At 34.9% G+C, this 121,896-nt stretch overlaps 7 protein-coding genes across 11 annotated transcripts; 4 read left to right on the top strand and 3 right to left on the bottom strand.

Annotated features, from left to right (window-relative positions):
- Positions 1-214: 214 nt before the first annotated feature.
- LOC137391134 (protein pygopus-like) lies at positions 215-9,858 on the bottom strand. Its single transcript, XM_068077498.1, has 5 exons — positions 9,712-9,858; positions 5,381-5,522; positions 4,851-5,010; positions 2,237-2,425; positions 215-990 (listed from the first exon to the last, which is right to left on the bottom strand). Exons 2-5 carry the CDS (start codon positions 5,498-5,500, stop codon positions 575-577), a joined length of 885 nt encoding a protein of 294 aa, XP_067933599.1. The 5' UTR covers positions 5,501-5,522; positions 9,712-9,858; the 3' UTR covers positions 215-574.
- Positions 9,859-10,060: 202 nt separating this feature from the next.
- On the top strand, positions 10,061-25,159 carry LOC137391285 (uncharacterized). Of its 3 annotated transcripts, none has more exons than XM_068077709.1 (7): positions 10,061-10,123; positions 16,463-16,636; positions 18,862-18,988; positions 20,394-20,502; positions 21,698-21,821; positions 21,942-22,066; positions 24,659-25,159. In XM_068077709.1, exons 2-7 carry the CDS (start codon positions 16,522-16,524, stop codon positions 24,812-24,814), a joined length of 756 nt encoding a protein of 251 aa, XP_067933810.1. In that variant the 5' UTR covers positions 10,061-10,123; positions 16,463-16,521; the 3' UTR covers positions 24,815-25,159. The 3 variants fall into 3 exon arrangements, with proteins under 3 accessions (XP_067933810.1, XP_067933811.1, XP_067933812.1); XM_068077710.1 differs by having other exon boundaries at positions 10,091-10,135; XM_068077711.1 differs by lacking the exon at positions 10,061-10,123 and adding an exon at positions 10,563-10,598.
- Positions 25,160-30,112: 4,953 nt separating this feature from the next.
- LOC137390207 (secretin receptor-like) lies at positions 30,113-65,446 on the top strand. 3 transcript variants are annotated; one of them, XM_068076503.1, is made up of 12 exons: positions 30,113-30,231; positions 38,353-38,458; positions 46,438-46,557; positions 47,810-47,946; positions 48,731-48,825; positions 52,803-52,983; positions 53,145-53,301; positions 56,329-56,389; positions 58,554-58,623; positions 61,685-61,782; positions 63,235-63,376; positions 64,723-65,446. In XM_068076503.1, the coding sequence occupies exons 1-12, from the start codon at positions 30,151-30,153 to the stop codon at positions 65,053-65,055; spliced, it is 1,581 nt and encodes a 526-aa protein (XP_067932604.1). In that variant the 5' UTR covers positions 30,113-30,150; the 3' UTR covers positions 65,056-65,446. The 3 variants fall into 3 exon arrangements, with proteins under 3 accessions (XP_067932604.1, XP_067932603.1, XP_067932602.1); XM_068076502.1 differs by having other exon boundaries at positions 52,803-53,019; positions 61,685-61,776; XM_068076501.1 differs by having other exon boundaries at positions 52,803-53,019.
- A 2,509-nt stretch (positions 65,447-67,955) lies between these two features.
- On the bottom strand, positions 67,956-70,319 carry LOC137391660 (heat shock protein 70 A1-like). The gene is made up of 2 exons (XM_068078174.1): positions 70,182-70,319; positions 67,956-69,974 (listed from the first exon to the last, which is right to left on the bottom strand). The coding sequence occupies exons 1-2, from the start codon at positions 70,273-70,275 to the stop codon at positions 68,173-68,175; spliced, it is 1,896 nt and encodes a 631-aa protein (XP_067934275.1). The 5' UTR covers positions 70,276-70,319; the 3' UTR covers positions 67,956-68,172.
- Positions 70,320-76,504: 6,185 nt separating this feature from the next.
- LOC137391854 (heat shock protein 70 A1-like) lies at positions 76,505-78,655 on the top strand. Its single transcript, XM_068078396.1, has 2 exons — positions 76,505-76,645; positions 76,798-78,655. The coding sequence occupies exons 1-2, from the start codon at positions 76,552-76,554 to the stop codon at positions 78,606-78,608; spliced, it is 1,905 nt and encodes a 634-aa protein (XP_067934497.1). The 5' UTR covers positions 76,505-76,551; the 3' UTR covers positions 78,609-78,655.
- A 5,156-nt stretch (positions 78,656-83,811) lies between these two features.
- Positions 83,812-85,266, bottom strand: LOC137390293 (uncharacterized). Its single transcript, XM_068076628.1, has 3 exons — positions 85,059-85,266; positions 84,342-84,842; positions 83,812-84,230 (listed from the first exon to the last, which is right to left on the bottom strand). Exons 1-3 carry the CDS (start codon positions 85,264-85,266, stop codon positions 83,812-83,814), a joined length of 1,128 nt encoding a protein of 375 aa, XP_067932729.1.
- A 32,517-nt stretch (positions 85,267-117,783) lies between these two features.
- On the top strand, positions 117,784-118,497 carry LOC137390292 (uncharacterized). The gene has a single exon (XM_068076627.1). It carries the CDS (start codon positions 117,784-117,786, stop codon positions 118,495-118,497), a length of 714 nt encoding a protein of 237 aa, XP_067932728.1.
- The last annotated feature ends 3,399 nt before the right edge of the window (positions 118,498-121,896 follow it).

The raw sequence follows: 121,896 nt of genomic DNA, 5'->3' as shown, positions 1-121,896 counted from the left end.
ATCTGGTTATCTATATTAATAAACCCCCTTTGTCATTTTGTCTGCCTGTTAGTCTGCGTAAACGCCACGCATCTCTACATTACTTACTTAATTTTGTTCAAACTCATTGAAAATGAAAGAGCTCCCAGGCATCGCAGGGCCTCACAAAAAAAACCAAGTCGAATCGTACTATCGGTATTATAACCAAGAGTATGAAAGATGTAGATCATGCAAAGAAAGTAAATCACATACATATATTTAGCAATAATATACATGCACACATAAAATAAAATAAAGAGTTTTTCTCCTCAAACACTGGGAGCATAACTCCTAGAGCGTAAAAAAAACATATATACAAGAACGGACATACAAAGTTATAGAATGACTATAACTGCAAATAATCTCACAAAAACCTGCACGAGATGACAATTTGTAAACAGAACTTTGTTAAAAAAGTTGGTTGTGCATGATTTCACTACATCATTAACTAGTAGCAAAAAATGTTGAATGAAAATACTCGGTATTACAATGAAAAAGATGTCTTTGGCTGTGAAGTTTGAAGGTATATATGATTTACCAAAGATTGCGGAACAAATTAAAGTCTAGTCTTGATTAGTGGTATGTTTTTAGTACGGAAGCAGTTGTCACAGACCCACTCAGCGAATACCTCTTGCGTGAGCAGTTGAAAGGCATGTTCTGTGAGACCCGTACACTGCCGGTGAAACCAGAACTTGCAACCGCTCTCACATAGCACCACTTGGTCACTCTCAACTATCTCTTTGCGACAGATGCCACATGGGTAGATGGGAGGAGCATTTGGATTGGATGGATTGAATATAACAGGTTGATCTGGAGGGTAGTTATGACCCAGTGTTGCTGGAGGCATGGTTGAAGGCACCGGTGAGGGCATTGATGAAGGTATGGCCCCTGGCATACCTGGTGAATATGGTTGCTGGGGCATACCTTGTGGGAGAGGGCCTCCAGGACCCATGTGGGCATGTGGACTCATACCTAAGCACATATACACCGTTTGTCATCAACAGCTGTTCCAAACAAACTAAGAACAGGGTCAGGATGTAAAAACACAAAAATACAACTTGTTAGTGTGGAATCATCTGTCATGTTTGCAGAGGCAATAAGTCCGTCTGAAATGTCTGCGAGCTATTCAGCGTCGAATCCATCAAGACCTATTTGCTATTGAAAAATAACACCAAATTTGTTTAAAAAGTAGCCGTAAAACCATTTTTTTTTAATTGGTTGGTGATTATAAGATTTAATTTGCTCTAGTTAGTTGGGCACATGCTGAGATCAAGTGAAGGGCTCTATGACTATTGATAAGACAGTGCGTGTTAGCATGGGCCGGAGTGAAGTAGCTATTTCTACAGTGCATTTTCTAAGGCTATCGATGATAGAACTAACAAAACTGTTTCTCTCGCTAGCAGCTCACTACAGAAAACCATTTTGACCCCTTCCAAACCTGTGATGGTTAATTAAAACCTATTAAGCAGCAATTTTACAAAAACTTTACATAAGATATTGAATTGAAAAATAGATTTGTGAGTATGCTGATTTGAACCATTAAAATAAGCAATGTTTATCAACACGTGTGTCTCTATGTCTATGGCATTTATAGCTTATTATAAACATGGCTAAAGACCAATTAAATGATGTACTCTGGCTGTGAGGGTTGATGCTCAAAAAAGGAGATGGGAGTTCTTGACAATAGGAGACAATTTGTTTTTGTCTGTACTGCTTATATAAAGCAGAAACCGGGTCAAGATAAATTTACCAGAAACTGTCTAAAGTGCTTTGCGGATTCCAAGATCTGAAGACAGGAACAATTTTATAAACGCAGCAAAACATGTTAGATATTCTGCAACGGAATGGCTCGCCAGACAAATGCGATAGAAATAGGCCTATACTTAAAGTCCCACATTTGACCTAATGAAGAGGGAACTCACAAACGGCAGCATTCAAAAACGCAGAACATAGGCTTTCAAAGGTTTTTGTGAGAAATACTGCATACACGGTTACAAGGTGAGGGTTGTGAAATGCTTCTCAAGCAGTTGTGCTTCTTGGATGTAGTAGCCACAATATGCTGAGTAGTGAATCCTACAAGCGATTATTATACATTGTACATGTAGGTGTGTGAATCAATTCTTCTCTTATGCGCCCATGGCTGTCTGCTGTAATTCATGGGAAGAAAACGGGAAGAAAAATGTGACAAGTTAAAGGTGTTTAATCAGGGTGCAAGTACCTTGGGGGTGCATAGGAGGGGTGCCATGAAGCCCGCTGTGTGGAGACATGTGGGGTGGAGGCATGGGAGCTGAGGACTGCCTCATGTATCTGGGATTGCTAGCATGTGCCATAGGGTGCCCTCCATTGGCAGGTGCCCCAGGGTGCATGTGCATAGGCAAGCCATTAGCTCCATGCATCATAGGCTGACCTAGAAATGATGACGTAGAGGCAAGCGAGGGTAGGGGAAAGTGCTCAGCAAGTGTGCGCTGTGTACTCATCTCCAGGCAGCTAGAGAAGATATACTGCCCTGTGCCGATAAATGCTTTTATTAGCGTACTTATATGGTCACTTCGGGGTTACTCAAATGTTTGATATTCAGTAGTGACCAGACATGCAGTTCACTGCAGTTTTAACATTGAGCTTCCAGTTTGTGGCAGAGTGCTTCCCGATGATTAGAGCACATGATTGGGGCACACGCAAGGCATTTAGATTTTGATCACCCACTTTGGACAGCGTGAGGAGAAATACGGTAGTTTGTCATTACTGAGACGCATGGGGGTACACGATAAATGGCTAGGGTTTATTGACTGTAGACAGGCAAACCCGCAGGTTAGCACCATCAAATGCCATAGCCTGAGATCTTTACAAATATTTTAACATTTTTGGGCTACAATAGCTGAACACTTGTCTTACAACGCAAGCTTTTGGAAAATGTTAAAAAAATTTTACGGAGTTCATTCCTGGGACATCGATACACTATTATTCGCTGTGTCAGTCACATGTTTATGGACGCCCATGGACTAAATACATGGTCGTTATGCACCTCATTCCACTATAGATATTTATGGAATATCAAGTCCCCTTTATTCCCTCCGTCAATCAAAGGTTTGCGCACTTGATCACAAAGATTCAGAAAAGCAGAGGTGTTACACAGCACCACTGTAGCTTTAACTGATAAAATAAACGATTAAAACAAAAAAGTTAATAAAAGTAAAATTTAACCCAATCCGGCTTAATTAAATAAGTCAATTGCGCATCCAGGCCCAATTAATCAATTGGCTGCTCACAAGTAATAGACTCAGTGTTACTAAATTGCCCATATCTCCTTTTCTATTAATTTCATCTCAATGCCATTTTTTATTCAAGAAGACATCTCCAGCTACATTTCTATATTAAAATAATGTAGCTATAATGTAGCTATAATGTACAAGCAATAATGTACAAGCAAAGAAACTTTTTATGAGCAAAATAAAAAAAACTGCTTCTCATCACTAAATGATTAAAACAAGCACTAGCTGCTAAGAACATGAAAAACTTACTCAACTTGGCAAACTATAAGTTAAGGTTGTAGGTACATTTGTTAGCATGAGCAGTGAAAAAATTATGAAGATCCATGCACTACAAGCTGAGATAATTGTGATTATGTAAAACATGGTTGGTCAACTTCTGATCGTATTCAGCCGATATTAATTATTATTGTCCTTATTCCCAATTTTAGCAGTAAGTAGTAAAGCTGCTTGAAAATAAAATCATACTGCATTAAAGTTTACTCAACTCGCAAAAACTTCTATCACAGCTGTCAGCATCAGTCAGATAGTAGAAACTATTGTTATTTTTGATGTCTTGCGCACCCTTTAGTCTAGTACTAAAGTCTAGTACTTACCTGTAAGTAAATCTTATAATCACATCTGCGCTTGGAAAATGCCTAGGGCTAGAGGTAAAATGATCAAGTTGTTGAGTTCAAAAAAACTAGACGTAAAGCATAAAGTTATTACTGTTCATAATGATACTGCTGAAAAATGATCCTCGAATTTAGCCAATACGTTTAATTTTCCTACAATTTAAGAAAAAAGCCTTATTGGTCTCTTTTACGAGCTCTAACCTATTGCAAACTAGTGCTCATTTAAAAGCTTAGAATGTGTACTTTTGTAATATTGCAATAGAATTACGATATAGCAAACGATTTTCGCACAAATCGCTTAAAATGTCGATCCTGATCATTTCGGGATTTGGCCCAGGGAATAACAACTTCTTCCCGAATATTTCGGGATTACGGCTGAAAGGGTCAAAGCAAAGTGAATATTGCTGGTTTTATATCAACTTGCAAGTAGCAATATAATTTACTAAACTAGTATGTAAATGAAACGAACAGTTTTAAACACAAGATGAGCGTGACATGACGTCAGTGGAGTAGCTTGCCAAAACAGCCTTACAACTGGCCAACACCCAGTGCTTATGCGCTACAAATGCAGCAATTCTCCAGTGCAAGCAGGTAGACATAGGCACTTTACAGATGATCATAACGCGATGCAGAGTTTCAGTTTGCCAGATGCTTGTGCTAAAGAAATACTGGTGTCACAAACTGGGTGTTGCACACATTTTGTAAGCATATCTTAAGGCGATAAGGCTAGCGTGAAGGAGAATAGCATACAGCACATGGTATGCTAAGAGGGCACATGGTAGGCTAAGACCCAAGTTTTCATTAGATATCACTCGAGCAATATCCAATGAAAGCTTGGGTCAATTTCAACCCAGAATGCAATTGCAATTTTTCACAAAGATCGTTATATTCTTTTTGTTCAGCAGCCGAACAAGAAGTTACTCTCAAATAGCCATCACTCTTGCTAACATACCTGGATGGTGAGGAGGGCCTGGCATCATATCCACAGGCTGCATAGCATTGGACATATGGGGAGCCTGCATTGGGTCCCCGTATGGGTGTGGGGCACCCATAGGATCCATTGGTCCAGCGTAAGCATTTGGAGGAGGATAGAAGCTACTAGGATTGTTCACCTTCAACCAAGAATCAACAGTCAGGGAAAATAGAACCATCAGAAGTCCGAGAGAATAGAGCCATCTCCTACAGTCGGTTGTTTCAAATAATGGATAAACTTAGAATCAATTGGTAAACATTCACGGTCAATTGAAGACTAAAGAATTGATGCTCATTTCCCAGATTAGCTTCGGGTCTGAAATAAAACCAGTACCATTTTGAATGACTTCAAAATACTTCATGTTTGCAGCAGACTTTCCGATTGACCGGATATTTTTTAATGCGAGACACTACAGACTTGGTAATTCATGGAAACAGAAGTGATATAAACTTCCTATATGATTATGTGATACATCCAACAGTTAATCTCAACTTATTGTTATTAGAGACCTGAGCGGGTATACTCTGACTCCTTGATACCTTACGCCTTTTTTTCGGGCTTGATGGTTGACTTTTGGCAGGCTCAGACGCAGGCGTGCGAGGGTTCTCCCCGCTTTCAGAGCCCGCCATTGATTCTAGGTCTTCTGAGCTGCTGAAACCAGATACACGTAACTACCGTAAATAATGTTCAAACAATAGCAACTGTTTAAAGTTAGAGAAGGTTGCCTACTTACTCATCAGTCAAATCCTCTGTCTGGCTCATGCTCTAATAGTAGCTGACACGAGTACTGGAGAAAGTAAATTAAGTTGTCTATTGTGTCTAAAGTTACAGGTCTTTCTGCTGGCAATATATTTAACCCTTCTGACAATTAGATTACAGTTTGTACACAAAAGGATTGTACTTTATCGGTGTAATTATTTAGCTTTTTGTTTAGTTGGTACCATAAGTAGCTTTCTGGGGCCACAGCAAAGATGAACGCAGATCAGCTGATAATTCGTAAAGCCAAAATTACCAAACATAATTGAATCTCATGTATCTGCATTATGGTAGAAGTTAGCTACAAGTAAGCTGATATCTTCAGTTTTTCAGTTTTTTCAGACTAAAACAAACATACCAAAAATACTTGTGAACATATCGATTGGTCTTTTGCCATCTAGTCAAATAAGATATAGCATTTTCATTCGAAAAGGCTGAATTCCACTGTATCATTGCATACAATATAGACTAGTGTTGGACCGGTATATAATTTAGTGCCGGATAGGATATCCGTGCACTGTTTAATCGGTTTGCCCGGTGTCGGTATCCTCGGTATATCCTCGGTATCCTTTGCCAACTAAGAAAGTTCGGTATTGTTGGTATTGTAGTTCGGTAAATAGTTTTCAATGAGTGTTCAACTTCAGCTTACCTACTGCCCATTTTTATACAACGCAGGTGGGGAGATAAATTAAATATAAAACGTATAAATATATCAAATGTATCAAATATCAGACGGGGTTTTATCAAATATAAAACGTAATATACGTTTTACATTTTATCAATATAAGACGTAATATAATACTAGATACCTATAGGTAAGCGTGGTAATATTCGTTGAAGAAAGAGTTATAATGTAATTTGCATATGTTGTGTTTTAAAAATGTCTGAGAAAAAAATTTGTGATTGCCAATGTGCGCTGAGCGACTCTTTTTGATTAGCGTGTTCCTCAAAGATGCGTTTTTGCTATTAACCATAACATCAATTGACGCGCAATTTTTCTTTTTCATTTTTCTCATTTCTTTCTCATTCAGTTACATAGCGATTGTGGGTGAGACGTCAAATGAGCTCTTTCATAAGCAGCTCGTTTTGCGGGAGATTCTCCTGCGCACACGTCGCTGGTAATGCTGTAGCCTGTCAAATACAAAAATCTTTCCGGATAACCCATTACCGATAGACTTTCACCGATAAATGCCGATCATATCAAACCGGCCGCGGATAACTAGCTGTCACCGAAAATGATTGGTTTTCCGTATACCGACAATCACTCGGTGTGGGTAAAAGTGGATAACTCCTTACCGGCCCAACACTAATATAGAAATACAATAGATAGTTTATCGCCGGTTTTACGGTAACTAAATTCAAAGTGTGATTGAAGCACAAAAGATAACCGTCTGGTCAGCAAGTATAAAGGATATATTACGTATAACATATAAAATGTTACTTCATAATCACGGGGATGCTAATCAAAAGCGTCTATTAAGAAATTCTAGTATTGTGTGATAACAAAAGGCACGGCATGCGAGGTAATGTCTATACCCCATCAATTTCCTTCAACAATATTATTTATTGCAGGAGTTATATGTAATACTAGCTGCGCCACCCGGTGTTGCCCGGGTAATAGAAAAATCTTTGGACAGAAAATTGATTTGTACTTAACATATAACAGCATTTACCATTCTAACTTTCAAACTACATATCATGAGAAAAGTGTTTTGTCTTATAGACAATGAGAAGTAGTGAGAATTGCTCGCAATTAGCCAGTTTAATAATGTGAGCGAACAGCTTCTCGTGACGTTATGCTATGACCCACATCATACACAAAGCAGTTAGGTATTTGCTCTCATATAATGACTTATATTGGCAAGCAAGCAATTTGATTTCTGTAGTCTAGTGGGCAAGACGTCAGCCTGGTGAATGGCAGGGTCTGAGATCGAATCTTCTTCGATACGGAATAATTATTCCAAGATTTTAAGATCTATAGTCGGACAATCAATCCTACAAACCTACATATGACAAACTTTAAGAAATATACATAAAAGATAAATTATGTAAAATGTAAATTTTAGATTGATGGATGTACTATTTGCGTCTTGCGATTTCTTCCTAAAAATGAATGCTCTTGTATCAGACTTATGTATTGCAGTACGGGCTTAGCAAGAGGCATCAACAGTACTACTTAAAGGGTTGACAATGCAGACATGGTTTCTATAGCAACTGTAATTGCTTGTATATAAAACTATATATCAAATGAATAAATCTACCGCTCTCTTACAGAATACGAAACTTCAGCTTTAATAAGGATTACATAATACATAGAGCTACGCGCCTTTCAAAACTAGTGCAAGCATAGAATTTCAGTTTGCCAAACTGAACAAACATATCAAAGTGAACTGAGATGACCTTACAAAATCAGAAAAAAAACAACAAATGGAAGTAAATCTCATCCAATGATTATAAGTTTTCAAGTGCTGAAGACTTTTTAGTATCAGCAAAATAAATAAAAATAGACATGACATTTTAAAGCTGAAATCCATGGCTTTTCACGTGAAAACGAGTAAAAAATGTGACAACGTTTTGGTAAGATTATGGAATATGACGACTGTGCCGGAGTAGTCAAAAACTGATTTATGCATTTGACATCACAAATCAGTAGTCTGCTACACGCGCTATGAATATTTTTGTGAAGTCTTGAAAAATAACATGATCAGAAGCACTATCGTGCACTCCATGAAATATGCAATAAAAGATACTTTTAAGATAATAAAGCGAAAATGGCATTATGGGATAATTTTCAATCTTAATTTAGTAACAAATGGTGAGTTTAGCAACTTAATTTGATGCTAGAATTGTTAAAATAGTATTGTGGGGAGCTTGTAACAAAACAACGGTAGACTAAGCAATGTTGAACTATAGATAATTATTAACGATTCATATAGCTTGAGTTGCATAATTTTTACTTGATGCACATCTAACTATTTACTATTACTTTAGCAGCTTTTATGATTTAATAGCATTTTTGATAGTTATATTTTAGCTGAATCAACAAACTGTCTTAATATTTTGTCTGTTATAATGGCTTCTGAAGGTTAAAAGAAGCCATTGTCATTCTACTTTTGAATTAAGCTAAACATAACCGTTAGTATGTCAAGCTAATCTTAACCTCTTATTCATGGTTTGTCTCAAACACAATTGCGATCTATAAGAGAGCTTTACAATACATTTATAATTATGCTTGCAATTACAAAATGTAGTCCTAATAATTTTAATGCTACAATTAAAAAGCAGAGTTAAAACTATTAAGCCTGCCAAAACTCATGAAATACCTTCCATGACAACTATGCTTGGATGTTGTGAGTGCCAGTGTATGTATGTTCTAGAATACATAGACATACTGATTAAACTATTTTAAAAATAAAATCAAACTTGTCACTCTTTGCAGTTGCTAAGGTTGTACAATATATTTATACTGATACACATAAGAATGCAGTTTTGCATAGGTAAATAGGTAAACCCTGCACACTAAATAACTGCACATAGAATTCTGTCAGATAGAAATATCCCAGTAACACATTCGAACGGTTACTTTAAAAGAAATAACTTACTGTAAAATTTTGATTTGATCTGAAAGTAGCTGCTAAAAGCAAAAACGTATAGGATTGAAAGTATCACATCTTAGAATAATGAGAGGACATTGATCAGTTTTGAGTTAAAACTTTCTTGAATACATAGATTTGTCCTGTCTTATATAATAGCTATAAAATGTTAAACAGTAATAAAGACACTTTTTTTCAAGATCTTTTTTTATGGAACGTGGATGCCACATTAAAAATATTACATGTTATTTAAAGATATGAATGAACGCTAATTCGGTTGTCTAGGTTGTCGCTAATCGTGTGAAAATGTTACTTTTCACAATGACTCTTAAAACTTTGTTGCAGTTTGATAAAACCTCACATAACATAGAAACTACAAAAGGAACATGCTGTAGCGTCTATTAGCAATGGCGCTACCGAAACCCAGACCTGGCGTATGTCATCAGATAGACGGCAATGGTGCCTATGCTTGCTTTTAGAGTCTTACTGACCTGCTTCTAAAATGAAGGATATAGAATAAATAGTATGATGAACAAAAGCAAACTAAAGAAATTTAGCTTAAATATCTCTCATTTACGTAGATGAATGTGTATAGCTACTCTAAACGGAGTTTGCAATATAAAGGACCAGTGTGGCCATCGTTTTTATTTAACTAGAATGACATAAGCATAATGCAAGTATTATACAAACCAATGTTGACAAGTTAAATTAGTAATTGAAACGCTGAGGCTACAAATGCAAACGGATGTTGCAAGTCCTTGTTTGGATGTTTGGGCGGGTACACTTCTGCCGATAGTCTAGTTTAGCCCTGCTATGTCAATGATGTCAATGACATATCCTAGCGAGTTTACCTGCAATCTCAGATCTGCGGATGGTTCACCTTTCCTCAAGTGTCCCGTTCTGGTAAAATATCAAGTATGCTGCATTTCAATTCGCCTTTTTTATTTTCACAAACAGCGCATAGGGAAATTGAGCACACACTGTTTGAGGCGGCGTAACCTGTCTGTTTTTATACAGGGTTATATAGATTATCATTCTGTCGTCTTTGCCAGTTTCCAGCATTTTTGCTATAAATCTTGATTCTTTTTTATTATTTTCTGTTGCTTGCCTAGTGTCTAACTTCATAGTGTTGTGTGACACAATATGTGACGGAATCAAGTGTAACGTTTGAGATTTTAGGAATCAGTTTGATCGTATGCTGATCAAACTAGATATTTTTTACGTTGATCTGCAGATGTTTTGATTTTAAATTTAAACACGTATTTAGAGTTTTAGTTTAGCGTTCAGTTGATCGTATAAAATTTTAGTTTGTCGTATAAAAATACATGAAGCTTATGATGGAAGCACCTTGAGCGCATCTCGCAAGCTACTTTCTAGGGTTTGTACAAACATGCTTACATACACGCCCACGGTTTTAATTGGTTTATACGCAATCCTTTCAGTGTTTAAATCTGTATTTGGCTCACTGGGCACGTGAACCAGCCACAATGTTGCTATATTGAGCTGTCATACTGTCTATTTGGATTACATTATACCTATGTTTTAGTGTATTTGTGAAGCTTTATATATAAATTCCGTATGATATATTCAGCTTATAGTTTTAGTCAATTAGTGGTTCAACTTCTAGCTAAGGGTTTACATTGGTGTTTAAGCATTGCCATTGCGCAACTTGGTCATTACTTGGCTTTTAATAATCCAACATAACACTCATATTTTGGAGCGAGAAATTGTAGACTAAGTTTTCGTATTCTGTGAACAGTTATATCTCATTACAAATGTTAGCAGGTATCTGAAGTTAGTAAAACTAGTTCTCAGAATGATATAACTGGAACAAGGCAGCATGTATGGTTTAGTGTGAACAACTGTGTAATTATTGCTTTAATGCTTGAATTTTCCGACAAGAGTGAAGTTAATATTTAAAGCTGGCCCAAAAGTAATATTCATAAAATGGTATTTGAAGTTTTTCAAGCATCACAGTTTTGAAGTTTAGTTCAGAGATTGAAGGTGAAAATGAAAAAGAATACGTACATAAACGAAATATACAAATGAGATACAAATAAGTTAATTTTAACTTCACTTAGTTTAGGTTTGGGTACACACTACACTACATATCTTTATCATCTCCTTTATCTATGTACCATTGTCACCTTGCTGTGCCATGCCTACCTTCGATAATCTATTTTGTAACAAATTTGTAAAAAATACTAATAAAAACCTTTTGGTTTTTGTACATTTTGTACACGTATATAAAGCATTGATTTTATTGCTATGTGCTAATTAACTAAATTCTCATAACTTTCGTGGAATAAATTAAGTTATAATGTATTCTATTTAAATAGTTAACGGCTTTAGCAAACGAAGTTGTCCTGAAACGAATAATATTCATCCGTGGAGGCTTGACTTTATTACTTATTTATATTTATCTCAACTAGCCAAGCAGCAATCAAGTAATTCATTGCAATATATATAATTTTTTCAAACATAAATATATATATAACTTAATTTTTTTCAAACCACACCTATATATGTATATACGGTAGTTTGAAAAAAAATTAAATTAATAAAGAAAACTCTAAACTTCGCATTTCGAGTACCCTAGGACACTTATGTATTCGCCTCATCTAACTTTCGCGTTTTCGGGGAGTCATCATTTCGCGAAAATTTCATGAGTGAAACTAAACTATCATAACGAACGAGCGAAAAAGCGAAATTAAATGGCTTTGGTCATAAATATTCACAATAAAATCGTCATACGTATTAGAAATGCAGGCATTTTCCGTGTGTGGTTGGCTCATTGGGCAATTTCTGCTAAACTCATTATAGCTAATACACCGATTGAGCAGCATGGCAAAGCAAATTACGATAACAGGTTTTTTTTGAAAAGCCAAGACAAATGAGGAAGATGATGATATTAGTTTAGTCACTGAATTTGTAACTGATGAGGATGAACATCTGGTAGGGAAAGTCATAAAATTTAATAATAATTATTATAGCGATGAATTTTATTAGCAACCAAAAACAATAACAACCTGGAGCCATGGCCACCGCGTGCTATAAATACTTGAGATCTCATATTGGTACCGCATCAGTCATGGCGGGAGGGACCTTGACGTCATTGATAGTCCAAATACAAATGGCAGCAAGCGATCAAATTGCATTATCGATCTCGTCAACACATTTCTACCTGCGGTTTACAAACACAAACTAGTCGCACATTGAAAACAATTTCGGAACAGTGAACTGGACCTGATGAATCTAATTACCTGAATAATCTCATTAGTGGTATGTTTGTTCCACTGCATTTATTTTCACATCACTATATTTTCGCACTCATCAGAGCTGCGAAATTAAGTTGCAGCGAAATTTTACTCTGTATTCCACTCACGAAACTAACTACTAGCGAAATATAAGTGTCCTAGGGTATATTAAAATTATACGATTTTTGACTAAAATATTTTCACGGCAGTGACAACGTTGTTTTATGCATGGCCACATGCGAAACAATGCTTTAGCTGCAGCGAGAAAATGTTATTCATAAATTGTCTAATATATATACAGTGAAACATGGATAACTCGCCCTCGGATATATCGAACACATGGTTAACTCGAATGGATTTGCTTGGTCCGTTCCCACGCAATGATACATGGTTTTATATAACTCGACCTCGGCACCGTTAACTCGAACAGTTTTTTGCCGAACTCACAAACGTGGTTTCCGTTCAATTTATTTCAAAGGAGTTTCCACTAGTCGCGGAGCTGAGACTACTCTGCTTTCTTAACGAAAGCGCTTTTTATACGCGTATAGTGTACATATAATTTCCCCCGTACCGTATAATGGAACCGAAAAAGAAATCGTATAAAAATGATTAATAGGGTCGCTAAGACGTTCACTTAGTTACGGCCAAGCTAAAAACGTTAGAAGGTATTAGCGATAAAAATTTAATAAAGACAGACACAGCATGCAAAATACATATTGTAGCAGTGATTATATGCGGATACATAAAGACAAAATGTCACAAATAGGCTCGTGGCTTGGCGTCCGCTACAACAGACATCCGCTTTACGATGGCATCACGCAAGCAAAGAAAAGCGTGGAAACCTTCTGACAAACTTAAAGTACTAGAGGAAATCGAAGCAGGACAAAAGCTATCAGCATTATCAAAAAGAGAAAATCTTCCAAAAAGTACAGTGTCAACATGGATTAAACAAAAAGAAAGAATAAGATCGTTATGTGTCCAAAATTCATCAAGGCTAAGAGATTGTTCAACGTCGCCCGATGATTTGGATGGTGTATTATTGACTTGGTTTAGACAAGTGCGTAGTGAAGGCGTACCTATCGATGGGCCAATTTTGTTAGAAAAGGCTAACAAGTTTTTAAGGCCTATAATAACTGTTTAAAATTTATTTTTATAATAAGTCACACTGTTGATCTTTGTCAAGAAATACCTTGTCACAGACTACACTCGATAAGTTTTTTAAATGAAACAAGTGATCAGATGTAAAGCATGCTTTTTTGCATTGGTCATAAATGTTTACTTATGTCCAGTTTTAAAAATTATCGGAAAGAATAGATATTTTTCTATTGGGCTGAGATTTGTTTGCAGTTTTTGGTGATGGGACTGACAAGACGTTTTAAGATTAAAATTGGCAAAATTGATCTCGAGTAAAACACTCAGAAGAAAAAATGTCTTCTGAGCGTTTTAACCGCGATTAGGTTGTGCCAATTTTAATCTGAAAAAGTTCTGGCAGTCACATCACCTAAAACAACACACAAATCTCAAGTGTATAAAAATATCTATACTTTCTGATAAATACTTTAAAACTCTACATCAGATGCCCTTTAAACTTACAACAAACAACCTATACTTTAGTTTTATATATACATGTAGTTTGTATATGTATCTACTGATAAATACATTCACTTGTGACTGTGCTCTGATAACTTGAACGCTCTGATAACTCAAACACTTTCGCTCGGTCCCGTGAAGTTTGAGTTATCCATGTTTCACTGTATATATATTGCAATTTATTACAAGTAGAGCTAAAACCACACTGCTCAATATGGAATGGAGCTCTATAACATAAATATATATTCATATATATTTATACAGCTCTATTTTATGTTGAGCAGTGTGGTTTTAGTTCTACTTGTATACATATGTACTAGTATATACAGTCAAACATGGATAACTCGAACTTCAAGGGACCGAGCAAAAGTGTTCGAATTATCAGAGCATTCAAGTTATCAGAGCACTGTCACAAGTCCATATATTTACTTATTTATTAGTAGATACATGTACATATACAAACTATAATATAAATCAAAAGCACAAATGGCTTGTTTCAAATTAAATGCTTCTAATGTAAAGTTTAAAACGTTTTCATGAAAAACTATAGAGATTTTTCTATCACTTGAGATTGGTTTGTTGTTTGAGGTGATGTTATTGCCAGGACGTTTTTCAGATTGACATTGGCAAAACTTGATCGTTGTTGAAATGCTCAAAAGAAAAGACATTTTTTTCTTTTGGGGTTTTACCCACGATCAATTTTGCCGTTTTTTCTTGAAGTTTATGCAGATTACCTTACTTTACCTGGGATTCGTTAAGAGCAACACTCCGAGGCAGTTCAATTAGAAGTTTTACGAGGTTTTACGGTACATTCTATATCACTCACGCTTTTTTAATAGATACTTATTGAATGTACACACGTATTCTGTGTTTAGGTCAAACGATGAATAGTTTTTTGTAGCTCAGACAACGTATACGTGTAATTACAACATTTTTTAAGACGTTTTAAACATTCAACATTCCGACGTTGATTCAACACGGAATCAACGTCGGAAAACTATTCATCACGGGCTAGCCGAGTCACGCACTCAAGGATTTTCGCCAAGCACATACAAAACAACATGCGATTTTTGTTTTGTATGTGCGTGGCGAAAATTCTTGCGCGCGTGACCCGGCTAGCCCGTGCTATTCATCGTATCGCAGTATAAATCAAATTTCACCAAACTATTAGAAAAGTCGTTGACAAAAATATTTTGCCGATGGTGGTAATAATGACGCTTATGAATTACGAAAAGATGAAGTTTACCTCTATGGCTTTGAATAAAGTGATTTTCTAAAGCGAAAACAACCGTTTCGGTAGCTGTTGGGCAAAAAAACAGTTCGAATTAACAGTGTTGAGTTCGAGTTATCTATAGCAATTTATCATTACGTGGGAACGGACCAAAGGAAATGTTCGAATTAACCATGTGTTCGGGCTATCCGTGGACGAGTTATCCATGTTTGACTGTATATATATATATATACAAGTTTAATGCTCAGCATTGCCCGGGTAATAAACAAGTCTTTGCACAGAAAATTTATTTTTGTTTAACATGTACAACATTTATCATAATAACTTTTAAACTTCAGATTATGAAAAAAGTGTTTCGGGCACTTCGAATAAATTGAGAGAAAAGATAAAACAATTTTATAGGTGTTTAAATGTGAAATAGTTAGCAAGTAATGGTTAGACGATCTGTTTTGCTACAATGATTACAATGAAAAATGGTTCGATACTGATTCGATTGATACAAACTGAGAAAACAAAAAATGAAAATCGTGAATATGTTGAATTAATAATAGCTAGGTTTATGACAGACAAACATCGAGATATAGATATGTATATATATATATATATATATATATATATATATATATATATATATATATATATATATATATATATATATATATATATATATTACAATAAAGTTAGTCTGTTGTGGTGACTTTATGTATATAGAGCTCCACTTGAAAAGGAGCAAATTAAAACAAGTTATATAGTGACTAAAATTTATTGCACTACAATATGGTTTTAGCACCTGATGAGTCTGGTTTGCTCAGATTTGAAGATGTGCTTTTGATTTTACTGAAAACCATCTGAAACAACATCGAAGTACAATAAATTTTAGTCATTCTATAACTTGTTTTTATATGTTATATAATATACACTATGTATATAATCCAAAAATTTATTGGTGAAGGTTACCAGGTCAAAAACTAGATATTGATTATGTAGAGATGAATTTTACTAAAGGAAAGTTGGTGAAGTGTGGCTGTTTTTTTGGTTTACCTAATTCAGAGGTTTGGTTTCACGAGCTGAAACATTGGCTGCTCATTAGGTTTGTGTAAGATAGTGCTTCACAAGTGACTAATCCCCCTCATTCTCGATGACGTGTTTTGTTTTATTTTCCAGTCCTTCCTCTGACGTGTCAAATATCTCATTATTTGAAATTGCATCTGCGAGTCTGAACCATGGAATTGACTGTGGATGCTGGTCCACAGACTAATTTTCGGATACGTACAGCATCTGTCAGTCTCAAAGTGGACATCCATCCACCTTGTGGACTTAATATCAATCACGTTGATGGTCAGTTTATATCTTCTGGTTTAGGGTCATCAGTGGCTGTCAATAGCGCATGGAATACTAAACTATCAATAATTAATAGTTTGGTATTCCATGCGCTATTGACCATCGCACTATTCCATAAGGTTTTTAGCCCAGGGCTGATACTCCCCCTCAAAAGGCCCATTAGGTTCGGCCCAAAATCACGTCTTAGGGGGGGTTTTCAGACCAAGGGGCACTGTCAGTGAATTTGCTACTTTAGGGGGGCTTTCCACAACCAAGCCAGTAAAAGGGCCCATGCTCATTAAGGTTTTATTCAGCCAAAGTAATACCAATAAATTGCACCAAAATTCCAGTCTGCATTTTAATGCAGATTGCATTAAAATTTGCATGCTTGCTGACGGAAAAGGAAGGGAAAAGAGACAGTCGACACTGCATCATCTTAGCAACCCTTTAGCAATATACTCAGAATGAATGATATGATATTTCTTTTATTGGTATTATTATGTTTTCTTTTGTAAATGAAATGATGATCTGATGGTTCATGTTTGGAATAAGTTTTATTAACCCTTTTGCAGGCATAGCAACATTTTTGTCGTTTTGCGATACTGACGCTAGTAAACAGAGCGACTATTATGTCACCACACGAACGGTTTTTATAAATTGATTTATGGTTATCTAATTGTCTTTTTTTTATTTAATTTTTTTTACCAATAGTAAACTACAATATATTGGTCTATGTTAGCAACAAAAAATAAGCCGTTTTCAGAAGAAAACAATTGTTTTTGCAATACTAAACCAACAAAAAATCCGAAATAAAAACGTAATTAAATAAAATTGGGAATTTTGTTTGTAGCTTGTTTCTGCTTTATTAATACATGAATCATATTAGATGTTTAGCGCAGCCTGGAACCTGGGCGCCCTCTAGAGAACTCCCAGTGTTTAGGGGGTGTATTTCAAATTGACCAACCAGGTGATTGGGGGTACATTATCCAAATTCCAATTGACCAACCAGGTGATTGGGGGTACAATATCCAAGTCTGGGCCTATCCAGGTGGGTGTTTCTTTCAGAGTATCAGCCCTGGGGTTTTTAGGTAAAGATATTATGTCTAAGATAAGATATTATGTCTTTACCTAAAGATACTTACATGTAATTTATTAATTTATATACTTGGAGGCCACTTTTTGGAATTGTCATACCCAGTGATCTGACAATTACAGAGAGTTTCTTTTTATACTCTACCATACTTTTCGGACTATAAACCGCACTCCTATATAAGCCGTATCTGCTTTATTTTCCGAAAACCGATAATAAAACAATACATAAGCTGCACCTTTGTATAGGCTGCAGAACTCAGGAAGTTGCTTTTTAATGCGGCAGCAACTTTGCTGTTTGAAACGAAACAGTGCCTAACGGCACGGTTTCGTATTAACCGACGCTTTTTAACCTAATGCCTCACGGAACAGTATCGTTAGGCAGTATACATTGTTTCGTATTTTCTTTCACCGCTAGAAGCGCACTAACCAGAGATTCTGGTTAATGCGCCCTAGCGATGAAAGAAAAAGCCACAGAATAGCCGCGCCCTTATAAAAGCCGCATGGCTCAAATCGTCAGAAAAAGTAGCGGCTAATAGTCCGGAAAGTAATCTATGTTTCCATGACGCGCATCACGCGGGTTGGCAGTTGTGCATGAGTTGTGTTAGCGTGTGAATTAAGTGTTTCTATAGACATTCACATGATGCTGATTGACTCCAGCACCTTGTTGAAAAAAGGGTAAGGAATTGTACGCTATAAGTTAAGAATTAGCGACGCAGTTAGTGACGCATGTGTTAGCGACGCAAACACGTGAAAGAACGACGGAAGTATTAAAAATGTTTAAAAGTTAATAGCTGGCGCGATATTTTAATGCGCATGATTCACAAGCGTGCTGTTTTCATTATTTGCAAGCATGATGGATTCGATAAAGTTTTGTGAATCGCAAAACTCTTTTAGCTTGCGGATTTATCCTGTTTCCATGTTGCAGATAACTTGTGAATTGGCTCAAAATAGCGAATCATGCGCGTCATGGAAACATAGTGATTGGCTCGAGCACATTTCTAGAAAAGACAAATGAGTACTTGACACATTATATTCACCCTTATTCCTTATTAAATGTTTGTAACTGATTCTATGTAGCCTATGGATCTTTGTTGAGAGAATCGTCACATTATAAAGTCACATAAAGGTGTGTAAATTTATGTTCATGACAGGTGAAAGCAGCCACAGTCGATGCATTGAGCAAGGAAAGGAAATACTACATTATGTGGTCTTCAAAGAGCTAAAACGAGAAGGACTTGAAATTCCGGAGCAGTGTGTTATATTCAAGTCACTCCTCTGGTAAGCTAGCCAAGCAGTGTGTTATATTCAAGTCACTCCTCTGGTAAGCTGGCCATGCAGTGTGTTATATTCAAGTCACTCCTCTGGTAAGCTAGCCATGCGGATCATTTAGAGAAGTGATTTATGTGTCTCATTTTCACGTTTTCATACAAAGGGAATCCTATCATGTTTGATGTTTCCTATTCTTCTATTGGAGCTCATGAACCGCAGCCTAGGTCAGAATAGTCTTTACGTGTAATTGGTTTTGTCCACGCATTATTGTTTAGCGAGATATTACTTACAGCCTACAGGCTAAAGTTATACACGATTGTATGGTTAGGTTTGTCAAATACTGGGTGAGTTTTTATCTGTACTTTGTTATATTGTATTTATTTCTTTGCATAACTTTTACACCTCTATTTTGCAAAACAAAAAGAGAAGATAGGAGCGATTTTAAGATGTATGTGTTTTTTTAATACTTCCTGAAATAAATCTCAGCAATGCTGGGCTTACCGCTAATGATTGTTAAGCCCAAAGTGGCCATCTTTCAAATCACATTATTAAACATAGTCATGCTCAACTTCATTGCTGTTGCGGTTGAATGGGTTTCTCCTGTTCTACTGCTATGGTAAAGTCAGCGATAGCAGCTTGATAAGACATCTTCAGTTTCAAGTGAATGATGGATTAAACCACACAATTCTAACTTATCAACTGTATTACTGGCTGGCAATCCACCGACAGCAAGGTTTCCAACAAGGTTGGAAACATGTTATGTCATGCTAGAAAATCTCCTCAAGACAAATGCAACACAAAGATGCTCTTCACCTTCAATCAACAAAAGTCTCTATAATACTTTTTCAAGTCCGACACAGTTTGAAGGTTTCCATGATTTTTTTGCGCCATTTTGTTTTTTATCTATGTCAAAGCAAACTGTGTATTAATCGTATGCTCATAATAGCTAGCTGCTGACTCACTCCTTATTATCTTATCTCCGTTATGCAGTTATCAATAATGACTAATAGATGAACTGTTAAAATCAACCCTGTTTATATTGCTATAGCGTATAGCGTAGCTATAACAATACAAGCAGGGTTTATATTACAATAGCTAAGTTTATATTGCTATAGCTTACATGAGTAAACAGGGTTGTTATGACCCTGTTTACTTGCATATAATAGCCAAGGTTTAGTTTCCTCTTATTCTGCTTAGTTATGGTCTGGTCCACTTTGGATTAATACCGTAATCTTGCATAACGCTTTGTGATTGCCAGACCTTCCAGCCGAGTCTAGCAACCGTGGATGGCAGGGTGGAGGGATCCACACCGCTGTACCTATACACAAAACCTTTCTGTCCGTTTAAAGAGCCAAAATATCTGGTTGTTTTCTATTCTTTTGGTGTTATTTCACTGTATAGTGTCCTGTTTCAGCACATCCGGAGGCTTCTTGCTGCTCAGATGGGAGTCGCTCTGCAAGGTCATTCATTCTTTTATGATGCACAGTCCTCTACCCTCGGCCCTGCCTGAGTATATCAACTCGGTGAGTTTCTCTCTCTATTAATGTAGCTCATTTGTCTGTTTTAGCTGTACCATTGTATGTCTGGTTTGTAAGTGTCTCTTACAGAGCACAAGGAGCCAGTTCCCTTATGTTATATTGATAGTGTCTCTTGCGGAGCAGAAGAAGCGAGTTCCCTTATGTTATATTGATAGTGTCTCTTTCAGAGCAGAAGGAGCCAGTTCCCTTATGTTATATTGATAGTGTCTCTTACAGAGCACAAGGAGCCAGTTCCCTTATGTTACATGTTATATTGATAGTGTCTCTTACGGAGCAGAAGGAGCAACTCCCTTACGTTATATTGATAGTGTCTCTTATGGAGCAAAAGGAGCCAATTCCCTTATGTTATATTGATAGTGTCTCTTGCGGAGCAGAAGAAGCGAGTTCCCTTATGTTATATTGATAGTGTCTCTTTCAGAGCAGAAGGAGCCAGTTCCCTTATGTTATATTGATAGTGTCTCTTACAGAGCAGAATGAGCCAGTTCCCTTATGTTACATGTTATATTGATAGTGTCTCTTACAGAGCAGAAGGAGCAACTCCCTTACGTTATATTGATAGTGTCTCTTATGGAGCAAAAGGAGCCAGTTCCCTTATGTTATATTGATAGTGTCTCTTGCGGAGCAGAAGAAGCGAGTTCCCTTATGTTATATTGATAGTGTCTCTTTCAGAGCAGAAGGAGCCAGTTCCCTTATGTTATATTGATAGTGTCTCTTACAGAGCAGAATGAGCCAGTTCCCTTATGTTACATGTTATATTGATAGTGTCTCTTACAGAGCAGAAGGAGCAACTCCCTTACGTTATATTGATAGTGTCTCTTATGGAGCACAAGGAGCCAGTTCCCTTATGTTATATTGATAGTGTCTCTTTCAGAGCAGAAGGAGCCAGTTCCCTTATGTTATATTGATAGTGTCTCTTATGGAGCAAAAGTAGTCAGTTCCCTTATGTTATATTGATAATGTCTTTTATGTAGCAAAAGGAGTCGGTTCCCTTACGCTTAAGCAATATACCCAACCATCTGCCGCATTGCCATATTTTTATAACTTAAAAACTTGTTTATTTATTTTTAAATGTGAAATTTTAAATGTTAAAGTTGAATGTAAAATGTTAATGCAAAATGTTAATGTTAAATTTTTAAAGGACTTGTTAAATTAGGCTGTTTATCATCATGTTCTGCTGTAGAAGTGTCACTGCGCTAGGAGACTCCGCCCACAAGGCTGCTCAGGATATTTATGTCTCATACTCGCTCATGCTCGTGACCATGCTGCTTTCCATCGGAGGGTAGCTGTATTACTCTATCACACAGGTGAGTACATCTACATATCCAGCGTTGAGCTGTTTGGAGCTATCCACTATATGCCGGACTAAGATTGGCTCAATCATTAGTAAAAGTAGAGATTTATTTTATGAACTTATCTGCTTACAGTGTGTGCCAGCCGCTGGGCGCTCCAGCAGCAACAGCCATTGCTATTGGACAGAATCCTCGTGGACGCAGTTTTAGCATTGGATACAATCAGTTCAGAGCACAGTGCCAATTGTCAGGGTGGATGGGTAAGTTGTTTGTCATGCACAGTCAAGTGTCATGTCAGTTGTATTTGCCTTCAGGTGTCATAGGATCTTACGTGTGGTCCAATGTCATCGGTTAATCCTTGATATTGAGTTGTTCAGATAACATGTTGTTATCAAATGCTATCAAGCGTTATGTGCCAGTAGGTTAAGAATGTCAGCTGTCATATTTGTTGGATGTCATCTCTGGGCAGCTGTATGGTCCCTCAGTTGACATGTACTATCAGGTGCAAGCCATCAAGTTTCATCTGTTATCATAGATGGTATAGATGTCACGGCGCTATTGGCGTCATCTGATGACAGTTGTTATGTGTATGTCCTTGGTTATTGAGTGTTATTTGTTGTCATGAGATGCCAGACAGCATGAGTACTCCGCTCTGTACTACATTTTTCATTAATGCTCAAAGCCAGTAACCTTGTACTTTTATCTGTCAGCGCCACTTGTTGGCAGTTGGTGTGTACTTTCATTTGTTGCTAAATAAATACTCATACTGTTGCTCTTTCGAGTAATTAAGGCTGGTAAACATCGTGTCGCTGTATGTAAGGGTTGTCCTCTCGGCTATTATTCGTGAACTATGAGCACCATTGGCTGTTGGCATCGCCTAGCTAATGTAGATATGTCGGGAATCATTTCAACTGTCAAACTTTTCCGATATTTCGCCGAGGATCCACAACAGTCTGTGCAAAATGCACCCCTGTGATTGGCTGTTGCAAACTACTTGATCAGAGTACTATTTCCCTTCATGATAGTCGCTGCGAGACTTCTATTTCATCACTTCTGTGACTGCTCTGTATAATAGAAACGCTATACCACAGAATATTTGTTGATGTAAACACATACGAGTTTATGATAGTGTGAACATTGTTATTACTGACTATCACTGATGTATTGTGGGATTACTTCCGGTGTATCGCTGTCATACATCGTGTACCAGTCTTTCGTGCTCGTTTTTTCAACTTGTTTCCCTTGGTCAACCTGTACTTTTGTACTCTCTAGTCGTTAGTATTATCTATATCAAATGTTGCCCTAATTCTGTTATCATATCTCATATGGGCTGGTTATCTTTCCTTATCATGATCAGGAAACTACAAGTTAGTCACTCGAGTGGAATGTGATCACTTATCTAAGGCAGCTTCCTGAATTAAATGCAAGTATTTATTGCCATTGCTACCACAAGATGAGAAGTTTTTAGTTGTGGCGGTAGACGTGATGACCATTTGATAGCCTCTCTCTGTTTAACTGTTGCCAGGCATTTGGTAAAGCTCAATTCATACCCTTGCATCGTAAAGGTCATTCTTCGTGTCCAAGGTCATATTTAGTTTTGTTGCTTTCTATAAGGTGTAGTCGACTCCATTTCTCTCATTTTTTCATTTCTTCAAATGTCAATGAATCTTTAAATAGTTTTTTATTGTAAATGGAGTTCTCAGCACTAGAGGTCCTTCGTGCTGGCGGAACAATAATTCCATTTTCATGGACTAACCGAGTCAGGTTCTTATAATAATACTCAAACTCTCTTACGGTAACCTCGCTATTCTTTTACATAAAACCTAAAATTGAGTAAATATTTGTATCGACATAGAAAGCAATCTCAAGTATACGTCTGAAATTTCTTGACATACATAAGGTTTGTAAAGAGATGACAGAAAGTAAACAAATGTATGCATATTATAAAAATCAAGTTAACTTAAGACATACCTAGTGTGAGTTTTTAGTAAGTTATACTGGATTTTATCACTCACACTAGTATCAAACCTGTGCATTGTTTAGCTTGCAATTCTGTTCACTTGTCTCAGGTGAAATATGCATTAAATATATTAAATTTATATATACTGTACATTAAACATATATATTAAAGTATGCATGAAAACCTTTTTTACTGCATATTACATTATTAATTTAGTTTATGTGTCTGGATTCGGTCCTTGACATAGTTTTATATATCAGTATATAGTGTGTAATTACTTCCGGTATATATTGTTTTTTTAGATTTGCATTAAATTATACAAAATAGAATGTATTTAAGAGTACTTGCTTTTACATACAATGGCTGAGACTGAAATGTCTGAAAAGTTTAGCTTCGTATATCAAGAATTCTTTACCATGTCAATATTCAGTTTCACAAAGCATTTTGATCTACATGTATTATACCATGTATTCCTGGTCACTCAAACTCGGCTATCAACGACCATCTTATAGAGTAACAGCAGTTGTCTCTGCTGACTTAGGTAAAGGCTGCCTGTATGAATGATTCAACTGCAAGTTATACTTTCACTGTTTCCTTTCCATTACTGATATTTACATGGTATCTTTTCTCTCACCAGTTTTAAGCTGCTGAAAGAATGGGTTTCGTGATTTCTGTGGCAATCTATGCACATGTAGCTTGCTATGTTTTATTTAATTGGAGAGTTGTCTTATTTTGCTGAAATCATTTTTTAATATCAATAATGCAGGCTGCCCATTGGCCGGTATGTGTTTCTAATATTTGTAAACTATACATTGATTTGGTTTATTAAAGTCTTACTAAAAGTAGTAGTAATTCTATGTTTAGTAACAGATTTATTGATTTTCTGTTGTAGGGATGCATTCAGTCTCTGAGACAGCCTCGGTTTTCTACCAACTACCTTCTCTATCGCTGTCGGCTAAATCACCCCGTCCCACTAATCGTAGCGTTTGGCGCTGGGGTGATCACTACATTGGTGCTGTATAAACTTATAGCTGGTAGTTCTAAATAAGAATAGCTGACATTGGAGTTGTCTCCGTACGTTATGAACCTACCAACTAATCCGGTGACCCCAATTTTGGCACTTCCATCCCTTTTCATTCCAGTTTGTTATCTATAATACTCGATACAAGTGTTAGTATATTCCTCCCTATCTATCCACTTTTTCTCATGAGTAACTGATACTCTTAGAGGTTTTACATATTTTGCTTACAAGAATCACCGTCTATTTTATAAATGAATGTTTTTAGCTGCTGTTATTAATCTTGTTCATGTTCTACACACAGAGACAATTTTATGTGCTTTTGGTGCTTTTGCAACTTTGTTATTTGATTGAGTTTGGAATAAAGCGCTTGTTTCATTTCTTAAAATTCTTTTTCTAAATGCAAGAAATGGCAGAGTAGACATACACAGCTCATCAGCTAACCATCCTTCTGATGATATGGACAGTCCTTAGGTGAATAGAGCTCGCAAAACCAAGTTTTTCTGAGGTCCAGAAACAGCCACATTAAGAACTGTTACATCTGCAGAATCTTATGGTAGAGAATATGTGCGCTAAATGCTTTTAGCATTGAGTGTTGAAGGTGTCTTGAAACAGGGTATCGGTTAAGGATCATAAGTGTAAGTATGCATTGTAAGTACATGTAAGTAGATCATAAGTGTAAGTATGCATTGTGAGTATGTGTAAGTATATCATAAGTGTAAGTATGCATTATAAGTACTTGTAAGAAGATAATAAGTGTAAGGATGCATTGTAAGTACATGTAAGTAGAGCATAATTTTAAGTAAGTATTGTAAATAAACCTTAAGTGTAAGTATGCATTGTAAGTACATGTAAGAAGATCATAAGTGTAATTATGCATTGTAAGTATGTGTAAGTATACCATGAGTGTAAGTATGTGTTGTAAGTACAGGTGGGTAAATCCTAAGTGTAAGTAAGCATTGTAAGTAGATCATAAGTGTATGCATTGTAAGTATTTGTACGTAGATCATAAGTGTAAGTATGCAGCGTAGGTACTTGTATGTTGATCATAGTTGTAAGTATGCATTGTAGGCACATGTAAGTAGATCATATGCACAAGTATTTGTAGGTACATACATGTAGATCATAAGTGTAAGTATTTGTAGGTACATGTAAGTAGATAATAAGTATTTATAGTTATGTATAAGTAGATCATAAGTGTAAGTATAAGAAGCTATGAATGATTATTATTGGAATCAGAATTTAACAGTTTGCTATGAGATAAATCCAGTTTTTATAGTGAAAAATGGAAGAAGTTGACGATGGCATAAGTTTATGGTGAAATAACTTAAATTATAATTTTGACATAACTAAAAGGAAAGACAACTCCTACCACTTATTCAGTGAATAAGAGCAGGCTATGAAAATATGAAGGTCACATATAATTTAATATTGATCTAGATACTGCCTAGTAGATGGCTCTCATTTTCCTATTGAAGGCTTACTTTATTCAATAACTAGTTACTCTGTAGTATTTCCCCTGCAACACTTTGAAATGTGGCCAGCTATTTTAGGCCTAACCGCTCTTCATATATATTATGAACATTTTATATGAGACTGCCACAACTTTATACAAAATCTATAGTATTTTTGCATATATTCATTCTAAGGCCAACTTTATAGCAAGTATTTTGTTAAAAGGAGTTGTCGTATTTTTCTTTTGCTCATATTTATTACTCTAGCAAACGCTCGCAATATCTTACATGATATGTATGTTAGTTTGACAGATTAAAGCTAATTTGGATGGTTCATTGTTCACAAAAAGTAATCATTGTTATGTTTTACCAAGCAGCTAAGAGCGAACATTTCAAATACACTGAATTGGGTCAATTATCTTACCTAGAATAGTTACCAGGACAAGCAGGTTAATGTAGTAGTTCTGTTCATATTAGGTACACTTGTTTGAACTTGCCCCTTTCCACATTTGTGTTACAGCTTTCAAAATCCTGCGTAAGCTATGCCCAAAATATTTATTTTTACCCTTCTACACATATGACAACCATCTCTATTTCTGGACACCAGCATACTACATCCACCATCATATATTTCAGTTTATGAACTTTCTGTCATACCTTCAATCCACTATTCGGACTCCATAATACTATTAGATTACCAACTTTTAAAACACGCGTGTTCAACTCACTCAATAATTCCTGATTTCTGTCTTTTCATTTTTTTTTCTTTTGGCATGTAATGAAATACATCATTTTGTTGACGATTACATATGCCAATAACAAGTTGTACATACTCAGTTACGTTACTTATAGACAAACCAGTTTGGGCTAAAGGATAAAACATCAATGATTCTCGCTTAAAGCAAAAAGACCACCCTGGAGTAATTTCCTGCCAAGGGCCAAAGGAATATATGATTAGGAGTGGTACTGCTGAGTGATTTCTTGATTTAACACCATGTACAATGTCACGGTCATAGTGCCACTGATAAACAATGGCATCTTGTCTGGCAGTCGTGCAAGTGTGTGTTCTCTTTTTTGCTTCTTATTAATATGTTAGGTTATAAACTTGGCATGCATCAGGGTCAAGGAGAAGTGATACATTATTTTCCATAAGCGGTTCAACGCTTCTATGATAGCTCAATCATGGGAGCATCACCTGCCTAGGATGCTTCTGAAACTGCTATTTATAGAAAAGATAGAAACGAATAGTCGCTCAGTTAGCCTAAAATTCCAGCTCGAATTTAGTTAGCAACAACTGATAGCCATAAGTCGATTATAGGATGCTTACAGGAAGACAGGCTAAATGTTATTTTGATCGTCATGGCAATAGAACTGCTTTTCCTGCCACAAGTAAAGAGTTTGGCAAACGAATCAAATCTGATGAAACCTGACCAATCCCTGTTTTCAAATTCAGTTGAGAAAACGAACACTGCTCAGCTTTAAATGATGAACGCCGAACCAGCACTTCTTACAGCATACTGGTTGAACAACTGTTTGTATTTTAGCCAAACTGCCTTTCTCATTCGAATTGAACCAGATTTTTACACATTAGCCTAAGATTTTGTCTTCATATTTGCAGTAGCTGCAGTCTTGTATGTTAGCGCAATTTTTTATCTGTTCTATTCATTTTAAACAACACCCTCATAACTTATCATAAGTTTTTCTTTCCTTTGAGCTCTAAAACTGTTCAGGCAGCCAATCATCTTTCTTATAAGCTTCTCTTTATCTATGGCCGCTGCCTATAAGCTCTAGGCTTTGATATGGTTTGAAAAATGTTGATACAACTGGTCACACAGGCCATTGCTTTCTTTATGGAGAGATTGATTTGAATTACTGCCCTGGTAAGCCCCCTCCCACCCACACAGAAGAGTGGCATGATTTAGCTGAGCTGCATATACCTTGTTTATTTACTCTGGTATCTCTTACCCATTGATTTGTTAACTCTGACGTGTTGAAAACGATTGAAAGTGTTTTTACAATTTAATTCTGTTTTGTTCCATTTTACGGTAAAGCTCGATACGATGGCAGAGTCACCTGATTACGATCAATACTTACGTAAGAAGCGTTTAAACTTTTTAACACTTTGAGGTGGCTGACTGCTTTCCAAACAAGCTTGTAGCACACTCGTATACAAAAGACTTGAAACTAATATGTTTGTAGAAGTCTCTAATGACAGTTGTTTTTGCAGGATCAGGTGTTGTGGAAAACAAAGCGATCGTAAACCTGAGATGTATAGTAGAGTAACTCCTACGTCGAACTTAATTCAAGAGTATTTTATGAATACTGACTCCGGGAGTTCTCCATATTTGTTAGGTTTCTGAATTTTATTATTTATAACATCGAATATTCTATGGTGAGCCACCGAAACAAACAGATTTGCTTTTTTGTTTCGGTTGTTAAGCATCGCTTATCATCACACATAAACTGACATGAATAACAACAATTATTAAAACCCACAGACAAAGGAATATCGCTATGTTTCCATGACGTGCATTATGCGCAAATTTGAGCCAATCCGCAAGTTAACTGCATCATGGAAACAGCGGAAATCCGCAAGCTAAACAAGTTTTCCATTTCAAAACACTTTATCGAATTTGTCATGCTTGCAAGTAATGAAAGTAGCACTTGCGAATGATGCGCATTAAAATACCGCGCCAGCTACTCAATTTTAAACATTTTCAATACTTTCGTTGGTCCTTTTTTGATCGAGTTTCAAGTGTTTGCGTCGCTAACACGCGCGTCGCTAACTGTTTTGCTACTTATTAACATATAGCGTACAATTCCTTACCTTTTTTCAACAAGGTGCTGGAGTCAATCCGCATCATGCGAATGTCTATAGAAACACTTAATTCACAAGGTAACGCAACTCCAAATCGGCAGGATGCGTGTCATGGAAACATGGTGATTATTACAATGAAACATGCGACCTACAGGTTGGTAAAACTTCATTGACCTTAGTGCCTAAGCTCTCAACTTTTCTGTTTGGTACATTATGGAGCTTTGCCAATTGGAAGGCTAGACTGAATAAATACCCATCTATTTGACAGCTTGTAATAGCAATTAAATACAGACAAATCTTTCCTCCAGCATAGCGAGCACTTTCCTGCAGGCTCTTTTAATTCCATTGAGGATAATGACAAATTTATAGCTAGTCTGCAACATTTATTCTCTGCCAGTCTACATACATACATTAGGCTGACTGCCATGTAACTACAAGCACTTTGGCTAATAAGAAACTAAAAATTATAAAAGGGGTCAAGGAACAACTGGTTACCGAGCATCAATGAGGGCATATCATTTTATTAAAGTTCCGCAACCCTCATCAAAGTTAAACCTACCGGTCTGTCAACATTACTGATTCTGTGACTCGTAGCAAAAGCTCCTCAAAGTCCCAAGTCTCCTCAAAGGCCAAAGTCTGAAAGTTTAAAAATAAATTTTTTTTTTTATAAAAGAGCTATTATTGCTGATAAAAACTTAATAAAGGAAGTATTTTAGGTGCTAAGTTTGCATTATAAATAACAATGCTAAATGAGTGAGGCGTGGTAGTTCTTAACATTTTTCTACAAAGACAAAACGAGAGCTGACAATCGTGGTAAATGTCAATAAAATGCTGCTACAACAGACGCTAGTTGCGGCACGTGCGCTGTCAACACCCATAATTAAATTGAAGTTAATAGAGTGACCTTATCATTGAACACAACTGCAGGCGCTACTGCTACATTGAGCCAGTATATCATTGGGTAATTGCTCTTTTCAAAAGTTTTTATTGGACGAATGCTTAAGTAGTAAAGATAATTAATAGAAGGTTAGAAACTTATCAGCCAGGGCTGTGAGATCATTACTGCTTCTGGACTCGCTTCGCTAAGATCAGGCATGAAGGACGCTAACAGGATTATGCATAACGTCGCTATTCTATTTTTAGCTCAGCTTTGCTCTTGCGTATTCACTGCGCAGGTAAGTGCTCTTGCGTATTCACTGCGCAGGTAGGTACTCCCAGTATTTGCATCTGTCTAATTATCCATTATTCTTTCTCGCTATGGCTTTTGTATTACGCATACACCTACTCGTTGCTGTCCACACCTTACATGTGAGACGGTGTGGCGCCACATCCCTGCACATTTTCCGTAATATAATACTATTCGGGTCTTTAAGAAACGCATGGTAAAACAACATAGAAAGGAAAAGTTGAAAATTTTAAAAGTTTTTCAATAAGGTATTAAAAACATATGCGCTTCTGAAAATGTGTGTAGCAAAGATTGCCTAGCTTGCAATATTTTGCTTCCTGCCGGTTTTTCTTTCCACAGACACTGAGCATGTTGCTATCTAAATGTTCAACCCCTTCGATCACATTTACTAAAATGAATAACAACTAGCAAACCCGCAGACAAAGGAATATGTCAAAATGAAGGAAGCGATAGAAATTCAAAACTTTTATTGCTGTATGTAATATACAGGCTGACAAACAATGGAAAGTTAAGAATGATGTGTACGTAAGAAAGGAAATGCTGCGAGACATTACAAGGAGGAATGTGAGATATTTAGTGCCTTCAGAATGATCTCTATCTTATTTACTCATTCTTTCTCTAGTAATTGAGTATTTATAGGTCTTCCAACCATTATATATGTAACTCTTTGAATCAATATGTATTTGCTGTTTCACTCCACCGAGTGAGGTCAAACTAAACTGTTACAAGTATGGCTTTACGTAACTTTTTATGAGTTGCAGCTGAGTGAAAAATATCGAAGGTAATAATTACCCGGTGAATCTCCGGTACAACATCGAGTCTTGATGGATATTTAACGGCTTTACAATTTAAACGCTTATATTTTAAGAGAAGCATGTCCTAGAGCAGTTCATAGCAAACCACAAAAACATCCTCATCCTATCTTAAGAGAGAGAATCCTCACTATGCTGCGAGTTACCTTACTGCAGGGAGGGAAAGCTGTACAAATAAAATTTGTGAAATTTTGAATACAACTTAATAACCCGGTACAAACCTTAGCAAAATTTGCAAGTATTATTATTATTCCTATTGTTGTTGTTAATATTATTACTATACACTATTACTATATGTTATTACTATATTATTCTCTATCTATTGTCTTTTGTGCTGCTAAACTGAAATGATGGACAGAATTCTCTTCAGACACTGTGCTGAAGTCTGCTGTTTGCGACTCGTTCTCATATTTTCCTATTACTATTATAATTATTATTTTATCATTTATTTTATTACAGCGTCAGAACTAAAAGAATAAACCGTCATGAACTTTAGCAAAAGGTTTAGTGTTACTCCATGCGCTCCACGTGCTATACTAACTATAGGTGTCCTTTTACTCTCATCGTCCATGATCATTCGGTCTCAAAACCTGGATGTCTGTAGTACCCAAATTTTTCATGTTCTTTCCTCACCAGTCTCGCATCTCTTATTATGTTTATGATACAGTATCTCTCTATGCTCACTATTACAAGATGATCTTCTTACCCCTATCACTTTATCTGTCTGTATGTTGAAGTTCTCCAGTGAACTTACCAGGGGTACTTACCACTGTACCAACTAACCAGCGGTACTTGGTTGTTCTCAATGTATATGTTTCCACATTCTGATCATACTATTCTTGTCTGTGCTCGTTGATAATTTTTACATATACTCCAGTATACTGTTGCATATACTTTAGAATGGTTGCATATACTTTAGAATGTCTCTGTTTGCATTTGTTCTGTGTGGTTTTACGGAGGGAGGATATCATTTTCTTGTCCCGCCCTTTGCATAGTCAATATATTACTATTAAGGTGTTAGAGTTAATTTTATTCTGACCTTTTTATTGGTGCTTATTATAATGATAGCGTCCGAACACAGTCGACACTTGGACTTGTTGGTATTTGCCTGCAATGAAGCCCTCACCAAGAGGCTTAGAGTTGTAAAACCTTGCTGGTGATACAGCACCTATTGAACTGCAATGATTTCCGTCTGTTAAACATGTTCAAGTCTTTGGAAACATGTTTGAAGATGTTTTTGTCATTACTATAAGCGTTCCCTCCACTATTGGGACTACAGCTCCTCGTACTTTTTACATATTTTATATTCTATTTTGAGGTATAAATAGATATTATTATTAATATTATTGTTATTATTATTATTGTTGTTATTATGATTGTTCTTCACAGTTTTACAGATAAAGCTAGCAATATTTTTCCCATCAACTTAGTTCCAGGAGGTAAAATAGATAGTATATACTTTTGTCTGTTGCGGGTAGCGTGTTGAATTAGTACAAGTTCCTTTACATCGGCCCCAAGCTTAATATTTTTATAGTATTAGTTATTTCTATCATTAATGTTAGTATTATAATTATCATTGTTATTTATTAGCACTTTTTTGGCATTAAATCTTTCTCTTGATTGTTATAGCTAATTATATTTAATTAAATAATAGAGAGATAAACACAACCTCTGAGAGGACAGACACACTTGTGCTTATCATTGCACCAACTTATCTCAATGACTGGTAGCAACTTGTCGTAATCACTAGACACAGCACACTATGTAGAAGCTGCTGAAGAGGTCAAGCACGTACTTGTGAAACACTCTGAAATTGTTATTCATGCAGTATATCTTATTGAACTGCCGGCTAGGTGACTACACTACTAGTACATGATCGCTGCATAAACCAAACGTTACATTAGATCCTGGAATAAGATTTTTATGATCTGTCACTAGTTTGACTTGCATGCACATTTTGCAATACTTCCAACTTCTAGGTTGACAGCTCTTAGCAAAAACTGCAAACAAATTTTGCTGGGATTTTTTAAGACTCAGTAATAATTTCTTGCTATTTTTTTATTGCAGAAAATATTTTAGACTTGATGTCATTGTTTATTACAGCGACAAGAAATTTTCTGTAGTATTTCACGTCAACTGCTACAATAACATTAAGTTTTTCTTTTTGCCTTTTTTATTGATACAACATTTAAGGTTAGTCAACTAAACGTCTGCCTACTCAGTGAGTTACATAAATGAAGTTGAAACTCATTAAACAAGCTTAAAAATAGTTGTATAATATTTAACAACTTTTATTAGAAAAATATCGAAGATTGTTAAGTCATATGGTTATGGGCTTTCAAAATATTTAAATTTTGTGTGAAATTAAATTTTAAAATAGTGACATAGGACAGTCTACAACCACTAGAGCAATGACCAGCAGAGACTAGATTACTTGTCGACATGCAAATAAAGAAATTCAGTTCAGTAAAAGAGTTCTTATTTGTGATCATTTATGAGTTTCACAATATTAAGTTTACTCAGACCAAGTCTCTAAGGAGACAATGATTACAAGAAGTTGGAATAAGCCTAAATATTACTGTCGAGATGAATTGATGGATTAAAAATTTGTTTTAACAGTTATACTCAGAAAAAAATAGGCAGAGAAATAAAAGTTCTTGTTTTGTAATTGGTTTGAAAAATCTGTTCACTTTGTCAATTTCATACCTATTTATATATATGTACTAGCTGTGCTACCCGGCGTTGCCCGGTTAATAAAAAAGTCTTTGTTCAGAAAATTGATTTGTATTTAACATATAACAACATTTCCCATTTTAACTTTTAAATTACATATCATGAGAGAAGTGTTTTGTGTAATTGAAATAAATTAAGAGAAATATAAAGACAACTGTAAAGGTTTTAAAACTTTGTCAAACAACTGTACCTTTCAAGCCGTTAGCCAGGCACATTGTCAATGGAAAATTCTAGTAAGCTAGATAGGCTTCTAGTAATCTAGATAGGCTTCTAATGACGGTAAGCCATGACTTTGTATTGTTGTCCAGCTACAACTATTCTAATAATAGCTATAGCCGGACAATCAAACCTAGAATACACATACGGACATGCTTTGAGAAATCTATATATATATATAAATTACTTTATTAGCAATAATTTCATTTCAAACAGGAAATTTTTTCAAATTATTTACTAAAAGACTCATAAAACGGAAAAAAGGGCAACAGTTAGCTAATAAAATGAAACAAAGGGTTTAAATAGGTTTTCTTCCTTCTCCACCAGTTTGTACACTTTTTTGCAGACATGTAAACTTGCTGTCAGTCTCCTAGCATTCTATGTTTGTTTCCTTAACTTAGGATCATTTTAGTATTTCATTAGTGTTGAGCTCCATCTTGAGTCAGTTAATAAATCCATCTAACTGTTCTCGCTTGTCGTGTAAACTCTATGAGTACCAGATTATCATCCACATGACTAGATACTGTCCCCTTGATGACTGTACTGTGAAATATGAACTCAGATTGTATACAAACCACTCATTCAAATCTTTTCTCTCTTCATGGACCATATTCCTTCCTCTTCCCGACTATTCCTCACTCTGTGTTATGTTAATGAGTGTAGAGAGTGCTGCCTTACTTATTACTTGCTCGAATGGTACGTATATTATTGATACGAATGGTTTGATGGCTGACGATGCGTCAAGTTAAAGTTGTTTGTTTTTGTTTCTTCACTTCCAAGTTATTATTGTTAGCATGAGCAGAAGGTAATTTATTGCTTGTTGTGTTATGCAAATATTGCTTCGCTTTTGAAAGGAATCTCTTGAGTATTCCTGAAGTTGAACACTTCCGGGATAGCCTTAGATCTACCCATTTGTTTGTGACTGAATGATCATTTGCCGTCGTGTCTTGTATAACAGTAAATATTCATCTATGTTATTTTATGAATTGACCTTTGTGATTAATATTTGCCAGAAAAGACTGTTCAAAATTATACTCTTTGCTGAATAACTTTGAAGGAAAAAGTCTTTAATTACAAATTTAATTTTTAATTACAAACCAGTTTATGCCACTCTCTGATTCAGAGTGTTATTTCAGAAAAAAATATACTTAAGAATACCGAGAAATTTAATTAGCTCCCTAGTAACAAGAATTTAAGTCCTATGTAGTCTGAAAATAAAAAAGTTTTTTAGCATAATATGGTAAAACATTAATTAAATTTGGGGTTATTTATCTTAATGTTGTGGCTAAGGCCTGGCATTTTTACCTCTTAGTAAGCAGCATTTGTCGAGCTTCCTAAGCCGATTAGAAATAGAAGTTAACCAATGATTGAACAGTTAGTCGACCGCTGATCAATCCACCGGACTAGAGAAGAGATTCTGCAGGGCATAATTTGCACAAATTCGTAGACAAGTGTTAAAGCCCTTATGCTGAAAATGGGAAATTTGCTGAATATGTTTGATATATGCTTGTATAAACTGGCTTTTTGGAGATTTGGATAGTTTTTCGACTCAAACTGTTGTAGCTGGTTTTTTGCTTGTCAGTTTAAGGAGATAAAACAGCTAGAAGATTCTTAGAAGAACAAGAAATTAACTGCATCTAAGTTGGCTTTCCGAAATTTTTTCAAACATTTATGACATTTACAAAATTGACCAAATCTCAATTCCTTCAATAGAACTTTATGTGATTTGTGTAGCCTGAAGCAAGACACTCTTGAATAGCATTATTCGATCATCTTGTCTGCTTTGGGTGGTCATATTTATCACCACACCTGGCCTCCAAGTACTGGGTTCCGGCTTCATCTTATGTTCACAGTTGCAACACATTTTAAACATGTGACTTTTCAAAACAATTCCCTGTTCCTATATCTAGTTGTATCAGCGTTGATTTTCCTCTGGCAGTTTATTCTCTGTAGCTAGGGTCATCGAAAAAATATGTAATCATTATTATTATTAGTATTACTGACCTTGTTGACTCCCTCAGCTCTTCAGCCAGCGATAAGTGGGTATCAGGCTAGGGGAGCCCCTAACTTGGGATATCTAACACATTTTCAGTATCCTCACTGATCCTAGTAGGGCAGAGAATTGTACTCTATCTACTTCCTTCTCCTGTATTTCCAGCAGCTGCATTTGCTCGTGTAAGTTTGCCACTGCTCCAATGCTCCCACTATGATTGGTACTACTGTCGCTGATGTTTTCCATATTCTTTTTCTCTTGCCAGGTCTTGATACCTCTCCACTTTCTCTTTCTCTTTTCTGCTATCCTTAGGCCTCCTGGCACGGCTATGTCGCTGCTCCATGTGTGGTCGATCTCTTTGTCTTGCACAACGATGTCTGGTCTGCTGGCTGGTATGAGTTGGTCTGTTTGCATAGAAAAGACCAACAGTATTTTTGCTTTGTCGTTTTCTTTTGTCTTCTGTTTTCTTCTTTTGTCGTTTTTTGCTTTGTCGTTTTCTGTCACATTCTCCACCTGATGCTCGTACCAATTCCTCTTGTGATCTAATCCACACCACTTGCACAGATTTCAGTGAATCAGTTGTGCACCCTTTTCGTGTCGTTTCTTATACTCGATTAACTATTATTATATTACTATCAGTGTTATTACTATTATCATTATTAATATTACTAGTACACTAGCGGCCTATTGTGCAGAGAGAGATTGTCATGTGTAACAACTGTATGTGCAATTATTCATAGATGTGTAGAGGTGGTTGAGCTTGCACAGATAGTAGCGTGCTTGGCCATGTCAAGCAGTTTGTCGATTCTCCCCGAGGCCCTTAGAGCTGTAGAGCTTTTTTCATGAAGTCGGTTGCAGTGAAGAAACAAGCTTAATGCAATTAGCAAATGTCTCATGTTTTTCAGTTAAACAGAATGGTTATTTGCAGGTTACAAGGTCTGCCCAAAGTCTTATTCAAATCCTTTTTATTTCTGCTCTTAGGTCCTGACATTTAAGGATTTTCTTATCTTCCTCTTTAAGTAAGTAAATCTCTGTGTTCATCTGTCAACTATCATTCGTCTGCGTGGTTACGGTGATGAAATTTTGAGAATGGAAAATCCGCTTTTCACTGAATTTGAACTTGAAACTTGTAGTTCTGCAGAACAGCGAGCCAATCCAATACACTAAACTGTCTTTGTCATACTATTGTATAAAAAGGCATATATTTGTGTTTCGCTTACGAAAATACTATTGGCCAGTTTGATGTTACGCGTAACGTCAGGTTGGCTTCTCGGCTATTATTATAGTAACAATTTAGCTCCTAGCTTAACAGGTAAATTACTCAAATTCATTGGGCAACTATTTTATTACACGTGCAACACCAGGCATTCATCTAGTGTAGAAAGTATTTATGGTCAGACCATTTTTTGATTACTAATACATCTGGTGTTTTTGCAGCTATGACTTCATTTGTTCTTATACGCATTTCATACATTACATTGATGTTATCATCCTTAATTACATTATTATTATTATTATCATTTTAGTTATTATTACCAAACTCTCTTTCAACCTTTGCAACTCTGTTCGAAATAAAGTTAATTATATAACAAACATAGTCAATCATATAAACGGATTCTAGGAGCAAGCGCATACGTGAATAAATGGATACAGTAAATTTTCTGAACTACCAAACAATAGATTGCTATGGTGTCTAGTAAGGTCCTGTAAAGGTCACATAACAATTCTATCAAATGCTGCTATTTCTGATGACAAATTGTTCTGTAAGTATATAAATATGTAGCCCTAATTCTTTGCAATCAACTTCATCATTATAAAATATTTTATTAGATTATACAACTTGGAATACAAAGTTGTATTCAGCTGACCTCTATTCTAAAAAGTCAGCATAGCATGACCTTTTTTATTTGCATCACTAAAAGATTGATTAGTAAACAAAATATATCGACCAGTCAAAAAATGGCCAAATAAAATTAAGAGAACTAACTCTAAATTAACCTCCATGTTTGTCTTTGCCAAGTTTCAGTAATTGCTGCTGAGGTAGATATCAGTTTGGTAGGCAGACCTTTGGGGGAATACGAAGACTTGTAATATAAAGCTCCAGCTATCACAGTGTCTGTTTCCCAGCTTCACTTCGTAGTACCTCGAGGTCAAACCATTTTCTGTCTCATCAGTTTTTGATCGTCTGTCAAGAAAACATCCATAATAAATTGACAATTCACGCCCCAAAAGTGCAGCTATATTTTTAGCCGGAGAAATTTTTTATGCAGTAACACGGTTATGGTTCGAAAAGTGGCAGTAAACACCATAATAAACTATTTTAAAGCTGTGTATGATAGAGAAATGTTGTTTGCAGGCCGCTGTCAGCCGCTACAGTGAGAAGGAGCAGTATGCAAACCTAGCCCGAGCTGAACTAGAGTGTGCTAAAAAGATAGAAGAAGCGAACAGACAACAAGAAGCAGGTACTACTATAGGCTTTATTCTTAATGTCTTTAAAACGATGCTGAATCTAGAGATACTCAGGGTGAGGATAATTCTGTAAAACACTGGTATAGGTGATGGAATCCTGGTGTCAATTTAGTTAGTATGAGTTTGGATATGACACCTCTCTCTCTCTCTCTGTAACATGTCATTGCTAGATTCAACCATTTATACATTTTTGTGGCTGATCGATTTTTAGCTCGCAGTTCTGCGTGTTAACCAAAACATAAGTACGTGTTGCAAGTGCCCGTAACATTCTGCAGTTTTATGTATAACTAAACACTCTCCAGTATGGCACGTGGTCTGCCACGGAATATTTATCTATGGCCTATTCTGTATTATCGATATTGTATGCGAAGACATTAGATCAGCTGCCAGCTCGGTTGCCTGCTCTCATGGCAAATATACCGCTTTAGTGTTCACTACTGTAGTACTCACTGCTGTAGTATTGACAACTGTAGTACTCACTGCTGTAATACTCACTAATGTAGTACTCACCGCTGTAGTACTCACTGCTGTAGCACTCACTACTGTAGTACTCACTGCTGAAGTACTCACTGCCGTAGTACTCACTGCTGTAGCACTCACTACTGTAGTACTCACTGCTGAAGTACTCACTGCCGTAGTACTCACTGCTGTAGTACTCACTACTGTAGTACTCACTGCCGTAGTACTCACTGCTGTAGCACTCACTACTGTAGTACTCACTGCTGAAGTACTCACTGCCGTAGTACTCACTGCTGTAGTACTCACTGCCATTCAAAGAGTTCTTGGTTATGTAGGAACTACAAAAAGTGGTCTTGTTCAAGTGCTTTTTAAATTTATCTGTTTATTTTTAGGACATTTTACCTTTCTGTTCCTTCTCATAATTATATGCTGCCTTCATAGATGCATTGGTCTCTATGATGTTCATGTTTTGAGTATGTCAACCCCTTGCTGTTTCAGTTGAGATGATTATAGGTACTCTTGCTGTTTGATATAGTCTACTCAGCAGAGGCGGACTTCCTGGGTGTTTGCAACTAACTCCATAACCTGCAAAAATATCCTGATTAGCATAAAAAATGATTGAAATAGTTTTCCCCTGACCAAGGAATTCAAATAAAAATTCAACCCATACGAAAATAGCCATTTGCTTGCCATTGCACTTAACAAGTTGGCTGGTCATTAGCTGCTGGTATAAAAACAGTTAATTGATTTAGGACATCCAAAACATTTCTTATTCAAAAACGTCTCTTTGAAGGATATTTTTAGCCATAGTTTGCCATACTTACCCTCAACTCGCTGCTCACTGTAAATGTTGTTGCTGATAAGTACGCTGGTGCACTTGCGTTCACTTTAAACCTTAAGTGTTTGCTGTAGTGATATTAACTCCTTCCACTCTCTTTTCTATAGATAGCTGCTATAAAAAGTACCTATCATTGAGCTGTTTGCTTTTGTTAAGCATTTAAACCACCGTGAAACATTTAACAGCTGTACTAGGTTCAGGCGAGCTGCCATATGCGGCAGCTTTCCGTCGAAGGAAAAGAATGTTGTCTTATTGCCAAAATCAATAAAACTATTTCACACTTTCTCTGGTTTACGACTACAATGAAACTTAGTGCCACTCATCAATTAGATATGACAACATTTCTGCATATCACTTCAAATCCAAGATAAAGCTCTGTGCGAGTAACTGGAACGAGAAAGTGACCAACGTATGACAAACCTATTCCGCTGTGGTCCATGTCTTGATAAAAACAATGGTGAGTGACTCACAGATAAACCCACTCTCTGACTAACTGTAGCTATCGGCTCTCATTAGTAAATCTGAGCTTATCTGTAAATTTCCTGCCGTCTGATGTATTCGCAAAACATTTCCTTGTTAAATACAGTTGGAATATATTAGCTCGCTAATTGATGGCTGAGTGTATTTGTGGACATGTTGGCTGGCATATCATTGAAAGGTTTTAAAAATATTAAGACATTGAGAGACGATTCCAGCAGCCATCTCTGTGTCTTTACTATAATAGGATAATACTTTACTAATATATATTAATATGTCTGTCTGTATGTCAATCCTTCCGCCATACATGGAAAAAAACTACAGTTAACCAGGTTTCAACTGACAACCTTCAGCTTGGTAAATTGACATATCTGTATTTTGGAAGAATCGTGCAGTTTGTTGTTACATCTGTAAAACTTCTATCAAACTACTAAATCAACACAAACCAAATAAGTCAAAAAACTTGACCAAATTAGCATAACATTCTTTGATCTCATTTAAAGGATTGATGGATCTTTTGTAAAGTGCTCCGTTTTTGTTAGCGTTATGAAGAATTAAAACTATCATTGTTTGGGAGAATACAAAATTTTTTTTTAATTTCGAAAGCATCAACTCTAGAATCTGATATTTTATTTATGCATTACAACCACAGCTCAAATTAAATTTAGGTGTATTTATTGATTATGTCATCCTTTATTTGGTAGAGAATGATGAGTTCAGCAGTAGGTTTTGAAGTGACTTGCAGGTGCTTGTAACTTCTGCTGTAACTGAGCTGGAGAGCTAAGATGACTCACTCCAACTTTCATGCTTTGAAAAGTAAAAAGTCTGATTGTGTCTCTTTTTATACCAGAACTTCTTTAGACAGAAGCGTGCTGCTTGCTGGTCATGTGATTGGGAGAGCCAGGCCAATCACAGGGCATTTTATGATTATTCACTTTGATCAGAAAGTTAGGCTAAAATATTGCCTCCAGATGATTTCTAGAATGTCCTGTCTAGCAATACTTCATGACATAACATAGGAGGGTCTGAGAACAGAGTAGCTAATATACTCATATCTGAATTATTTAAACCAGCCACACCGCAGGTTTAACAGAGAGCAGATGGATAAGGGTAAACGTATGATCATATTCTTCGTGTTTTGCCAATGAAATTATTTTTCTAGTTTTTTATTATTACTGCAATAAACAAATAACTTACAAAAAATCTGCAATAATCCAGCTCATAAATCATAAAATAATGCGAAGACATTCATAGTTGCTAATAATTTAATCTGCCAGCTCATCCAATAGAATTTGATAATCTATCACTTTAATGACCTTCTCTCTTACACCAAAGTCTCTGTTGCGGCTTCGCTGATGAATGGCAAGCTATAACCTCTCAGTCTATAAATTAGTGAATGATCAATCAAGGAATTACCTTAATGTTGCACGAAAGGATGCTGTGTACCGACGTCGTCCATTAATGTCTATATTATTTTACCGCTGGTTGTTGCCTCAGCCACCGGTGACAGCCTGGTGAGAGGAAGTCATTGAACTTTGTAAGAAAACGGCTTCACACTAAGTAATAATGTCTGGTGCCATTTAACATCTTGCCATGTCCTGGATAACACTACAATGTTGAGTTTCTCATACATCTGTTATAAGCACTGGATCGATAGGAGAGGACGATTTCTCGTGCTACCGATTATCTCAGTCTATTCATCACTTTACTGATTTTGTATAAACATTGTAATGACGTTCAGCCTACAAGTTTTTGCTTCATTTGTTTGAAAAAGCTATCGCTTGCAAAATTTAACAGCGCAGTTCCGATTGCCAACTCTATGTATTCTATATATGAATACCTTCATGAAATCCACATGATAATCTTCTTTTTTTCAAATCAGTTTATGACTAGAGTACAGACTTCTAATATTTAAAAAAATGCAACTGCCAAGCCGGAGAATTATTATATTACCTCACTGATTTGGAAATATTTTTATGGGTATGCTCAAGCCTGTTGTGAAATTGAGATGTTTTACCAATAATCTCTTACTAATCCACTGCTAAGCTGCATCTAATCACTGGTCCAGTACATCTTAACTCCCAAATATCTTCACGACCAGGATGTTTTGGTGGTCAAAAAGTGTCAATTGATTTGGTATATCAATTGATAGAGCTTACGTCTCTTTTCTTAAACTGGGAAATCTAGCTGCTTGGCTGTACTGTTACAGACCACTGTTGAGATAGTAATTGATTACCTATTTTTACCAGTTTGATTTGAAACATTTTAAGGGAGGGTCTGCATAAGCCCTAGTTTTAGAAAACTGATCTTCATTGATGATCAGTTCTTTATTTACAATATGTTCAGGGAGTTCGCTATTTTTATATAATGCCTTTAGTGTTTTTACATTAACCAATGAAGTTACACACCTTATCACAATTCATCTTTACTAGTCGCACAAGAAGAATTATGTTTATCTTCTCGTGGATTTTCTAAATACAAAATAATGGCTCAGCGTTACAAGAATCAGCCAATGAGAAACAAGAGATGCAAATGCGTTCTGATCAATTACCAACTTGATAGACCTAATGCTTAGACCAGATGACTAAATCATCAGTGCCTGTGTTGGTGGGAATACTAGTTTGATGAGGCATCTGTTAAATCAAATTTTTTGTACCAGAAAAATTGAATCTTCAGATAGTAAAAACTTAGTTAGATTCAGAGAGAAGTAGAGGCAGAGCCCATTCATTATTAGCTCGCTGAGAGTTCAGAAAATACAAGCGATTTGAGCTTCGGGTGGTGCACTGTCATGTCTCAAAATTTCTGTTGGTTATGCTGCAAAGTTAGCCAAATTTTTTTTGGAAAAAGGAATAATCGGTACTCTTTTTTACTTCCATATTCGCTGTTTGCCATCATATGATCTGATTCAACAAGTGTTGGATTTTTGTTTTTCACTTTTCAGACTGCATTCTTGGGTTAATAATATGTACTTGGTAGCTAAAAATCAGCAGATTGCTAATAGGTATTAGCTGTTGATTGGTTTCTATAAAAATACTGGTTGTTGATTGGTCTTTAGCAGTGGTACTGGTTGTTGATTAGTTTTTCGTAGCTGTGCTGGTTGTTGATTGGCTTTTAACAAAACTACTGGTTGTTGATTGGTTGTTTACAGCAGTTCTGATTGTTGATTGGTCCCTAGCAAAAACGCTGGTTCTGACAAGCTGAATTTTAAACTTTTGCGGAAAATCTTTTGTGTATTTTAACTCTTTGTTTTTATAACAAACATTGTCTGATTAACTCGCACTGTGAACACTCATACATTCTTCCTTATACAGTAGTTCTTATAAATGGCTTACCAGAGTGATGGGTGCTATTATTATTGTTTTTAAACTGTGAGACACCTTCTGTATTATTCAATTGAGACTTTTTGTTTTCTTAGAAAGTAGCTCCAATTGGCAGCATACAGATTATCTATCCTTGTATTGTTTGTGTGAGTGACCGGATCATAAACACAGAAACCGGTTGCGTAAGATCATTTACGTTGTGTTTTTGTATGATAGCCACAAAAATCAACGGAGCATGGCTTGGTGTTTTATGGAAATTGATTGGCTTGCTTTGTTTGTAACAATGAAAGAAATGAAGGATAACTCAATGTAAAAATACAGCTAATCTGGCTATTTATTTGCTGTTTTATCGTTCTTTGTGTGTCATTCATTAAGAGGTTACGCTACACAGCTAGCGATAGTTGTGAGCTCAAAGGCTGGTTCACACGATCTCACTTTGTTTTGGCGTTGATACAACAATACTTCGGAGATCGTCGATAATAAAAATGTTCACCCTATCACAAACCCAATTGCATTTGCATCCGCAAATACTCCATGACACAGTGTTCCCATTCCCATGTTTTTCCGTGAAGAAACCTTTTTTGTTTTTGCGTGCTCGAATCAAATACTAATCTTGCGGAAACTATCATGAACTGAAAATAATCGCAGTATCCGCGACCGCGAATTACTATCGCTGAAATGGTTCACATCGTACAGGCTGTCGACAATGCTCAGCCTAATATCGAGACAGTTTTACAGGTGCAAACTTTCTCGACGTATCCGCATTGTTTTTTTGATGATATGGATTCCCAATGCATATAGTCGAGGGATGAATACCAAAAGGACAACTACGACATACGGAGATTTGGCTTAAAGTGAGGGAACGGGGGATGGAATCATTACATAATTCAGCTATCGGCAACTGCAAATACTATGCAGAGTTGTTTAATATTTTTTAGACTGGCATTATGTAGAACATCTTAAACAAAGTTTAAAGTTGTATAGTGTCTTGGAAGTTTATTTTCTCCATTTTTCTGACGCAGCAAAGAAACGCAAAGTAACAGGTATGATAATTTGTGCCTCAAACTCTCACATGTAGCTTTTTGAGATAACAAATACTATGTTGAATATCTTATATCTTTTCTGCAAACATTGACAAAGTAAACTACTGTAGGAAAGGAATCTTCACAACTCCAGTTGAAGCCATTCAAAAATGCTTTTTTTGCATCTTGGGTGGCCATCAACAGGGTTTAAGCTGGCATCCTTCTAATTAGTAGCTAGACCATGACTGGCACTCCTCAACAGCTATACCTACCATTCCATAAACAAACAAAGATGTAAAAAGTATCACATGATTGAAAAACCAGCCGTCAGCGATTATGGCAACTTGCCAGTTGAACTTCAACAGTAGGTCCAACTTCTCAGGCTTCAACCAGCCCTGGAATTTTCCTGTAAAGTTAGGGCATGAAACAGAACATTTGTCGACTTGATCTATCTTTCTCTTGCCAAAATGAACAGCCGTGTAAACATGAGCCAAACATATGTTTATTCAATTCGACTTTCATCCCGTTCATTTCCTCCTTGTCATAGCTCAAAAAATAATGACACAGACTGCCTCGTTTCTATACGTAGAAAGCAGGATGAAGCCATTAAATGAAGTTTTTCTGCTCTTAAATAACTTATTCTTTGGCATTTTGTACGACTTCTGCTGACTTCTGGCTGATCCCTGACTGACATGTGGCTGACCTATACTGACCTAACCCTATTTAAGTAAACTAACTGTCCAGCTCTGTGATAAACCGACTTCAAATGTTTAGACCCCTACCACTGACCATATCATTGCTTGTCACAGGATTCAATGCAAGCCTGTTAATTCTATAAACACCGACATTTGTCGCCTTGTCACTTTATTTATAAACGATGTTATATATACTTTAGCAGCGCTTTCGCTGAGAAAGTGCTTCATATAATGTATCTATCACTGATTCGCTGTATAGCAATGAGTTTCCATATAAACTTTTTTTTTTGTATCACACAAATATGCATTGCATTCACTAGTGCAACTAGGATGGATTAGTAGAGTTTTAGGTTTGCTGGACTAAAAGAAAAATAATAAGATCTTTTCTGAAAAAGACGTATAATAGTTCAAAGTGGGATGTTATGACATACTATCATGAGATCTTGAGAAGAGCCAATGAAACACAAGACAATATCTGTTATTAGCCATAACCAACGGCCAAACTCTAGGGGCACCCTCCTACACTTGCACACCAGCTTTATTAGAAACAATTCCAGCTGTATAAATTGTACTGAAAGAGTATAATGGTGCTAGGTACTGTATAACTGCATGATGATGGCAACATGTATAATGTTATAGCTATAGTGATATCATAACCATTTTGCTATAGTGATATACTTAGCTTACTTGCTAGAGTGATATACATAGCTTACTTGTTATAGCGATAGACATAGCTTTGTTACTATAGTAGTACACATCACTCTATTGGTATAGTGTTACGTATAACCTTTGAAAAAAAACAAAGCATATCTTAATTGCTATTGAGCCAGATGGGCTTTTAAGATAATACAATATAATAATACTCATATCTTGCTGAAGAAAACTATTAAAATTGAGTCCTCATGTATTTATAAAAAATGAAAGTTTTATGATTAAGTCATTAGAAGTTGTGTTACACGTATTATTTATCATTTCACTCTGTGTTGCACTTTGGGTCTCACAGACTGATCTGCAGGCACGAGTACATTGTCCTTAAGCCGCTTAGCTAACTTCTTCAACTTCATAAGTATAGCTTCCTGCATTTGATTAGCCGTGAGACACTTTGTAAATGTTCTGGTTCCTTTTCTTGCTACAACAACTTTATCACTGTCTTTTCTTCAGATGATAGCGTCCTATCCTGTCCTATAAACTTTGGGGGCGGAACGTGCTGGCCCAAGGTTCCTGCTAACAGTACAGCCGTCATACAGTGTCCTGGTCATATTAACCTCTTCGACACTTCAGGTACAAATCTATATGATTAGGATTCCGTTAATGACAAAAAGATTATCCGGATGAAGACGGCATGATAGGAAAACAAAAAGTTTGAACTGAGGAATCACAAAATAGGAAATGGTATCATTTATTAGGATTTGTCCACACCTCAAAGGTTTTCCATTCATAATGGTGCTGAAAGTATGCTGTAGTATGTCTGTATACAGAGCTGCTATGATTTGATAGTGCTGTATGATAAATAATTAGCTTTTAAAAATGTTATCAGACAGCCAATTAAATTAGACAGGCTATAACCAATTAACCAATTAAAGAGGTTCCTTTTCTTCATAAAAACTAATGAAATTTTATGATGCTTTAAAGGAAATAACGGATTAGAGAATGATATAGGGCAACAAACGACGTTTGAAGGAACCAAAAGGCGACCAATTGATTTAACGATACATGATAACCAACGATATTTTCTGGCGCTACATGAATATGATAACCAATCACGTTTCACAGTCTGATATATGATAGCTAATAAAACAGCATATTCTTGTACAATGCTGTAAATTAGGTTTTCTAATAGTAAAGAGCACATTCAAAGAAAAACTTCATAAAGTTTAGCAGATTTTCTCAAAAAGTATCGGCGTTTTTCTATGATTTGTGATTGTTTTTCATGTTTATAGTGGTCTAATTTTTAGGATGTTTCAAGATTAAAATAGAAAAAACTTGATCGCGGTTCAAACGACAAAAGAAGTGCAAAATGATGTCACTAGTTGTTATCATTGCGATAGTTGATATCAGTTATTGAGTTCAAGTTTTTGTGTTATCCGTCTCTATTCTGTTGGCCTCTGCAACTATTATAATAGTCACTAGTGGCTCGGCTACCTGTCTCTCTTATTATTGATATCAGCTATTGTGTTGAAGTCGCAGCGTTACGTGTCTCTATCCTGTTGGCCTCTTTGCAACCATAGACATCATAATCACACTATTGCTTGATCTCAGCATTTAACCGCCATCAAATTTTTTCGATTTTGATCTTGAATAATCTTGGCAGTCAGATTACCTCAAACATCGAAAACAATCACAAATGATAGAAAAACACTGATACTCGATAACCCTGATAGTTCATCTTTAGCATTGCAGCGTGTTCGGTTTATTATGTATCTGCGATATGACTTGAATAACAGTAGAAATAACCAACTCCCATAGCGTTTAGAAATAACCAGCCTAGCCATATTGCTCATCACCAAACATGCTATATATTGACTGTCTGTAGGTAAAGCTTACAGGTACTGCATGAGCAATGGCACTTGGTACTTCGACAGCGCAACGTCTTATTCCATCATAGACTACAGAAACTGCTCTCAGCAGGCTGAGGATGAGGACAGTGATAGGTACGATCGACTGGTCCATGTAAGCTCTCAAACGATGCTATTTGCTAGTAACTGATTGCGAATTGCTGATGATTGATTGTGGATTGCTGGTTGGTGATTTGTGATTGCTAAATCTAGTAGCGGTTACAATTTATTTGTTATGTTATTTAGCATTCTCGAGTATCGGATCAAAATAGCTTTAATAGTCTTTTTGCGGCGGTTTCCAATGATAAAGCCCAAAATGGTGACTAAATCCTGAATAAATTACTGCTGGTTCAGTGTGCGGTTTTGACAGCTCATTTTCTAGATGCAGGTGTTCTTGTGCTTTATAGACAATTATGCCAAGTGTGCGCTTATAGGAAAGTTCTTAAAGGCATTTGCTACATTAGGGAATATTTCTCTACAGGATTTATAGGGTTCTCTACAAAATTTTTGCCAAAAATCGCACAGTTAAGGCTTAAACTCGCGATCAGCATGTCAACTGCTAAGCACGAGGTTTCCTGATAGTGTAACTAGTTTAATAAATAAGCAAAACTATATTTCTATCTATTACTTTATTGGCAATGATTTCATTTCAAACAGAAGAAATGTTTTTAAAATTATTCCATACATGAATCATAAAACAAAGGAAAAAAGGAAGGGCAACAGTTGGCTACTATTTGCAATATTGTCTTTTGGGAATCGTCGAAACATTCTAGAACTATTTGAAACATATGCATAAAAGCTAAGATAACCAACTGTATAGCAGAATTTTTAAAGTCTAATTGCTGAGTGGTGTTTAATGAAAGCTTGAGCTCATCAATATCCCTTCTTTTCTTTTGTAGACACATTTGAGACGTCTGGGTTTGGTGTACCTGGTTGGCTGCAGCGTCTCTGTTTTCTCTCTGCTTGTCGCTCTTGTCGTCATGTTCTTCTTAAGGTAATGAAATAAATTATGAGAGAAAAGGAGAGTGATGTGTAAGAGGACAAGGGTTGGTTGTGGGTACGAAAAAAATAGGGTAAGAGACAGAGAATAATAAAATGAACAAAAAACAGATCCAAAATGGTTGATAAGGACAATAAAACATACATTTACCTTTTCCTTTTTTAAAGCCTGTAAATGGCTAGTAAGATATTAGTAGTAGTAGTAGTAAAAGTAGTAGTAGTAGCAGTAGTAGTAGTAGTAGTAGTAGTAGTAGTAGTGGTAATAGTAGTAGCAGTAGTAATAGTAGTAACAGTAGTAATATTAGAAGGAGTAGTAGTAATATTAGAAGGAGTAGTAGTAGTAGTAGGAGTAGTAGGAGTAGTGGTAGTAGCATTAGTAGTAATAGTAGTAATAGTAGTAACAGTAGTAATATTAGAAGGAGTAGTAGTAATATTAAAAGGAGTAGTAGTAGTAGTAGGAGTAGTAGGAGTAGTGGTAGCAGCATTAGTAGTAATAGTAGTAGCAGTAGTAATAGTAGGAGTAGTAGTAGTAGTAGTGGTAGCGGTAGCGGTAGTAGTAATAGTAGTAGTAGTATTAGTAGTAATAGTAGAAGCAATAGTAATAGTAGTAACAGTAGTAATATTAGGAGTAGTAGTAATAGTAGTAGCAATAGTAATAGTAGTAGTAATAGTAATATTAGGAGTAGTGGTGGTAGTAGTAGTAATAGTAAGGGTTGCAAATGATCTGCTTCAGCTGATACTCTGCCAGATTTTCATAAAAACCAAAGTCATTGAATTAAACATATATAATAATTATTCACAGCAGAGCTGAAAAATCTACTATAATTATTTATACTAATTGTCATCGATGAAACTTCTGGTTAAATAATAAAAAGGGGCTGCTCTATTGCACCAATATAGTGTGAGCAGACAAATCCTAACGTAGCTGTTTAGTTTTGCGCCCAAAACAGCTAAGATCTTAGCTTAAAGCCTTTTCAGCTACTTGACATGTCAAACAATTCTTTGCATTTCTAAAACTCTGAAGAATGGAAAAGTGCATGAAATTTTGAGTCCTTAAAATAGGTAAAAAGGATAAGTATTACATCAACGATCCTTTATTCATATGTATGTAACCCTGATTGTAGTAGTATTTGACCATCTCTTTAGACTTGCTGATGTTTATGTAAAACGGAGAATGACTAAAATAAACATTTCAATAAAAGTCCAGCACTAAAACCATCATAAAATATTGAAATTGGCTAAAATATAAACTGAAATTGAGAACAACAAATGTTAGTCCATCAGTAAGAGATTCGGGTTGCATGATGTACCGGAGAAAGGGTATTGGATAGTTATTGATCTCACCACCTCCCATTTTGGAAACAGCTGATTAAGCCCAGTTAGTAGTGTGAGCTAGGCAGGGTCCAAAATAGTGAGGAGTGGAATTTAACACATATTATACATTATTATATACATTGCATGTATAGACATTATATATTAAATACCATATGCATATTATACATTATATATTTATACATTATATAGTTACATTCTATATATATATCACTATTTGTTTGTTGAACTTCTTTTTTACTTTGGTGAAAGACTGTTTCCGCATTCAACTTAATAGCTATGAATGATCATTATTTATTTACTACTTAACTTTTTGTATCTTTATCTGAAGTTACGTATCATAGTTATATACTCATAGGTGAACATACGCAATACCTCTCTCTCGGATATGTTCATGTGTATGATATAACAAATATTTTTATCTCTAATAGGTAATGCTGTCAAATATGTTTATGAGGGAAACACATGACAGACTCTCTTGCTATAGACAATCAGATATGTTCATTTGTGAAACACATAAAAAGTCCTATTTATATTGACAATCAGATATGATCATTCGTGAAACACATAAAAAGTCCTATTTATATTGACAATCAGATATGTTCATTTGTGAAACACATAAAAAGTCCTATTTATATTGACAATCAGATATGTTCATTTGCGAAACACATAAAAAGTCTTATTTCTAGTGACAATCAGATATGTTCATTTGTGAAACACACACCAGGTTGTGTCTCTAAAGACAACCAGATATGTTCATGTGCATCACCTATCAAACACTTGCTTCCCTAATTACAGTCAAGTATGAGTACAACTTAGTTGTGGTCATCCTTGTAGTTACCTTTTCTCTAATCACTTTCTAAATTTGGTGAAAACGTTCCTATCAGAAATGTGGTTTAGCTAATCAATTAACGGAAGACAAGAATGGCTATTAAGATATTCAAGTGAGCTTAGGTAAGCTATTATAGCTAGCTTTGAAGTGTGCTTCTCTAATTTCCATTGTTGAGTTAGCAGTACTGTTAAATTTGGCTGTACCTCCAACAGGAATGATGTCTCTAGAATGTTCTTTCCTTTTATACTTTATCCTGCACACTTGTTTATGAGATCAAGAGACAAGATTACATACATTAGTTTGTAATTGCAGTGGATTTGTTAATATATAAGCATTGTACTGATCACTCTGAATTTATCATTTACATGTATGTTACATAGTTATAATCGTACAAATTTACCATATTATTCATATGAGTAGCTCTACTAGTTCTCAAATTCGTATGAGGTGCATTTATTAATATACAGCTAGTGCATGTATTTTAACATGGCTAGCTCTAGTATTTTAGTGCCGGTTTAACAATAAAAATGTTAAGAAAGTTTATTAGACAACTTTCTCAAAACCTGAGAAGGTCATCAAATGCGGAAGATCAGTGTTTTCAAGTAGCATCAGTAGCTCTATAGTATTTTATAAAACAAGACATGAATAGTCTTATATGATGGCTTGTAAAATAACAACCTAACAACCTAACATAGCAGTCTTGTCTTACCAACAGTACAAGACCAGAACTGATCCCAGTAATAGTAATAGTAAAAATAGTAACAACACTCTAATCTAGATTAATAAACTAGGTCATAAAAACTATAGCCATAGAGTATTAAAACTGCATTCACTTCTAGCCACCAGTCAGGTACCTTGAACACAACCTATTTTAATGGTAGAGTATCAGATAGATATTTGAAGATACCCGCTTGCGCCATACAAAGTTGAGTTATCTTCCATAGTTGATAGCAGAATCACTAGTACTGCCCTATCCAAGCATTCACTAGCAACAGGTTAGTTACCATTCGTACAAGTCATAAGTCTCTTTTATAGAACTAGGGTGATGCACTCTGTGGTTGGCCAACAAGCCATGTTTTGCTAGCCCACATAATTTTTAAATAACTGTTTGCTCATAATTATAAATGCCTTTTATAAACTACCATAATCTCTAGTGATAGTATATATCTAGTATATCACTATTACAACACTAATAGTTTGATGTAGACTGAAATATTGTATGAATATCATTTGGGTGAGTAACAGAATATGAAAAGTAAATATATAATATGGAGAGATAACAAATGCAGATAAAACTAGCTGTTACCTCTAATCAAAGAAGACAAAGCAGAAAACCATACAATGGCTCCATAGATGCCAAGCATAACATTTTATGGCGTCTCTTATTTACCTCGCTACTGCTCATATGTGGTTACCTTCAGTGCTGTTGTAACTGTATATCAACTGTCTCTGTCACTATCACTGTTCCTGTCACTGTCACTGTTTCTGTCACTGTCACTGTTTCTGTCACTGTTTCTGTCACTGTTTCTGTCCCTGTTTCTGTCCCTGTTTCTGTCACTGTTTATGTCACTATCACTGTTTCTGTCACTGTCTCTGTCACTGTCATTATCACTGCTCCTGCTCCTGCTGCTGCTACTGTAACATTTACTATAACTATGACTGCAACTATAATAGCTGTAATCTACAGCATCAACTCCATATGTAACTAGGATTTTGCATCTCGGCTGCTTGAATTCACAAAATCCTTTGCCATAGCAGGAAGATCTAACTAAGTGATTCGGAGAATATGATTTATGTTCTCATTGCAGACGGTTACACTGTCCAAGAAATGCCATCCACATGAACATGTTTGTCTCCTTCATTCTCAAAGATATAGTGCAGCTCCTCGTCTACTACACGTCCGATCAACCCGATACCGTTATAGGTCAGCAACATGACCCGAATCAGTTGGATGATACCAATTTTCCCGACTTACTAGACAGAGAAGGGGTAGGAAAACTCAGCGTTCTCTGCAACAGCTCTGTAGTGAGAACGCTAACCACTAACCTGTTATCTGCTGTCATATTTTCTAGTTTTGTACTACTGTGATGGCAGAGGCATGACTACAAGCTAAACATTTTTATATGCTTGGTTTTATGAAAATGTTTCAGAATTGGCAATGCAAACTATTGGCGACCATCTGGATGTACACGAGGCTATCAAACCATGTTTGGGTGTTCGTAGAAGGTTTTTACCTTCTTACGTTGATCTTCATCAACACCTTCTCTGACAAAAGTAGCATCAGATGGTTTCTTCTCCTTGGATGGGGTGAGCAGTTAAGCCAATGCTAAACATTCTAAAAGCAGATTAGTTCTTTCTGATTCAAGGCCACCACCTGTATGTACACTTTGAATCAACTTGGTTACATAATGAAGTACCCCGCTCACATTCGCCAGAAATAATTTTTAAATAGACGCTATCACATTTGTCTTTCTGATGTGCATTCTATTTGCTATCTGAGGTTTTGCGCTCTGTGAAATGTGCCATCAAATATGTGCTAAAAACATGAGCCATACTGCTTCAATACTACATGAAAAATACATCTGTCATGTGGGTGACCTTTCACTGCGCTCATTTAAAGTTGACTTGTGACTCATCTACATATTTATTTTAGAACATTTTAAAATTTTACCAAATTTTTGTTTTCACGTACATTTTTAGCAAGTAAATTTCAAATGTTATTAAAACAAGACAGCGTTGATGGTTTGTTGATATACATTAAAAAAACATAAAAGTACTAATTTTAGCTGTATCTAGTGTATGTTAGAGTAAGTTACCATGTCTAATTTCATTCCTCACTCTACCACCACACTTTACCAAAATCATTGATTCTATTGACAATACATGTCCATTTACCTGTCTCTCAGGTCAAGTATCAACAAAAATCTCCTTTTCCTTATTACTTTTTACACATAACTTACTTTTTTTGGGGTTTTGTTTCATCGTCTAATTTGCTTTAAACTATTGATAATAAAGTTAATACTTTACTAATTTAGTATTTATTTACGTATTACATAGATCTATATGCTTATTTTCATACACACATATAGATTTATGTGATGCACCTGTTTTGCTGCTATATATCATTATACATGTTTATTGTTAAACAAGTTAAACAAACTAACACCTTTTTAACAGAATGCTTGCTTCCAAATTCGATGGTTTTAAGTAGGAACAGATCAAATAATGAAAACTTTGTATACCAAGGTTGGTCTGTATTAGGTATATGAGTAGGAACATCAGTTGGCTGCTAGAGTTGCAGGTTGTTTAGTACGAAAGCAGGTAAAATAATATCAATAAAGCCGTGCTTAAACTTTCAAATCCAACAATTATGTATATGAATTAACTCCCAGTTTTTATACATTATATCAATAACTCGGTTATATATGTATATTTATCATTAGGATTGTGTGGAGGTATACTCTCAGCCTTAATTATAACTTCTTTTAAAAACACTAAGGCTAGTAGCAGTGATTCAAGTGAAGATTATTTTTTATCAAGTTTAAACAATTATTTCTTTAAATTCTTTAAATATAATTATAGCTAAGTAAAATGATATTTATTGCATTTCATTTATTAAACACACGCTTTCATATATTTAATGAGCTTGTCTGGTAGTGGCATGCCTAATTGTTCATAAAGCAGATGGAAATTTTACCCAAAATCAATTCTTTAAAACAACAGAATGGTACAAATATAGCAGAAATCATTACACCCATTTCCTACTGTAGCGGCCTGTGTTTGCTATTCCGGTACATCTAAACACTTTTCAATGGCTTCATAAAAATGTGAATAAACCTCGGCAGCGGTGGCAGCCTGATTGCATCAACTAATCTGCTGACTAAATTTGATTAGTGCAGTCAACCCTTGACATACACAGCTAATCTGTCTAACAAATGCTTCGTATGTGGAGATGTTGGAATAAACATTCTAATGGGAATACGTATACATTGTGTTTTTCGAATTCATTTTTAAACTAAAATAATGATGAATGATTTAAATAGTTACTCATAGCACCAAAACAAATTTTATTACATAAAAACTCCCAAAAGCTAAATTTAAAGATTTGCATTGTATATCAAAACTATAAGAATAAAGTTATAATCAGTAGAAAGAGGCGCTTATAGTAACTTCACCTTAGAAACGCGTGAACTGAAGAGTAGGATTAACACTGCGCAAGTTCATTAGTAGAGAGTGAGATAGTAATACACAGTGTAACCTGCTCTAACTTACATTAGAATCTGATATTATATGAATTGGATTAATTTAAATAATTTAAAATATTTTAATTTTTCAGTTTTGATTTTTATCAACTTATTAACTTGGACAACTGTACTGTAATGTTTCGGGAAATGTTAAGCGCCATATTTTTGAAACTATATGTTTATATGTATTACTTTATCGGTGTCAGTCTCATTTTGAATAAAAATGTTTTTCAAATTACGCTATATGAGAATCAAAATACAAAAACAAGAAAAATAGGTCAACTGTTGGCTGCTAAAATCAAACACATGGCTTGATATATAGCGCTTAAAGTGCGCTACTCTGCTAAGAGAACAGATATATTGTATACATGTAGATATAGCTATGTTGTATATCAAAACATAATTGGTCAATTCGATCATAGGTCAAGGTTTGTCTAGATAAATAGTTGACCTCAAAGTCTGAGCTGTTGATATTGCTTAAACTGACTTAACAAACCATCAGAAAGGATCAGCATTGTTCTTAAACATTTTACTTATTCTTATTAAACTGTTTGACATTTTCTTAAAACTAAATAAATATATATAAAGTTTTAATTATGAAAGCTTGTCTTTAGGAAAAACGTTATGCAAAAGTAGACATAAAATGTCATAAATACTGAAGTAGAAAAATATTTAATCACGTTTTGTTTACAAATCTTTGCTTTAGGAGTATACTATACCAGTTGCTATGTACACGGTTGTAAGTAGCGATACACAACTAATGATGGGTGTATATCACAATACTCAGTTACTCATATGTTCCACTTTAAATGTAGATGTGTATATATGCTCAGACTTACAAGTACTCTGCAGTGCCTGCAGTATGTATTACTCACTCAGGTTAACTGTATACTCAAGGGTAAACACGATGATTGGATATTGTGAGATATACAATTACTCTATTTGCCCAACCGGCCCACATAAAGACCCGGCAAAAAAATCTTAGAGGTCATAGACTGTGATACAACAATTAAATTTATCAGGAGTAAAGATTTTAAGCTGACACCTTTTTTAAAGAGGTGAAAAATCGCTTCATTTGTTATCATTGTAGGCAGCTCATTGCTGTTTGTGATTCCATGGATGTTTGTGAGAATCTACCTTGATGACTATGAGTAAGTCATAAAAATTTAGTAGAATGTACAATTTCTACTTATCTATAGTCATGTATAGTTTTAATCTAGTTACAGTGCGCTTTTAAACTTCCATAGGAAGACCTTATTTCTAAGGTTATGACGCCTCCCCAAAATATAAGGGCATTAGATAAGCAATGGACTTTGAACATATAATTAAAAACATTCTACATTTTCTGCCATTGAGAAATAGAGTAATATATATTTGTATGTAAATGTTTCAATTTTTTAAAAATTTTGTAAGGGACATTTTCATATCTCGTTAATTAAAAAAATTATATAAGGAAAACTTCGGGCATAAAACAACCAAATATTGTTAATATGATTTATGCTCACAAATGCTCACAATAGAGTCTGTATGACAGCTATAAGAGAATTATTGAGTTATTATTTTTACTATTAAATTTTGAAAGAAGGAAAGATTATAAATGTGTCTTATAGCTTTATGGTGCATACAAAATATTGCATAAGCTTTTGCATAATATAGAGTTATTTTAACCATCTCTTGAAGTAATAACGAAACTAATAATTCCAGACAAACCGCACAGAAAAGTACTTATATTCAGTAGCTTATTTATGTTCATAAATCAGCTACTGAGTACTTTTGCTTAAAGTCTTAGACAAATGACACCATGATTAATTACGAAAAATTAGAAAAAAAACATTTTTATATTGTGCATTGTTGTCTTTAGACATGCTATGGTACTACGAAATTGTTTGTCGTTGCTCGAAGACAGTCAGAGAGGAGACCTGATTCAATGCTGCCACCAATGTATAAAACTGTTAGGGTTATATGTACTACTACCGCTGTATAAAGGGTTAATTAAGCTTATAACATCTCCACCAAAGTATCAGAACCGAACTCATAACATGTATTACATGTGGCTGTGGACCCTCATTGCTACGATAACAAATACACTCAGCTCTTGAAATTGTGGGGGTTTCAGGAGTTTTTGATATAAATAGTATTTTTACTTGGACATTTTAAAATTTATGGTGATCGAAACAAATATTTATACCAGATCTTAAAATCACATTGATCTTTATGTGGCAAAAATGACATTTATATTATTATGAGTGTAAGTTAACGTCAAGATGTAGAAAGACATTTGCTCCGTTGCGCTTAAAAATACAACAGCAATTAGGTTTTAGAGCTGACAGAAACAATCATTTTCTTCATCTGTTGTTTGTCCTTCAGACCTTCAAATGTCAAAAATAATTATTGCGCATGTAATTAATCATATAATCCATTTAATCCCGTGATAATATAGCTAAATAAATCGGCCATCTATAGAGATTTATTTCCGAATTAGCAATGCAAATGTTGCCTCGTCATATGATGGTTGATTGCGACTCGTTTGCTCCATTGTGTTTACCAGCTGTCCGCGACATGTTGTACAACATTTAATAAGTTATCGACTGAATGGCAAAGATTAGGTCAAGCAACTCATCACTAGTTGGAACATGGTTGACGTCTGAAGCCTATTAACAAGAATTGCTAGAGGGGCAGACATATTTGAAAACGGAAGGTGCTAAATGTGGTCATACAGATCTAATACAACTGACGTCTAAGTCGCATGCTTGAGGTAGATTAAACTAGACCAAAATGTTTATGTTGTGTTACATAATTAAAGCTATATGTACCTTATATAGCCAAATCCATAGGAGAGTAATTTTCAAAAGGACCGAGTGCAAAAGAGAAAGAGAGATATATAGAGAAGGAGAGGCAGAGAGAGGGAGAGAGTGGGACAGAGAGGAAGAGAAAAGAAAGGAGAGGAAGAGGGAGGGAGGGAGAGGGAAGGAGAGAGAAGAAAGGAAGGGGGGAAAATAAAGAGAGAGAGAGAGAGAGAGAGAGAGAGAGAGAGAGAGAGGGAGAGATAACCTTATAATATAAACCTAAACCATCTTTCACCAACTGCTATATATCTGCAAGGGTCAACAGCTCCAATTTTAGCACACTCATAGCTTTTGCATATTTGATGTTATTATATCTGGAGGTGTGACAAAGTTTCTGTATGTCTACAGGTAGTTAGGACCATATTTATATGTGCATCACTCCAGTCCTCATTCATCGATCCTTTGGGTAGACCAAAATATGACAATATTGGGTCAGCTGTATTGATATATTACCATATGTACTTTTTAGATGCTGGATGGTCTACTACAATATTAACTACCGCTGGATCATAGAAGTTCCTATAGCCATCTTAATAGTTGTAAGTCATTTCAGTTTATCTTTTTGTTGTGAACTCTCTGCAAATGCGTGTAAATCCTTGACCTTCATTCAGCCTTGTAAACACTAAAGCAAAGATTTTGATTTCAGCTACAATTCTGAAAAAAACCTCACTTAGGTCAATTTCTTAACATGTTTAATAATCCCATGACCAAACACGAGCGAAGCGAGTGTCTTTGGGAGCTTTATGATAAATGCATATGTGCACACAACTCCCGAAAAGTATCCGTTAACAGCCATACCCAAACCCTTGTACCGAAATCCCATCAACAAATTTAACCATTTTCTTTGGAGTCGTTTAAGTATAATAATCATACAAAACACCTATACACTTATTTAAATATGTTACCAAGTCTGAAAATTGTCAACAATGTCCTAAAACTTACTTAGCTGATCAGATGATACATGACTAGAAAGATTCATTTGGCCTAAAATCGCCATTAAAACCTGACAAGCCTTTTTACTCAAAATTAAGACCGGCCAACAAAACGCCCATAAAGCCGTGCGACTGATAGTAGAAAAACGTGCACACTTCACCAGTCTATAGCATTGTCCAATTGCCCAAGGTCTCTGTAATAAACGTAGACCGTTTGTTTTACCTTCAGTAAATCGTAACATTATGGCATTGCAATATTGATTTACAGGTACGAAAATGTGGTACACAGTTTATCAGCCTATGTTTTTTTGTCCAATTACCGAAGGTTTCATTAAATTATGTAGAACATTAGCTAAATTTTTTTACATCTTATGTACAAGTTAGGACCGAACTACAAAGCCCCTCTATGACAAGAACCTTTCTTTATTTTGCTCCAGTTTGCAGAAAACTTCCAGGCACAAGTGATTGCTAATGCTTGCTTTCTGTTGCATATTGCTGTCACAACCATTCTACATTCAACACAATCAACTTTTAAACTGTGTATATTACACAGCAGCTTGCCATTTTACTTGTAATATTGCATTTCTCCTATTGCAGGGGAGAGATATAAACATATAATCTTTTCCTTCCATTATTGCAGTTTGTTGTACATAATAGCATCCAGTACATTACATCTACAATTGCAGTTATCCTATTGCACTGCAATGCCATTTGACTGCTAATGTTGCATTTCTCAACCAGCAGTACCCTTTCTTTTTTCCATTATCACTATCAATCACTTCCAATCATGTAAACTAGTTTAGCTTCTTGATAACGAACATTTAGTTTTTAAATAATAATTTGAAGTTATTAAAGCGAACAGGAATTTTCTCCCCCTTTATATTTTAGCCAATCACTTTTATTGTCATTACATTCATACATTCTAATCACAGTTTAAACAAGGTAGCATTTGCAAATAGTACAACTTTGGTGATGGATATTGTATTTTAGTTGAATATATATCTGGATATATCCCTATAAATATTTCAACAGAGAGGAGACAACTCTGTATCCATTTGGATATTGATTGTACAACAGCTAGTAATGCTTATTAAGCGCAAACATTAAGTAGTAATGGACCACGCGTATTGAATATTTACTACAACAGCTTTATATGACTTTAAAAGACCATTAAACAATCAATAACCCACTGAGTAACTCTAGGGCTTGTTAGCACAGAAAGTCTTACTGAGTCGATAAGAGAGAGCTGGAACTAGTAATATTATATTATTTGCATGCAAGCTCTAATATTTGCTTTTTACCCTAACTAGGCTTAGAAAATGTAGCACTTGACTTTGACACTTTAACCAGACGTTATTGATCTCTATACTAGTGTCAGGTTTCATTGTAAATGGTTTGTTGAACATAAAATTTCTTATCAACATGTTGAAACCACAAAAGAGTAATTAACAGCAAAAAACTGGATTATTTTATTAGTTTTTTTCTTAATATTTTTAGGGGTTGTTATTCTTTTACATAATTGTTCCTGAGGAATCTCCATTAAGTCTAAGCAGACCATTTGAAGCCTAAATTTCACAATTTAATAAAAGTGAAAATAATGTAAATAAAATTGTGTGTTAAATTATTGAAATAAAGATGTACGGAATAATTTTCAACTGCACAGTTTTTGTTGGTAAAGATAAACTTACACAAAAATTTAGTAGATTTTATGCAGCGTTACGCTCTCCATTTTGCTCGTTTTACAGCTATAAACGGCATATTCACGCTTTTGCTTAGTCGGCATGTTTTTAAATGCAACCATGTTTTGTCGATGTGAATATGAAAACATCTTGACAGTCAAATCACCTCAAACATCACAAACACTTGCAAATAATAGAAAAATACCAATACTTTTTAATAAAGTTTACTAAAATCTTATGCGAGTTCATCTTTAATAAATTCAAATATTTGTTGCTACAGTTTTACAATAGAAACATTTTGTGTTTGTTCCAGTTAATGACATTTATTAGTATGATTAGTTGTTTACGCTTGAATGTTAAACTGAAATTTTGTGAAATCACCGTAAAATCTAAATCTCTAATTGAACGCCATGGCGCTCTATTTTTTAACCCGTCATATATAGTGGCAGTCAATTGGAGGTGGCGGCCAAATAAAGGTGGCGTTCAAATAGAGGTGGCGTTCAGTTAGAGGTTTTACGGTATGTCATATTATACTAAATAGATATGGATGCTTGCCATAGCAATTGCAACAAACAGTTTTTAAAGGTGCGTTTGATAAACTTCACAAACTTTTTAAAGTGATAGCTCTGGCATCTTTAGATTTTGTCGAAACTGAATTTAGTTGTTCCTCTTCCGCTCTCTATGCAATGTATTATAATGGATCAGCGCTAACTTGAGCTAAAAATGCAAAAGGTCCAATTCGCCAATTTTTATGTTAGGTATACAAGGCTACCTCTGTCATTATGAAATTGCTAACAAAGCCTTTCCTTTACATTATCTATCGTGGAAGGTTGACAATAAAAGACATCATATTATGGAGAAACTAGCAAGAGCTGTACTAAAATTCACCAAATTTTGGCATACCAAGCAAAAGCATAAAAGCAGAAAAGAGAGTTATCATACCACAATCTGAAGATATTTTTTAGATGCTCATTTGATTTTAATTTTAGGTAAACTTCACATTCTTTCTTATCATCATCCGGCTCCTTTTCACCAAGCTGAGAGCTTCGGCATCAAGCACCCGCGAGTCAAGAGTATACAGGTACTTGTAAGTATCTACTCAAGTTTGAGCTTAGTGGAAATTATCTCACCCTGGCTGTTTAAATAAAATAACAACAGATAATTTCAAGTGTACTTATTTGTGTGTCAAAAGAATCTTTGTCTTGTTTTCATACTGTTCTATTTTGTGGTCGTAAAGCCATTTGTCGTAGTTTGCTTGTAAAGTAATTGTGATGTAGTTTTATGCCTATGTGCCTCTCACCTCATCACCAAGAGTTGCTGTAGATGTACGTTTCTTGCACTGGAAAATTCATGTAAATGGTGTTTGTGCTGTTTTGTAGCAACTTTCTGTCAGTTTTTTATTCATCAGTGCTTCATGGCAAGATACCTGCTTTTAGTAATGCCATAAAAATCTTGAATGATTAAAAAAGAAAACTTTCTATTCTAACAAATCAAAACAAGCGCTTCTGCTCAGCCATGCAATGCACCGATGAATTGAGCTGTGAGAAATCGGTAAGGTCGCTTGTGGTATTATGATTTAATAACCCTCTTCCGCTTTTATCTTTCTGTCTACTAACTTCTGCTTCATTACTGTTTTACTCTATTCAACCCTCTGTTCAGATCTAATCTTTTTTGCTTCGGTGTTGCCTTGAAAACTTAATTAGAGGTTGTACCCCGTAACATTAGAGTTTAATTCAAAATTTTACTTTTATGCTAGATAATGCTCTTTTATTTATACCAAATACATGGTTCCTTCTCTCTTAGAAACTTTTCGGCTGTTAAAAAGGAACATACACTGGCTAACTGTTGCTTTTTTTCCCCTTTTTTTGTTTTACTATTGTTGTATGGCCTGATTTGAAAAACATTTCGATTTGTGAAATGAAATAATTGCCAATAAAGTACTATATATATATATATATATACAAAGTTTTTGTAGAATTTATCAGAAACTATCTGTATTTTTTATCTTTTGCGATTGTTTTTGTTGTTGGAGATGATCTGACTGTCACAATGTTTCAAGATTAAAATCGACAAAGCTTGATTGCGGTTAAACTGCTCGGATGAAAAATGCGTGCGAAGTGACGTCACTAATTGCTATGTTACTATAAAATTCAAAATTAAAATCGACAAAACTTAATCACAGTTGAAACGCTCAGAAACAAAGTATAATATGTGCCGGAATGATGCCATTAGCTGTGTGTCTGCCTGTCTCTCTCTCTCTCGTTATTGATATTATCGGTTATTGTGTTCAAGTTACAGGGTTACATGCCTTTATTCTGTTGATCTCTTTGCAACTATAAAAGTCATAACTGCACTTTTGCTTGATTGGAGTGTTTTAACTGCAGTTAAGCTTTTTTTAAATTTAAGCTTAAAACATCCTGACAGTCAGACCACCTCACACATAAAAACAATCGGAAATGATCAAATCTGATAAAATCTACTAAAATTTTGTGTAAGTTTATCTTTAAAAACACTGGCAGTCTGCTTTTGATTTTTTTAGAAAACTAGCCAAGTCAACTCTCATACTGATTCCATTGTTTGGAGTTCACTACATTGTCTTCCTCTTTGCTGAGTTCAGTGAACCAGCGCAGAAGCTCGAGGTTGTCCGATTTTACTTCGACGCTCTAATATCTTCATTCCAGGTGAGACTATCACTAAATCTCCATACAGCGATAGTGTAGTGACACTTGGGTGTTCCAGTGCTGCAGCTCTACGCCGGGGTCAACAAAAAGATCAAGTTTCCATAAAACCCTGTAGTAAAGCGATGGTTATGCGATGTCTTATATCAAAGCCAAGCAAGATCTATGTGCATTCACAAGTGCTACGGTGATGGCCACCAAGGCCATTTCCACGGCACGAAAAATGGGTGTTGCTGGAATGTTTCGTTTCTATCCAGCAACTCTGAATCACGACAGAATGAAAGTGACACGGCTATTGCTGCGCTATTGCTGTATGAAAACTTAGTAAATGTGCATATAAATGCGTTATGCAGTGGTTCTTATATCTAATGAAAAAGCATGCATGAGTCAGGCCCGTATTCTCTGGGGCGGCTAGCCGGCTAAGCCGCCCCCACTTTTTTAGGAATTTTTGGCGGCTAAGTACAGTCAAACTTGGATAACTCAGTGTCGTATAGGGAGTACAGTCCATTCAGTCCCTATACAACACTCGGATAACTCGCCTTCGGATGAAATGTAAAATTTTATCTCGAACACATGGTTAACTCGAGCGAATTTGTTTGGTCCGTTCCAACGCAATGATAAAATTGCTTTAGATAACTCGACCTCAAAATCATTAACTCGAACAGTTATTTGCCCGACGGCTACGGGAAAGGTTTTTATCGCTGTAGAATATCACTTTATTTCAAGCCATAAAAATAAACATCAACATTTAGTAGTTCTTAGGCGTCATCATTATCATCATCGACAAAATATTCTTGTTAACGACTTTTATAAAGGTTTGCAAAAGATCAAGTTTTACCAGACATCCGGTTGGCAATAGCCCATTGAAAGCGTGGAAACCTTCGCAAAAAATCGGCAAAATTGATCTTTGTTAAAACGCTCAAAAGAAAAAGATGTCTTTTTTCTGAGCGTTTCAACTGCGGTTAAGTTTTGCCTATTTAATCTAAAAATGTCCTGGCAGTTACATCACCTAAAACAAACAAATCTCAAATAATAGAACAAAGTTTATACTTTCCGATAAAACTTTTTAAAACTTTACAAGAGAGGCCAGGTTGAGGTCTTACATGAGAGAAACCTATTGGGGGCTTACACCGCCCCCTCAAAACCTTCAGGTGTTCATAGCTAGTCGCCTAACATTTGCCGCCCCAACTTGCAATCAGGGAATACAGACCTGGCATGAGTAACAGAGCAAAGGCTATTAGTGTGATAATTGAAGTAGATTTCTTTGCTCGATAATGTCTGTAATTAGAAGCCAATGATGATTGTCTTTATTTGAATGAAGACTGATTGGTAATTTAACTTTCTCCTAGGGTCTTATGGTGAGCTTTCTCTTCTGCTTCATGAACGGAGAAGTGCGGGCGGAAATCATAAAAAAGTGGAAAAGATGGCGAACTGTGCGCACCTTTCATCTACAGTCATCAGCAACCGTCTCTCATCACCTAACCGTCTCGCATTCAATAGGTTCTGACAATGACAGCCTTACCTTGCACAGGGTGCCATCTAGAAACGCCTCGATACAAAGTGCCAATTCTAACAATGGTCCAATGTCAACTCTCATAGAAGAGTCGCAAATCCTTTTGTCGACGGACAAAAATCAAAATGAAGTAGAAACCAAAGAAAATATGAATGGCAGCCATTCTTAATCTAATCGAGTTTGCGAACTGATTGTTCTAAAATTTATTTTTAACTTTATACTTTCAAATGCCTTTTCTAAAGCTGTCAACATTAGCATTACCTATCTATTAGATAAGTGGGTTAGTAGCCCAACCCGACCATATCACTTAATTATTTTTTTTAACTTATAATCAATTGAGAAAGCATCAGTTTTTTAAATGCCTCTTTTAAGCATATTGTTCAAAACAACAGCATTCTTGTCAGCTCAATTTATAATAGCTGTAAATAGCTTTATACAAGTACTTAATAATATATAGCCAAAGGTAATCTATATATTTATTTGCTGATAAAAATGTGCCATGCAACTTTCTGTGATATTTCTATGTATGTAAATATTGTCTTACTTTTAATAAAATATATGCAATACGTAAAGATGGAGATAAGAAATTGGAGAAAAGAGCACAGGTAGATTTTAAGCAGAAGTGTATGACAGCCTCCATACTAACAATTCTTATGGCAAAAAAGAGGGAGTACAGTTGAGTTAGTTTTGTGTGTCACTTGTAAAAAGGATTAAAAAAATTATTGCAAATGAACATGCTCTGCAACAGAGTATATGTGGAAATGTATGCACATCGAGTAGATAACTCCTCTTGCTCCTCTTGGGGTTTCACATTTTTGTTACTTGCATCCTAACATAGCATTTAGATTCTAAATAATGAACAAAAATTTATTTATTTGTGTTATAAGACTATACTTTGAAATTACACCAACACACTATAAGAATGATTGGCTGTGCTTATCTTTGCCTGTTGTCTGTATATAGATTCAAATTATAAATATACGGTAAGTGACTAGAACCTGGCAGCTGCTGAAACGAGTAAGTACTACCATAAACAGTCCCACAAGATTGATTTATAGTATGAGCTTCAACGCTTCCAATCACAGACCAGTTTTGCTAAAAGTTCATTTGTACCTTTGTATAGATGATCAGCTCACGTTGTATTTAGTTACAATCATCAGGAATAAATGTTCCAACCAGTATGTGGTTTTATATGCTGAACTATGTTTATCCAAGACTGTAACATACTTTGAGATTTCGCATTTGAAAAATTTTAGAAAAATTATATGCCTATCTCCACATCAAGCTGTACTTAAAGACGGAGTGTAGCTGAAAGCTACACTCAGTCTCTAAGCAATGTAACTGAAAGCTACACTCAGTCTCTAAACAATGTAGCTGAAAGCTACACTCATTTTTCATACACTATTCCTAAAACTGTTTATAGACTTAGTTCCACACTTTGTGTTGAACGCTCTTTATTAGCTTCACTTGAGTATTTTTCTTATAGATAATTACTTACTACTTACTTACCAATAACTATTTTTTACTAATTATTTACTGCTAAAGTTAGTAATTATCTTATAGATAATTACTTTTGTAAAGACATTTATTCATATAGATAGTTTCTTCACTTTGGTTGACCCAAGTTCACCTTAGCTCAAGTCTCCTATTAGAGACCTGGGAGTTTGAGCACTTACCTCAAACTCTTAGCCAATAGCCGCTTTTCTGCAGCTCACTTGTGTTTATTGTTGCATGTAATGCTTCAATGACTACTGGCATCACAGTTGCTCATACATGCTCTCACTTTTCAGTCTCCTCTTTGAGTGGAATATATTTCTCCACTTTTTCCTACTCTTTGCTGGCTACGTCATAGACATTGGGTACTGCTGTACCTATTAAAACAGCCGTCTAGGTATCCTTTTCCACCACTGCAATATTTGGCTGGTTTGCCAAGATGCGCTGGTCTGTACAGATGTAGGGGTTGTGGAGGAGCTTAGCCTGATGGTTTTTATTGACCGTATCAAAAGCTTTCCACCAGTGTTGTGGTTTAATGATTCTATACTTATCGCACAGACTTCTGTAAACTATACCTGTGATATGATTATGCCGCCTGATTATGCACATCAAAATATTAGATATATATTAATCTTTTATTTATATGAAAAATTTCTGTTTCTCATCAGTATAAATTCAAAAATGCTAATTGTAAATTTAATCACATTTCATAAATGTAAGTTTTGCTGCAAAGACATAAATAACTCTAATAATGTGAAATACGACAGAAATATGACAGAGTTTAAAACAGCAGGACTTATTCTTATTACATGCTTTAGCTTTTTTCTTGCTGTAGTTTTCTTCCTTAGTCCTCTGTTTTTATGGTCAGGCAAGGTCAGGCAAGGTCAGGCAAGGTCAGGCAAGGTCAGGCAAGGTCAGGCAAGTCCGGTGTCAATATTTATAGATAACATTCACACTTACTGCAAGTTTTTTCTATGATGTCCGAAGTATACAACATGCATATGTTATGGTAAAGAGTTGATGCACCATGTTTTCATTTCTTTTTATATAAGAGGCCCATAAACATGACTCACATCAGTAAGCTGTCATCTCAATCTTGCCGAACCTTATGATAAGAGAGTTGTCTCCTTCATCCAGTTTATTCATTTAATGCTTCCATTTGGTACTTTTATGGTTCTGTTTAAATATTTACGCAAATCTATTATTTTAATGCAGTAAAGTACGTGCCAGTTTTCTGAATGAAATTAATACTTATTGTGAGTAACTTTAAACTTTATGTCGGGGAGTTAGAGTTTCACATAAACTGATATTTTATCCCAACATCCAACAGTGGCTTTGGACAGACGCACACACGCACACACAGACGCTCTTGTTGCAGTAACGACTTGGTCAAACTAAGAACTGTTTTGTATTATTTATATTATGCAGAGGAGTTTCTTCTGTAGAAACCTTAAACTTCTCTAGTATCTGTTCCCTAGTATGCCAACGTTTGTATTCATAATATATACTTTTACTTTTTGTGAGGTCAAAGTGTCAGCTAGTACCACTAACAATAGAAAACTGGATTTTTAAAAGTATGTTTTCAGCATTTTATTTGTTTCAATGCATAATGTGGCATTAAATTAATATTATCATTTGAACAAAACACAACAAATACATCTATAATACAATTAAAACAATAAAATAATAAATAAACTGTTGCGCAATAAGTTAGCTAGTCCTACAATAATTATATAGGTATAGAAAATATACAGAAAGTTCCAATGCTTGATTTCCTCACATATCAATTAAATTAGTCGACCTCTTCAACAGTGGGGCCTTGGGTAGATGTCCCGTAATTCTGGCTATCGTCCCCAGAAGACTGATGAAGTTTAGCCATAATAGGAGAACAAGTGCTTTGCAGTTCTTTAAGCTGGTGTTGGTATTCATCTTCCTCCGCTAATTGATTGTTATCCATCCAGTCTATCACTTTTTGACATACATTCTTGACCTTAGTTGTGTCTTCAGATAATAGCTTAGATTGATTTTCTTCTGCTGCTTGCTTGTATTGGTAAACAGAGCTCTCGAGCTGATTTCTCGCAGCGACACGCTTTCTCTGTTTTTCATCTTCCTCTTTGTATTTCTCAGCATCTGCTAGCATCTTGTCAATGTCCGCCTGGCTGAGTCGTCCTCTGTCGTTAGTGATGGTGATTTCCTTCGATTTACCAGAGCTTTTGTCTACTGCTGACACATTGAGGAGGCCATTCGCATCAAGGTTGAAAGTCACCTCTATCTGCGGCACTCCCCTCGGCGCCGGAGGTATTCCGGTCAAGTCAAACGTGCCAAGCTTGTTGTTATTGGCTGTCATAGCTCTTTCTCCTTCAAACACTTGAATGGTGACAGCTGGTTGATTGTCAGCGTATGTTGAGAAGATCTTGGTTTGTTTAGTTGGAATTCTCGTGTTTCTGTCTATGAGGTTGGTCATTACTCCTCCGGCTGTCTCTATTCCTAGAGACAAAGCAGCAACATCTACCAGAAGGACATCTTTAATCACATCATGTTGATCACCTGACAAAATGGCTGCCTGAACAGCAGCTCCATACGCTACCGCTTCATCAGGGTTTATCGATCGGTTGAGGGGTTTTCCTCCCATGAAGTCTTGCAGTAACTTTTGTATTTTAGGAATTCTGGTTGAGCCTCCGACAAGAACAATTTCGTGAATATCTCCTTTAGGCATTTTCGCATCTCGCAAGGCCTGTTCTACCGGTTCAAGAGTTCCACGAAACAGATCACCGCAAAGCTCTTCGAATCGGGCTCGAGTAATGCTTGTGTAGAAATCGATGCCCTCAAACAGTGAGTCGATTTCGACGTTTGCTTGCGCACTGCTCGACAAAGTTCTCTTTGCTCTCTCGCAAGCTGTTCTCAGTCTTCTTAAAGCTCTCGCATTTGTTCTCAAATCTTTTTTGTGTTTTCTTTCAAACTCTTTGGCAAAGTGCTCTACGAGACGGTTGTCAAAATCTTCTCCTCCGAGATGAGTGTTTCCAGCAGTGGATCTCACCTCAAACATCGATCCTTCAGCAATGGTTAAAATCGACACATCAAATGTTCCCCCTCCCAAATCAAAGATGAGAACATTCTTGTCGGCTTGAAGATTCCTGTCGAGTCCATAAGCTAAGGCAGCTGCTGTCGGCTCATTGATGATTCTCTTGACATTGAGACCAGCGATTACACCTGCATCTTTAGTTGACTGCCTTTGAGAGTCGTTGAAATAAGCTGGCACAGTAACAACTGCCTCAGTTACCTTCTCTCCAAGGTATGCTTCTGCAGTCTCTTTCATGCTTGTCAGCACCATTGCACTAACTTCCTCAGGGCTTAAAACCTTTCTTTCTCCTTGATATTCCACTTCTACTTTGGGCTTGCCACCATCATTGACGACTTTGAAAGGCCAATGTTTCATGTCATTCTGTATTGACTCATCTCCGAATTTTCGACCAATAAGCCTTTTAGCATCAAACACTGTGTTTGTCGGGTTCATCGCAACTTGGTTTTTGGCGGCATCTCCGACGAGTCTTTCAGAGTCTGTGAAAGCGACATAGCTAGGAGTTGTCCGATTTCCTGTCAATAAACAAAAACAGTTCAGTCTACATGCGCTGGAAACCAAACCAAAGGGTGCGCACAGTTAGCTGCAAAATTAATAGCTAACAGACAGCTTATAATCACATAAAACAACTGAAACTTTACTATCTTATTAGTCATCAGTAACATCCGTATCCTTAGTGACTTTATTGATTACTACAGTAAAAGTATGCTGAAAACACTTACCCTGACTGTTAGCTATGATCTCAACTTTTCCATGTTGGAAGACTCCTACACAGGAGTAAGTAGTACCAAGGTCGATGCCGATAGTCTTTCCCATGATGAGCTAACGAAATTTTGCTGTGTATTACTTTTCTGTTGAAACTGTTCCTTATGGAAATAATGTGTTGTTATGACTATTTCTTACGGCTGCCACTATATATACTGCCTAGTTAGCATTCCAGCAATTACTAGAAAGTGAAGGAAATTACTAGAAGCGTGCGCTACCTTGTTTATTATTGGTTTGAATAGCCAATGATTCGTCGCTGAACGGCTCCAGTGGACGTGATCAGCACGTAGTGGGCGGAGTCAACTACACGTCTGGAAATTCCCAGAATATTCTTTACCTTCCATATCGGTTTAGCGTCGTTTAGGGAAAGTTACGCCAACAACGGAGCCTATACAAACACATGTTGAGTTCCAAATAAACATCGGCCGCGCTTACTTTGATATAGAATTACAACGGACCGTCTTACGTGTCTTTGTTTATCAGCCAATAAAACTACTTTGGATAGCTTTATAGCGCTATCAAGTATACCACAAGAAAGTTAAGGTTTTGCTCTAACTCACACCACAGTTATAGAGTGACAACTCTAGATTCACAAGCTATTTACTACTTCATAGTATATAGCTCTATTATATGTGCTTGAATGTCTTAGCTAAATTGTGTTTACTTGCAATTTCACAACTTTAGGTCTCCAAACAAACAATTTAATGTATTCACAATGATAGTTATAAATATAATACCATCACTTGCCAATTTTTGTGTTCTTAGTAGTTATAAATATTATAAACAAGCTTGTTTTATGCAAATTAATGGACAACCACAAATCTATTACAGACAATGATAGTAACTAAAAGTGCAAGAATTATCTAGGACAACATAAAAAATGAACAACTTTCCATAATAAAAACTGAATGCTAAAATACCATGTTATAATACATAGAAACTCCTTCATAGTAATGTTACAGAAAGAATTAATTTCGGATTAACAAGTCAAAGGAGCTAAGGTGTACTAATGCTATAACAAGCTGCACCAGCGTGGTATTTTGTGTGCAATGGCTGACCTACACACGTTTGTAACATATATACATATTATACTAGCCAACAAGCATGAGTTCAGTAAGAATACAGTAAGCAACGAATTTCAACAACACTTAATGAATATTCTGAGTTAGTATTCGCAGGGTTTTAGAGGACTTGAATTTCCTCAAACGCACTCGCATAAAACTGTTCTATACCAATATGGGTCTGAACTGCTCTTACCTCAGTGCATAATAGCGCAAATCAGCTTATATTTTTAGAAATATTCTATATCAAATTATAGTTTTCAATAATTCTCACTAATAACATACTTTCTTAAGCTTCTTCCATAACATTCGTTCTATGCTCTCGATTTCAAATGTGATCAAAGCTGTAGGGTTAGTTCTGTTGTTGCTAGTTCTGATTCTAAAACAATTGATAAATCAATTTTTAAAAATCCCAAAATAACATGTTAAAATGAAAACAATTTGACTCAATTTTAAAATTTAAGCATGATCAAATGGGGAGCACTTTTACTCTCTGAACAGCGCATAAACATGCAAATCAGTATGAATAGAATGTGAGAAACCTGTGTGAATTGAAAATGTGCAGCAAAAGCAATTTATTATCATTGGTGATGAGAGATTGAATTCAATAGTAAATACATGTACGTGTATGTAAGAAAGACATTTTAATCATACATATCACTTACACCTCAGCGCCTAAGTTCTACTGCCCAGAACAACTGATAAGATAGTTGTTATAGCTGTACACGCCAATAGTAAAAATATTATAGAAGTTGTAAAGTGTTGCTCTAATTTTATAGCATGAGAAAATGCGTGTTACAGTTTCAGGACATAAACCTGAGGAGACCAGTCTTTTTGCTTATTCTCATAAGATAGTACAGTTTAGCGCATGTACCGGAACTAGTGGTGTAAAGATATATATGTGTAATACCAAACAGAAGTGAGTAAGTGTCAGCTAGGAAGCAAGAAAGCGGACATAAAGACTACAATTGTTAATCCCATTGCATTTTGGTACCCATACCTCTTTGTAGTGACCTGTTAAAAGATGCATGTAAATTAATAACTGAAATTGTTGGTAATATAAAATTGCTTTTGCATAAATCCGTTGCACAGTTTCCCTACGACCAAACGAGCGGGAGCAAAGTTTGAAAGTTTTTATGATAAATGCATGTGCACACAACTTACGAAAATTATTCATCAACAATGTCTCAAACCCTCGTCTCGAAATCTCGTCAACAAATTTACCATCGTTTTGTAGAGTCGTTAAAGTATAATAACGATACAAAACACATATAAGCCTATTTAAATATGTTACCAAATCTTTGTAGATTGTCGACAGTCTCTTAAAACTTACCCATCTGAGCGGATTATACACAAATAGACAAACTTATTTGGCCGAAAATCGTTATTAAAACTTGCTGAGCCTCACTTTTATCAAAGTTAAGACTGGAAATTGAAACGTTGAGCAACAGAGAATAGAACGATTAAGTCGTGCGCATTTCACGAAAAAATAATGTGCACATTTCACCAGTCTATAGCATTGTCGAATTGCCGAAGGTTTCTGTAATTAACGTAGGAGTACTAAAATCGTTTCATTTTTGCCAATTTCAAAGTAACTGACATTTTAGACACTTTTGAGTACTTTGGTATTCTAACTGATGCCCAACGCAGTGTAAGTAAAGGAAATGACGATGATAGTTTTTTCTAACGATTCTTATGAGATTATTACAATATTTAATTATAAGTTTAGATGACTACAGAACAATGACTACGTAGTACAGATTTTCTAAAAATCTATGTAACTGTCACAACTTCTTGATATTGTTAGCTATGATGTTTTGAAATCTAAACAAAATTGTGCATTGGTTTTATATTATTACTATATTAATAATATTGGTTATTCTAATAATATCAGAGCATTTTACTTCTAATATTGACCAATATTGCATTCCTCCTATTGCAGGGGGAGAGATATAAACATATAATATTTTCCTTTCATTATTGCTATTTGTTGTATATAATAACACCCACACCCAGTACATTACAGCTACCATTGCAGTTATCCTATTGCACTGCACTGCCATTGGCTAATATTGCATTTCTCAACCATCAGTACCCTTTCTTATTTTCCAATATCACTTTGGTCGTGGGCTGTATGACAGTGGAATTTCTAGTATATATCATAAGCAATAAATGAGAAATCTACATTGGGTATAAAAACTAATGATAAAAGTTTTCTCACCCATATTTCCGCTCGTGCTGGGGAATGCAGGAGAGCTCCGGCTTGTGATTATAGTATTTTTTAAAGTGGTTCCTCTTTCAAAGACAGGTGGTGGCCTGTGAGTAAATAGAGTAGGAATAGCATCACTTGTCAGTCGATGTTTTCCCATTTTAGTCAGTGTAAAACACTTTTCTTCAAAATGTCTCTATAAGTAAACAAAAAGAGGAGAGGTAAGCAAGGGAACCAATAATATGAATACTACTATTACTAATAGGGCTACTACTATTATTATTCAACCTATTCTTGGATGGCTATACAAATTTTTCCAATAATTTTAACCAGTTATCTATTAATGAATGCAACGTACTATATGCTATAATAACTGTTATCATCTTCATAATAACACAAATGCAAAGCAGTACAACAGATAAAACAACTTTTGTAATAATAAAACATGATAAAAAACAATAGTGGTACTAAAAAAACAACTAAACTTATGAATAGAATTTATTATCATTATAATCATAGAATGTATTCTAACAACTAGCAGCAATAATTACAATGACAGTAAAAATATCAATATGGTTTAAAACATATATACATGTAAGTAAAACATATATACATGTAAGTATAACATATATACATGTAAGTAAAACATATATACATGTAAGTATAACATATATACATGTAAGTAAAACATATATACATGTAAGTATAACATATATACATGTAAGTATAACATATATACATGTAAGTATAACATATATACATGTAAGTATAACATATATACATGTAAGTATAACATATATACATGTAAGTATAACATATATACATGTAAGTATAACGAGATAAATTTAAATTATATTTTGACTAGCCTCACAAAGTTTAGAAGAAGCAGTTGGCAGCAGAAGCTTTGAATTCCTTTTGTTACTTTCAGAATCCAACCTGTAATTTTCACATTGACAGTGATTAAATAAATAAAAGATTAAATAAATAAAAGATTAAATAAATAAAATAATAAAAATAATAACAAATGACTCCGTTCACATAGGATTGATATTTCCGTGAATAGTAGTCTGCAACTATCCTTAGCATTCTCATTGGTCAGTTCAACATTCAACTAAACTCTCATCACTCCTTATCTCTTATGTTCGCAAGAAGTCATAAAAACAAAAAATTTGAACAATTGACACTAATCAGCGAAAATTTTATGTTATGTTAGATAGCAGTGTGGACAGTAAATGTAACTACCACTAGAATAAATTTAAACTAATACTAACATCTAAAACAACGTGAATTTTGCCTGCCCAATTTAACAATCCATGCATTGCTTCTTTCAGAATCTTTTGGGAACTGAAACACCTGTAGGCATGTTTCTGATCTGCCTGAGAATTCCACAGCCTAACAATTGACCATTATGATGAAGATGCTGTTTAAATTACAATGAAAACTAATATTTAAGAAAAATGAAATGGCAAAGTGTTAACGCAAAGATGAAATAACTCCTTTAATGTCACGCTGTCAGATAAACAGAAGTTAGCTTTTAGCCTGATGTAAACCTAACTAACCACAGATGAGCTGCTAGTGCTATACATGAAAAAAATCGGAAAATCCGGACGATCTTTGTGGTATATGAAATGGCTAGCAAAATGACGATTTCGTCTGTGTATAAGTCAAATGTCTGATTTAATACTTTAATCTGCAACAGAACTTTATATGGCCATATGAGTTTGTTTGGAACTTTTGAAAACATTTGATCTTTCGGTGGCTTAACTCTCCCTAAACGTCACTATATCGGACCGGGATCGTCATCAAATCACAACGGCATGAAGGCTGCTATTCTTTAGCGATAGCCATTGCCTAATGACAAATATTCAACTACAGAGATGTGAGAATGCTCACCTTTGAAGTTTCCTGATGCTCTAAAATTATTTTGTTTTGAGTTTGATGCTGCCCAAGAGTAATGAAAGCCAACTAATAGCCTTAGAAAGAGCTTGACAGTGAAGCAGAGGATTTTTATGGAGTGTTCTCGGTGGTTTTAAAACCCTCTTTTGCTTTCTACGCTTCATGAAATGTTCCTCTTTTATGCTGAAGAACCCTCATTTGTTTTATTATGTGCACTCAATCATTTGTCATGTCATCAGTCCATGCTGCACTTACAGCCAACCTACACCGCAATTATGAAAATGAACATTTTTTGCAGAATTGGCTAGAAGCTGAAAAGAGACTTTTCTTGGCAAGCTTTCAATCGAATATGTATCCTTTACTCCTACATCCACTGCTATTACTCCACTATTTTAGTTCTTCATAGATAATAGTTCATCCATCTAAGTCCACCTTAGATGACTTGGATAAATGATGAGTGGGTTAAACATAATTGCCATCTATTTGAAGGGTGATTATGTGTGCTTTGTTATACAACATATTCTGATAGTATATACAGTATAATAGTATTCATCTTGCAGCGTCTAGAATCTTTCAGCAGTTTGCGGATTTAAACGTTAGCAGATCAACCATCTAAACAGTAGATGAAATCAATATATTTTCCACATACTATAACAGCAGTAATCAATTGGTTGATGGGAATGTGGAATGTTCTAGAAGCACAGCTCTCCTGGTAGTTTAGAACATTCTGGAGTCATTTCGTTTGTACCTAGTGGGTAATGCATATATCGTTTTCAGTCTTTGATCTTTGCTGAAAGCCAGACAAACAACTTGTTGAGTGCTAAAATTAATTATCAGTCCATCTGTACCAGCTATTGGATTGCATCATTTGTCTGGAATGTTCTTGGTATTTCCAAGGAAGTCTTTTGGCTCCGCCTAGCTTATGGTTCATTGGATAATTCAATCAATGGTTAGCTCCTGATTAGACATATTCAATGAAGCTAAACAACAATAACACGTGGATCTAGAACATTCCTCCAGGTACTAGTACAGCCTAGAATGCTCCAGAAAACTAATGTTCTAAGTATAAATACCAGTGCACTGTTGATGTGGGTTATAACTACAAAAACTATAGGCAACATTTGAACTGAGAAGCAACAAGCAAGATTCGAATCATTCGTCATGGGAAAGGCTATCGGAATAGATCTTGGCACTACATACTCATGTGTTGGAGTCTTTCAGCATGGAAAAGTTGAGATCATAGCGAACAGCCAAGGTATATATTTAATATAACTGGGTAAAATACTTTTTCTTTAAAAATCTTTCTGGTGAAATGTTTTAAAAACTGTTAATTGACATTTTATAATAAACGCCTTTCTGCATCGTATGTGAAATATAGCTGTTCAATTTTCTAATTTACATTGACAGGAAATAGGACAACTCCTAGCTATGTCGCCTTCACAGACTCTGAGAGACTCATCGGAGATGCAGCTAAAAACCAAGTTGCGATGAACCCGACAAACACTGTGTTCGACGCTAAAAGGCTTATCGGACGAAAATTTGGAGACGAGTCAATACAGAATGACATGAAGCACTGGCCTTTCAAAGTCGTCAATGATGGTGGCAAGCCCAAAGTAGAAGTGGAATATCAAGGAGAGAAGAAGGTTCTAAGCCCTGAGGAAGTTAGCGCAATGGTGCTGACAAGCATGAAAGAGACTGCAGAAGCATACCTAGGAGAGAAGGTAACTGAGGCAGTTGTTACTGTGCCAGCGTATTTCAACGACTCTCAGAGGCAGTCAACTAAAGATGCAGGTGTAATCGCTGGTCTCAATGTCAAGAGAATCATCAATGAGCCGACAGCAGCTGCCTTAGCTTATGGACTCGACAAGAATCTTCAAGCCGACAAGAATGTTCTCATCATTGATTTGGGAGGCGGAACATTTGATGTGTCGATTTTAACCATTGCTGAAGGATCGATGTTTGAGGTGAGATCCACTGCTGGAAACACTCATCTCGGAGGAGAAGATTTTGACAACCGTCTGGTAGAGCACTTTGCCAAAGAGTTTGAACGAAAACACAAAAAAGATTTGAGGAAAAATGCGAGAGCTTTGAGAAGACTGAGAACAGCTTGTGAGAGAGCTAAGAGAACTTTGTCGAGCAGTGCGCAAGCAAATGTCGAGATTGACTCACTGTTTGAGGGCATTGATTTCTACACAAGCATTACTCGAGCCCGATTCGAAGAGCTTTGCGGTGATCTGTTTCGTGGAACTCTCGAACCTGTAGAACAGGCCTTGCGAGACGCAAAGATGTCCAAAGGAGATATTCACGAAATTGTTCTCGTCGGAGGCTCAACCAGAATTCCTAAAATACAAAAGTTACTGCAAGACTTCATGGGAGGAAAACCCCTCAACCGATCGATAAACCCTGATGAAGCGGTAGCGTATGGAGCCGCTGTTCAGGCAGCCATTTTGTCAGGAGATCAACATGATGTGATCAAAGATGTCCTTCTGGTAGATGTTGCTGCTTTGTCTCTAGGAATAGAGACAGCTGGAGGTGTAATGACCAACCTCATAGACAGAAACACGAGAATTCCAACTAAACAAACCAAGATCTTCTCAACTTACGCTGACAATCAACCAGCTGTCACAATTCAAGTATTTGAAGGAGAAAGAGCTATGACAGCCAATAACAACAAGCTCGGCACATTTGACTTGACCGGAATACCTCCGGCGCCGAGAGGAGTGCCGCAGATAGAGGTGACCTTCAACCTTGATGCGAACGGCCTTCTCAATGTGTCAGCAGTAGACAAAAGCTCTGGTAAATCGAAGGAAATCACTATCACTAACGACAGAGGACGGCTCAGCCAGGCGGACATTGACAAGATGCTAGCAGATGCTGAGAAATACAAAGAGGAAGATGAAAAACAGAAAAAGCGTGTCGCTGCAAGAAACCAGCTCGAGAGCTCCGTTTACCAATACAAGCAAGCGGCGGAAGAAAATCAGTCTAAACTGTCATCAGAAGACTCAACAAAGGTCAAAGATGTATGTCAAAAAGTGATAGACTGGATGGATATCAACCAATTAGCGGAGGAAGATGAATACCAACACCAGCTTAAAGAACTGCAGAACACTTGCTCTCCTATTATGGCTAAACTTCATCAGTCTTCTGGGGACAATAGCCAGTCTACCGGAAATTACGGGACATCTACCCAAGGCCCCACCGTCGAAGAGGTCGACTAATTAAACAATTACATTAATTATATAGCACTACAAATATTTCATGCCTTGTTAATACGTTATTTTTTATAAGTTGTATCTTATTATTTCTCTTATTGTAACTGCTGATAGTATTTTTTTAATATTTTATGGAAGATATCAATAATGAATTTCTTTTTTTGCTTCAAATAGAATTAATGATATCTTGAATTATGGATGTATATTTGTAAAGCAAATTACTTTGTAAATAAACTCTTCTAACAGGTTGTTACAAACACAGCGACATTATTTTGAAAGCATCACAAGGTAGCGAGTAAAGTCCTTGTCAATTGCAAGTCATTTCTGTACCAAAAAGTGAAGACACTTTAGAAAAGGTTTTGCCACAGCAAGCTTTTGGTGGTTACCAAGACATCATTTCAGAAAAAGATAAAAAGCAATTGATGCTTCTATGTAAGTTACAACTCTAAGCCTTCTCCTAATTGTATAAAATAGTTTCTAGTAGGTTTGATGGGCAGATGATTATAAGGATTAGCCAGCGGTGAAAGGAAAGCTTGCTTTGATAATTAAAATATGCTACATTGTCGGAGATGAGATAACAAAATGATAAATGACAGGTTCTAGAAGTTACCAAAACCTTTTAAAACATGGAACACTACATATTATAGAAATAAAAGATATATTCAGCTTAATACTACTAATATAATTTTAATAATTGAATTATTTAATTAGTCATATAATTATATGCTATTATTGAGTTTTACAATAAAGCATCACTGATACAATGAACTCTCTCTGTCAAACAATCTCATTAACTAGCTAAAATAGACATGACAGTAATAGCTATAAATAAGTTAAAATGGCAAGTTGGAAATCTAAATAATATTTAGATATACCAAACATATTATGTTTGGTACTGATGCATTTAGCAGTATAATAATGCTCCGCTTCATTGGCTTGAACAGAAGAGTTGATTTGAATTCACATACACAAAGGGATTAATAAAAATACACAAGTTGAGTCTTTGATCACTTTTAAACAATAAAAATGTATATCAATCTTATACTAATTAAGGTATTAAATGTACTGATATTTAATACAATTATTTTATATTTAATGTAATGTGATATAATACAATGTAATATGATATAATACATACTAACAGAATATGCTATTATAAAACATGGCATAATACGATACAAAACTATACAAAAAATAATATGACAACTTAATATAACATAAAATAATACAATATAGGGTAATATATGGTATAATATATCATAATATACAGCAGTACAGTATGCTATCATATTGTCTTACTAGGTGAATGAATACCCAATGTTGCAAGGGTAATAAAATGGTTTTAGCACAGAAAATTCATTTTTATTTAGCATACAAAATTTACCATTCTAACTTTTAAATGAAGATTTTTATTATTTTTTTATTTGACTACTTTTATATTTAGTAATTGCGTTTGAGCTGGCTGACGTATACTTTTGTCATTTCTACACCTCCAGGAGGTAGACAAATGGCGCATTACTCATTTTGAGGGATGGCTGGATTCCCAGTAGCCACACCAACCACTGAAACTTATGAAATTGATTAAAAATGTAATTTTATAATTTGAATTTTGTTAAAAAATGTTTTAAAACTATGATTAAATGATAAATTACTATTATTAAAACAGTTTGAACAATGAAACTAAAAAAATATATAAGTATTTACTTAACAATAACAAATCAAAGACTGTAGTTATAATAACTACTTAACAAAAGAAGGAAATTAAAAATTAATTAAGAGATAATAACCGTGATTAGAACATTAGCAATGTTTAAACATAAAACAATATATCCAAATTATGTTTAAAAAACATAACTCTGAAGTAATAATAATGATAAAACAAATTGCATTTTATAAATGTAATAATTATTTAACAAGTATAGGAGAGTGAGAAATAACTGATAATTATAACCTTACACAATGGCACAATAACTGTTTGTTTTAAAATGCGATTAATTAAATCACGAACATGTGGCATTCAAAAGAAAAAAATATGTGAGATAATACATGAAACAAATACTGTAATGAGCTTTTGTGATGAACTTGAGTAATGAACTCAAATTCATCAGTTGAGAGAAGGAACTTGCCTATGTTAATGTAATATATTCATTTTAAATTACAAATAGACAATATTCATACAAATGACAATGCTTTAAACAAGATAGATTAAAGATAGTTAGTTATAAAGAAAACTAGCCTTAATTAAAATAAATAAAGAAATAACGTAAAACTGTAAATAACAAAAAAATATGAAGTTTTGTTAGTAGTCAATGATTGTGGCACACAAGCAAAGAACGTTAGGAAAAAAGATTCCACTTTACAGAAATCACACCCACAGATATATATATATATATATATATATATACATATATATATATATATATATATATATATATATATATATATATATATATACAATAAAGTATAGGCTAAAAGTCAGCATAAAGTGCTCGATACTGAAGTAGAGCTTACTATATATTTGGTAAGAAATTTATTAAAATTTGACTAAGCAAAAAATTACTAAAAGTTTCGTATTACACAAAAGGTGTGTAACACTCATCAGATAAAATGCCTAAGCATTTTATCTGATGAGTGTTACACACCTTTTGTGTAATACGAAACTTTTAGTAATTTTTTGCTTAGTCAAATTTTAATAAATTTCTTAACAAATTTATATATATATATATATATATATATATATATATATATATATATATATCTGTATATCAATAGCCCTCTATTCAATTTGAGTAAGCATCTCTCTTTAATACAAGTCATACTATGTATATCACCTCCTGTAGTAACTATGGAGATATATGCTAGCTGCTTACTGAACATTTAGAAAATGCATTTTAAACCGGTTTTCATTGCGGATGATGAACTAGTTAGAACTATATCACGAGCATATGTACAATATTAATTAAAATGCACAAAATTAAAACTCATTTTGTATTCATATTTTTTAATAACAAATGAGAAAAACCACCCACTAAAGCATATTTTATCATAGTTCAACAAACTTCAAATGAGAGACTCACTGTATCAAGATTCATAGTAAAAGCACTAAGAGCATCACTACTTATACCGAGAATATTTGCAAGATTTTAGTGTCTTTTGCATGTGTTTCATTTACAACTGGGGTAGTCTTGCACGCAACTCTCTGTTGAATCACCTATACAACTACGGACTGAAGTTTCCAATGAAATCCATACATTTTAGAAGCATAATAGTATACAAGATTGTATTTCCAGCAATGAGCTTTCTCAGCAGCTCTGCTTCGAAAGATTGTTAAATTTTCAATCTGGCAAACTTTTCATGAAACTCACTTTTTAACATTAACAACTTCCATCATTATTCATCACTGGTGAAACTGGAGTTATCTGTCTCTAGTAAGATAACTGCTATTCGCGTATAGATACTGATGTCTTGATAATGATGATCTGTTGTTAGCTTTTCATAATAATTTGGTTGTCGAGTTGGCTAAGCTGATGATCTGAACCACCCTGAACATGTCCCCAGTGAAGATCTAATATAAAATTAGGGGAAAGGTACTGAAAGAGCTGACAAAGGTCACAACTGTTGTAACATGTAAGAGAAGAGAGACGGAGAGAAAAATGAAAGAGATGGAAGAGAGAGAGGAAAGGGGAGAAGGAGGCAAAAAGAGAGAGAGAGAGAGAGCTGCGTGAAATGATGGAGAGAGAATGAGAGAAGAAAGAAAGGAGAGAAACAAAAAAGGATAGAGAAAGAAAAAATAAGAGAGTGATTAAGGAGAGGAGAGAGGGGAAAAAAGGAAGGAAAACGGGTTAAATATATAAAGCTTTAGCTTTACAATCACCAAATTTGCTCTCTTTTTTCCTAATCTTTCTTCATTGATTTTGTCTCACAATTCTCCAAAACATTTTATGTTCACAGAGCGTTGAGGACAATCAACTTACAAAAATGAGCAGTGTCTGTTTCGAAGTCTTAGGAGTACATGTGCGTAGATGATGGTAAACACCCTTACAATCCTTAGGTTTCTGACAAGCACATACCTGCAACTATTATTTTCTTGTTCAACACAGAGTTCAGTTCAAGTTGACAGAGAAGTACATTTAAATGCGAGACCATATATATCACAATCACTGATATATTTCAGCTGGATCGATACTCATCCCAATGATAAGTATCACACTGTCTTCATCATGCAGCTATTATATTTCATTTGCGCATCTTCTCTTTCACATATGCAAACTTAGAAGTTGAAATTTAATCTTGCTAGAGACCAATCTGCTTAGATAACAAACACTTAGTGAATTCAATAAATTTCATATGCGCTTGTTGAGCTTTTAAAATAGAAAGCCTCTTGTAGCTGACACGCAAAAGTGTGATGGTTACATTAGACTTTTGCTGCTATTACTAATGGCTTCTTTCAGAAAGGCTTCGCTAAATTGCTTAGTAATCTTTTTTTTTCTTGGAGTAACAAGACATCATTTAGCTACAGCTGATTTCTATGCAGAAGAAATACTTTCAACCAATAAAAGAACTGAACGTATTAATGACGTTACCAGACAGGTTTATGATCGATCACTGACCATCAAGATAAAACCTGCTCCATTAGTGATGTCAGGATGGAGGGTAACGGTCAGCATTTGCTGCATAGCTCATCTCAAATCTTATCAATGGAAGGTAGGTAAATAAAAGTTATATTGTGAACAACAGCCATCATACCTGCACCCACATGTTCAAGCTTATGATTTTCTAAGTTAGTCTGCTTTCCTCTAAGTATACACATGTAGTGTCAGAATGCTGTCAGGTAAAAATGGTAAAACAAAGAATTGGTCAAAAATTTCCAGCACTATTTAAATTGTTGTAGCTGTTCTGATGCAAACTAAAATCTCTGAACATACTAGTTCATTACTTAATTTGGAAATATCCGATCCCTCCATGTTAAATATCAAACAGTAAGATCATTAGGTGTGTCCTGTTTATATTTTCAGGGAAGGCTGTATGCTGTAACAAATAAAGTATCCATCACCTATGCGTACTCTGAAGGAAGTCAAACCTGCGCGAGCATTAATGTGATGTTTAGTAGCAAAATTAGTGAACCTATAACTGCAGGATGGAGTTATCTAACTTTGATCAGTGAAGATTTGGACAAACACGGGTGTGACTATGCTAATGTAGTGTACAGTCAACACTTTGGAGCACGACAAAGCAAAGACGACTTTTGGTTTGTCACTGTCAGCCCTTGGTTAGCTCTAATAACGAAAAAGATCCATACTCCATACTTTACCTCAACTACAAAATTCAAATCCAGTTCAACAACAGCAACATCTACATCAACCACAACACCCAAATCAACCGCAATGTCCATGTCAACCACAACAATATCCACTTCAACCACACCATCTACGTCCACCTCAACCAGAACTCCGACATCCACCTCAACTACAACAAAATCTATCTTAACCACAAAACCAACATCTACTTCAAATACAACATTCACATCAACCACAACATCCACATCAACCGCAACGTCCATGTCAACCAGAACAATATCCACTTCAACCACACCATCTACATTCATTTCAACCAGATCCCCAACAGCTCCTTCAACCACAACAAAATCTATCTTAACCCCGACACAAACAACAACTTTAGCAACAACACCTCCTTCAACAACTACATCTTTCTCAACCAATATACTAACTTACATTTTACCCACAAAATCAACATACACTTCCGTTACAACAACATTTGCCTCAACCTCAATACCATTATCCCATTCTACTACAGCAGCATCCAAGCCATCTACCACAGCAACCACATCAGCTACAAAACCAACATTCATGGCAACAAAAACACAAACGTTGAATTCAACTACAACAGCAACTTCAACTAAATCATCAAAGCACACCTCAATCACATGGTCACCTGCTTCAGCTAGTACAACCTCAACATTGATAAGACCAACAACCACTACCAGACCAGCAATGCCAACATCCACAACAAAAACTAGCAGAATGGTGCTTTTACCATTTTCATCAACATCTTTCTCCACAACAACAGTGGCGCCAACACTTGCCTTAAAAAGTGTGCTACTAACACTTCCATCAACTTCAACAAATGTGACACCGGCATATCCATCAACATCTGTGACGTCTACTCCCACAACTGCTACACAACCATTGATGTCAGCCAGAACAAATTTGGCACTCACCTCTGAAATACGAACACATGCAAGGTCAGTGGCAACTCAGCATAATACATTAGCAACACAGGGACAGCCCAAAACCATAGAAGGTATGACACATACTGTTATGGTAACTAGTATGAACTCACAGGAAACAACTCAAGACACAAGAGTCATTGAAAGTTCAATGATCACTGACATACAAAGCACATCAGCATCAACAACCCGAAAAGAAGAGTCATTGCCCCTGACTAGTATGAACAGTGATTCAGCACACATTCCTCCAACAACATCCTCTACTACTTTATTAGCAGGCACAAACGTTTCTTTGGAAAGTATCGCATCAACTAATGGTCGACCAGCAAACCAGCCAATTATAACTGCCAACACATCAGTATCGAGAATGACAACGACTTCAACAATGTCACCAGATACATCAAAAGTAACTACCATGACCCCAGTTACATTCGTTTCCGAAATATCAGCAGGTAAGGAAATTAGAAACTTTTTCCTACTTATACACATCAACAATCATATCTTCCTTTCTCATCCTTCTCCAACCTTGAGCGTTCTTGGGTGATTGAATGTTTTCATGAGCGTACAGAGTGAGTTTGTGGTTTCCGGTGTGAACAAAGTGTGAAACTTGAGTATTCATTGATAAGTTGATGCAAAATTGTTGGTAGGTATACTGGGCTGTAAGTGGCCTTTAATATGCAGTAAATGGTTTATACAGACTAAGATGATGCCTAGAGCTATCTGCACCTGCTGCAGATATAGTCTGAAGCAGGTGCAGAGACTGGCGCTACTATACTTTATGTTGTCATATATATATATATATATATATATATATATATATATATATATATATATATATATATATATATATATATATATATATATATATATATATATATATAATAGATAAGTGGTCAGGCCTACTGCTAACAGCACTCTACGCTCTAAAAAGTGCGGAGTGTTATAACTAACTAGAGTGTGGAATAGGTTAATTTTATTAACCTATTCCACACTCTAGTTAGTTATATATATATATATATATATATATATATATATATATATATATATATATATATATATATATATATATATATATATATATGTATATATATATATATATATATATATATATATATATACATACATATATATACATATAAATAATATATAATATATATAGCCTATATATATAGCCTATATATATGTATACATATAATGACTGTCTGTCGGAAATTGACAATGACGTGCATCTCAGCAATGCATGTTTGGGTCGAGCGGTATGGTGGAGAAGAGGTATTCCAGTTCTCAGTATCTACCACTTCCGGAACTGTCAGATTAACCTGAAAGGATGCCAATGCAACGCGCCCATTCTGACAGAACCAGGTAGCCATTTCACTTGCCCAATGAGTACATGAGTACAGTGAGTATATAAATACAATATACTAATATAAGTATATATTCCCACGAGCAAACGAGCGGAGCGATGTGTGGGAGTTTTTATGATAAATGCATGTGCACACAACTTACGAAAATTATTCATCAACAATGAGACGAACCCTTGGCTAGAAATTTCATCAAGAAATTTAAGCATCGGAATGTAAAGTCGTTAAAGTATCATAACGATACAGAACACATTTAAACCTATTTAAATATGTTACTAAGTCTTTGTAAATTATCGGTATTATCTTTAAACTTACCCATCTGATCGGATTATACACAAATAGACAGATTTATTTGAACGAAAATTGCCACAAAAAGCTTGAAAAGCTCGGTTTAATAAAAGTTAAGACCGAAAATTGAAACGCCAATAAAGCCGTGCGACCGATTGTAGAACTATTTAGTAGTGCGTATTTCACGAGAAAACCGTGTTCATTTTACCAGTCTATTGTGCTGTTTACTTGTAATCGAATTTATTCGAAGGTTTTTGTAATAAACGTAGACCGTTTGAGGCGTAGACCGATTTACAGGTACGAAATTGTGGTACACCGTTTATCAGCCTATGTTTTTTGTCCAATTACCGAAGGTTTCATTATTTAAAACGTTAGCCGAAATTCTTTATGACTTACGTACAAGCTAAGGCCAAACTACAACGCCCCTTCATGACGAGAACATTTTTTATTTTGCTACATTTTTATACGAGTGAATTCTCCTACCCACTTTCGGTTAAAGATCGCTTATCAAAACCATTCTACATTCAACGCAACCAACTTTCAAACTGTGTATAGTACACAGTAGCTTGCCATTTTACTTCTAATTTTGCATTTCAGAGTTATAATAAACATATTTCTTTATTGTTGTTGAATTACATACATTACAGTAAATTGGGCCTACAGCTTTATAACACTTTTATAACAGCTTTTATTTTGCTGCAGTTTGCAGAAATCTTCGAGACGCATTAACGCTCATAGGTTTTCTATTATTGCTGTATTACTATATTAACAATATTGGTTATTTTAATAATATCAGTGCATTTTACTTATAATATTGGCCAACATTGCATTTCTCCTATTGCAAGGGAGAGATATAAACGTGTAATATTTTCCTTTCATTGTTGTTGTTTGTCATGACGAAACACTTTTTAAATAAATTTTCTAAAAACCTATATAAATACCACAACTTCTCGATATTGCTACCTATGACGTTTTGAAATGTAAACAAAATTGTGTATTGGTTTTCTATTATTACTATATTAATAAAATTGATTATTCTAAGAATATCAGTGCATTTTACTTCTAATATTGGCCAATATTGCATTTCTCCTGTTGCAGGGGGAAAATATAAACATATTTTCCATTCATTATTGCTTATTGTTGTATATAATAACACCCACACCCAGTACATTACAGCTACCATTGCAGTTATCCTATTGCACTGCAGAGCCATTTGATTGCTAATATTGCATTTCTCAACCATTAGTACCCTTTATTTTTTTGCCAATATCTCTGGCCATCTCTTTGGTCGTGGGCTGTATGACAGTGAAATTTCTAGTAATATATATACCTATATTAGTAAGTATACAAGTATATATATATTAATGTAAGTATATATTAGTATGCATATACTAATTGACCTTTGTTGTCGGAAGGTCATAACATCTTTGCTGAATTTGTATAATCATATTGAAGCATTATCAACGTATTGTGTCATTAATAAGTTGTGATGACAGATTGTAGAGTTATTTGCAATGTTGAATATGTGAAAAATATAAATGATAATAATAAAAATGTTAATTACAAGAATGTTAAAGATTGACTTACAACAAAATTCACATTACAATTATTTAGTATCAAAAGATTCACCATGTCTTACTCTGTTGTGTTGTAAGTGCCAAATATGTGGAAATGTGATTACAAGCTCTTAAAAGCTCACAAACGAAAAGCCGCCGTAAATTGGAATCTGTTTATTTCTCTGACGTAGTCATGACAGTTTAGTTATCGTCTTGTCATGTGATGTTCTCACGTGAATTGAAAGGCCAATAAAAAGCTCAATGTAAAACTTATCATAGTACTAGTTTATGACAAACACTTCGGGTTTTACCAAAGACTCCGTATTGAATATAGATGCTCGCTACTTTACAGTTTTGATTCGGCATTATTCAATCGTCAAGTCGTTCTCTGATCATGTGACCCACTACTTCGCAAATAATTTTTGCAGCATTTTTCGATTATCACAGGTAACCAACAGGCTCGTCACGATTATCAGACAATGATATGTACTCTTTCGAGCTAAGGTTAAAAAGTTTAACAATTTTTTACAGTAAGTTATAAGATATTAGTGCTAAAAGTGACAGCATTACAATGACGATAAGATAGACGCGTAAGAACAATAGACATAGTTTTATTGAATGCGTGAAGTATATTTGTGAAAATATTTCGACGAATAAGGTTGCAAGAAAGTGTAAACAGAAACCATCTCTCACAACTACATCACATTTGAGCCGTTTTAGAAAGGGAATCCAAACTACGGCGGTTTCGTGTGGCTGCAATTTTCTGTTCATTTTTGAGCTTTTAAGAGCTTGTAATCACCTTTCCACATATTTTGCACTTACAACACAACAGATTAAGACATGGTGAATTTTTTCATACCAAATAACGGTAATGTGAATTTTGTTGCAAGTCAACCTTTAATGAAAAAATCAATTGATTACAAAAACAAGAAATTGGCTGCATGAAATAAACCAAACAACAAATAATGACTTTAGTCTTTATGTATTTCATTAGAATTTCACTGCAGTGCTTCATGGAGGGTTCTTATGAACACCAGTAGCATTCACATATTTGCTGAAAGTGGTTGTTGAAATTTTGTATGAAAAGCTGACATTTTGTGTAAGCTTTTACATGGTTAGTTATAGAACAATGGTAGCATTTAATCAAGTAAAATGAACTACTTTTTACTTTGGGTGCTCTCATTTTAAATTGTTCCCCATAATTCAACCACTTATGAATGCTAAGTGGTTAAATGCTTACTTTTTCTATCATTTTGTTATGTTATGATTTAATGTAAATAAAACAAACAAACAAACCAACTTATCAAAATATGCAAGACTCAAGATGACTTGAAAAAAGATGCCTCTGATGATTTCCAACCATGATTGTTGATTGTTGGCTACAAGATGATCGAAGATCATCTTGTAGCCAACAATCTCAAGATCTCAGAAGAATCTCAAACATTTCAAGATCAAGTTGATTTGGGTGTCTCTAGAAGATCCAAATCTTTTTATAACATAGCGCTGCAGTGGCTCTTGATAGGTGATATTTAGGTCCTACAGTAGATATGGTAACAGATAGAAGAGGAGAAACACAAAAGTTGAAATTATTTTTTACATACTTTGCTCAGTCTGTTTGCTACTCCATTTTAACCATTTATTTTATTTCTTTTCTTACAGTAATTAGTGAGTTTAGGAGGAAACTAAGGTTTGGGGTACATGACTCATGTCTCAAGTGTCATGACTCACGACTCGTGACTCAGGATTAAAGTTACACGTTACACATTAAAGTTCATTTGTAAAGATGAACCTTAACAAAATTTTAGTAGATTTTATTAGAACATATTGGTAATTTTCTATCATAATTGTTTTTGCGACCTTAGATTCAAGATTAAACTTGACAAAAGTTGAAAAGGTTCAGACAAAAATTGTGTACAAAATGACGTGACAACTTGCTATCACTGCGGTAGTTGATATTGTCTCTGTTCTATAGATATCTGAGTGTTCAATCGGGGTCAAGTTTTGTCAATTTCAATCTTGAAATACTCTGGCAGTCAGATCACCTCAAACATCAAAAGCAATCACAAATAATGGAAACATACCGCTACTCAAATTTGGGAAGTTTCATCTTCAACAGAAAAATGGTAGCCTGCAAGGTACTCTGAGCCAAAGACTCCTCTGCCAATGTAACAAATTGACTACATGTTATCGACTGCTGGCATTGTTTTCTTGGTGAGTTATCTAAACACACTACTTTATTAGTAAGTAACCATAATTAACCAAGCTGCATTATCAAAAATCCTCCTCAAACTAAACTTTCTATAATATTTAAATCTAGCTCAATCAGACTGCTAAAGCTAGGCTCTCTTAACAGCTTTGGAGTTGTCTGTCCTCCAAAGGCAATAGCTGTACCTATTCATACTAACCCAACCTAATTGTAATATCTTTTGCACAGCAAAGTTAGTATATAGACTGTTGTCAGCCTAAAGCTGCTGAGCTAACATATAAGTTAACCTAACCAACTCCCTTAACATGAGAGATGCAATTAGTATGTCAGCAGTCAAATATCTGAATAAATCAATCACTTGACTTTCAATTTCGCACCACGTCATGTACTTCTGGTGAACCTGCAGACCAGATATAAGCATAAACAATAAGATACTATGTATTGTACAATTAGTACTTGAACACCATGCGTGTGATTTCCAAAAACAATCCATATGTGAGAAACCTTTCTTTGCTGATTACGGATGATCTTCACATTCTTCGCCTACTCAGCTTGAGGATAAAACAAAAGTAAATATAGAGCTATTATCTAATTTATTCTTATATGTATCTTTACATCAGTTTACAACAGTGCCATTCACTCAAACAAATGACCAATTCCTTATGGCTCACTTACATTCTTGGGTTTAGCTAAACATTGGTAAAAGCTTTCACTGATCTGAAAAAAACTATATAAAATTTATTGAGAATTAAAAAGGCTTGTTTGTTGAATGCAAAGTCAAATGTACTTTGCTACTATTTTAGTGAACCAACATTGTAAGATGGCATTTTTAATGAAGACATAATACCAATAGTCAGCAATCTATTTTGCAAACATACTGTAAAACAGCTAATTTAATGCAACCTTTGTTTGAACGCCACCTCTAATAGAACACCACTTTAGGAAAAGAGTGGCAAAATAGAGTGTCACCCTTTACTTGAACGCCACCTCTATTAGACTGACACCTTGTCATTCATTATGTTTGGTTTTTTCGATCCTGTAATAAAAATGGATCAGTATAGAAAAGCATCATCAAAATGGTATTAATATTGACTCCGCTACATCATTAACAATTAATTATTTCATTGTTACTGTAACTTTGCCACGGTTTTAGTGGCAGTGTACATGAGAAGATGAGATCGTCATAACCATTACAATTTTGATTTTTATTCCTTATTTTTATTAGCTCTGCCACCCTCCTCGTCTACTAGTGGCCATAAATGGTTGCCTATCGAGTGTCATCAGCATGAAGTTCCTTGCCAAGTCAGCTAAGGAAAATTGATAGTCACAATGGCTTTAGGGCTGATTTGAAGCAGTACTTGCTGGACTCTGGAACAAATTTATTGTTATTTCTTTTGCTTACACAACTATGTTTTTTTCATTAACAATCTCATCTGTTAACGCAAACTCTGCACCTCGAATAGCCACGCTACTGCGCATAAGGGCCCTAATTGCACCTTACTTTTTATCATTTTGTTATATTTTGATTTAATGTAAAATAAAACAAACAAACGCGTAATGCTATGAGCAACCAAGCAACGAGTGACATCATTTTGGCACATACTTTTCATACGACACTTTTAAATGTTATTAAGTTGTGTTGATTCTAATCTTGAAACACCCTGGCGGTCAGATCACCTAAGCATCAAAATCATGAAAAGATCATGTAAGCATCAAAATAAATCACAAATAATAAAAAAATACTGACAATTTCTAATAAAAACCTTTTGTAAGTTTATTTTTAGGTTCTGATTATTACAGCCAGAGACTTGAATAGACCCAAATTAGGTCAGTGAAATCTATGGCTGCTTATACAAGTGTGCCTGATGTATTTTCATGGCGAGCTTATCATCTTAATGAATTAAACAGTTCTTTGACCTAAAAAGGGATACAAGTGAGATTCTATACTTTTACTACCGTGATTGTCAAAAATTTATCTAAATATTTTAAAAATGATCTAAGTTGGTGCTATCAAAAGTTCAATTTGTTCTAATTATGTTTGTACTAGTGTGCATGTAAAAGAACTTGGTGTATTTTTAGTAATTTTACACTTGCGTGGCGGTAAGTTAAACTTGTGTTAATTTTACTCATGTGTCTGACGCGAGAATTTAAAGAAAATGGATCTACTTAAAACTATAAAGCTGCTAAAAATAGAAGACCTTTTAAGAAAGTTTTAAGAAAGTTTATAGCCTCAGAGCGTGGAAGCAGATTTAGTCTTTATATATTCATTGAATGATACTTAATAGAGCAAGTATAAGAATAGATGAACTAGTTATTGGAAAATATGGAATCTCTCATAAGAGAACTTAAATTAAAATGCTTTATATTTGTTTTACATATTAGATTTTAAATAAGTCGAGTAAAATATTTGAGCCTGGATGCCCCACACCATTGCGTCAGCAGGTGGCAGAGAAGGTGGTCTATCATGGTAGGTTGGTACATTTAGCAGATCTTTGACTGAGCAATGAGTAATTCGGTGCCCTGCTGCTTTTTAGGTGATAAGCTGGAAGTGATTATTAGTCATTGAAAGGTGAACAGAATAAAAAGGATTATGTTTTTTCTATGAGAAAGTTGCTAAAGCAACCAGTCAGATATGTAAACCTAAACATAGTACACTTTTTAATACAAGGAGGGAGGGTATTTTGCCGCATCAATAACAGTAGTAGGACCTTAGCCTGTTTCCTGTAGTGTTCAGAAGCTGTCATTAACACTGGTAGTAACAGTAAACATTTAATACCTCTTCTTGAATTGATTATAACAACTTGCTGTCACTGATTGCATAATTCATTACATTGGAGTATCATATTTTAATACGCTAATAGGTAAGCTAATAAGCCTTACTGATGAAATACAGCCAATAACAAAAGTTCTTGTGATCTGTGGAGCGCCATTTACAAAGAGCCTGAGAGGTCCATTGAAAACACATTAAACTCGCATTATTGAGTCATGCATATATGATACTGAATGCTGGATGAGGTTTTCTGGTGAGCCAAAATATCATAACCCTTCTCATGCTACGAGGAGTCTCACAAGACCTGAAGAAAATAAAGGGAGAAAATAACAAACTCATATACTTCATCTGTTGGTAAATGATTCAGACATAATAACACTACCGCAAAGGAACTGTATAGCAAATGAAGTCTACTACTACCACCCCTGTAAAAAGGAGTACTGTCGCATTGTGCGTACGTTAAATGTTTCTACCACAATTAAAAATCAGTAAGTTGAGCTCGATACACTGTATATGCTGTGCGGAGCAAAACTGAATCTTTCAACCATCTATTTCAACATGATAAGTGCAGTCTAATGTCTTGCCCTTAATTAAAAAGTATACTATGTTTATTTTGCCCAAGTTTTATTCAGATAAGGTAGGTAAATTTTATAACAAAACCATTAACTACAGTGAAGTCTGCATAATTCATACTAAAAAAAACCAAGTCAAATATTTTGAATTAACCAAAGTTTGACTAACAAAAAACGTGCTATATCTTGCTTGTACCTTTGTATATAGCCACAACACCTAATCAAAAGCCAGCAGTCATTTAATGTATAGTCTGTTGAACTAATGCATTTATTTTTGATTGATTGATCATTTGATTATTTATTGGAGAATTAAGTAAATGAGCTTTCTACCTCGTCACTTCAGTTTCTTCTAAAGAATTGAGATTTCTTGCAGCTTAATAAACTCCTTCATATTCTGAATCATGAGTAAATCTTACCCAGACTTCAGTACAGTATTTACATGAGACAAGCAGTGTGAGTTAGATGGCTTTACTAGCTTTCCAATAGACCACTCACATCCTTTGTAGATATTGCTCAATAGCTCACAAATATTTTCAATTAACTTTTTTTCATTAGCAAAACTTATCAGTTTATTAAGATGCGGTAATCCATTTTAATTAATTTTGCAACCCACAATAGCTAGTGTGGGAGTCAATTTAAGTAGATTTATTAGATTTTCACCGCGCCTACCAACATTGACGCACCAATGAACATTAATAACAGTTCTTAACCATTCGATAACGTAAACAGCCAAGTGCCTAATTGCTCATTGTCGTATAAAAAAATTCCACAGGTCTTTAAAGCTGATTGGTTGATTTGGTAAATTACACTTGGTGTAAGAAGATATTGATTTTTCCATTTTTGCTCATCTCTAAAAGACCAATTGTCCTTGCTTGACAGTTATACCACCGGCAGGTGTTATTAAAAAGGTAAGGAATATCTGGTAAACCCAAAACCCATTGCACCCATTGTCCTGCCTTCTTGGTAAAAATAACATGATAATGCCCTGCGGTGATGAGTTGATTTAAAAAACTATTATCGAAAATTTTTGTTCAGAAAGAGGTCAGGCTTTTAGAATTATTCCATGTGATTATTTATTATTAGTATGTGCTCTGTAATTCATATCGAAACTGTAGTTGTTACTGTATAACTACAGTACAATTGGATAAGCAAAAGAGATTGGAGAGTTGCTTATAGGATGACCAATAAGAACAAGCAACGATCTGCATGACAGTATAACAACCTCACATTTAACCGCACAAATGTGGCCTGCAAAATATTCTGAGAAAAGATTCGTTTGTCAAAATACCCAACACTGACAAGAGAAGCCATTTTAGCGATATCGGAGCAGAAAAAACAGCAACTAATATCAATGACAAAGGTTTTGCACTCATGTTATTACCACCAACTGCTGCTTAAGCTTATTAACTGTATATGTATTCGATTGTAGACATGGTTTTCTGTTGTTAGATCTCTAAATGCAATCATATTATTTTTATAAGCAAACCCATAACTACTACACTAAGCATCACAACAAATCTCCTTTACAACAACAAAGAGCAGACAACCGCCGCTTATGAATTTTAATGCTGACGAACGGTTTTCCAAGCGTAATGGAGTTTTATCTGACCAAAAAGTTACCATGAGTTTGCATAATCTTATTGCAAACACAGAAGCGTAGAATCCTGCACATTGGCTAAGTTTTATACCAGAATAAAAATAAAAAAGCTGGCTGGTAAATGAGAAAGAGATATTCTACGTGTACATTTAAAAAAAATTATTTTTGAGGCAAGCATAACCGAATAAATCTGTATTCTTTTGCTGAGACGTTTTAACTTACTGAATACATAAAGCTTTAGAAGCTGCATTCTTTTATTTCTTTTTAAAATGCCAAAATAAATTTTAATATTATATTAAATATATTTTTTGAGTAAAAGAAAAAATCAAAGCTAAAAAATTAGCTCTCAAAACATTCTTTTGCAATGGGTTCAGGAAAAAATAGTGCACAAGCCATCACTTATTTTGTGATAATTCAAATTCAATTGCATTAAAAGGTAACTACATCTTCAGCTATTTGTCTTAGGTTAATCAAAATTCACTTATTTGTATCTGCAATTATGAAAGATTGCATATATGCAATCTTTCATAGTTTTACTTACTAAAAAGCAAAAGTTAAATTATTTAAATTGAATAATTCAAATAATTTGACTTCAAACAGAATTCACTCATTGTGTGTACGCAATGAGTGAATTATTTTTGAAGTTAAATTATTTGAATTATCCCATTTAAATAATTTAACTTTTGTATTTTAGTAAGTTGCAAAATATTTAAAATAATTCACATTTTAAACTAAATTGAAACAGCTGGACTGCCTGAAGTTGACTTACCATTTTAAAAGAATCGCTACTAAAAATGGCACCTAAGAATAAAAACAAACCAATAACCAGAAGAGAAGCAAATGCTAGAAAGTAAGCAATAAGCTAAAATTGTGATTAAAATATGTCACATCAATTCAGGACATTCCTGTCATATTCAGAACTGTATTTTTTCAAAAAGACATTTCCAAATTGAAATTTATAAAACTTTCAGGCTTAAATTTAACACAAGCAGAGAGAAAGCCAGATTGGGTCAATAGCTGCTGAGAAAAATTACTGCTAAAAAAAAGTCAAATTTTGACATTTCAAGGAAAATACATAGTCATTCTTCGACATAAGAACTTAAAAAGAACTTAAGTTGGTTAAGATGGTTTTAGTAGCTTTCAAGTAAATCACTCACATCCTTTGTAGATATTTATTAATATATTGGAAAAATATTTCCATTGTAGGCTCATTTCCATTAGCAGAGCTTATCAGTTTATTAAGATGTGGTACTTTACTTTAATTAACTATGCAACCCACAACTATTATAGCTAATGTAGGAGTCAATTTAGGTAAATTTATTTATTTTTTTTGCACTAACCAACATTAAAAACAGTTGTTAATCATGATACTGTAAACAGATTAATTGTTAATAACCGTATAAAAAATAATATAAGGTCTATGAAGCTTATTGGTAAATTGCACTTGATGTAAGAAAATATTGATTTTCCTATTTCTGCTCATCTCTAAAAGGTCCATTGTCTCTGCCTGACAATTATACCACCAGTAAGTTGGTGTTATCAAAAATGTAAGAAAATCCCTGGTCTACCTGTAAAACCCAAAACACATTGTATCTATTTTCTCACCTTCTTGATAAAAATGACATGATAATGACCTGAGGTGATCGGATGATTTAAAAAAAACTACTGTCAGACATTTTTGTTCAGAAATAAGTGACAATTTTAGAATTAATTGGTGTTATTATCTATTACTAGCATATCTAAATACCATGTAAATTGTAATTGTTTTGACTACAATGCATTAAAACATACATACAAAATAGATTGTTGAAGAGTTGTTTTTAGGATTGAATTTTTAGATCTGTAATTCTGTTTGTTCAGCTATAGCAATAAAGTTTTAAGTAGGAGAACTCCGCTGCAAACTGGATTTGAACCCACGACTTCCAGTTCTGTGGGCATATATTTATCTAATACACTACACTGTCCAGTTTGCTATATCATACAATAAATTTGGCACAAATTTGAATTACATGCCAACTTTTTATGACTTCGCGTTAAGCACTACAACTCTATGTGTGAAGCCATATCGAAAAAATTCGTGGCGTCTTGCTAGAAGAATAATGCATGACCATAAGTGAAGAACAAATTCTTAAACTCATGTAGCCAGCAAGAAAATCGCCAACAGTATAGAGCTGTGGTAGGCACTGCAGCCGGTATAGTATGAATTACACAGAAATAAACACAGTAAACATAAATAGCACAGTTTACATAAACAAACAAACACCTTCATTTGTAAGTTGGAATGTTAAATGTTGAACATATGTATGCTCAGAATAAATAACCTTTTGTTCGAAAAAGGTTTTGCAATGCTGGGCATCCAGGTATTACCAAAATAAAATTGAGAAAGTTGATTGATTGATAGGAAATAACTATGCTATGCATTTAAAAATTCCTTTCTGAGACTCAAACAAGGCCCAATAAATCTGTACTCTTTTGGCGAATGTTGTTGAGATGTTTCAACTTATTGAATGCATAATGCTTTAAGATATGTTTTTTTCTTACTCCTTTCAAAAATGCCAAAGTAACTTTTAATAGTAAATTAAATATAATGTTCAAATATTAAAAAATAAAAACTCAAAAAATAGCCCTTTAAAAGTTATTATGCATTGGGTTTAAAAAATACAATGCATAAACCATCACTTATTTTATAGCAGTTCAACTGCATTAAAAAGTAACCATATCTTCAGCTATTTTACTTAGGTTATTTAAAATTCACAAATTTTTATATGCAGTTATGAAAAACTGTACTCAAACACTTCAACTATTGTTGTTCTAATAATTTGTGAAATTTTTAAAATAATTCACATTGTAAACTATATTGAAACAGCTGGTCTGCCTGAAGTTGACTTACCATTTTGAAGGACTCGCTACTAAAAATGGGACCCAAGAATAAAAACAAACCAATATCCAAAAAAGAAGCAGATCGTAGAAAGTAAGTGATAAACTAAACAATGCATTTAAAATATTTTGTGTCCATTGAAAAAATTCTGTCACGCTCTATTCTATTATATTCTAACATCTAACATCTAACATCTATTATATTCTAACATCCGAAAAAAATTTCTAGTTAAAATTCATAAAACTTCCAGATGTAAATTTAACATAACGAAGGCAAAGCTATATTGATCCAATACCTGTTGAGAAAAATTACTTATAAATTACTTATAAAACAGAGATCAACTTTTTGGCACTAGAAAGAAAATACAGAATAATATACATAATAATATACTAGCTCAATGCATTTTAGGGAAAAGCTCATATGTCAAAGTTCTTATACATCAAAGCGTTGTGTCACAGCCGTGCATAATAATAGCATTGATCACTTTTACTGCATCACAGTTTGCAGTATACATACATTGCAACTATTTTCCAATATACAGCGAACAGTGTTGGTGCAGTATTAGTGAATAGCTTGTTGAGTTTACTTTGATGCAACTAAAACAATTACAAGATGTGAATGCTGTTCAAACGTCAAGAAGGTTGACTAGAACTTAAACTGCAGTCATTCAGAATTTCTAAGCAAATGAAGATTGTAAGATGATTGGTTTAACTGCAAGCAGTTTCACCGAGCTCGAAGTACTGTTAGTGTTAAAATCCAATTCACCAGTCCACTGACTGTAATTTAATATTGTACAATAAAAGTACATCTTGGCAAACTACCATGGACTTTTAAAGGCTTAAAAGTAGTTCTTGGGGATTAAGATATTTCAAACAGGCTAAGATTCATGATAAAGCAGACTGTCTAAAAACTCACATCATGCAACATCTAAATCAAAACAATTTCTCAGCCTAAACGTTTGCTATCAAAATTCTTTTGCAATATAAACATAAATCTTTAATTAAAAAGTCTACAATACTGCTATTAGGCTTATAGGAAGTTCATTATATTTATATATAATAATTATATTATATTTTTTTAAATACTGCCCTCTAAAACTCGCATCATTCTCCACTTAAGAAACTTTGCTTTTAGCATTTTCTAAAAACCTAACTCTTTTAGCAACTTAGATTTGGTTGAAGCTTTTAATAGCCTACCTCGATTTCAAGCTTCCGTTCATTAGCAAAATGTAATTGAAATTGATGCTTAAAATAAATCTTGTAAGAGGTTTTTCATGCCAACATCTTTTACAGTAATACGGATGGCATAATAATTTACTGTGTAAACATTGTTAACGGCGTGGCCAACAGGACTTGAGTTTTTTGTAAATTAAATGCAATGTTTTAACAGATGCTCTTACAATGTAAATATTATGTTCTAGGAATATGGACGTTATATGAATTTGATGTAATATAAACGGTCAAATACAAGTAAATTGACTAATACATTTAAAAACTGTCTTGAACTCATCGCTTGACACTTCAAATGGAAACAAATTAAACCTTACTTTTAATTTAACGAACAGTAACTGTAGTATTGTTGATTTGTGTTGAAAAATTTTCTCATTTTTTTAATCACTTTTACTTAGTTAAAGTTCATGATTACGGTAATCCTTCGAGTTGAAGGAAGCGCCCACCTTAAATTTAAACTCGAACCAATTTAGTTCACTTTTTCCAAATAACAAGGTCAAACATGGTTAAAAGAAAACAATGAAAAATATTTTATACAGCTCACTTTTGAACTAAATTGACCCTGTAAAACAATTTTTGTGTTACTAAGTAGAACACAATGATTTTTTGCCTTCTCTATATGAAATTTATTTTTTCGGCTTGCACAGTATGTCTGAAATTAAAAAAATTACTCTCGTAAGAGTGTGTCTCTTGGTCCGTCAGCTTTTGTCAACACCGGGTTCAGAGGTTAGATATTGGGATAAAAACTGACTGCAAAGAGACTCCAAGTCGAGAAATTTAGCATAGGAGACCAATGTAAAAAATATGTCGAATGTAATCTTATAGCACTTTATTTGATTTATCTTACGATAATCATGCTGTTTGTATACAGTACTCATTACACTAATTTTAGAAACCCTGTTAGATATCACTGCATAACTGATACATAAGAGACATTTGGTTGGCCTGTGACCACCTAATTGATACACCGAAAATATAATTGTCTCAGGAATAATATTCAAAATGTGGCATGTTGTTTACTGTATCATCAGCGGAAGTCAACATCTTTTTTCTAAATGTTCTTACAATCGAATATGTTATTTTGACATCTTCACCCTGGTTTGCTGGGGACATTCTTATTAATCCATATTGTATGTGTATCTTGCTTCCTGTGTAAACATAAAGGTTTTTCGATTTACTAAACTGTTATCGTAGCAACTTGGTTCTGGAGTTTTAGTGGTTTTGTAAATGGTATATAAGGCTGTGTTTGAGAATCAATATTGCCCATAGATTAGTAAGCAAGCCATCAGGAGTTTAGTACGATGAAGTTTGATATAATCCACAAGCTAATCTCTTAAAAGTCGATTAAAAGATAATTGGTAGTTTAACCACACCGCACCTAACTATTATACCAACGTTGCAATGCCTGAACCAATCGACCATAAAAGCTTTTTTTTTTAGTAATTTTGCACTTAATCTCTTTACTTCGAAAGCACTCATGACAATCTCTCACTAAACTGAGAGAGTACTGGTATATATAATAAATAGCCATTTCACCCATAAGTGTGGCAAAAAATTTTTTTTAAGGCAATCTATAAGACTCTCCTTGTTACATTATATGGAACTTCTTTCATAATATAAAGCAAAAACTTCCCATAAATTAAACTCAAATAATCAAACTAAAAAAATTAAAACTTAAAATCAAACTACATAAATTATTTACATTAGATGGAATTAACATTATAGAAAGTTTATGCTGTAGGATCGTCTACTGCAGCGCATCAAAGCACAATAATATTGTGCTATATTGACTATATTATAGTCATGCTGGCCTCTTGTGGTTGACTAACAAATGTCGAAAGCTGTGCTCGTAGCTGCTAACAAAAGGTTAAGTACCTGACTAGGACTTGAAAATAATCATCTTAATTTGCTAGAATACTGTCTTTATCAAGCCTTACGTTATCATGTGTCAAGTCAAATAAAGGGAAACAGTAAATGGTTGTAAAAATATAGCAATGACTCTATAAGTGATTCCACATTTAATTAATTCTTTGTAATATACTGAAAAAACAGCTCCTTAGAGAAAAAATTGTTGTGAAATCAAGTAGCCTGCCATTTTACTTGAAATCAACATTTTCATTTATGCTTTCACAGATTTTGCTGCTTTCATGTGTTTTAGTTATTGTATCGTTTTTAGCCAACTTTTTATATTTACATACACAAAGAGCCACACCAGTAACCGACGTTAGACTTTGAAAATAAAATAAAATTTGCACACAAGCTTTCAAAGGATTAAAAAATGAACTTTTTGGACCGCACTGGAAAACTCTATTTTTCTACTTTAGAATCACTGTAACTATAAATAAATCCATTGTGCTTTTCTCCTTGCTTTTGATAAATATGATGTTCTTTGTTACCGAATGTGGTCGCAAAAGATTGTTGTGTGCTTTTGGCCAATTGCAATGGCGGTTCAACAAGGTGGTTGAACGAATAACCACCATTGCATTGAACAAATAAGGTTGGCTACCACCATTGGTAACCAACCTTCATTTTAATGCTTTTCAATATTGGGTATTTGTCCACCATCATAGCTTGATAGAGCACCTTTTAAACTCAAGAAACCAACATGTAACTTAAGAGTGAGAAACTACAATTTTTATAGCAAGAACATCTAATCATTACTAGCGTTATTCGTTGATTTAACTGGTCAATAAAAATAAGCTTAGCAAGTGTTTAAAGATGGCATGAAGTTAATGTGAAAGCATGCTGCCAGCATAACTTAGCTTTAACCACCGTAAAAAAATGTATTTGAAAACCATGGATCTTCATTCTTAACCCTTTTCCTGGAGTGACATTTGATTACAGTGATTGAATTAGAGATTAAATTATGAATTTAACATTTAAAAGGTGGCACTCTTTTTCTCATAATATCGTGCCAAATCTGGGAAAGATAAATTTAACTCCTTTACAGGCACACGATGTTAATGTCACCGATATTTTGTATTCTCCTTTTGACAGATTGAGATTTATATCAACCTTGGTATTTTTCAAATCGAGTAAAACAAGTAACTACTTTGATTATAAGATATTAGCGTGGTGCTGTTACTGCAAGTATTTCAATGATGTCACTATTTTTATATTGCAAGTGTTAAAGGCTTTATATTTGTATGCTGTGAGTATTTCAGAGCTTTAAAAAAATCTCTAAAGATTTGCAATTACAAAGTATACAAAAATTTTTAAAATTTTTATGACAATTTTAACGTTTCAATGTTGAATACGCCATAACAATGGCTGCTATTGCGTTGTTCGATGTTCCTCAAGTGTCTTCTCATCATTCATCAAAATGCTTCAAAGTATTTATGTAAGAGTTTCAACCACATTATGGAGGAATCTGAAAACATTTAATATGATTTAGATATTAATAACCGAATCAGAATATAGTTCTGATGAATATAATGATCAATACTTTGAAATACACTGTCACTAAAACCATGGCAGCTACATGTATGGCCACAACAAAAAAAGAAGTTGTTATTGATGTAGCCGAGTAATTATTATTACTATTTTGTGGACACTGTCCTAGTCATCATTTTCTATATATGGGTTCATAACGTTGACAGAATGTCAAAGTGGTGGGAAAATAGAAGTGGTGGTCAATTAAAGGGTGGTGCTCTATTTTTCAACTTTTCTTCTGTAGTGGCCTTCTCGTAGAGGTAGGGTTAAAACAGGTGGCATTCAAAAAGAGGTCTTACAATATTCTACAGGAACATTTAGAGAGGTGAAAATTCACAAATTTCTAGTCATTATCAACTCGAAATTCTCAAATTGATTTTTTATAATTTGTTATGAGGCCAAAATGTGTCAGAAACCCATTACCACTTATAATAAAGTAATCTTCCTGCTAGAAATTGTATCGCCTTACCATTGTCTATATATATATGTTATTTCAATGTTAAAAGGCCTTTGCTGTCTTGAAACTGATTTGAAACGAGGTTTTAAGAATACATTAAAGCAATGGTTTCAAAAATAAATTTCAAACTACCCATACAGCCTGAATAATGAGAAAAAGTTACTAATCAGCTATGAATGTTAGATTATTGATTATTGATTACAAAAATATGGTATTTTATTCCTGGGAATAAGAGCTATACCATTTTGTGTTTACATTTTTTTGTCTCCTAGATTTTTCTTCTTTTTTTTATTTTACTTCTTTTGTCAGAAAAAGAAAAAAAAAATTGTACTACGTGAAAAACAAAAATACAAGTTGTTAGTAGTCTTAAATCTATTTTACCGAATACAGAATACAATATGTTGATAACCTTTAATCAAGACTCTCACTGAAACCTCTGCTCACTCTTTTAGACTTTAAAAAGAAGTTTATGGTTTAATTTTTATTAACGACTAAAACAAGGGCAATATACGTTTATTGCATTGGTATGTTATCTTACAGGGCTGATGAGAGAAAAGAAAAAAAGAAATTGGAGAAAAAGAATTCTTTCGCAGCATTACTATCAATGTGAATATTTAATCGTTGTACAGTACTAGAAGTATAGAAGTAAGAGCAACAAAGTTACATATGCTTATTTTATTCACCGCGAAGTACATGACTTGAATGTGTCAAAGAGTTGTTTACAAGGATTTCATGCTCTTAGTTGACATTCATGTTAAAAATTTAGTTAATAATTTCACCCTAAGTCTAGCGAATTGCATAAATGGATATTTAAGTATCCAGAAGATAGACATCCAGAAGAGCTAGTGGTTCAACAAAGAATTTAAAACCAGTCAATTCACTCATAGGTGACAAAGCAGGAAGTCAAGCTGTCCTGAAAAGACAGAGTCAATGAACACCTCTCTTTATGAAACATATCATTAGACACCAGCAGAAAAACAACTTCATAAATGAACCATAAACTACAGGCAATTACATTACTGTGTGTGGTACATTGTAATTTTATATTAGCTCTATTAGGAATCATCTACTCATTGTTAATTTTGACCTCTTGACCTCATTTAGAATTAAACGCAATCATGGTTGCTCTGAAGAGCGCTGGTGCTTGATGTTGTTATAAGCTCAATTTCTCTGGATTGTTTTAAGCCATATAACACAACCTTGCGCATGTTTAACAATGTCACCGGGGTTATCCATTGAACAGTCCAATCCTGATATAGAAAGATTTGAAAATTTTGAGAATTTACATATTGTAGGTATATTTATAGTGCTGAGATAACACTGATTTATTCACATGCACAACCTTGGTTTGTAACAAGTTTAATTTTTGGAACAAACTATCACTTTTTGAGGGCAAAAATTTGCCCTGGTCCAAATTGAGTGCAAAGTTCTGAGGCTATTTATTACCTACAGAATCGTATCACACAGAAATTTTACAAAGATTATTAGACCGTTTATTACTATATTACTGTCATCTTAAAATAATTATACAATATTTAATTCTTCAATTTTACAAATACCTCAAATTTATCACTTGACAACATAAACAAAGTTAAGGTGTTTAAACTGCTTCTCATATTGTCACGGCAGAGCACTGTAATCAGGGTCACAGTAATCGACCTCCTGGCTACCACGGTCACAGAGCACCAAGCTTTTCAAGCCCAAGAGAAGGCTTGGTCACGGTTTAGGATGCCCAGATGACTGAAATTACCATAATAGAAAATTGAATAGAAAACTAAAAAAAGGGGCAAAGCCTAAAAAAAAAGAATTACCCTACTTGATGAAAATATTTAATGGATTTGATAATTCGCGATTTCGTGAACAGACGATTCCGCAAATTATTACATTTTGCAAATAATTAGTTATATTGTTAAACACAAGGGAGGATAACTACTGTCTCAAATTAAAAACTAGTCGCTAGGCAGAAGTAGTAAACGTAGCCGAGTTCAAATTTAAAAAGAGAATATTGCTGGGTCTTTGAGTTAAACCCAATGCCATTGCATCACACTTCTTCACAAAATTATTCAAGGTTGTCACAAGTTATTTGGAATTCGGCACAACATCATCGTTGAAAAAATCTCGTGCAATTCTTTACGTTGAATAAACATTAACAGTTACCACAAGTTGTTGATTCACCAAAGGCTTCCGAATCAATGAAAATTCATAAAAAACTCTGGATGAAACCAAAAATTTATAGCTTAGCATAATTTTTATGCTTAGCTTATGAATTAGCTTATGTATAAAGATATTATAATTAATTACAAACTTGAGTGTACAAATACAAAACTTCAAATATAAATAAAATTTTACAAACAATGAATGAAGTAAATAAAAACAGTTTGGCTCGTATGGCCGTGGTCTGGCAATAAAATTAAACTGATACTCTTGATAAGTAAATACTAGCGTGTAATGGGGCTCTCTGACTAGTTATTTTGGTAATAGCAGCGCTATATTGCTGTCACTGTCTTGGGGAGATGTCAAAGGCGGTTCTCTCGCTATTACATGTCTGGTAAGACAGATATCATCAGAACTATTTTCGAGGCCTACTATTGCAAAGTTCTGCTGGTTGGTCAAAAATTTGTGATCGTAAAGGCAATCTTGTTCCTTTTTTAAAACAGATATATTCTCCTTGTTAGCAGCTTCAATCCCTTCTACCTCAATTTCAAGACATCCCCAAATTATTGGTAATCTTCTAGGAATGATATCCACCACCTTTGCAGTCATTGTGGCTCCGTGTATAATGAAAAAGCTGTATACTCCACTTATTTCACAGGGTAGATGACCAACTGTGGCGCAGTCTGCATTTATTAGCTTTACTGCAAAAAAAATTGTGCAGGTTATTGGGCTCTTCTCTCACAATAAAACAAATAGTGAAGCAGTAAGGATGAAACAATTTAATATTGCATTTACCAAAGAGCCAAAGTAATACTCAAGTATTAATTTAGTAAATGGTTATGGAAAAACTCATTACTTACCACAAATTGTTAGTTCATCATAGGCCTACAAATCGACGAATATTTGTGAAAACCTCTGGCCACAGCAAGTAATTTATAGCTTAGCATGATTGAATCGTAGTTTTCAGCTAAATAGAAACCTAAACATGCGGTGTACGCATGCGGAGATTTAACTCTATTGCTAGCTGCAATAGAGTTAACTCTTAATAGTGATTGATTGTGTTCCTCCACAAATAAATTAGTCTGCGGATATGCATGAAAAAGGCGATTCGCGTTAAACTTAACTCCGCGAATATTTTCATCTTGCAGGGTAAACAAAAGGAAGACAAAAAAATCGTTAAAGCAGAGTTGCATGTGCCCAATCTCTGCATGTTTGCATATCATTTATTGCCTACGAGACATTTATTTTGATATATATATATATTATTTATTTAAATCTATATATCATTGGAGTTTACCATTCAGTGTTATTGTTTAACTGTCTTGCGGAGAGCAAAAAAGATCCGCAGTCCCCTTTAGAATATAGTAGTTAGTAATGAAATATCGAAAAAACTACTAAAATATAATAAAATCTGTCATTATACAAAAAATAAAAAATACATAAAAACAGCGAAGAAATGATGAGAAATAACAAATTTACATATTAAAACAAAGAAAGTAAGCCAACTTATAGGTTATATGAGTACCTTGTTCAAGCTTCTAGGAATACTAATAATTGCATTATTTTGCTGTATATATGTAAGCATGCATGTTGTATTCTTTGGCAAAAAACAATGTAGCAGTACATTACTGGATAATGAATAAAAATGTAAATGAGTGTTTTGTTTATCAATAACTAGAAGCTTATAACGTGATTATTTCAAAGTTTTGAAATACTGAGTCCTTCCAGCGTTTGAATAACAGTAGTAGTTTATTCGTAACTAGAGATCAAACTGAGGAGTACAGAATAGGATTTCATTTACATATCAACTCGTTAGCTTTATAGCTAAAAAGATTTTATGAATGTTGACATTAAAATTAATTCAGCAAATCTGCGTAGGGTATTATTTTGTGATGTTGATGATAATCATGGAATATAATATTTATTGATAAACCATTCAATTTGCTGCAAAAATCCAATGTTTAATGCAAGCATTGAAACCAGACTTGTGTTTTTAGGAATGATGCTCCAAGATCTCCAAACGATGTATTAATGCCGGCTGCAGAAATATATGCTCAGCAGATTAATTTCTATCCTGCGTTAAGTTTACAGTAAGTAAAATTAAATGGACTGATTTGGTAAAGCCGATGGTGCATTATATTACCTCTGAAACAAACAGTGGCACATAATAATAGCATTTAGGCTAACGTTATTAATATGTATAGACATGAATATGATAATGATATGGGTATTCACAAATTTTAACCTGAGGACTGCAGGTTGCCGTAAAACGATTTGCAGTGACTAGCAACTTTATTCTAATATATTAACGGCAGTTAAGGTAAATGGCACCTGACTATATGTTTTTAGGCAAAATCTAGATCCTCTTCAATAACTGGGTTTTAAAGTATTTGAGAATCTATTTCAAATATAAATTTATTCCCATCAGTTTAGTTGAATAAACTTATTTATATAAACTTACTTATATTTTCGAAATAAACAATCAAATTTCAAGAACTAGAAGTTTGATTCAAATTGATTGATGACTATTTTTCAACAAAAACAGTTGCGGATTCTGACCTTTTAGTAATTGAAGTTTTAATTACAAAAATATAATATATATGAATTTATTTAACAGTTTTGTAATGTTTAGTGTTAGCTTGCAAAAAAGAAATACTGATTTGCTCAAGATAGATAATGATATCAAAAAGACTTCATAAAAAACATGTAGCTACCCAACTCAAACTACATACAAAATTGAATAATGTCAGTTAAAGTTCTTTTGAACTAAATAATTGACAATAGCTTAGTTAGAACTTAAAAACTTAAAAAGCTAAATTTAAATTTGTTAATTAAGCTTAACAACTGTGTGGTAGAGTTAGCAAATAATTACATGTAATATTACACTAACTGTGCTACCCGGCGTTGCCCGGGGTACAAAAAAGTTTTTTGACAAAAAATTGATTGTTATTTACTGTATTATAAAATTTGCCATTCTCACTTTCACACTATTTATCATAAGAGAAGTGTTTTGTGTAATTGAACTAAATTAAGATAGAAAATAAAAACAACTGTAAAAGTTTTCAAAAATGTCAAACAACCGCAACTGTCCAATTTTATTTCATGAGGAACAAGTTTTGTGTAGCCAACTAGATTAAAAATAACTAAAACAACTGCAAAGGTTTTCAAACAACTATAAATTTAGTATTTCATATCTTTCAGCAATGTATGTATATTTTTAATAACGTGCTGTGAAACCTCGGTTCTTGAGCATTATCTGTTCCAGAAGGTGTTTAAAACCGAGCTGTTCGAAATCCGAAACAATTTTTCCTACATACATTAGAGTAAATCTATGTGAACTTTAATCCGTTCCAATACAAGAAAACAACTTTGGTAAAATATTTATTCAACATTTTAGACCATAAACTGTACCGAATACTGCATACTATAAATAGAAATGAGTAGATATAGATTGTGTTTAATTTTAATAGAATGTTTTTTATTTAATATGATGGAAAAAAACTAAACATTTCTTATGTTTTGCTTTTGAAAAATCAGAAAATTTAAAAGTTAAGATACAATACCAAAAATTGCAAAAATTGATAATGGAACCTTAAAAAATGCACCAGATCAGCTGCATCAGAAATTGTCGGAAAAAGAAAATATAAATGGCAATAGTACGCTTACTTTGCATATCTGAATGAGAATCCTCCTCCAAAACAACTTAGGGTAACTTGACTGGGTGGGGGTTATCTCCCTAGCAAATATTGTCTGTAGAGAAGACTCGTTTCAGATGGTTCCTCTCTTTTTTGTAAAGAATTTATGAAGTTTTAATTGCTTTTCTGTTTGGTATCAAATGCTTCCATGCTGTTTGTGGAGCTGTTCCAATTCTAATGCGCATGCTCTGGTTTGGTTGAGAACCGAATTTATGCTCGCGATTTGATACGAAAAAATCTCAAATTCTTCGGTCGAAAACTGAATTGACCGAGAACCGAAAGCTTTGAGAACTGAGGTTCCACTGTATATAATCAGTACCCAAATCGCCAAAGTTTAAGTTCACGATAAATTGTTGTGGATATCGTGAAGAAAAATGTGTGTAAAAATTGTGAAAATTGAAGAAGCATCGTGTTGCATATAAACTTGGGTTCCATAATATTTCTTAACAGAGTCATCGTAAAATGCGTTGCCGCAATGCTAAAATAATTATCATGCGCATGGTGTATGCAGTATGTAAAAATGTCTGATCAATATGGTGTTCTAGCTCAGTGGTAGAGCGTGAAGTTGAGAAACCTGTCAAAGCATTCGTTGTGAGTTTAAATCTACCGGAATGTGAAACTTTAATATCAAGGTTATAATAGCTATAACCGGATTTCGGATAGACATACAATAGACAGACTTCGAGAAATATATAAATATATACTATAAATATATATATATATATAAATATAAATATATATATATATAGATATATAGATATACTCATTTTGCAACAAGACTTTACATGTATTGATTTAACCCGCAATGAACATACAGGCTTGAAATCAACACATCACATTCTCCTGACAATTCCATTTTCATACTGAAGTTTCTACATCTTAAGCTTTTCGAAGTGATTAGCATTTAAAATCTCATATTACTTTTGACAGCTATTAATAAATAGCTCTTACGATTAACTTATTCTACATTTTATCAACAAGATCTCAACAGATATATGCTTCTAAATCGATAGCAGCAGTACATGTCTACTGTTGAACCAGTTTTTATGTGAATAGTGACATGTTATACATGTAGTAGGCCATATGCAACAAAAAGCATCAATTTATTTTCAAAATGCCTTTTTTGCTTCTATTTAACTCTTTTTGCCTATTTTAGTCCATTGGATGAAAACGAAAGCCGTGATTCAAAACAAAGATTGCGATGTATTCAGCCCTTCAGCAGTGAATTTGAGGAAGACTCTATTATGCCTTACTTGTATATACAACCTTCCCTAACAAGCCTATCTTTGTACTTGATTACATTGGATATAGATTTGTAAGTAATGCTTGATGCTTATTCTAGTAGTAATTGTAAAACTAGCAGTCACTAGTAAAAAGTAAAATCATTCGAATCAAAAGTATGAGACAATAACAAAATAGCTACAACAATCTAACAAACATTTATTGATATAAATTATTTATGCAGATTTCTCAAACTTGTTCAAAAGCATAGCTATATCAATGTTTGACATTTCTGCTTTAACTGATGTACCTGAATTGAGAAACCTGATGAGATGAGCGCATGAGACCAAGGATGAAGTCTGTTGAGATAAATGAAAACATAGTTAGTTGTATATGGGTTTTGGACCAAATAGTTACAAATTAGTGCACACGATGTGTAACAATACTTAAAAGTACTTGATTTAACAATACGTATGAAAGGTGTAAAATAACACTAATAATGCTGTGTATAATAGTACTCATAAGGTGTGTATAATATTAGTCATGAAGTGTGTATAATAGTACTAATGAGATGTATATAATAGTACTCATGAAGTAAGTGTAATAGTATTCATGGGGTGTGTATAATATTACTCATAAGTTGTGTATAATATTACTCATGAGGTGTGTATAATAGTATTCATGGGGTGTGTATAATAATACTCATGAGGTTTGTATAATGTTACTCATAAGGGGTATATAATATTACTCATGAGGTGTGTATAATAGTACTCATGAAGTAAGTGTAATATTACTCATGAAGTGTGTATAATATTACTCATAAGGTGTGTATAATAGTACTCATGAGGTGTGTATAATAATACTCATGTGGTGTGTATAATAGTACTCATGAGGTGTGTATAATATTACTCATGAGGTGTGTATAATAGTACTCATGAAGTGTGTATAATATTACTCATGAGGTGTGTATAATAGTACTCATGAGGTTTGTATAATGTTACTCATAAGGGGTATATAATATTACTCATGAAGTGTGTATAATATTACTCATGAGGAGTGTATAATATTACCCATGAGGTGTGTATAATATTACCCATGAGGTGTGTATAATATTACCCATGAGGTGTGTATAATATTACTCATAAGGTGTGTATAATAGTACTCATGAGGTGTGTATAATAGTACTCATGAGGTGTGTATAATATTACCCATGAGGTGTGTATAATATTACTCATAAGTTGTGTATAATATTACTCATGAGGAGTGTATAATAATACTCATGTGGTGTGTATAATAGTACTCATGAAGTGTGTATAATAGTACTCATAAGTTGTGTATAATATTACTCATGAGGTGTGTATAATATTACTCATGAGGTGTGTATAATATTACTCATGAGGTGTGTATAATATTACTCATAAGTTGTGTATAATATTACTCATAAGGTGTGTATAATAGTACTCATGAGATGTGTATAATATTACTCATGAGGTGTGTATAATATTACTCATAAGTTGTGTATAATATTACTCATGAGATGTGTATAATAGTATTCATGGGGTGTGTATAATAGTATTCATGGGGTGTGTATAATAGTATTCATGAGGTGTGTATAATAATACTCATGAGGTTTGTATAATGTTACTCATAAGGGGTATATAATATTACTCATGAGGTGTGTATAATAGTACTCATAAGTTGTGTATAATATTACTCATGAGGTGTCTATAATAGTACTCATGAGGTGTGTATAATATTACTCATGAAGTGTGTATAATATTACTCATGAGGTGTGTATAATAGTACTCATGAGGTGTGTATAATAGTACTCATGAGGTGTGTACAATAGTGCCTAAATAGTGTATACAATAATATGCATGAGGGGTGTATAATATCACTAATTAGGCAAATATAATTAATACTGTTATAGTATATAGTTAATACTAGTGTAATATAATACTTTTAGTGTATAGTGCTCTAGAGGTGTGCATAATATTAGTTATGAGGTGAGAATTTAATTACCCATTAAGTGTGTATAAAATTATTCAAGAAGTCAAACTTAGCAATAAAACTTAGCGTGGTGCGCAGGTGAAAGAAATGAATCTTCAATAGTTTTTTTAAGTCTTCAAAAAGTTTAACAGAGGCGAAGGCAACCGGGATTAAGAGAAAATATGACTGTCATATTTGCTTTTTATACCACTGTCATTATTCTCTTACTGTTTTTGTTTTATCATGAAACTGTCACTCGAGAGCATCTATACTGACTGATAAAAAATAGACAAGTAAATGTATAAATTTATTTATTTTATAATATGCGTCAATTTCTATTTGAAACTTTTCCTCTAAGCATATATATATCGGCATCAATTCTAGCCACAAACTTTGAGCAAAGCTGCTGTTTTACTGTACCGTATATTAAACAAACTTTCGGTATGATTTGCTCCTGAGTTAGGTTGGTTGAAAGTGCATTTGTATTTAAAGGACAGACCAGTATGTAGAACTCTATTTGCTGATGTCGATGGAGAATGATGAAAGAAATGCATACCTAAGACACCTCGGCCTACCAGGCAAGCTTGAAGATGATGAGGCAAGATGTTTTGGAGATTTGGTGATATGGGTAAAGGCCCAACCTTCTCTGTAAGTACAAAGTTTTGTATGATATGACGAAAAATATGTATACAGAAAGCACTCTCGCTAATAGATCAGAGTAGTCGCAGCTCTTTGACTAGTGAAACTTCTTTCAAAGTAAAACAAATGGAAACCATATCCACTTCTCTTGCATTTTATGAAGCGATTTTTGCAATCTAGATCACGCCTGACTAAAGACCAGCAAAAACCTTTAAATTGGTTGACTTTCATCTATTTGTTTAGCTAAAGCAATTAAAATCTAAAATCAAAAACTTCCTCCTCTGCAAACAGTTGAGCTATTCATTACACATTCATGAGGATATTTTGTGGAATAATTGTTTTCATATTTATTACGCTTGCAACTTTTCGATTGTACAAAACATGAAATAGTTCAGGCACCATGATTGCACCATGATGTCTCGCGCAATCATCATCTTATAGCTTATTAACAAGCTTTACGTCGTTCAAAATTTTTTATTACCATGTTTTTTATTAAGAGTGCCAGTTGAAGTGTACCCTGGCCAAAGCGTACCCAGGCTGAAGCGTACCTAGGCTGAAGTGTACAATTCATCTTTCAGCTAGCATTATAGAAGACTGTGATAGCGATAGAGGCCATGATACACCCCTTTTTCTTAAAACTAGCTCAAGTTATAATCACAACTCTTATTATAGTAAGGATTCAGACTAGCTTAAATTACTCAAATGTATTAAGTAAGAAACTTAGCCAATGGTAACTCTAGTACCTACCAATAGTTTACAAGCTGTTTTAAATCTTTAACCAGGGTATAGCATAAGAAGAAAGTTTTGTATTTCAACAATCTGTTTTAGCTGTTTGAGCTTTCTAATATTTCAACAAACTGTTTTAGCTGTTTGAGCTTTCTAATATTTCAACAATCTGTTTTAGCTGTTTGAGCTTTCTAATATTCGAGCCATGCTTTGGCTGGACACACACACAAAATAACAACAACCTTCTTTTAAAAGATAGAACCGTGAATGTTGAATATTTTGATTAAATTTAAATTTACTGAGCAAAATATTTTAGTTATCTATGCAATACTAATTAATAATCCAGTAGTGCTATAAAATAGCAATAAGGTTTTGAGCTAAACTAATGTGTTTGATGGTTGAAAGTGTTTACGAGCTCAAAAACAGCAACATAAAAAAATTTCATAACAAATTTATCAAGTAAAATCAACAACTCTTTCAGTTGTCCTAACAATCAACAAATCTCATTTTTATGTACAACAAATTGGAAGGCAGAATGGCTTTATTTAAGCATTGATGACTGCAGTTATTTATTTGCTGTTTTGTTTGCTTCTAATAATCTGTTGACTGCATATTGCAGTGATACCTGGGCTCCGAGTAAATCACTAGTACCCACTGGAAATAAAACCGTTTTAATCAAGTTGCTTTTCGGAATCGAACACTTCCCTTTTGATGAAACTTTGAAAAAATGTAGGAGTCTTGGGCAAATGTTGTCGGTATTCAACAGAAAGAAAACTACTGTGTAAGTAAATTAATGTTGTTTTCCCAAAAATAACTCAAACATAATTATATTAAGCTTTCGTTGTGTTAGATTTGTTAGTTGAGAAATGTACCACTTCATGATCTAACTATTTTGGGACAAATCCCTACAGCAACTGTCTGAGCGTCTGTGTCTTCAGATTCAATTCCGATGAATCATAATGGCGTGACCAATACATCACCACACAATATAATTGGTGAAAGCCATATCAAATTTTATTATTGGGACTTTGCTAAATAGGAGAGTATAAGTGAATGTCCTGAAGAGGCTCGCTTGTTTTGACAACATATGATAGGCTTCGATGATTACCAATGCCTATAAACATGTGATACCAGTGCTTTTCACTTGCGCTCATGTCATCAAAAGATTCCATTGAAGAGTCAGCAGTCTAACGTGATCTCTCGCGGAGTGAGAGACATCAATGACCTCATCAAAATTAATGCCTACCAATGGTTGCGGTGAGGCACTCTCCAGAGATGTGTGCTTCTATTGACTCTAATATATATTGCTTATGTAGTTTTTTATAGAAATCATATCATGTTTACAGTTTGAAGTTGTTTCCTCATGTTAATCAATGGAGGGCAACTCCCTATAATACTCTTGTTTTTATCTGTGCAAACCTCTCATACTTTACTGTTTCCTGTTCTCTCTGTATTTAACTGTTTGAATGAATACAAGACTGTGAGAGCCTAATCTTAACTATCTAGTAAATTTCTACAGGTTATGGGCCCAGGAACGTTATATGTACTGTGTAACTAGTTAGATTAGTCATCTGTGATCATTATGGACGATAAATGGAGTGTAGACAAACTTTCTAGCAGCAACTATGCCACATGGAAGTTCAAGATTAAGCATCTGCTGATTGCTAAGGAGCTATTTGGATATATTGATGGAACTACAGTTGCTCCGGCAAGCACAGCTGATGGGGCTGTGAAAGCTACCTATAATAAGAACTCGAACAAGGCATTATCTCATATTGTGCTTGCGGTTGGCGATGAGTTGCTCTACCTTATAACTGAATGTGAAACGGCCAAGCAGGCATGGGACAAACTGTCTAAACATTTTGAGAGAGACACTCTAGCTAATAAAATGTTCTTGAAGAAGCGCTACTTTCGCTCAGTAATGTCTGAGAGCGCATCAATTGAAGGTCATCTAAAGAATATGAAAGATCTCACGAATCGGCTAGCTGCTATCAAATCACCTATTGCTGAAGAAGACCAAGTTGTAACCCTTCTAGGCTCCCTTCCGGAGAGTTATTCAACTGTAGTTACTGCTCTCAAAACGCAGAAAAATACGCCATCGCTAGAATTTGTTCAACAAGCTCTTTTAAACGAAGAGCAGAAACGAAAAGAACATAGCTCTGTATCAGCTTCTAGTGAAAGAAATGTTGTCGCCAACCCTGATACTGCTCTCTTGGCTACTAGACTGCAAATTAGACGCCAGGTTACCTGCTGGTACCGTAATAAAATTGGCCACGTTCAACGTTTCTGTAGAGAGCGAAACGGAGAGAGAAAAAATGCAGAACACAAAGATGTTCTACACCAAGCTAAGCATGCAGCAGATAACTATCCTGACACGGGTGAGTCAGCCTTTTTGGCTGGTACGGGTAGTGACTTCACCGATAAAATTAATCAACGCTGGCTGATAGATTCAGGCGCTACAAAGCACATGACTCCTCATAAAAGCTTGTTCAGCGAGTTCACTCAATTTGACAAACCTCATAAAGTAGAAGTAGCTGATGGAAGCTCTGTAGACGCCATTGGAATAGGTAACATTAAAGTATCAATGCAGTTAGGTCGTAGAGTGAATCGCAAAGCTGTGTTATATGATGTTCTGTACATACCTGACCTAAGCACAAACCTGTTCTCTGTTCGCGCTGTAGCCTCTAAGGGCTTGATTATTCAATTTGGACATAGTCGATGTTGGATTAAAAACCAACGAAAACAAGTATGTGGCCGAGGAACACTCATAGATAAACTGTATTACCTGGATATAGAAACTTCAAATGACAGTGCGCACATCACTTCTCACAGCGGTGAGCTATGGCATCAATGCCTTGGTCATGTTCATGAAGCCGCTATACATCGTATGGACAGGGAACAACTGGTGAGTGGCGCTAATCTCTCTGGTGTAAAACTAGGTTTGTGTGAACCATGTGTAAAAGGAAAAATGTCGAGAAAACCCTTTAAGCCCAATAGCGACATCAAGTCCACGCGTCTCCTTGAACTTGTACACACAGATGTGTGTGGTCCTATGCAAACACAATTCATAGGAGGTAGTAAATACTTCGTTACTTTTATCGATGATTTCAGTAGATATACCCATACATTTTTTATGCGAGATAAGTCTGATGTATTTTCTAGATTCTGTGAGTTTGCAGCTTTAGTAACCAACCAAACCGGAAAATCAATCCACTCAATGCGCTCTGATCGAGGTGGCGAGTATATCTCTACAGAATTCGAAAACCATCTAAAGTCCCAAGGAATCCGTCATGAACTAACTGTTAGACATACTCCAGAGCAAAATGGTGTGGCTGAACATTATAACAGAACGGTATGTGAATCTGCTCGTGCTATGATCATAAATGCAAATCTTCCCAAATCTCTATGGGCTGAGGCTGTTGCCACCGCTGTTTATTTAAGGAACAGAATTCCGACTCGCACACACAAAGCGCCTACAACACCTTATCAGATATGGTATGGTGAGAAACCTGATATAGATCACCTTCGAGTATTCGGCTGCATGGCATATGCGCACATACCAGACGCTATTCGTAGAAAGCTTGACGACAAAGCTGAATCCATGACATTTGTGGGCTATAGTGTAAGGTCTAAAGGTTATCGCTTGTACGACCATCAATCTAATTCTGTGGTTGTGAGAAGGGATGTTATGTTCAATGAACAACAGTTGGGTATCAAAGATGAATCGTGTATCCCAGCCGCAAGTCCAAGGGTGGACAACCCTGCTACTGTAGCAGTAAATATTTGCAGTGCTGACAAAACTCAACTTCGCCGATCTGACCGCTCTCGCAAATCACCACAGCGCCTAGGTATAGACACCGCTTGTCATGTTAGTGAGATTGTCGAACCATTGAACCTTATCGAAGTAGAAAAGTGTGAGCAGCGAGATGAATGGTTAGCTGCAGCTGAGAAGGAGTATGATGCTCTCATGAGCAATGAAACATGGACACTCGTAGAACTGCCTTCACAACGTAAATCAATTGGATGCAAATGGGTATTTAAGGCGAAGTACAATGCCGATGGTCAAGTCGATCGTTTCAAAGCTCGCCTTGTAGCGAAAGGATATGCGCAAAAGGCTGGCATCGATTATAATGAAACTCTATAGTGAACTCTGTTTCTACCCCGATGGCTACCGATGTGAAGTTTATGAAAGACGATGGTAGTAAGCTAGCAAATGCATGTGTGTACCAATCGATGGTAGGTAGCCTTTTGTATGCGGCATCTGCTACTCATCCTGATATATCTCATGCGGTGGGAGTGTTATCTAGGTACAACTCATCACCAACCGAAACGCACATGACAGCTGTAAAACGAGTACTCCGATATCTCAAAGGCAGTATAGACATCTGTCTTCACATTGAAAAACATAACATTGGTGAACTGTTCGGGTATACAGATGCTAGTTGGGCGGACAATTGTGATAACCGACACTCAACCTCCGGATTAGTATTCATGCACGGCGGTACACCTGTTAGCTGGTTCAGTAAATCGCAGAGTATTGTTGCCGTATCTACCGCCGAAGCAGAATATGTAGCGCTGTATGATGCTGCAAGGGAGGCCACATGGCTTCGTCAGCTATACGACACTGTCACCAACTGCCCGACTCCAGCGATTAATGTCTATGTTGACAATCAGTCAACTATCACAATAGCAAACTCAGGTTCAAACACGAAACGAACTAAACACATTGACATAAAGTATCACTACTGTAGAGAAGCTATCACAAACGGTGTCATAGTAACTTCTTATTGCCCGACTGAGAAAAACATAGCTGACATTTTCACAAAACCGCTGACTCGACCCCGATTTGAAGAGCTCCATAAACTACTCGTTCATTGACAATAATAATTCACTCGTTGGTTACGTGTATCAATTATTTTCCTCTGCTAATTGTAAAAACTATGTAGGAGTATTGTTTATGTAGTTTTTTTTATAGAAATCATATCATGTTTACAGTTTGAAGTTGTTTCCTCATGTTAATCAATGGAGGGGCAACTCCCTATAATACTCTTGTTTTTATCTGTGCAAACCTCTCATACTTTACTGTTTCCTGTTCTCTCTGTATTTAACTGTTTGAATGAATACAAGACTGTGAGAGCCTAATCTTAACTATCTAGTAAATTTCTACAATATATTTGGCACTGAGTAAACTACCCTAGGTGAATAAAAGCATAACTGCTGCTTGTGGCAGAGACGCGTGAGAAGAAAGAGCACGCTAGAAGAATATAGAGAAAGTTCAAAGCATGATATTGCTAAGAGTTGATTGTCACAAACCCCTCTAGCGGACTATAAACCAAACTTCCTGAAGACTTTTTACTTGGTGAAAAATGCTGCGCAGTTGGCTGTACTGTCGATGATTGTCATACAGGCAAACAACACTTTGGTTTAAACTGTGCGGAACAGATTACTAGGCATGGTATGCACTGCTTGACACAGGAGTGAGCTGTTGGAAGTTGCAACACCGAGACCTTGAACCGCAATGTTAGAATAATTGATTTGGGGATCGTAAATTTCCCTATTTGTGATGTTTTATTTTGCACTTATTATGCAGTTTTCTATTATTAAGGTTATTTAGGCAAAGGATAAAAAATTGATACCACATCACTAGAATCTTTTGACTTGGTATACACTCATTAAAGTAAACGAATACAAATGACTGACTGTACATTCATCGATGCGAAAAGACAGCAACAAGTCTGCATATCCTCCAGGTGAGGTAAACGCGTTGATCAAACAATTGGACCAAATTATTCTTGCGAGAATGGTGTGATAACACTATGACAATATGAATAATTTGCTCCCAACTCAGTCAGAAGGTTTTGGCACATCTGCAAATTTTATGAGCTTACTATTCGGTCTAGAAAACATTTGTTTGGAGAAAATTCAGCACACTGGACCCAGTAGCGGTAGTGACTCCCATGAAATCAGTACACAGATTATTGTATGGAACTGCCACCGTCACCATTGGCCCTTTGAGCAGCTAACTTTGAGAAAACTTCATTTGTTCACTATGCTATGCCAAGGAAGCATCGATTTTCAGCCCGAAATCGCGTTCCTTTGAAGGAAAGAAAACACTGCTCCAAAGGAAAACAGGCATTGACTGCAAAAACGTTTACTCAAAATTGCAAAGTAGATACATGTAAAAAGATATTACTACTGACTACTACATTGACTAGGAAGCGGCAAGCTCATCATTGCTCTGTGAAGCAAGAGAAGTTGAAGTGAGTTATATTGGGACAGGAAGTCTGGTTGAGAGTGAGCTCTTGCAAAAGCATCTTTCAAACGATTCAATAGAGAAATGACAGCAGTGGAATGGAGCAGGCTAGATATATACTGCAATTAATTAGAGACAAAAATTACATCCGTGGTCGGCAGGAATAGCTTTGACAATTGGGGCAAGAGTGTTTACTGTATTCATCGATATGGGCTCTGCTTTGAGGTGCAAAAGATCTGGTTCAGCAAAAATGGACCAGTAAGTTCCTCCCAGGGCAGGACCAAAACATTCTTGATAAACAGTTCCATTCAAGATCTTTGATGTCAACCTACAATTGCACAAGGTCCCTCAGTGCAGTTGCGAGTTTATCTTATAAATGTTTCTCACATGTAGTTCACGAAGATGAATTCACAAATTTCAAGTTTCTGTTGACAGGAATTTGAGCAGTTTCACTTTGTGTCTAGCTATTTTGTTGCATTTGATAAGCATAAACAAAATTTTCAGAAGTATGAGCAAAACATTCAATAAATTTTGCTAATAGAGTTTGCAGATAGAAAAGGGTCACCAACTTAAAATCAAAACGGTACTCTCATTTTTGAGATGCAGGATGAATGGCTTTTTAATAAGATCTGTTTGCTTACTCGACCATCGTTTGAGCAACATTGTGGGCATTACATTCAAACCACTTTTCAAAAGGATTTTGCTCAACAGATTGGCAGTTGGTAAAACACTATCAGCACACTCGATGTCACATATCAATGCCACATTTCGCAACGTTGAACACCATTCAACAGTAAAAACTGGCAGATGTACGATGAATGTACATGAGAGCAGAGACTAGACAAATATGTTTTAAGTGCTAAACTCACCCTTTCTACAACATGTCATAAAATAGAACTAAAAACTACCTCTGGCCATGGCGGTGCAACTCGCGAATGTGGTGTTAATGTGACAGAGTAAAGTACCAGAACATCCTATAACTTCAGTCTACTTGACGACTTCTGCAACGACTATTTTCTACACCAACCCCAGCATCACTTCACTACTTGTCTCGAATGAAAGCTTAAAATAAACAAACAGAAATTAGAGGTCATCAGACAAGCTCGCATCCGCACAACAACTTGCACAATGGGACCAAAGAAAATTATTTTTCAAGATGTGGAAAAATAATGAAAGTGACAGAAATGTGTCCACACTTGCTGCTCTGCTATACACCTTTCTCTCATTGCCATCTTCATCAGCATTTACAGCAGCAATGCAAAGATTGCGCGAGGGAGCACAACGTCTCTCATTACTTTCCTTTTGAACATTGTGGTGTTCCGAACCCTTTCACAGTTTGGTAACATTGATACTAATCAACCGTTTCTAAATAAATAAAATCTACTTATATGAGATACATGATGGTTGTTTAAACAAGAATCTCTATCAAATCTTGGTGTTACCAAGAATGTGAACTGCTTGTTGTCCGGTGCAAGTAGTAGACAGGTAGACCTTGCTCAGGAAAAGAACGGTCTTCAGTCTACTCAAATGCAGGGACAAATTAACTTGTTGGTGATGCATTTGTATTTTGGTCAAGAGTCACCTTTTTAATTGCAATTTTTGTTGAAGGAGATGAAAACCCAAACACTTAGATTGAGCTATCCAATGTTCAGTACCGACAGGCCACTAGCCTTTGTAGGAAAGATTTGCAAGTTATGATTTGACACAACCTTCGCCAAATTTACAACTTCTTTTCACTGGTAGAGGTTGTATTTCAGGGGTGGGAAGTCTATTCTTGCCTCTATTTACAATAGATTAAAAGCTGGTGAGGGGTGACAATGCTTAAAATCATCTTACTATACAAAATTAAGGTTTATTAGTCAATTTAGTCAAACTCGGTAGGTAATTATTTTTTATCAATATTGGCCTAAATTCTCTAAAACCTGTTAGCATCATAAATTAAAGCTTGCTAGCAAAGTTTATGGAACTCCATATGTAATTTTTTGTTCTCATCAGATTTTGTTAAAACAGCCCTTTTAATACGC

The sequence above is a fragment of the Watersipora subatra genome, chromosome 3, assembly GCF_963576615.1.
Source record: "Watersipora subatra chromosome 3, tzWatSuba1.1, whole genome shotgun sequence".
NCBI classification, from domain to species: Eukaryota; Metazoa; Bryozoa; class Gymnolaemata; order Cheilostomatida; family Watersiporidae; genus Watersipora; species Watersipora subatra.
The sequence above is the reverse complement of the archived record's forward strand: the minus strand, read 5'-3'. Positions and strand labels throughout refer to the sequence as shown.

Excerpts from the sequence above, each read along its gene's own strand:
- LOC137391134 (XM_068077498.1), bottom strand. The coding sequence starts at position 5,500 with ATGGCGGGCTCTGAAAGCGGGGAGAACCCTCGCACGCCTGCGTCTGAG. Across the intron at positions 5,011-5,380 it reads GTCAGAGTATACCCGCTCAG|GTGAACAATCCTAGTAGCTT; the intron begins GTCTCTAATAAC and ends TCTTGGTTGAAG. Across the intron at positions 2,426-4,850 it reads AGGCCCTCCTCACCATCCAG|GTCAGCCTATGATGCATGGA; the intron begins GTATGTTAGCAA and ends CATCATTTCTAG.
- LOC137391285 (XM_068077709.1), top strand. The coding sequence starts at position 16,522 with ATGGAATTGACTGTGGATGCTGGTCCACAGACTAATTTTCGGATACGT. Across the intron at positions 20,503-21,697 it reads TGCCTGAGTATATCAACTCG|AAGTGTCACTGCGCTAGGAG; the intron begins GTGAGTTTCTCT and ends GTTCTGCTGTAG. Across the intron at positions 22,067-24,658 it reads CCAATTGTCAGGGTGGATGG|GGATGCATTCAGTCTCTGAG; the intron begins GTAAGTTGTTTG and ends TTTCTGTTGTAG.
- LOC137390207 (XM_068076501.1), top strand. The coding sequence starts at position 30,151 with ATGAAGGACGCTAACAGGATTATGCATAACGTCGCTATTCTATTTTTA. Across the intron at positions 56,390-58,553 it reads ATCTACCTTGATGACTATGA|ATGCTGGATGGTCTACTACA; the intron begins GTAAGTCATAAA and ends TGTACTTTTTAG. Across the intron at positions 61,783-63,234 it reads TCAAGAGTATACAGGTACTT|AAAACTAGCCAAGTCAACTC; the intron begins GTAAGTATCTAC and ends TGATTTTTTTAG.
- LOC137391660 (XM_068078174.1), bottom strand. The coding sequence starts at position 70,275 with ATGGGAAAGACTATCGGCATCGACCTTGGTACTACTTACTCCTGTGTA. Across the intron at positions 69,975-70,181 it reads GATCATAGCTAACAGTCAGG|GAAATCGGACAACTCCTAGC; the intron begins GTAAGTGTTTTC and ends GTTTATTGACAG.
- LOC137391854 (XM_068078396.1), top strand. The coding sequence starts at position 76,552 with ATGGGAAAGGCTATCGGAATAGATCTTGGCACTACATACTCATGTGTT. Across the intron at positions 76,646-76,797 it reads GATCATAGCGAACAGCCAAG|GAAATAGGACAACTCCTAGC; the intron begins GTATATATTTAA and ends TTACATTGACAG.
- LOC137390293 (XM_068076628.1), bottom strand. The coding sequence starts at position 85,266 with ATGGTAGTTACTTTTGATGTATCTGGTGACATTGTTGAAGTCGTTGTC. Across the intron at positions 84,843-85,058 it reads ACTGTTCATACTAGTCAGGG|AGGTGAGTGCCAAATTTGTT; the intron begins GCAATGACTCTT and ends TTCGTATTTCAG. Across the intron at positions 84,231-84,341 it reads AGTGTATGTTGATTTTGTGG|GAGCTGTTGGGGATCTGGTT; the intron begins GTAAAATGTAAG and ends TTGTGGTTGAAG.
- LOC137390292 (XM_068076627.1), top strand. The coding sequence starts at position 117,784 with ATGGCTACCGATGTGAAGTTTATGAAAGACGATGGTAGTAAGCTAGCA.